Source organism: Nipponia nippon, unplaced genomic scaffold, assembly GCF_047370975.1.
Source record: "Nipponia nippon isolate SJK-2023a ecotype South Korea unplaced genomic scaffold, ASM4737097v1 scaffold_1, whole genome shotgun sequence".
NCBI classification, from domain to species: domain Eukaryota; kingdom Metazoa; phylum Chordata; class Aves; order Pelecaniformes; family Threskiornithidae; genus Nipponia; species Nipponia nippon.
In genome coordinates, this window is record NW_028262290.1 from 48,017,096 (window position 1) to 48,134,807 (window position 117,712).

General features: G+C 38.6%; 4 protein-coding genes across 17 annotated transcripts; 1 reads left to right on the plus strand and 3 right to left on the minus strand.

Moving 5' to 3' along the window:
- Positions 1-7,817: 7,817 nt before the first annotated feature.
- On the minus strand, positions 7,818-50,727 carry LOC148057367 (uncharacterized). Of its 11 annotated transcripts, none has more exons than XM_087754473.1 (6): positions 49,697-50,727; positions 49,473-49,578; positions 40,630-40,758; positions 36,125-38,601; positions 14,092-14,311; positions 7,818-11,732 (listed from the first exon to the last, which is right to left on the minus strand). In XM_087754473.1, the coding sequence occupies exon 1, from the start codon at positions 50,725-50,727 to the stop codon at positions 49,783-49,785; it is 945 nt and encodes a 314-aa protein (XP_087610599.1). In that variant the 3' UTR covers positions 7,818-11,732; positions 14,092-14,311; positions 36,125-38,601; positions 40,630-40,758; positions 49,473-49,578; positions 49,697-49,782. The 11 variants fall into 11 exon arrangements, with proteins under 11 accessions (XP_087610599.1, XP_087610616.1, XP_087610606.1 ...); XM_087754490.1 differs by having other exon boundaries at positions 49,672-50,727; XM_087754480.1 differs by lacking the exons at positions 7,818-11,732; positions 14,092-14,311; positions 36,125-38,601; positions 40,630-40,758 and adding an exon at positions 38,608-38,899.
- B4GALT6 (beta-1,4-galactosyltransferase 6) lies at positions 50,465-88,526 on the plus strand. 4 transcript variants are annotated; one of them, XM_087754384.1, is made up of 10 exons: positions 50,475-51,227; positions 63,264-63,342; positions 68,064-68,180; positions 68,542-68,655; positions 74,769-74,893; positions 75,478-75,594; positions 76,892-77,079; positions 79,448-79,570; positions 80,453-80,554; positions 81,806-85,388. In XM_087754384.1, exons 1-10 carry the CDS (start codon positions 51,210-51,212, stop codon positions 81,951-81,953), a joined length of 1,131 nt encoding a protein of 376 aa, XP_087610510.1. In that variant the 5' UTR covers positions 50,475-51,209; the 3' UTR covers positions 81,954-85,388. The 4 variants fall into 4 exon arrangements, with proteins under 4 accessions (XP_087610531.1, XP_087610510.1, XP_087610501.1 ...); XM_087754405.1 differs by lacking the exons at positions 63,264-63,342; positions 81,806-85,388 and adding an exon at positions 87,708-88,526 and having other exon boundaries at positions 50,465-51,227; XM_087754375.1 differs by lacking the exon at positions 63,264-63,342 and having other exon boundaries at positions 50,478-51,227.
- Positions 85,526-93,484, minus strand: LOC104019779 (transthyretin). Its single transcript, XM_009473100.2, has 4 exons — positions 93,246-93,484; positions 91,346-91,476; positions 88,576-88,711; positions 85,526-86,779 (listed from the first exon to the last, which is right to left on the minus strand). The coding sequence occupies exons 1-4, from the start codon at positions 93,312-93,314 to the stop codon at positions 86,672-86,674; spliced, it is 444 nt and encodes a 147-aa protein (XP_009471375.1). The 5' UTR covers positions 93,315-93,484; the 3' UTR covers positions 85,526-86,671.
- A 1,859-nt stretch (positions 93,485-95,343) lies between these two features.
- LOC104019780 (transthyretin) lies at positions 95,344-103,530 on the minus strand. Its single transcript, XM_009473101.2, has 4 exons — positions 103,413-103,530; positions 102,478-102,617; positions 97,569-97,704; positions 95,344-95,614 (listed from the first exon to the last, which is right to left on the minus strand). Exons 1-4 carry the CDS (start codon positions 103,479-103,481, stop codon positions 95,507-95,509), a joined length of 453 nt encoding a protein of 150 aa, XP_009471376.2. The 5' UTR covers positions 103,482-103,530; the 3' UTR covers positions 95,344-95,506.
- Positions 103,531-117,712: the final 14,182 nt, after the last annotated feature.

Consider the following 117,712-nt stretch of genomic DNA (forward strand, 5'->3'; position numbering starts at 1 on the left):
GTGTTGATGTTAATAATCATGCCTGCCAGAACCAACATACTGTGACTAAGCCTCCAACTAAACTCCTAGAGCAAGCACCCAAGCATGTAATGACTTCCTACAATGTCAGCCATCCTGAAACAAAGGGTCTATCCAACAATCATTCAAGTGGAAGCTGGCAGAGATGATAGGCTGAGATACACTCTTCAAACTTGCAGAGACACAACTGCAGTCTTAGTTTCAGTTAAAGCTGACAGAATGATCCATAATGCTTTGCTGCTAACCAAAAGTATTATTCTGTGCAAAAGCACACTTCAAGCAAGTCAAGTTAGTCCAGCCAGAATGTCCCAATGTTGCTACTGTACAGTGTCTGTAATTACACAGAGCTCCTAGTCACCTGTGCTTGATCCACAGAAAATCTTGGGAGACATTGTGCTACCTTAAGCAGCAAACCTACCTGGCACATTCATCAAATGCTATGGTGATTGATTCAGAAAGGGGGGCAGATGTAGAAACGATGCTGCCTTATTTCATTTTACTACATAAAATTCAGGTCAGAAAAAATAGTGGGTTTTTTCCACACCAGTGCGTGCTCACTTCCACAGCTTCATGGAAAATGGCAGCTACAAAAGCCAACAGTCTGGTACTTCTTCCTTTCTCCATTCCTCAGAGTTTGATTCCACCTTGAATACTACAAAAGTTTTAGGAAACTAGCAAGTCTTGATATACAAAATCTTGCAGTTCCAGAAACTCTATCAAGAATACCAGAGCACAGTAGGGAAGTATTTCCACTGAATTAAATTAATTGGAAATAAAATGTGTAATTAGAATCATACCTAACAGCCTCTGATAACCTCAAGAAAAGCCTACAGTAGTGATATGATTAAAGAGGTGATGGGAAAATCAAGTGACACAATTTGGTGCTACTGAAGTTTTAAAATTAGATGGAATCTAATTAGACCTTCACTGAATGAAAGGTGATGAATTACATATTCTGCTTAATTGTTTGTATTAGAAACAATTACAAGTCAGGAGGAATGTTACCTGCTTTGTCCCACAGCAATGAGAACCTTTTTCTTAAGCAATAACAAAAACTAACTATTCTCTTTGGTAATCAGTAACTTGTTTTGTAATGTTGTCAAGGTATTCTTGGCACATTAGTTTCAGTATTTTATAATGTGTTGACCTTTCTCTTCAAGGAAGATGAACTCATATTTTTTCTTCTCATTTATAACATGTTTTAGAACATACAGTACTTGCAAGGTGTTTGACAGGGGACCAACTTTTTCTTCTGTGCTCATTTGGTCTTTATGTAAAATGGGGGGGATCCAGCTACTACAGAAATACAGATCCGTAATAATAATGGATGTTTTATTTTCTTCAGTGTTATAAAGATTCATGGTAGATCCTTTTAAACTGAAGCAGTGTTACAGGAGGCGAGTGTCTGGGCTCAGTTCCAGCAGCTTAGACTCTAACTCCCTGCTAATGCTGCTCAGCTGGTAAAACTAGTTATTACTGTGCTCTGTTCTAGTGAGTGCCACCAGATTAAAAATTTGTTAGAAACTCAGTAGTATCCTTACAGCTTTGCCAACCTGAGAGACTGCAGACTGGTATGAGCCTGCTCTGCCTGCAAACTGCACCACAAGGATGCAAGTCAGCTCTAATCTATAATGCAAGTGGCTGTGATATCTTGGTATTGAGTCTGAGCTGCTAACTCCATGCAAGGCTTCTAATGTCAAGCTGGGTGCTGTACTACCACCATGTGTCTGTTCATCCTAGAGAACATAAGACTTAGGAGAGGTGGTTTTAAGTGCAGTCTTCAGTGACCTAAGGAGGGCTTATAGTGAAGACAGACTCTTCTTGGAAATATAAAATGGAAGGACAAGGGGCAATGAGCACACATTGCAGCAAGGTGCAAGGGAAATTCCAGTTGGACATAAGGAAAAAAATTCTTCATCATTAAAGGGGTTCAGCAGTACAAGAGGTTGACCAGAAGGTCCTTGGAATCTCCACGCTGGGAGACTTTCAAAGCTAGACTGGACAAGGTGTGAGCAAGCTGCTCTAACTTTGAAGTTGGCCCTGTTCAAAACAGGAGGTTGGACTAGAGGATCTCAGAGGTCTCTTCCAATCTCAACAGTTCAGTGGGGAGGGGGCACATCCTACAGATCCTGATGTTACACATATTCCGTCTGTCGCCTTCTGATGCACTGATTTTTATGTAAAAATACATTTTTCAGCATTGCAGGATTTAATTTAGAAATTATTTTGTAATGGTAACTTACTTCTTAAGGGTTGTAACAGTATGAGTGCAAAATGCCCTAATCCTAGGGTCCCTGTTCCTCACAAAAATGAATTTGGGAGGAAAAAAATGTCCTTGACCCTCCCATTGTGCCACAGAATTTTGAACTGGACAGCAAAATAATAAATGGGGTTGCTCTGCTGCATATAGAGCATAGAAGAAGGATGGCTGAAGCTGTTACAAGAATAATTCTCTTTCAGCTCATCCAAGGAGAGGAGCTGTTTCATAGCAGATCTTCCTCTTCTCACAATGCTAATTATTGCTCAGGCATTAAGCTCCCTTTGCAAAAATATAACTGGTTTTCCTGGGTACAATCTAGATGAGCAGTTCAGCCTCACAGCTGTGAGGTTTTTCTCTTTCCCTGGCAAGACTCGATGTTTTGCTTCCCTTATTCTGTGTGTTACATAGCACCAGTCTGCAGAGCATCCTATCTTGCTCTGGTATTTAATCTGCCTTAAGATCACAAAAGCAGGAGGGAAATGACTGGTAATATGAACTGGAAGACTGTCATTGTCTTTGTAGACCTGAAAGACAATAGTTATGAAAGGGTGAGGACTCTCAGAGATGTTGCTTTACTTTATCCAGAGTGTTCAGAGAATGGTGTTCATCTTAAAAGATGTTTTCACTGGATATTCTGTTTTTAAACAAAAAGCATCCACAACTTAACTTTTAAAATAACTCTGGATTGCATGTCATGTAACCACAGAACTAGTGACAAATCATCTTGTAAATGCAGAGCAAACAAGCTGCACAAAGGGGGCAAATAAAGTAATGTTTTTGAGAAGTATTATATTAGCACTAAGAAGAGTCCTAGGGTGTTTTTTTGGTTTATAGTTTTGCTAGTTTTTTTTTTTCTTGATGGCTTCAACATTGGAAAAGAAAACATTATGGACTGTTTCTATTCTCCTGTGAGCCTTTATGTGCACTTTCTATATGTACAACAGCAGTTGACTGCAATGAAGACAGGGGCCCATTCCCTATCCTGTGAAAGAGGCGCAGAAACCTATTGATGTGGTGTTGATATGGAAACCCCCTCGCCTTTCCCAACACAGGTCAGAAAATGAAGGACTTCAGGGGGGAAAAACAAGTCTGTTCATTTTTTTTTTTTAAGTTGATCAAGGTCAGGGAGGGCTATGTGGTTAAAAATCTCTGACAGTCTGGGACTTTGTATTGAAACAACTGTCTTTAAGTAAAATGGGGACAATAATTTTCTGACTTACAGAAATACAACAAAATTGAATACATTTATAATCATGTTCTTTCATGATTTTGGGATGAGGGACAGAAATCTATCAATCAAAAATAACGCAGTCCTAATTTACATTGGCTAATGCATGCTGATATACATGGAGCAAAATTATGCATGTATAGGCATGTTCCCAAGGGAAGAGATGTAAACAGGGACAGCCAAGTATAATGGGGGCTGCTTTTTTACTTGCCAAATGAATATTTAGCTATTAGAAGACATTGGTCTTATCTAGAGCCGGTGAAATTAATGGCAAGACTTCAGTTGACTTCAGACAGTTTTGGATGCAGACCCATGTGTTCTGTGATTCATATATCATATTAAAGAATCATGTCAGTTTTTGGCATTTTTACCTCCACACACCTAAGACATTAAAACTGTACTTGGATTTCCAGTCTTTTTTGATTTATACTACACATCTGTATCCTATTAGTAGACTGAACTAGCATAGCACTTGCATTCCTCAAAGTCTCTGCAACCCAAAAGTGGTGAAGAGTATGCTTTTTATGTGATGCTTGATCCTAGCGAGCTTTCAGAATGACAGCAAAATTACTGATAAAATTAATGTTGATCTTGAAATCTTAAACACAGTATGTATGAACCATCCACCTTTTCATCTTTCAGAAGATGTGCCTATCTGTATTTCTGTAGTGCAAGAGTACTTGGTTTTCAACTCCTTCACTGACATCTTTGGGTACTGCCTCTAGCATTAGAGCACCGGTTGACAATGAAGACAAATCCTTGAAGACAGGTGGTGCCTTTTTCAGTGCACGGATCCACATTTTCCTATAAATACAGGGAGCGTTTTTTAAAACTCCCATTTAGGCTTGACTTTTCTTGCTCTGCCTTCATTGATCTACTGCGAAAATACTTCCTTTCTTTCTCCTTTCATTGGATTTTTTTTCTCCATATTTTACTTCCCTCCCCCTTCAGTTGGTTAATTTACTACTATGACAATTATTTCACTGCAGTAGGACTCAGATGAGCTTCGTCCAACAAGCTGGTTGATGATACCATAGAAAATGGTGCCTACATGTGTACTGAAAAGTTGCACCTGCCCCAGAGAATTTTTAAACCTTGCATTAAATGGTAGGAGAGAAGGAAGATGAATTGGTTTTATATTAAGCCCGTATCTTTGGAAAGTTCTTATCCCATACAGAGAACACTATGCCTGAATTGGTTTTGGCTGTGACAAACCCTCTTGCTAGGTGTGTGACTCCACTACCTGAAGGATGGATTTCATACATGTGTGCAGAAAATCCTTATGGTCGAAAGCCCTTGCTAAGAAGTTTTGCTATAAAGCCCGTGTACCCCCACGTGTGACTGGACTGGTACTTTCCTTGTATCTGACCTGAATGGTCAAAACTTAAACCAAAATTACCTTTCTCTGGCAATCTAATCTTGACTGAAATGACTTGGAACACTTTCTTATCCTAGGTTTACATCAGTAAATATTTCAGATTATAATCCAGTGTTATATATTCTTCTTCTAAATATATCACTGTCTATAATTACATCTCAATCAGAATGAAACATCTCACTCCTTAATACTGTGCTCATTATTTACACACATGTTGACTCTTAATGAGGTTATTGGCAATTAATTATCTAACAGATTCAAGATTATTTGTTTATTTAAAGTTTTACATTTTTTCCTATATGTAATAACCTGTTCCTTTCAAGAAAAAGCACCAAAATTTGTTTCATTCTAAGCTATATAGGCAGCTGATAACCAAAGATAAGTACTGCTAACATGAGTGCCAAATTACAAGAAATTTTGTTTTGATTGCTACAACATAGACATTTACAGTCAATTTTTTGCGTTATATATAGTAATTTATGTGACTGGAGTTACTGTATAAATAAACTTTCTCTGTTTGAGGATCAAAACATAGCTTCTTCACCTGATCAAACTTATGAGAACTCTGAGGTATTTCTGTGGCTTTTCTCCATATTTTTGCTAGTATTTTCATATGGCTGGATAAATATATATATATACATATGTGCGTGTTTGTGTGTGTACATATATGCACAAATATATATACAAAATTACACACACACATATATTTGGATAGTGGCTATCTAATCAGATCAAATTTTCTTTCAGAAATATCCCCTTTATGACCTTTTTGGTCTGCATCTTCTGATAACTGCCATCAGCAGAAGTTTTCATATCTAGGATGCTAATTGGTGTATCATATTGTGCCAGGCCAAAATGCCAGCCTGGGGGCCCTTCTGCTTACAAACATATTCTGTGACTGTTGACAAGGTCTGGCTTCCTGGAAACCCCATTGACTAGCAGCCATGATATTTTTAGCCTTAAATTATTTTTGATAGAGTCTTAAATTACTGTTATACTACCCAACTTAAGGCCCAGATAGACTCACAGGTTTGCAGTTCCTGTTTTCTTCATTTTAGGCTCTTTCCCTTCAGCGTTGTTTAGAAATTTTATCCATGGTCATTAAAGTTCCTGAGATCCAATGTCTCAGTAGAAGAGAATGGTATTTTTAGCTTTAAAGCTTTTTTTTCTGCTCCATATATACATATGGACACTAAAACAGATGTAGGTATATACACATGCTCTGTCCCGCTCTTCTGTTCTATTGGAACAAGTTTTAACCACCAGTTGTAATGAGCTTCAGGCAACTTCTTTTCTTTTCAGATCTGTCTCCACTGTCTCACTTGTTTTCTCAAAACATTAATTACAAAGACTAATAAATATTCTTTCTGTGCACCTTTGTATTTGCCTTTGTTACGTGCAAATGTGTTGGTATTTTAGTGCAGAAATTGTGGCCTACATCAACACACCTATGGAAAAGAACTGGAGACCCTGGTGGAAGTTGATTGTAAGGCAAAGAGATAGAGATGCAAAATTCTTCCAGTAAATCTTTTAATCTTAATTCAATTTAATGAATAAAGTTTTTGGTTTTGTTTAGAGGCAATACTGATGTGCTTTGTGCAATGCAAATTTGTGCAGCTAGCTCCAAGAGCCTGAATCTGCTGGAATGACCACACTGTGCAATGCTATATGGAGATAACATCACAGGTCCTAAGAGAGGTATATTTAGGCTAATTGGCTCATGATCGTACCACTTGAGCTGCAGAACGTGCTTCCAGCTTCAGCCATAGCTTTGCTGGTGATCTTTGCCTTGTGCTACATTATACACATTTTCTGCACACGTGCTCAGATGGAAAGCAAACTCCATCAAGAAGTTGCATCTTGTCCAAAGGATCACCAATGAAAATTGTTTAACTGTATTTGTCTTTAGTCAAAGCAAAATATATAATGACAACAGGGCTCAAACCACAAATCAGTATGTATTTCAGTTTCATCCAAAGCCAAGAATTAGTTTGACTCTGCTGTTTAGTTATCAGCAAGATATAGAGGCGTTTTATCCAGAACTCTGTTACATTAAAATGAACTAACTCATTAAGATCTCAAATGGACCTTATTCAAAGGTCAGTATGAATATTTACATTGATTTCAGTGGACTATACACAAAGTCAGTCAAGAAACATTTATCTAATAGTCTTATGAGTCTTCCTCATCTGAAATAGCCTTCTTTTTCCTGCCAGCTTAACTGATCGTTATCCGTAAAATGTCAGACATTGGCCACAACAAAGCCAACTGGAGCACAGCTACATTAATTTCTAGCTAAGTAATCTTTTTCCTATATCTTTTCATGCAAATTATTTTCATTTTAAGATGGTTACAATTTAAAATGTATATTTTATAAATTGCATTAAATGCTGTTGGCTTGTCTGGCAAGAAATCTTGTTCATTTACATAAGGAGAGGTGGAGGGAAGTAGTTACGAAAGGGAAATGAAGAGAGGTAGCAGCAGACCCCACTGATAATAAAATTTGGATATGTGAGTGTATAAGTTCCTGTTCCTCCATAAACCATGAATCATAATCTGTAGTGGTAAACTGAAATTCCCAGAGAAGTACCAAAGACCCATACTCAATTTATTACAGTTCTGGTGAAAGACTTCATTGTTTTCCCAGGCTGGGTTCTTGGAGTTGGCTTGGATTTGTTCCAAGTGAGTGTCTTGCCTCTTGTTTCTGAGTGGCTTATGTCTCTACCCAGTAGTTGTGCTATGCTGCTGCACGACATATTACATTAAGTAAGAGATGAATTTTAAAATCTGCATCTTTCAGTGGGCTTTTATGACTTTTACATGTACTTTTCAATATGACACGCTTATAACTAAACACCCTAGGCCTGTGAGGATGTAAAATTACTCCAAAGTAATCTCATAAGAATATTTTTAAAGGACTTTGAGACCTTGCATTTTACAGACATTATGTTGTATTGAATTGTAATTTAGTGTGGAAGGTGAAGAAAAAACCACCAACTTTCTGCCTTCTCATATCCACAGTGAGATGCAAGGTACAAGCTGTAGTAAATAGATTTTCCCAGAATGCTTTAAGAGAACTGAAGAAGTCACTGTTCCCCACTCTCAGCTCTTTCTTCAGTTACCACTTGTAGCCTGAGCTGACAGAAGGCAGCATGTCCAGTGCTCTGGTTCCTCAATCTCAACCTGGTGTTGAAGCACAGACCATTTGTTGCAGAGCTCAGCCCCCACTTCCAGCACGTTAGTGTACACATCCTTCCCTGCTGCTCTGGTGTGGAAGCAGAAGGAGTAACTCCACACAAAGGAAGGAGGCTGCAATTCCTCCATTTGTATTAAGGAAAGCTTGTGGAGATCTTAAATGCCCTCTTCACACTCAAAGTGCACATTGACATCAAGTTAGACCAGGAGAATAGCAGCGCTTCTCACTTCACTTTAGCCATCACCCCAATTCTTGCCTGCTGGAATCTTTCAATCAGAAATGTGAGTGACCAGTAGGGCTTTCTTCCTTGCATTGCACTCTGTGGAACCAAAATGATATTGACGTGTGTTGTAGCCAAGACTGTTGCACCACCATAGCTGTCAAGTCTGAATTCAGTGCACATCCCTTTTCTCAGGAGCTCTTCTCAATAAACAAGAGAAAAGTGGAGCACAACTGTACCCCAGAAAGCACTGACTAGATGGTTTGCAGTTCATCTTGTCAATTCTACACATCAAAAAATAAACTTAACTTCTCAGTGTAATGTTGGCTATTGGTGCTTTCATTGATCAAGCTTATTGTGGAAAGCCAGCTTCTGAGTCCTGAGCAATTAGCTAACTGAAAAGACCAGCTTGCAGCTTGAAAACAAACAAAAAAACAAACAAAAAAACAACCCCAGGATAATGTTTTATTTCTTCTTACATTGGTATAATTTTTCAGTAACTTGAATAGCATTGTATCTTGACTGGAGATGCAACCAAAGTAGAGATACTGCCCCATTTTACATGTGTTTCTTGTAAAGTTAGGCTGGACACACAGGTGGGTGCAGAGAGGGAAGATGGGCAGGATGCTTTCTAAATTGAATGTGACAGATACCTGCTCGGAATGGAAACCAGTTTAATTAACTAGAGAAAAAGAAAAACTAGAGAAATTATTGAGGCAAACACTATGCTCCTTTGCCAAAGGGTAAGTTCTTGAATGCAGCTCAGGTGAATGGTCTGCTTACCTAAGTACCATGTTTTTGAGAGTCATCAGGAGCAGATACTTTGAGAAAAATATAGCAGGGCAAGTATATACTTCTGCTTTTCCACATCTACTTCCAGTGATCTGTCTCTAAGGCACTTCCTAAGCCAGAGTTTGGATTTATATCATAGAGTTTCATAGTTCTTGATGGACTCATCCATGAATTTGTTCAGTCCCTCTGTGAACCTGTTCACACTGGGTCAGCAGAAGCAACATCCTGTAGTAGGGAATCCTACAGGTAAAAATAATTTCTTTTGGTTTGTTTTAAATCCATTACCCAATAAAATGAGCTTCTGTGGCAAACTCATGTTTCAAAAAATTAATTTGGTTGCAAAAAGAGGTTCTGTGTAGAGAGTATTTCATAACCGTCTCCTATGCAGGGAAGGTTTTGGTTTTCCTAAATTAGTCACTGGACTTATCTGGGAAGGCAAACCTTAAGTTTCTTATTAAAATGACAAAACCAGATATTTCCAGTGCTCTGTTCTATCAGCAGTACCATGGCAGAGTTTTATGTAACTTAGTGCATTCTCCTAACACATGCTGAGATTTTCACTCTCTTGTTAGTCCACAGTGGTTTCTGGGATGAGTAGAACAATTACGCCAGTCCCAGATCACTTATACACATGAGAAATCCTTTAATTCAGCAGTATTTGGCTGAATAGCTGTTAGTCTTAATTGACTTTCTGTTAACAGAAGGTGTATCAATTCTTTACACTTTCTATTCTTTCATCAAAATAGGCACCAAACTGGAAACTCTTTCTGTTCTTCTCAAGCATGATCATCCTCCAGGGTAAATGCCAGAGAAATAATTTCAGATTTTTTTTCAAATTTTATGTCACAGTAGAAAAAAATTGCATGGGGAAAAGATCCTTGCATGTGCTAAGAAGAGAGAGATTCTTGTGAAGAGTCAGGAGGGTAATAAAATCCTAGTGACACATAAGGCTAACTTCTGATAGAATAAACTTGGGTTTTTTTTTGTAGATTCATGTCTTTTTCTTTTTCTCCCCTTCCTTCCTCTAGTTCACCCATTTTTCTTCTTTTTTATATATTCTCCTCAGTCTTGCAATTTTCACCAGTTTCATTTCCCATGTTTTCTTTTTTTTCCTGCCTTTTTCCTAACTGTTTTTTTAACTGGAAGCAGAGCTGTTGATGACTAGATACCTTCTTACCCAAGAAATGCACTTATTGGTTGCCCTAAGCAGTTGAATGCCTGCTCTAACAGACTGAAATGGTGACCATGACTCTTTAAAAATTCCAGCACGTCTCTGAGTACTTGAGATCATCTTTCTACACATACTTTTAAACTAATATTTGTTTACTTGGGTCTGTCTCCTTGTATGGCTGCAACACATTCACGGTGCAAGAATCAATGTGGTGACATCTTATGGCTCGCTAATACCAGGCCAATGCTTGTACGTACTGTTTTCCTTCTGACTTTCAAGCTTAATAAAAGCGCTTGCATTATAACTCACCTCAGTGAAGTAATTATGTGTAATTGCATAATTACCCGTTACAGCTGTTTGACTTACTGGCTCTTATACTAATTAAACTAATGGGATGCACATCCACAAGTTAATTTAAAACAAGGAAACCATAGAACGATCCCTCTTGAGGGTGTCTACACAGGCAGTGGTACTGCAGTTGAACAGCAAGTGAAATGTTAATCCTACATCTTTTCTTGAACCTATTACACAGTTTACTTTTAACAGGTGACAAGATACAGAATTAAATAATAAAACATGTAATAATCCTAATCAAAACAAAATACAAGGTTCTGGAATGAAAATAAACTCTCTTGCTCAAGAACACTTGCCACACTGACTAGTAGGAAGTAAAATTTCTTGCAGGCAAATAATCATACATTTGTTTATTATCAACATCTCCCAGTGGTGGCCAAAGCTAAACTTGGATTTAGCTCAGTACCTGCTGGTATGTTTTATGTTCCTCTAAATTAAAATTCAGTATTTGAGTCTTGTGCTCAGTCAACTATTCTGACATGCAAATAACTTTAATTGACTGAATTTTTGCTTATACAGTGAACACCCAAATCATAGGGACAGGAATAAGATGAACTTAAATAAAGAAAACTGAAGGATTAACATAATGAATGGCAAACAAAATGCTGTCTTTAAATCTGTGGTTTTGGAGACATTCATAATCCTACAATTACTTTCCTGAAAAGAATGTGAGAATGTGTTACTTAGTTTTGACTTAGAAAAGCACAATTTATGTGCTTACCTTCTTCATTTGAAAATTGGTCTATGCATTTCTTCAAAGAAAAACATCAAAAGCCACTCTTGCTGCAACAGATGAGCAAAACCTTCATTCTGTTTTCCCCCTCAGTCATTACGTACAATTGTATTTTATGACTATAAATAGAAGCTCTGGTTGCTGTGATGCATTTTATGTGTAAAAGGGATAAGCAGGCAAACACGTCTGCCGTGTGCTCTGAAAATCTGAAAAACTTTCCTGTAGTGAACTATTTTGGAAACCTAAATCTTTCTCTAAGGAGGAGAAAGTTTTTCTGAGTTCCTACAGACTTTTGCCCTCTGGAGTTGAGTCTGGTGTACGTTACCACTTCATACATCTAAGAAGCAGGTTGCTGGGGTAGAAGACACCTCTTTTGAGAAACCTGTGCAAGAGAAACAGAAGCACTTGACTTCCTCAGGGGAGAAACTCTAGGACCCGTAGCAATATTGTCTGCACTTTACAAGCAGCAGTTCAAAGAGTTCACTTAAAAAGTAAAAAAATATATGGATGTCCTTGAGACTGAAGCTGCTTTTGCAAACTGGCAGTTGCTTGGAGAAGACACCAGCCACAAGAAAGAGAAGGCACCTTCTGTTTTATAATTCTTACACCTTATTTTATCTTTATTTATACTTTTTTTATATCTTACAGCTTATTTGCATGGAATTAACTGATAACCACCAGAAGGTCTAGTAATCTAATAAGGTACTACAAATATGCAGTACTTTTCTCCCAAGGTTTTACCCATTCTCCAAATTTTCTTTCACAGCCACTCTTTCTGAGGCCTTCTGCTACACTTGTGTGCCTTGGATGACCAGAAGGTTTTAATGCTTCTTTTGGTGACAGAAAGCAACTATTTTTATAGAGTGCTTCAATCTGCTGTTTAAAGCTGAGAAATTGTAAGAAAGATGCATACCAATGTCTTTTGACAGTTAACTGGCTAATGAGCCATCAACAAGAATTTTTATTAGCTAGGTACTGATGGGGAAGGTATTGGGTTTTTTTTTTTAGTTTTTTTGAAAAATTAATGGAAATAGTCCTGATAGCATCACATTTTAAGGCTGCTCAGATAGCAATAAGAGGCAGCACTCCAGACCTCTGAAAAAAAAAGATCATCAGCAAATGAGAATAGCAAAATTGTTCTATCTTACACAACAAAAGAAACCAGAGGAGCAAGAATCAAAGTCTTTCAATGAATTTGGATGAGTCAATTTTTTTTTTAATTTCCACGATGAGGCACTTGAATATTACATGTGCTCCATAAGAGTTGTTCTTTATAGATGATGAACAGAGAGATGATTATTAATATATATATAAATTTGTTACTCTACATTTCCACTAAAGAGACTTTTCAACAAGTTAACAAGAAGCTTGAGTTTTATTTATAAGGAAGGTAAGGGTTCATCTTGCAGTGACCAAGTGCATGAGAATGCCTAAAAATCATTTAGAGATCAATATTTTTTTCTCCTCAGATCCAGGTTTTCCACTGCCTAAATAATTAACTTGACTAGATTTATCTATAAAATTCTAGAATTTGTAAAATGCTATTTCACAAACTATTATACAAGCCTGGATTTCAAATATCTTGAACCGAATTTCAAACAACAACATCATAGAGTGTTTTTTTTTAAAAAAATTGTACTATGGCTGGGAATCAATGAGACGTTCATCACTGGCACCTTCTCCTTGCAAAGCAATATTTCTGCAGAAATGAAAAAAAATCTCAAACCAAAGTACTGGTATGATGCATCAAATAATGCAATTTATCTTTTTTCTTTTTTTTTTTTTAACAGCATTGAGTTTTTCAACTTAGGAAAGCCAGGTGTGAGGTCTTTCAATAGAAGGCTAGTAAAAGTGATACACTAAGGAGAAAACACCTGATTGTAAACTTAAAAAAAAATTGACACAATTCTGACTATGTTGCAACTTTTTGGTTTTTGATTTGGCTTTTAGAAATCAGCCAGCTTTTGCTAGAGGCCTTCAGATTCAACAAATAGCTGGGATGTTCTTAATATGCTTTTTAAATTAAATGTGGGAGTCTACAGATACCAATCCTAAATTGTTCTCCAGCTTCTTTGCACTGAATTGTCACTGCCACAACAGACTGAGTTCACCCCAGTCTATGGTACACATGGAATATTATAAATATTTGAACCTATTATCCTGGCTTTTAAAATGGAGAATCCATATTAATCCTTGCTGGCATTGTGGTCTGCTGGGGCATATTAAAAGAGGTTCAGGGACTAATCATGGGATTGCTGGGATGTCTACCCACAACAGAAGTACCTTACAGTTACTGACTGTACAGATTCACTCTGGACTGCACTGCACTGTGTTTTCTCATAGCTAATGTCTGGATCTGTGAATCAGCTTACAAAGACTATCTTAAAAAGCTCCCCAAGAACATGATTTTGGCTGGTTCGATGCTGGGAAGTCCTCTGTAACTAGAGGTTGAAAGGCATGCTTGTATTGTGCAGATGACCTCTTCATCTTGATGTTGAGGAGACAGCTCAGAGAGTTCACAAAGGGAATCATCATCTTATTCTTCCCATCCATGAGAGAACAGAGGAGAAAACCACTTTAAACCTAGAAGCTGCTTGAAGATGAAAAGAAGAGCTGCATACAAAGGATAAGAGGGTTTCTCTGGTCAAAGGGTTTCTTTTGCTGCAATGCTTCTCTTACTTTGGGATTTAAACACCATGTGGGGCTCTAACCAGCTTCTGTATTGATGTACCTTCACTCACATTTTTGTTTGAATACGTGACCATGATGAGCATGGAAGAAAAGTTTCCATCAGCTTTGAGAAATTAACTCTCCTGAAACAGCCCAGTGCTTGCTTCACACCACATTATCAGCATGGATCCACCTCAGCTTGGCCACACTGAATGCAATTGCTGCTTCCTAGGCAACCACCAACTTCCAGTCCCACCACTAATTCAGGTTATTTTATGCTGTATGCAATTCCTGTGTTAGGAAAAGATAAGCAAATCTCAGAAGATTAAAGATATCAAAGAGCTGTCCCAATGGCATATATTTGTCCCAAATCATCGCCCTCTTGCTGTATTGTTATTGCAAAAAAGTTAGTGCGGCCCAGAGAAAAATTAGTGTTCTCCTGAGAAAATAGACACCCAAACGCACTACATCCCATGCAAACCTGAAGCAAGAACAACAAAATATGTGAGTTTTTTTGCAAAGCTCTCACAGCAGGATTTGCATAAGGAAGTTCCAGAGCTGGCACAGCTGTTTTTTATAACTCCTCTTTTCACATGTCCTTGATGAATAAACTCTTTTCTGGGAGAAGTCAGGGATTTGACTGGCTGTTACATTACTCCACTGCTGCTCCAGAAGGTAAAACAGAGGTTGGATCACCTCTATCGCAAACCCATAAAGGCAACAAGCAGTCAAATATGTTGAAATTGAACTTGCCAATGTCTTAAGCCAAGATCAAATGTTTTAGCATCATTAAAAATATTCTATTACATAAATGCTATTGGCAGAGCTGCTGCAAATCTAACGCAAACTTCTCCATAAGTAGAAATGACAGTATTCAGGACTGTATTTTTAAAATTTGAGCTTCCTAGAAATTTTGTGTGTTGTAGGGATAGCATTGTCAAAGCAATGCAGAAATGATACTGAGCCCTGCCATCTACATGGGTTTTAGTAGCAATCATACAGTTCATCCCAGTATCAAAATGTTTTACACAGTTGGCTTACAATTTCGACTCTGCAGTGCATTTTCCAGACCACTGGGCAAAGACCAGTACATGTCAAGTTATAGTTGCTCCCTTACATGCAGTTGAGTTTAACAGTACACACTGGAATTAAATAATTAGCATTAAAGCAACAATTTATTCACATTAAAGCCCTTATTAGCAATTCATTCCCGTATAAACTAGGAATTTCCTTCTTGTCCTTAAATTTCACGTTACTGGTATCCTTTTATATTTTTCCTTAAATGATGTGGAACACACAGTTTTAATGGGACTATAATTAGCCATTCTCACATGACTTGAATTTAGTCATACATACTGAGAATGACTCTTTTCTACTGATGTGTAACTCTCTATAGTTTGACCAACACAGAAATCTTTTTTGCTTGAGAAACTACTAACCATTGGCTTTTTAAAATCACCTCATACTTCTTTCTTTGAGTGACAGATTTACTTCTCAAAGCACTTCATTATGCATATAATGTTTAAGCATGAGAATCATTCTGTTAAAGTCATTACCCAAATTAGCACATGCTCAAGTGTTTGTCCAAATGTCATTTTAATTAGGAGAGCAGTACATACAGGAGCTAGGTGACAGATGTAGTTTTCCTTGGTGGTAGCATCTCATTTCTTCCTCGTCTCCGCACTAAGGACAGGGCTTTGAATTGGCCTACAGATGTTTAAAAAAATCTGACACTGCCTGGGTGTAATAAGTGCCAACACTCACGCAGTGACCTTACTCCCCTGGTTGGCATTGTATCTATCAGACAGGAAGAGGATGTGAATGAACCTACTTTTCCTTTTTCAGAAGTGAAACTCCTGAAATTTCCAAATCTCTTGGAAATTAAATACCTTTAAGTGTTCTAGAATGAATTCTTCTTACACCTTTAGGTTTTACATAGACCTGAGTATGCAGAATAACATTCTGGTCTCCTTACAAATAGTAGGAGATAGGTCAATGACTTCAAAAGGGCCAGGATCTCACCTGGACTACACACAACCCTGTTCAAACTGAAAGACTTCTGTGCTTGAATATTTAATCTATTGAAAATAGTAGTAGTACATTAAAATTAAAATTAGTCTATAATTTTAGTTCTCTCTGCAGAAGAAATTCACTTAAAGAATAAGAAAAGCATGAGTTTTTACTTTTATTATCACAATGTTTAGTGGGAATCGTAAAAATAGCTTTTCTCATATTTGGAGTTGCGCTGTGAGCATGTGTTTTTCATGAAGGTCTGTAGTAGGTATGGATTTTTTGTGGATAAATTTTTCTGTGGGGACCTGCTCCTGAAGTTTTACTATATTACCAAACATACTCTTCCTCCAGATGTCATGTGTGCCTATTGGCAAGCACTTCTTTTGTTATGCCCACCAACTGTAACAGGCTTATTTGTGGATTAGCTGTGTCTCAGCTGTAAAATTAATTCAGGAGCACAGCCTGCTGTTCCAAACAAAATTGCAACAGAAGGAAATGTTGTTTCCATGAGTTTGTCTTGTAAAGATTTGTCTAATTGGTTAATGTTGTTTTATCTTTTTGTTTTTTGGAGACAATTAATCAATACTTTTTCATGTGTAACTTTTATTTTCTATTTTCAGTACATTGCAGTATACAAACAGCAAAGTCAGATGATCGTGTCCTCTAGTGCTCAAGGAACCAGAGAGCCCTAATTAACTGATCTTATTGTGGTAGCAGTTTTAGCAATTAATTTTGAGCTACAGACCCATGAGCCAAAGCCTTCAGTTTTCAGCTTTCTGGATTTTTAAAAATTTAAATCAGTTTTTGCAGAATAAATGTATATTTTCACTCTTTTCCCACTCTCAGTTAAATAGAAGACAAATGGCTCAATGCGTAAAGCACGGCATTTGCACTCAGGTGCTCCAGACTTGGTTCTTTGGTCCACCTTTCCTCCTGACTGTAAGGAGACCCCACAAGATGTGGGGAGACAGTTGACACTTCTTTTATGGATGGCTTCTTAAGGCACCAGAGATGACTTTTTGGACCTATTGAGCCTGCCCCCAGGTTGTAAAGTATTGCTCTTAGCTGGAAGACACTAGTTCTCTGCCAAAGGCAGTGAGGGGCCTTTCAGTTGTAACTGATTGTGTGTCGTGGTTTAACGCCAGCTGGCAACTAAGCCCCACACAACCACTTGCTCACTGCTCCCTGGTGGGATGGGGGAGAGAATTGGAGGGTAAAAGTGAGAAAACTTGTGGGTTGAGATAAAGACAGTTTAATAGGTAAAGCAAAAGCTGTGCAGGCAAGCAAAGCAAAACAAGGAATTCATTCACTACTTCCCATCAGCAGGCAGGCGTCCAGCCATCTCCAGGAATCCATCTCACATGTAACGGTTACTTGGGAAGACAAAACGCCATCACTCCAAACGTCCCCCCTTCCTTCTTCTTCCCCCAGCTTTATATGCTGAGCATGACGTCATATGGTGTGGAATATCCCTTTGGTCAGTTGGGGTCAGCTGTCCCGGCTGTGTCCCCTCCCAGCTTCTTGTGCACCCCCAGCCAGCTCGCTGGTGGGGTGCTGTGAGAAGCAGAAAAGGCCTTGACTCTGTGTAAGCACTGCTCAGCAATAACTAAAACATCCCTGTATTATCAACACTGTTTCCACCACAAATCCAAAACATAGCCCCATACTAGCTACTATGAAGAAAATTAACTCTATCCCAGGCAAAACCAGCACAACACAGCAACTTTGATGATTTCACAGGGCATGAAAGATTCCTGAAATAAGGAGCGCATAGAGGCCTTTACCAATAAACATGGAAACTTTCTCTTTTTCTGCCATGGCCATGCATGTGAAGACTCTGGAAGTCATGCTACTAACTGCCGTAAAAATGTATTAGACCACAATCACTCATTCACTTGTATGAATAAACTTTTCTGTATACAGTTTTCTACTCTCTCATTTTGTTCACTCCCATTGCCATTTCAGCATGCAATCATGAAGTGAACTGGCTATGCATGCATGCATATGAAGAAAATTAACTCTACCCGAGCCGAAGCCAGCACACTGTGTAAGTACTCAGAGCAAATTTCAGTGCAAAATCCAAGAGATGAGATTAAAGGACTTCCAGCTTATATAGTTGAACAATTTGGTGCTCTGTGGACACCACCAGGCTGAAGCAACATGTTGTAGCTGCAGCGTTGATGGCCTGTTCTGTCTGGAAGGAGATGCTGTGAGTGAGCCTGTGTGCATGCAAGGGTTTGCATTCAGTGGGTGAGATCAGGCTGCTCAGCTGCACAACACCATGTGGTGACACACAGTAAATGCTTTCCTCCGGCTGAAGCAGCAGAAAGCTACGCTTTTAAAATAAACAGGACTGATTTTTGTCTCTGTTGTCGGAGCCAATTTAGTGCCAAGTAATAGCAGCTGAAGTCTTTAGATGGCTAAAGATTACCACTGGGTAAACTGCTTCCTTTCTTTCCCTTCTGCCAGTGGTCAAATGAGTTTCTCATTCAAGTTTCTAGGAAAATAGAAGGTGAGTGCTTTGCAAAGGAAAGTAGGTGCACTATGAAGGCTTTTCCTTTCTCTTTGTTATGATAGGGATCATTTTTACATACATAGAATCCAAATGCATGATATTTGGTTTTAGAGGTACTTCCCCAGCTATCAAGTAAGTTTTCCTTTGCCCAGTTAACAAGTGTTATATTTTTTTCCCTACAATTCTTCCTCTGTTTGTCATATAGCCTGTACTAGGACAGAGGCCCTGTACCAGCACACTCCTGGAGTGAACTTCACCATCTAACTACTGCCCTGTTGTGATGTGGCAAGGTCCTTCCTAGCACATTGGGTCTTTGGCTTAAGCCAAAAAGTTACCATTTTTGGAAAAGCCACTCACACTTTTAACCAATCCAGCCTGACAACTTTTATGGCTGAATAACCTTGAACAGTAATCTTAGCTCCATTAGGAACAATCTACATTGCTTTTTCATGCTGTTCTATGAAAAGGAAAAGCCACTGCATAGCTATTTTATGCCTTCTTTCACCAAGTTGCTACAAATAATTACTTGAAAGTGAGCATGTGAACTTCTAGATTGCCTTCCAGAACCAGCTCACATAAAGTATGGAATTGTAGAAGGGGGCATACCCATCTGGTGGAGTTGAGGAGGTGGAGGATACAAGAGAGACAGAGGACACTCAAAGCTTCTTGCATGAGGAATAAGTTGAGGGAGGACACAGGGGAGTGGAGGAAGGGGGAGATAAGGGATTTCCAGTAGGATGCAAAGGGGTGGAATGAGCTGCAGTGTTTAGTTTCTTATAAAGCAACAAAAAGTGCACAGCTGTTCAGGTGATAATTTAATGGAAGCTAGCCACTTAATGAAAAAAATCTTAATGGCAAAGCCAAAGTATGAGCTAAACTTCCTCCCTGTCCTTGGCATTTTCCTCTTAGATGGAATTTTTTTCAGTCTCCTCATGTTCAGCAAAGGTACATTTACAACTGTGAATCAACAAACTGAAGACATAATCTGACACTCAAGTGAGCCCCAATCCCTTGAGCTGCAGCAATTATATAATGATCATTGGCAGCAGGGCTCAAGGTAATTTAACAACAGCACAGGGTACTCTGAGGTGAGTTATTAGAAGCAGCCATCTTTTCATGTGCTCATTAATTACAAGTAACAATAATTTTGGCAATTATACATGTAGCCCAAGAGACTGACTGGGTCTCAGATGCACAGGAGGAAGATCAAAAGTCCTAAAGCTTTCACACACAGGCACTCACATACACTTCAAGTAAAATAGACCAGTGAAAACTGATTTATACTCTAAAGTCTCCCTCAGGCCCTGGGCCAATTCTTTAAACCACCTTGCACACATAAACTTCACTTTATCTGACTAGCATTGACAACATGGGAAATGCTTGCCTATGATAAAAGCCTGAATTTCAGTTCTCAGTATGAGGATTCTGGTGACATGGCTACATCCGCCAGGAGTGGGGACAAATATCACTTCTTTCTACAGCACTCAAACTGGGTAATGTTGGCCTAAACCTAAACTTATATCAGCTAGGCAGCAAAATAATGCCATTGCCCGCTGTGCTTATAGCAAAGCGTAGCTGCTTGTAGACCTTGGGAGTGGTAGAAGAGCTAAAGGGGTGAAAAAGTCTTTTTTTCTGCAAATATTGTGTCTCCCCAACACCATTATGTTGGTACAGCTACACCAGAAGCATCTCTGTAAGAGGGATGTAAAAATGGCTCAAAGCTGAGAAATCTGACCATGTTGAAGAATCCCATGTGTATGTCAGAATTTACTTTAAGCCCTTAGTCAGCTTTAACTATGTGTAGGTGGAAAGAAAAAAAGTATTTTGCAGGCTTCTACAATTGCTAGATAAAGCCCTGACTTACACTAACAGAGAGTTTCTCTTCCACAAAAGAATAAGGCTTTTGTCTGCCAATCGGTCATGATTATTGCTTGAAATGATGATTGTCTTTTTAAATAGCTCCACACCGATGGATTTTGTAAATTCAACATGGAATATTTCTGAGATACTTTCTATAAATTGCTGAGATTGAAGTGTCTGGGGTATAATAATTTTGCTGCCAACATTAAATTGACAAAGGGTGACAAAAATGTAAAACAATGCAACAACTCTACTATCTTTCATTGGAAAATTATGTAATTCATCTTTTTGATTCTTGTTTAGCTTCTGCTAACTGCTGTTGGGAGGATAATTTAATCCCAAGAATTTTTCAATAAGATTATGAATGTTGTATCAAAGAGAAACTGTGACTTAAGAAAGAATAATTTAAGACAGTTAACTTTGCTGGTTTCAAACTGCATTAGTGTGAGTCATTCAGGTTAGGACAATGACTCTGTATTGTCTCATTGAAAGGTTGGGAGACAAAAACATTTCACTGTATTTGAAGGACTTATTTTTCTTCTTTGTAGTTCTTGCATTCAGACTTGCTGTTCCTTTGTCCCCTTTGCAAACAGCATGAGAAACATTTTTCTGTAATGGAATCTAATTTCTGTAACTCTTCCAGTTACAACCCTGAAATATTTCAGCGGTTCAGCTAAGACAATTTCATGCAGAACTGGGCATGGGCTATTCCTGGCCAGTCTGTTTTCTGGTATACACAACAAAAATCCTAATGAGAGTTTTAAGATCAACCCCTGCTCCCCCTCTGACCCATACAAAGGACTGTTCCAGTTGGTATGGAGTTGCCTCCTTCCAGAAAGGCTGGGTCTCACGTCAAGAAGGCAAAATTCAGAATACACCTTGCAGATGTGCAGCAGGATCAAACATTACTGTCATGCTGTTTTAGGAAATGCAGCACCTACCACACATCCACCAGAGGAAACCCATGGAAGCGAAGATGAGAGGAAACCTTGTACTCCATTTTCAATAACTAAAAGCAACCTCTGACACTGTGCAGGTAGTCTAGGAGAACTCTGTGTCTGACAATAACTGGAAACAGAAATTCTTGAAATGAAGAATTAGCTGCATGCATGAATAAGGTCTTTGCACCTCTCTGGTTTGAAACCAATCTACCAGTGAGCTACTGTCAGCAGTAAATTTGTGCTCATTTCTATTGTAAAAATAACTGTTAAAATACAAGTTTTGAGTTTCTACATAAAATATGAATAGGCTAGAAGTTCACCTTCCCTTACTGCAACAGTATTTGTCCCTTACCCTCCTTTATCATGTGTCAACAATATCCTGTCAACAATATAATTCTCATGGGAAAGGAGTGACTGCACAAATTAAGGACTTGATAGAAATGCAAAGCTTTTAGGTTGCTGCTTACAAAAAATTGTAAGTAACTTTCAGTGTAGAAATTGTTCTGCAGCAAACTAACTTCATGGACCTTTTAGGTAGCTGTAAATCATCAGGTGTCACACTGTAGGTTTGCAATGTTTTATAAAATTGTCTTTGCATGTATATATATATATAGATCTACGTAAATTATCAGTTTAAAAATTGCACTGATTCAGAGATTCCATGTAAACTAGTATAAGCTTCATTACCTTTATTAGGCATTCTTTTTAATTACTTCAGTCACCAGTTGGTACAAATTGTGTTCACTTGTAGAACAATATGCAATACAATATCTTAGAAATTAATTGCATGGGCACAATTGTTTATGAGACTCTACCCGTAGTTTAACATTTCTGCCACTCTTTCCTGCTACAGTAGTCCGTGGATTACCAGGAGGAAGATTTAATCTGTCAGAAGATTGGCCAGGAACAAAATATGAACCGAGAAGCAAGCTCTCAATGTGTGAATTTCTCACTGTGCCTAGTTCAGTTGACTTTTGGTGCATGTAACAAGCTGGGTTTTCTCTAGAGGAAATTGAATTCTACAAACAATTTTTACATTAAAGTTTTCTCTAAAAGCCTTTTTTTCTGCACATTTTTTGTAGGCAGTTGTTCCCTTCTTGATCCGTGTCAGATAGAGCCTTGACTGCCCTCAGCTGTTCTTCACTTTTCCATGCTACTTCTCACTTCTTGACTGAAGAGCTTCTAGGAGCCCTACCTAGGTTACCTCAATCAAAACCAGCTGGGTTTATTGAGACTTCTTTCATTGATCAGTTAATTTAAAGGAACTGATTTTGATCATCATGGATTAGGGATTCACACATTTTCTTCTACTGAATGGGGCGTAGGGGATAATTTCCAGTAAAGAGCCCTGAAAAAACAAGGGTGGGAATTTCTTCAGCAAATATATCAGCTACTGATCTGGAAAGAGAGTATCCAGTCACATGCAGGAGCTTAAGGTAATATTTCAACAGGAGGAAAGCTTGAGGAATTTAATGACTGTAATATTGAATAGATCTAGCTGGAAAATTGCCATCTTATACCATGGGGACTTCAAAGGGAAATGAATGAGGATTGAAAATAAGAGGAAGAAGAAACAGAAAAAAATAAAGGGAAAACATTATAACAATGGCTGACCTTGTCCCTGTCTTCATCCTCTTCAATCTTGAACCTGGGTACATGCTGACCTGCTAATGTTGGCTGCATGTTTTAGGCCATCACGCTCCCAGCAAAATACCAACAAGCAGAGGAAGAACCCTAGGGATCAAAGAGCAAAAGGAGGAGGCAAGAAGACAACCCTTCTCCAGTGAGTTAAAACTCCAGCATTCCCTGCTATTATGCCCCTGGCAGTGCCCAGTCTTCCTCCACTGCAGAATCATGGCACCACGTAATGATGTTTAATTCCTCTGACATGCATAACTTGAAAAGAGATTGAATTATTATTTCTAAAAAAAAAAATAAATCTGTAACAGGGTTGTTTCCTGTGACTACTCACTAAAGGACCACAATGGTCACCAAAGTTGCATAATATTGCTCTTGTGCTTTCCTGGGATGGCTGATACCATAAAATAATAATGAATAATACATCTTCAGTATGAATTTTCAGACAATGTTCAAACATGCTAGAACTTATAAAATCTTTGAAATTTTGAGAACTCACAGTGGCTGATTATTCAATAAGACTCAGCAAACAATTCAATGTAATGTATGAATTGCTTTTGCTATTAATTATTCAGCTCCAACAATTTTATAGAATTTTTTTTTTGTCAGAACATTGGAACACTGAATTAGCTGCAGCTGCAATGAATAGAGATTGCACTAGAGTAAGCATTTAGCTTTAAATGGAAATTGAAAAGACAGGTAGGAAGCATTTGTGGCAGAAAAATGAATAATTCCAAATAAATTATTTGGTGTGTTAGAATGACATCTAGTGACTAGTTCAGGTTCTAATGCTGAGTTATAAAAATAGAAACAAAAAACCTACTTTAATCTTCTGTTTCTTTCTTTGCTGCCCCCTAATGAAAGACATTAATATAAAGAACTGCAAACCATATCCAGAGACAATAGAACTTAAAACAAAATTTAGTTAAATTAGGATTAAAGGCAAACAGTGCATTAGTGTAAGGAGAAAAAGCAATAAAATACTTTATGTTTCTGAGACTCTAGAAATTCAAAATTAGGATTGCATCCAACTCTTCAATATGAATTTATTGTTTAGGAAATAATCTATCATTTCTCTTTTATATGGAATATACTCAGGGAAAAATTTGTTGAAAGTCCCTTAAAATAGGTTCCTGATCAGGAATGGAAATTCACCTGCGTTGTGAAAACACAGTTTGACAGAGGCCCAAAGCCTCCCTTCTGAATGATAATCAGCAGTTCTCTTCCAGTCAATGTAATCGTTCTACTGACTCACAGAGCAGGGTGCAAGAGCACAAGAGTTCATAAGGTATTATTTCATGCGTGTTTAACATTAACAGGAGAAAGTCTGTATTGGGTCAATCCTAACAAGATGCAAACATTTTTTTTTCCATGTCTAATACTGGAGACAGCTACAAGCTCTTGAGAATGGAAATTTGAGAGAGAAATGGGATGGGAGAGAGATAAAAAGTCATTTCTATCTCTAAAAGTAGAGACAAAAAGTAATTTTTAATCCTATTGAAGATTCAAATTATTTTCATTAAGTATATAATTTCATATATGGCTGAAAAAGATCGAACTGTGCTTTTCTCACTGAAAACTGCAAGTACATTCATTACATCAAAGATTTTTTCCAATCACATTTCTTCCTCTGAACACACACCAGACTAGTGGTCCTAAATAAGCAGAATGCTTCCTTTATAGGACAGGACACCTGCACAGAGCCAAAGATTATTCTTCTGACATTCAGCTTCATTTCAAAAGAAAAGCTGACTCTCTAACTGCAGTGTTTAAAAGCAAACAGTGAGAATACAACGAACATGTAATCATTCCATGTACATCTTCCTGAATCTGTAGAGAACTGAAACAATAGTGGTGAGGTACAAATGTCAGTTATGATACTCTAAAGATCACTGTTAAGTATTTTAGTGCTTATTAAAGTATAGGGAAAAGAATATGTGAGGGAGGCAGCATTTTCTGATACCTATGCATGCAGTACTTGTGCCATAGTGAAAGCGTCTTAGGCATAAATTTGTAAGGAATAGGAAAATATGCTGAAGTTACAAGACTGTGAGGATTGGTTTTGTATTCCCCAGACAGTTTCTCATAATTTCAGGCAATGTTATACTATCCCTCAAACTTTGAAACACTCGAGTATACAGCTACACCAGATTATTTCACAGGTGCCAAGACTGAAACTTAAGTGATCTGCTGGCGTATAAAAGTTTTAGATTTAGTACTTTGCCCTGAAATTGGTAATCTCTGTGGCATCTAGATTTTGATAAGCCTTTTGATAATGCATCATTACTCTTGTCCTATGACAAATCTCACCTAATCTCCTGTTATTCATTTAACATGTGGAGATATTACCAATCATTACAGTGGCACTTTTATCTGCACTCCTGAGGTTTGGGGTGGCTCAGTGATCAAGACTACCATCACTGTCTTGTCTGCTCAGCACTTTCTGGTTAGATCTATCTAGGAACACTTTGTGAAACCCAGCTGTATAAAATCCTTGGAGAAGCATTCAGTTTCTGAATCCCATTTTGTTTCAAGATCTTAGCTACTTGGCACTGGAACAGCTTGGATGATTTGGGGCATCCTCAGGAAAATTCAGTTAAGTATCTAGTGACCTTCATGGTGCAAACTTAGTTATCTAGGGACTTTATGTGCTTCTAGGGTTAGCCAACATGTGAGTGGAGGCTCTAAATGAAGGTTTACACCCTGATATGGCTGCTAGAACAATTTGATATTTGGCGGATCTAACCCTTACTTGTTCTGTACCTCAGATCCCCATCCGCAGGGCAGGAGTTATAAAATGCAGGGATATTGAGGATAAATATATTCAATATCATGATACACTTGCATACAGCAAGGTCGGAGAGCCAATATGGGCTTCAGATAGAAGGCATTCTGCACAGTCAGTGCACACAAAACTTTTTTTCACCCTTATTAATTTCCTAAATGACAGCAATGAACACTGCAATGTAAGGGAGACAAAGAATTTACAAATGAATAGGCAGGAACAGAGAAAATGAGATACGAACTGGAAGCCTGGAAGGAATATATTGGGATTGTCTGTATTTTAATGTTTGGTTTGATTCACTCTGTGTGGGTATTGCTTACAAGAGAACCAGTCACAGAAAAGGTCAGAAAATGTCAGTGTCAGATAGTATGGGTCTGATCTGACAGGCTTTCAGGGGAAAAATAGTGTTCTGTGTTACAGATGAGGACAGAAAAACCCTTACATTTTCGTAAAAACATCCTGGGATGTTTCTGTTCTGCAGACCGATAGCTGAACTTCATTGAAGCAGATGTGGAAACTCTTTCCCACAGCATATTAAAACCTCATGATACAGATACTGACAGCGAATTAAGAGTTTTCTTAAAGCTCTTTTTAATGCTTACTACACATTGATTACCAAACGTTTTTTTCTACAAAAGCCCAATTTGTCTACACAAATTCTAAAACGTGTTCAGCTGGGTAGTTACATACACTGTCCGGCTTCTGTAGGGGTTTCATTTGGAGAGTAAAACACAAAGAAATGATGTAGAGTAAAACTATGAAAGCACAGAGGCAAAATGACACCAAGTTGAAACTGAGGATGCCATTTTGCTCATTTACCGACCTAACTGCTGGATAGGCTGGCCCTTCAGCTCACCGCAGTGCTCAGCATTGCACTGATAACCAACCCGACATTGTATCACACTCCATTTTGCAGCATGAAATGTTTTAAATAAAAGTTGAATTTGGAAATATGTATATATAATCATGTATATATATATATATATATACACACACAATCAGTATAATGTCTTTTGAGGAATTATTCTCTGGCCAATCACCATATATGGTAACTGCAGTGACAAAAAATGTCCTATGTTGTTACTGTTTCTGGAAAAATTCCATGAGGTTTTCTGGTTCCTTATCTAACCCTTTTCTGACAAAAGCATATGAAGAAGCTCTCATAAACATGCAAACCTTACTTCCAAGCCACTTGATACTTCCAGATTTCTTGACATATTTGTCTCCCAAGATGTAAGCCTCATCATACTGGCTCATGTTGGTAAACCATGTTTTTTTACCCAATCTGATTCATGTGATGAGGTCATCAAAATGAGATGAGGGAACACCTGTGACGTAGCTTACACTAGGGAGTGTGCCAAGGCCCCCTTGAGTGCAAAGCTTTCCTACAATACATTGGCTGCATATATCCCCCACTTACTACAGAGCAATGACCTCTCTCCTCTAAAAGGCACGATTGCTCAGGGAGATCACCAGTCTGCTGCATCTTGCTACATGAAAGCAGCAGACAGGCTGCAACCCTGCACCGTCCTGCAGTGCAAAGCAGTAAGGTGCAGACTTGGGGGTGGAAAAACGTAAGAATATAGACAGACCAGTGAATCTCTCTTTAAGTTTGCGAAGCCTGACAAGTCTTCGGCAGCCAGAGAGAACTGACTCTATTAAAGTCATGATACTTCCTTTAGGAAAGAATGATGTAATTAATACATGTTTAAAAAAAACATTCTGATACTAGTTACTAGCACATGCGGAAATGTAACTCATATTAGAGGAGAGAGTCTCGCAGACTATTTTCCTTAATTATTCTAAATTTACCAGTCTTGTTTTTATGTTCATTTGTTTGTTTGCTTTCCTGAGACAGACACAAATCACTGAGTTACTGAGATATGCAGAGAACAGAATATATCCAGAAGGTTCGTTCATGTTGATAAATACTAAGTTGACAGTCTAGTGCTGGCATAACGGGGGGGGGTTCCGCTCTCTGCAGTGCCCCGTTGAAATCAGATAGACTCTGTGTGGGTGTATAAAGCTAAAATTAGGGGTTCTGACTGCCACAAAGAGCAAATGAGTGAGCAGGTTTGTCTGAGTTACCTCCAGATAGTTCATAGTGAGTATTTATTTCTTTTATCCAGAATGTGGAGTAAATCTAATATCTTATCCGAAAACTTTCTGGCAGTTCAGTTCAAGCATTGTTTTATCGTGTATTTTGATCTTCTTGCATTGCTAGATTTTTTTTTTTTAAAAGCTGAAAAGAAATTAATTGCCTGAACAATTTTTATTCACTGACCATGGAAAATGCTTATTGCAAGAACATTACACTAAAGTAAAAGATTGCTAATATCCTGGGCTTATCATATATATTAAAGAAATTTACATATTTTTCACCTTTTTAAAAGGAGAACAAGATCAGTTCTATGCTACCGCAGTACTGCAAAGCTATTCTGCTTGACAGGCAGGCAAGCTGCCTAGCTGCAGCTGTCTTAAATCATGACTTCCCATTTTCTTAACTCAGGTGGGAGCCATTTAAAAACTTTCACAGAAGTTAGCAATAGCAAATCCTGTCGTAAGCATCACATGCTAAGCTGTACAGGATGTTCAGCATCTCAAACAGTTTGAAGCAATTAATATGTGACTTTCTAGTTCCCATGTCAAGTAAAAACACCATAATTGAATCTTCTTAGAAAACATCTGTCTTTATTAAGTTCAGCCAGCATATGCAGATTTGTCAATTAACTATAGGTATACTCTAATTGGACCCTACATTGAGTTGTTTCCCTAGCTTCCTCTTGTTTTCAGCTCTTGAGCCATGCCCAAGTGCAGTTTTGGACAGGTTTTTCTGTGACTGTAATTCAGGGTTTCTCAGTGTATTTATACCTGGGTGCACAACAAATGTGTAAGAGGAAGTTTAACTTCTGTCCTCTTTTTTCTCCTTCAGTCGGCCCAGGTATAATGCTGTGGCATTTCTTAACTGAAATACAGATGGAGAACACGTCACTCTCCATGAATACTGTTCTTCATGAATACTGATTTTTAAGTCAGATATTGGTTTTATTGAAAAATAGTGGGGTCCAAAGTGACTGGGAAGTGAACGTGTTTTATTCCAATATAATGACAAAGAGCAATCCTTGTGTAAGATTGCAGCATTTAGATGTAATCAAGATCAGTGAGCCAACCACTTGAAGACAATCATGGGAGCTGGTGAGCTTCGCTTAAATCTGATAATGGAATTAGCTCTTGTACTGCCTTTGACTGGTGACAGGGACTGAATGAGAAAACTTCAGCTGAGAAGTATTGATTCATCTGTGTACTATGGATGTAACAGAGATAAAGCTAGATCCCTCTGCTGAGATGGGATGAACTGTTCTGAATGTGATGTTTCTGCTTTCTCTGGCAAAGAGGAATGTACAATTACTAAAACAAGCAACGCCTTGCACAGCTGTCTGTTTTTAATAGTTCTGCAATTCCTATTTAAACTGAGTAACACTATTACTGGTATCTCATATCTACCTCACTACATTACACAGAATTAGAAGATGTTTCCCTGCAGAGCATAAGCAGGAGCATAGCTGCCGCTCACTCTCTGCTCTAATGGAGAGGGAATGAAGGGAAGATGCATTCTTCTTTCATTTGAAATTGGGAGTAATTCCACAGAAACTAATGGAGCTTCCCAGCACAAGATGGATGTGAAAGAAGAGCCTGGCCCAAAGGTTATAAATTAGGTGTAAGTGAAATTCAGAGAGAGAGATTTGTGCAGTAAGGAGCTATATAAAAATAAAATGTATTCTACTTGACTGGCTGAGAACAAAAATGAATCAAAATATTAATGAATACTGCAGACTAAGAAATAACTTCTGCTTCAGTGCCTCTTTCTGTCTCTCCTTCTGCTAGTTTCACACTGGTTGAGGTTATTGACAAAGCTAACTGATATGATCTCCTTCTTCATGCAAGTGATTAAGGGAGCCCCTTCAGACATAAATTATAATATCCCTGAACCTGGAAGGAAAGAACATACTAAATAGTTATTTAAAATAAACTCTGAATTATAAATCTAACTCATTAAAAAGAAACCACAGCATTCTAATTAAATGTGTGGGTCTTTTTGTATTGGCAAATTCCTAAGGTAATTTCAGGTGATGCTGTAATTGTATTGTTGTGGTGTATGCCAGATATTGCACTCCACTAATAACCAGCAGTCACCTCAGCCTGATGGGAATAGGGAAGCATAAAAGACCGTGAATCAGTGCTTCTAAAAATAGACCCAGCCACCCTCTTCCTCCTCAACAAAAAATATAAGAAGTTGAAAAGGACGAGGCTGATGAGAACAAAAAAGTAGCTGAATGGAGAAAAGGGGCATTTGCAAAGAAAACACCTTTTCTAGAAAGTGGTTCTTTCTTGCTTGTCTCTCTTGCCTGCACTAAAAGAAGTGCCCTGTGCTGATTTAATTGCTGGAGCGGTGTTGAGATGCTAAGAGAAGTCGTATAAACCTAGAAAGATGCAGAGAAATACAGAAAATCAGAAAGCTTCTTTAGCTGGAATTGATTTTTATAAAAAATTTTCTCCGCAGTGAACCACTGCTATCCTCTAAAAGAAAAGAAATGAGGAATGGCTCATGTTCCAGTCGGATATTTGTAGCTGAATTTCATCTTTTGTCCTGTGCACTACTACTGTGTGTTGATTCCTATAGGATATATGTTCCTCTGGAATGAGCTGACTGACTGTTCATAGGAATCGTATGCTCAGGAGACACTGAAGTTTTAAGTTCCCTATAAACAGATGTGCATATATAATTAAGAGCTTACACTGTGTGACTGTCTTAAAATATGTGATATACCCTTGGTGAGACAAAAAATTTTAATTATTTCCTGTTTTATTTCAAGGCTACAGTTGATTAGTCTTTCACATGAATTGATTTTCTTCTTCATAATACATGAGCATATGCTGCTTCATATAGCAATACTTCCACTTCGTTGGCTCTGTGGCCTGATTGCTCACTGGCTACAAACGGAAGCGAGGCGCAGTGTTGCACAAGCAGGGTAACGGAACCTGGTTCCCTTTCCAAAGTCAGCTGAAAGGGACTTTGCTGCAGAGGTTAAATATATCCACTTCACCTGGGGGGAGTTTTTATTACTTCTCTGTAGTTTCTCTTGCTGATTTACACTTGGAAATGAGAAAAGAGTAGGAATATACCTTTTTACAGTAACTAATTTTATGCCTATTTCAGCAGTTTTGAAAATATGCCTAAGCAAGCTTATTAAACAGAACCTAATTTTCCTAATATCCCAATTGTGTAACCAATGCGGCATCTTTTATTATGTGCAATAACTTTGTAAAAATGTTTTGAAGTCCTAGCTGACAAGGTCCTTTATAAGTAATGTTTAATCTTCTTAGCAGGCAGAATGATTTTTTGTTCTGCCTGGATTTACAGAAAGGGTAACCAAATTAAACACACATGATTGAGGGATGGTATTGCTGGTCTTCTCAGAATTCTCACGGTTCGTTAGAGAAAAGTTATCTGACCCCTTTCATATTTGGGAAATGCTAGGAATGCTAGTGTTATAATTTCACTACAGAGTTAATCTGGATAATTGGTTTAACTGAGTGAGAAACAGGTTTACGACCTCTGTGATCTTCTGAACTATTCAGAAATTTACCCACCCTCTTGTTTGGGGCAATATTGAGGTGCCTGAACCTGAAGGAGTGTACCGGATTGTTTTGGAGGACAGTTGGCTCCGCACAAACTCTCCACTTTCAGAACAAGCAACACTCAAAACTGTAAAACTGGGGAACCCAGGTAGCCTAAATTAGAAGCTTTTCAGTGCCAGTAGCCAAGTTACGGACAACGCACAAGCAACACCCCAAATTAACATTCTAGACAAGAAAGATATTAGTACATTTGGCACTACGTCTTCAAATCACAGAAGGATTTTCTTAATTACTAGAATTGTTCTGTGCCACTGGAACATTAATTGCATCTTCCACTTTCATATAATAACCAGTGTTTGTGCTGTTCATTAACTTGGCCATCAAAGTTTATGTGCCAATTTGCAGTCTTCTCTATTATACCTATTTGGTTATACTTTCCAGAAGTGCTGGGGCTTAGGTTAAGCATTGCGCCCTAACTACCTTTCATGAACTTCATTTAACAGCAAAAGTCCACAAAAAATGCTGCAGCTGCTTGAACCAGTGCTTTGCTCCATCTCTAGTCCCAATGCCACACTTTAAATATTTTCCTGGAATTCACCTGCCAATGAACGTGTCCAGAGCTTTTCACCATGCTTTTCACATTTGGCCATGGTTTTCACAGTTTATCCACTCCTAAATTAACAGATTACCTGTGTCCTCTTTGCAGCTGAAATAAACTCATCCTTGTCAAACCCAAGCACACAGCAACTTTTCCGGATAAAATGGTCTCATCTTTCAGAGAAATATAACAAATATGTGAAAAGTAGGGGATTCATTTGTAATGCTACTGATTTTACATTTAAATAACTCAGACACAACATGAATAATCAAATCCAGAAATAAATTAACAGATAACAAAATTATCTGTATTTTGGGAATTTCCTCCAATTTATTTGGGGAGGAAAAAAAAAGCACAAACCATTTATTTGAAAAAAGGGGTTGTACGTGAGCATTGAGAACAATTGACTTTGTCGGTAGATAGCACTTTTTTAAAACTTAAAAAAAGAAGAATGAACTTATGGTTGGTCTGTTTTTGGAATATTTGCATGTACTTTGTAGTTCTGCTCTGATTTTTCTACCTATAAAGTAGGAATAATATTCCTTTGTCTGGTTTTCAGCTGTTGACAATTGTGTTTTCTTCAAGACATGACTGCTGAAAAAAAATCTGGGAGATTTTCCTCCCTCTGAATGGTGCAGAAAGAAGTTTTTAAAAATCAAAAGACAGACATGGGAAAACACAGTACAGTATTTTATATTTTTTAAGGGAAAAGGGAAGTCTAGAATATTTGAAATTTAATTAACTTTCTTTTTACATTTGAAGGCAGCAATAAGGTCCTTTCCATTAAACAAAAAATTCTTCAATGCAAATTCTATTTACTGCCTTGCTTATGAAAATGACTACTGCAATGAAATTTCAATTTCTGTTTGATAATAATGTGATAAATATGATAAGCCTGAGAAATCTGTCTTTTACCTCCTTAACACTATGAAGTAGAAAAAAACAGACTTGTAGATTTGGAGCTAACCTAGTGAATTTAACCACTTGCTTACTTCTCAGAGTACACAGTATCTCCAGCTACTTAATCTTTACTAAAAACAAATATACATGTGGGCGGATGTATAAGCATATTTTAATGCAATGATATCTAAATGACAAATAAACTAAGTGTTCCAAAACTCTCATAAAGATCATAAAGATAAAGAGTTAGGATTAGCGACATGATTCTAATAAATGTGGATTAGAGATAATTTTTTGGTCAGTTTACAAGGCAACCTACATCATTCCTTTGTAATTCAATTCAAATGGCCTTCTCTCCTACTGTCTTAATATATTAGAATATTTCAAAGGACTCTAATCTTCCAAACCATATATCTCAAGATTTTTAAAGAAAAAATCAGGCAGAGGTCTTAATTTTTTTTTTTAATCCTGCAATTTTTCATGATGATGTATCCATTATCTGTTAATAATGTTCATTCAGGGAATTTTGTTTTCATGGAAAAAATGAGTATAATAAGAACAGACAATAGAAGGATATTTGACGTACAACTAAAGTAGATGCCCCAAATTTTCAGGTCAGTTGTCTGTTATTGGAGTTTATAGTTAATTTTCAGGCTGGCTTATTACTAAGAACACACCTTTCTGGTTCATTTTAAAGAGCTGGCATTTCTGTTCTTGCAAATGTAATGAAAATGAGTTACCTAGGTTACAAGAGATCATTAGTATGTGAAATCTAGATGGCATTTTGTGTTGGGTCATTAACAACGGGTTCTTGCTGCAAGTAACTCCCATAAAGTGCTTTTAGAGTGTCTTTTGCTTTAGTCACCATGTAGTCTATTAAAAAGTGTCTTGAGGTTATGAAGTGTGACCTGTGACTGTGAATTCAATGTTCTTTCACAGGATCTCTCTAACATGAAATTGAAATGCAACAAAATATACGTGGCAAATAAAACACACTTTTAGAAATGGTACTGCGGTACGCAGTAGGCAGGTGAGAAAGGCCAGCTGAAAGCAATCGATGGAGATGATGGGATCAGAAGAAGATGCTGTCAAAGACAGTCCTCATTCTGTTGATAGGACTGTCCCTAAAATGAACTTCAGTCAGCATACAGCCATTCTCATCTATTACACATACAATTCATTTTGGCCGATTTTATTTTTCTTTAATCCTTGCCTCAGTCTTTCCGAAGACTCTGATGTTCCCTGGCCATCTATTAGAAAAGTCTGAAAATGACAGATGTAAAAATCCTAAACTCTGAAGATGGGATTAAATTGCTAATGTTTAAACAAGTTGTGCAGGCTTTACAGTAAGTAGAAAGACAGAGAGAGAAAAAAAACCTGAACATTTCCTGAAGGCTATTTATCTCATTCTAAGTTAGATATTTAAAGTATTTCAGAATTCCAAAGCCAGAAATGTGAAACTTCATTGCCGTGTTCATGGAAGACGCAAATAACATAGGCATGATTTGCATTTATGCAAGCGGACTGTAAATAATCTTTAATTTAAATACTTGTTTCTGTCTCTCTGTCTTTCCTGTTGACCTACATGGCGTAAGGTAATGGAGTCAGGCTGCTGGTTTCACATTGATTATTCACCACTAAATAGTATCTAGCTTTTGGCATCCTGGAGAAATGGGGTGCTTTTCTCTCCTTCAGCTCTCTTTTCAGCTCTCCAGTAACCAAGGGCTTTTCTTCTACATTTTTGCTGATTATGTACTATTCAGGTAATATTTTAATATAAGAACCCAGTCTATTCTCATAGATTGAAAGATGGATATCATATTTATCCTGATGCTTTGCAGAAAAATGCTCTATTTATCTCTGCTGGAAACTACAGCAGTATATGCACAATGATTCTATTTAAGAATCCACCCTCCTTTTGCCATACAGTACCTTTTTTTTCCTTTTTTCTTTCTAATATGTGTACTGTGTCTATCACAGGTCTTTTTCTTTCTCATTGGGAAGCATTCTGTAATAAAGATGCTCAATTTTGCTCCTTCACCCTTCTTATTTTTAAAGGCTATTCCCTTCTATTCAGACACTATGACATTTTATTGTTTTATAAACTGTAGCAACAGCAAATATTGACCCTTGCTAAAGAGTGGATTTCTGTTTGTCTTCCATAATCTGCTGAATAGGCTGATTGATTTTTGGCTTTCTGGAACTGTGACACTTCACAGCAGCTGAGAGAGTCTTGAGTCTGATTTCTGGTTTCCTATCAGAAAAGCTAATGCCATATGTCTAGGAAATGACCCAAAATGCAATGTTTGCAGAAAATAATTCAACACTTACTATATAATTTAGGAAATGACAGCAAAACATCATCCAATAAAACATTTAGAAATATAAGTTAATACCATGCCTTTCCATCTGAAGATCTCCATATACATTACAGCAATGCCATGATGTCCATTTTGCAGGTCAGAAGCTAGTGGCCTGCAAAAGGAGCCAATGAAGGCTTAACTAATTAACTAATTACCCTACAATTAGCACCTGAAGAATAGATTTAAAGCTTTGTTGGGTTATGAAGATGTGACAGTTGTAACTCAGAGTTTGATGTGCACTTTCACAGCACTTCACGCTTGCTTATGATGAACACAAGTCCAGATTTCATTTTCTTCCAGGAAAAAAAAGCACTGTTGAGTTATGGTTGGAATTTATTGTAATAAAATAACATAATTGTAATAAAATAAAAGGGGATGGTAGTGAAATCATTAAAGGGAAATCCTTAAGCTCTTATTAGTTCTGCATTTTTTTATGGATAAGAATTCTGGAACAGCTCTTTAGAAGTGCAAACCTCGCTGAGTTCACTGCCACAGGTAAGACTGCATTCCTGGCAGGAACAAGTTGATTGGGTAGTAGGATTTAAAAAGAAAAAAAAAAAAAATTGGACATCAATGTTTTTGTTTCTTCCTCCCTCACATGTGCCTTTTTAATGACTGGGACATAATTTTATCAGAGAACAAAAAAAACTAATCTGAGAGAATGCAATTGTTACAGACATTTCAACCATTATCTGAGACCTAAAGTCTGTCCATTATAAGGGCAATGGACTAAATGAACACTCACTGTCACCTAACTGGTGTTGCAGCAACAGAGATTGTTTCCAGGAAAAAAACAAATTAGAAAAGCAAAGCACATGCAAGAGAAAATCTGCTCCCTTGCTAGTTCTTACCATCGAAATGTCTGAAGCTACCTGTCCTTCTCGTGCCTGGACAGGCCAGCTGGAACAGAATAAGTGAGACTTGAATTTCCAGCAAGGCTGACATGCTCAGTTTGTACCCTGATAAGAAAATCTGAATGTATTACAAGTGAAACTCGAGAGCTGACAGTTCCAAAAGTGACAAAACAGCCTTTATTGTCGCTTTATTTCAGTGACAAACATCTCCACTTTTCATTTGCCCATTAGTGTAGTGTAGGGCTGTTTTTATAGATATATATAGCAGCACATAGCAGTTTTTATAGCAATAGATACCTGAATAAAGGTTTGGAAGCATGGTCATGACTAATGAACAAGCAGGAAGGGGAAAGAAGGGGTAAAGGGGAGGAAGGTGCTAATATGCCAGTGTCTCGCTCTTGTCTGTGGTGAGAGATGATCAGTTTTTTTGTGATGCTGGTATGGCATACCACCTTACAGTACACTATTCTGACCATAGATCCTAAGCACAAACAAAAACATCCTATCAAGCAAGTCAGTAGATCCTCCTGAAATACAGAGTAGGCATTTAAAAGCTGTTAATCTATATTGTGTAGCTAGCATTTCTGTATTCAGGTACGGGAAGTTCCTATGTTATTTTACGAAAGTAAAAACCAACCATGATTATGTGTGAAAAGTTATTGTACTTCCTCAGCTGAAGCCAAAGGATGATATTAACCTCAGCAGCTTAGCTAAGTAAGGGTGGAACAGAATGGATGCCTAGATGCTATGGAGACTTGCATCCTATTTCTGTGTGTGGCCTTCAGCAAGGTGATGGGGCAGACCTCCAAGCCTAGAGGAAAGAAGAGCCAGAGGATGGTCAAACTGCCATAAGTGAAAGGATGAGGCAGGCTTAAACATCCTTTTTTCACAGGAGACAAAAGGAGAGAATTGGAAGTGGATAGGGACAAACTCTTCTGTGACAGGAACTCGGACAAAAAGCTGGATATGAGCCAGCAATGTGCACTAGCAGCCCAGAAAGCCAACCATATCCTGGGCTGCATCAGAAGAGGCGTGGCCAGCAGGTCGAGGGAGGTGATTCTGCCCCTCTACTCTGCCCTTGTGAGATCCCGCCTGGAGTACTGCATCTGGCTCTGGGGTCCTCAACTTAAGAAAGATGTGGACCTTTTAGAAGGGATCCAGAGGAGGGCCACTAAGATGATCAGAGGGCTGGAGCACCTCTGCTATGAAGACAGGCTGAGGGAATTGGGGTTGTTCAGCCTGGAGAAGAGAAGGCTCTGGGGAGACCTTATTGCAGCCTTTCAATACTTAAAGGGGGCTTATATAAAAGAGGGGGAGAGATACTTTATAAGGGCAGACAGCGATAGGACAAGGCGGAACGGTTTGAAACTGAAAGAGGGGAAATTTAGATTAGATGTTAGGAAAAAATTCTTTACTCAGAGGGTGGTGAGGCACTGGAACAGGTTGCCCAGAGAGGTTGCGGACGCCCCATCCCTGGCAGTGTTCAAGGCCAGGTTGGATGGGTCTCTGAGCAACCTGGTCTAGTGGGTGGTGTCCCTGCCCATGGTAGGGGGGCTGGAGTTAGATGATCTTTAAGGTCCCTTCCAGCCCAAGCCATTCTATGATTCTATGATTCTATGATTCTTCTGATCGCCATTCTTTAGGAAAAGGAGATGCCACCTTCTTTTCTCCTCTGCATCATCCTGACTTCAACATGCATACTCACGTATACCAATAGACTTGGAAGAAGGAGCAGTCTCTAGACACAAAGGTGACCCAAGAGTAAGGGGGAGATCATGAATTTGAGGTTTGGCACCCAAAATGATTTCTGAACAATAAAATGCTCTGACCTTCCTGTTTTTTCTCAGCTGCACAGAACACAGAGCAGGACCAGGCAAAAGCAATCATATGCCTTGGCTTAGACTTCCTATGCAATCCTACTTAGTGTTTTGCATTTGCTGGGGCTAAGAGTGCATATATATTCAGTTACTGTAAGCCCTCCTAATGTCCAGCCAGTTACAAAATCAGCCGTGTGGCTTTTAAGTCTGAGCCTTAGACATAGCTCCTCTTTTTAAGCTGTTCTTTTACAAGCAACCTCATTGTTTGAAGTTATTACCTTTTGTATTGTTTCGTGTGTGTGCTGAACACAGTGGTTCGACCTGAACTGTAATCTTTAATGTCCAATTTATTTGGTAAAGCTACAATAATTATAGCTTTGGGTAATACAGATTCTTAGTTGCTGATCCTTTCAAATACAAGTATTTAAAAATGAACATGGAACTGATCTAATCATAGAAGTCACAGCATGGCTCATGGATTCCAACTTCATAAATAATGCTGGGTAATAAATTTGCAAGTTATTTAGCCCTGCTTCAAAATGTAAGACTTCATCCTTACTGTTCTGCTGTGGAGGCAGATTGTCTGATAACGTCCACTGAAACTTTGGCTTTCCATATTCCAGATCTGTGTGGTCCAACAGCTTCATAATGTGGCTCCTGTATGTGTGAAAGAACCTCTCTATTATGCCAAAAGCAGTAAGTAATTCACAAATTTCAGTTCAGAGCTAGAATGTTATTTTACTGTGTTCCATTAACAGAGTTTTTATTTGCTTGTTTAACCTGCTGTGATTGTTTATACTGCAAAAAAATGTTTAAATGTCCATAATGGTTGGGATTCATCTAACTGACTGTGCTGTCCCAGACAGAAGGACTGTGTCAAGCAAGAGGCTGGATACATTTGCTTCTCCATGACACAGAAACTCCTCAGCTTCTGTGGTCAGCAGGTTGGGGGTTACTGAAACAGAAATTCAGACAGAACCATTGAGTCCATCAGTAATTATTCAATATATCTCCCTTGAGTTTGACTAATTTTTCTCAAACCGCATTAATATTTGTCCCCTATAAGTCCCTGTGGCAGAGAGCTCTAAAATTTAATTTTGCATTGAATGAAAATATACTTCTTTTTGTACGCTTTAAACTTGCAGCCTGATCATTTAGTTGGAGGATTCCCGGTTTCTGTGTTTGGAGGAAAAAAAAAAAAAAGAATAATCATTCACTGATTACTTTGTTCTAGCTGTCTGATTCAAAACTGAAATGTCCTGACCCATTTAGTTTCCCTTTTACGAAAGCCACCCACAGCTCTGCCTGTCGTTTTTCACTTTTCCTTGTACCCTTTTAAATTATACTTTTTGGAGGTGCAATGATCAGAACTGCAACCATAATTCATCCTTGAAAAAGAGAAGTGTTTTATACAACACTTAAAAATTTAATACATTTCCTACGTAATTCCTGATCTGTCAATAAAACCGGTGAGGACACAAACATCAGAAAGTTCCTTGCAGGACTGCAATAGCATATTTTCTGGATATTTTCATCTCCACCTTTCTGCAAATCCCCTATGCATCTAGGATAATGAGAACAGCCCTGGAAATTTGATAGTTTAGTGTCGCCTCTTAAAGCATTTGGGTCATTTAAATTCTTTCTAGACTTAGCTGAACATAAGGAGCTCTAAAATCATCAGCTAAGGATTTTGAACTAAGCCACACCGAATACAGGAATAACTAAAATGAACATATGATTTTCAGGAAATTAAAGCTAGAAAGTATTTTCCGTTGAACCACAAATATTATAAATTACTAATTTTATTTTGTGTTACAGGACTACTTATTTTCAAATGCTTCTTCTGTTCACATATTCATTTGTGAACTTCTGTATTTACTGAAACAACAATACAGGAAAAAGAAACAGGAAATGAAGAAAACAAACAGAGATTATGGAAGAAAGTAAGACAATTAAAAAACAATCAGTGAAAGCACAAATATCACAGCAAGTGCACTGAAAAGTACCTAAGTAACAAAACTAGGACCAAAAAAAAAAGGAAAAGAAATAACTAGAAACTTGAACTAACAGACCACACAGATGTTGGGTAACTGTGTCAGTACTGGTTGTTTGCTCTGGGCATAGTTTCTGCAATATATAGTCTTTCCTGTGACCTTTTGTTTGCTTTCCACAGAAATTAAGTTGCATTTTTTTTCCCTTGGGAGAATTGAATTGGAACCTTTTATTTAGGCAATCAGCCAGAAACTATGGGGAGGGCACACAGTGATATGAAAACGGTAGCTGCAGAAAACCCCATGACGAACAGTGAAAGAAAGTGCTAACTCCAAAGTAAATCAAATGCCCATGTTATCCTAAGTATAATAGGAAAAAATGCAGAACAGAAGGATGTTAATCTTGCAAAATAGTACACGGTAACTTAATTAGGTAATCTCTGCCTTCCTATGCTGTCAAGTCCTATTCTCTATCATCACTAAAACTCAGAATTCTCTACAAAGAGGTGTGTTAGCCATGGAAACTAGATGATAAGTAAGCCAGAGAAAATGTTTACCTTCCTATGTGGAAGGTATTACGAATGAAAAGACCTTCTGTCCCTATCACAAAACATATTTTCCAGATTGCCTGTATCTGATTGCATTTGCATTTGGTACCATGTCACTAATCCTCAATTTAAATATAATTTCTTACCCATTCTTTGGTCTGTTTGATTCTCTCCAAAGATGTTGTGAAATGCAGAACCTCTTTCCCTTGTATCCTTTCATTTTCTCTTCTTCCCAGTTTGTATTTAATGCTTGCAATGTCATTCTACCAAAAGATCTTGGGGAATAAAGTAGACACTTGCTCAGAAAATGTTCAGATTCAAGAATTTCTCTAAGATGCTGTTCTTGCTTTAGGTTTTTTTAAATCTTTGTTCCTAAATAAATTTACATGTATTTAAGACCTGACTGTTGTTGGTTATATTTGAGAACACAAAAAAAATAATTTCATAACCACGGCTCATAAGAATTTAATATTTCTTACTGCTTTTACCATGGGAAGTTAGAAAAATTCATCTTACCAAGTTTTCCCTTGTGAAAAACTCTCTGAGCAACAGTACACAATTAGAGCATCTAATCAGTTTTTGGTAGACGATTTCCACAGCAGCTTTTGGTTGTTCTTATTACGCATATGGAGCTCCATGAACTTCATTTTTGTCATTGTGTTTCAGATCAAGGTAAATTACCAGCTTTGAGAAGCAGATGAAAAGACTTATATCTTTGCGAGCTGTAGACATGTGTTTATGTATAAATACCTATCATGGAAGCACCAGATGCTGAAGGTAGGACAGACATAAATTCCTGATGTAGGGTTTATTTTCATTTTTCATTTATACAGACTGCAGGGCAATCCTAGGGTTCTCTTCTGTGACTGGGACTTTTAGGCACCATTGCAATACCAATAATAAATGATGGGAGCAGATGGCTATCCTAAGACTGCCTCAGAGTTGTATACGATACTTGTTATTTGGTTTTTTTTGGGATAGGAAGCATACCACTAGCAGAAAAGAATCTGTAGTGAGCCTTGGAGACCCTCAGATAGTAGTACAGACCTAGATCAAGTCTCAGGTTGCTGTAGGTTATGCCAAAGGCTATTTTAACCTTTTTTAGCCTTATTTCTTGGGACTGATGGCCTGGACACTGGAAAGGAGGTCTTGTGGCATGACGCAGCGGATCACCACTAATCTATAAGCAGTCAGACATACTTAGAAATGTACTGCAAGGAAAGGTACCCACAGAAGTAAGGAGTTTTAGCTACCTCTAGCAAAGGTAAGCTAGAATTGTGATTCAAAATCTATTTTAAATCTAGAGCTAAATATGATTTAAAAAAAAAAAAAAAACAAAACCTTCCAGTTTCATATTCTTCTTATGGTGTCTGGAACATTTATTGGAATTTGTAACTATTTCTAGAATTTCAAAGACTGGGTGTTTGTTGTATCGGGTATAATATATATAGTATCCTTTCCTCCCTGAATGTCTCGCTTCCCCAAGGAGTAACTGCAATACTGTTATAATCTTTAATCTTTTTGCCAAACATACTTTTATTGTCAGTTCTTGAAACTCTGAGAGGTTGGCACATGCTCGGTGGGGCAGAATCTTTAGAATTTCACTTGTTCTAAGAAATCAGCTGCATTTTTTCAAATGCTTACTATTTGGCAACATTTGAGAAGATGTTCATGCCCATGGCTGAGCAAACAGATGGTGTAAAAGGCCACTATTTCTCTTTCAAAATATAGATCATTTAAATTATAACCAAATGGTCTTGCTGTTTTTCTCCTGGAGAGCAAGAGAGCTGAAGAGTTTGGTGGATTTTTGCTTTCTGTTTTTTCTACCTAGAGAATTTTTTCCTAGGTTTTGGAAAAGTTCAACCTAGGGAAGACACTTTACATACAATTTTTTTACCTTAATAAATTAACGGTTACTTAACTTATAAGCAACTAAACAGACATTTTGTAGTGGGAAGTATAACCAACAACAATGACGGTCAGTATCACTGTCTCTACACAACTGTCAATACATCACCCTCTGCGTAAATGAGATTGTATTCATGAAAATACATTTATTAATTTTAGCACTCCCTTTTTGCATACCATAATCAGAACAGTGGCAAGGTGACACTTTAGGAAAACTGTAGACTATTATTTAGGTTTGCAGTACACCAAAAAGTTTTTCTGAGGACAGTAGCATTGTTTCAGCTCTTAAGAAGGTTCAGACTATTTAAACACTATCTAACAAACTAAATAAAGCTGGTATTGAGAACTGAACAAAGCAGTGGAATTACACCAACTGTAACCTTTGCTAAAGTTATCTGTGACTTGTGCGATTTCTAAATGAGACCGCAACAGAAAGCTTAATCAGAAAACATCTGTCTTCTAAGATGTAAGACTCTACTGTCTCTTAAGTCTGTTTAACAAATTCTGATTGCTTTTTTCCTAATTGCAGTAGAAAGAGTAGGACCAGATTGTTTCTTTTTATATATGCAAAGGAATTGCATCTCTGAGGATAAGATTTTAGCCATGAAAAACAAAGCAAAGCAAAAGTCCTCAAGCCTTCCACAAAATCTTCTATTAATTTATTTCACCACTGAAGCGATTAACAGCTGAACTGCATGATTTAGTTTTGTACTCTGATTTTTAAGACTTGAATGACATCTTTAAAAGTGAGGTTAGGGAAGCAGTCCAAGAGTGTAAGCTTAGCCTGCAGTCTGCTCTTAGGATTTCTTAGTCACACTCCTTGTTCAGAAATGTTTTAAGGAACAGCTATGACTCCAAATGCAGCAAATAGAGGTTTCAGACTAATTCTGATGTCAGTAGTTCAGGCCATTTACATTCTGATTTCTGTAAAAATAGTATTTGATGTTAGTTAGTAGTTATTATGTCTCCTTTTGCATTTATTTTTCACCTGTACAAATCACAGTGAAATAACTCCCGTGATACCCAAATAGTAAACCTACTCTTTTATCAGTCTCTCTTCATACTGCACTTTTACAGCAATACAAATATCTTTTATTGGCACATTATCCTTGCTATGTAGATTTCAAGCAACTATGCACACACCATTTTAAAGGAATCTGTATATGATCTAATGCAAGATACTGTCTTTTCCACGTAAGATGCTTACAACGTTATGGCATAGCAAATAGTTGCATCCATGACACAGAAAAATTTATAAATTGTCTACTCTTAAAACGATAATCCTTATTAAATTCACTTTTTTTAAGATACATGACAGCACTGGTTAAGACAATGAGTGTTTTCCCACAGTAATGATTGATTATTTGTGATTCTGGATATCTCATGTACCTCTGATAACATGGAGAATAATCACAGAGCCGAGTTAACTAAGGTTCCTTATGCCAACAGTAGAGTCTGTAAAATGTAGATGAGGTGCTTCTTTCTCTCGGTTGATTAAGTGAGAGAGCCTAAAGTTATGTGTAAGGATTATCCCCTCTAATTGCACAGGTCTCTTTAACTAATATCAATACAGGACTGCACAAGAACATGTGTTCTGTGGCTCTGATCTGTGCTATGGGGGAAAAGGCAAGACGCATACTCAGCCACAGTTTGCTGTGTAATAACATGTGTAATGTTATGATAATGGTGTATTTGATCATACGATACTCTGAAACGTCAATCCCCTGCTCCTACTGATTTTGGTAAAGACTCATCTGTAAATCCAAAGGTGACAATTAATTCTTTTATTTACTCTGTCTCCCTTTATTTGTCCCTTTCAGTACTACAGAAGTTTGTTAGTGATAAAAACTACTAACTGCTCTGAACTGACTCTGAGAAACTGATTGAACACAAGTGCTCTGTCAGTGGAAAGATGACAGTTAAGACTTCCTTATCATGATAGATTTCATCAAAGTATAAAAATTACAACAGTTACAGGGCACCAAATTCCAACCCTGCAGAAGGCAAGGGTCTGCAAAAGTTATTGTTCTGTAGTAGAATGGATGCACGCACATGAAGACAGACAGACGCCTGCTCCTGAAATTCTGCAATTGCCAAATTGTTGCCTAGTGTCTGTTTGATACTCACCTGAAATTAGGGCTATAAGGATTGAAATCCTCTGAAATGGCATTCTGAACTTCAGATGCATTTTCCAAGAAAAGTTTCACCTAAGCTGGTATGTTCCAATATTTTGGCTTCAATGAACTGGCCTTCTGCTGGCAGAAAATTCTTGACAAATTCTTAAATAGGAATATTTTAACGTCATTTGTTGAGTTTAAAACTTAACCCCCCCTAACTACATGCTCTATTTTCTTTCATAAAATATTAATATGGCATGTAGTAGTTTATTATATATTCCTGTCTCTTGACTTTATAAAACTGGGTGTTACAACTTGGCTGAGGAGTTTTGCATCTTTTATAGTTATTGGTAGATGGATATATAATGGCTACTAAATTATTTTAATGGAAGTAGCTTTCTAACGTTTAACATTAGAATTTCAAAAGCAACCCCCCCCCCCAACATTTTTTTCTGATTTTTGTTTTAACTGTTGCTGAGAGAAATGACTTTACTTTGGGTTACCTGCAGTGTTAAAACAACATGAGATCCTAGGGTGAGCCTCTTCATGAAAACTAACAGCTTTCCTCCCTCTTCTGTATGTTGCATGGGCTAGCTTCAGAACGGACACTGCTTGTGATTCAAGATTACCGTTAGAAAAAGTTGTCTTTCTTTCCATGGAGGTAATCTTTCCTAAAGCAGTAATTGAGGCTTTTTATAAGAAATGGCAACTGGATCTACTTCAAACCAAAAAAAGCAGTAACAGCCAGAAAAGTTAAATATGAGTGAAATATGAACCTAGTTGTTACCTATTAACCGAATTGAAGATAAGAGAGTACGATTTTGCAAAATATCACAGCCTGGGAAACATATGGGAGGAATGCTGGAAGCAAAGAATACAAAGCCTTGCCTAATGTTTCATTGTTTTCACTCCACCTGTGAAAGAAAATAGATTCAAAACCCTTCTTGTTGGATAACACTCTTCTATGGTAGCAACTACAACACACTTACAAACTTATTTTTGAATGTAGAACTCGGAAACTGCAGTTATTAAAAATAAGTTTCAGGTCCAAAGTTGTAATGCCAGAAGAATCCAAAACATTCTCCAAATACTTCCAATTTGACATTTGATTTAATAATGGGATTAGAACTGATGTAATGAGGTTAGGTCACATCACCCAAAACTGAAGTACATTAGTCTAGTTCTCAGTATTTATTAGTGTGAGTTTTATGTGTTTGTGTGCCACATCGAAGGACACTAACTTTCCTTGCTAAATTACAGTCTAGATCACCCTGACACAACTTGATTTAATCTTTAATCATAATTAATCTTTATCTTAATCTTTAAAAATCTTAATCTTTAAAAATCGTACACAGACTGTGCATTTTCTTGGAATTGTCAGGCCTGTTCTCGTGCTTCTTAGCCTGAGCTTTTTAACTCAAGGCATTTTAACTCCTTGTTGACCTTACACGAAGGATTACATATCAATTATAGTACAGGATCCCAAAATGCTGCTGCCCTATATAACAAAGTGTTATTAATAAAAATCAAGCTGCTAAACCCAAGTAAATGAAAAACCAAAAGTACTCATGAACAATATCAACAAAGTCACTGCTACATGTAGGATTAATAATGAAACCATGTTACACTTACTTATTGATTTTTATTACTACCAATTAGGAAAACAGAAAAGGCAAGGAAGAAAACTAAAGCAGCGATGGCAAAAGATTTAAGAAGCCAAGCCATGGGGAAGATTTCACGGAATCCCCTGTGGTGAGGAGAAAGCTGATCATGTACTTTTGCCTGTGGCTCAGGGGGTTGCTTGGAACCAAGGGAGGTTTGTGGCTTGGCTGCAGTTCACCAGGCTTGTTTGGGAAACAGGTGTTGTGAGTGGGAGAGAGTTCTTGCAAAAAGAATGTGCAAGAATTGTTCTGCTTGATGGGTTATTAACTACAGCCTAAATAAGGCAGCTGGGCTGGCTTAGCTGAAAGTGAAGACAAAGTGACAGTCAGCAACCAGAGAGCAAATAAACACGACTGTATTGGAATTTAAAGGTAGGGTGTAAGGCAGACACAATGATGTTGCTGTTAATAATTAAACTTGCAGAAACAAAGACGACAATGCAAAAGTTGCGAGATTTATGCAGTACTTCAGTACTTCATTGTTGATAAAAAACTGATTTAAACAGATAAATGACAAGAAAAGTTGCGACAGAATCACGCAATCTTTCTGCCTGAACAATACAGAATATGGAGGCAGCCAGGTAAACCTTGGCAATGTGTACAGGAGTATTAATTGGAGGAAAGACAGACTCAAGATAGATCATTACACAGAAGAGAAAAAGCAGCTAGTTAAACAATAGTTTACTACACCTGATTCAAAGACTGGGTATGAGCAATAAGAAATAACATAAACATGCAGCAGTAAATGACCTGGAGAACAAAAAGTGAGATTTCAAATTAGTACTGCAGACTGTAAAACTGGATGTTATATGGACAGCATATTCATACGTGTATTGTTTTAACCCCCAACTCCAACAACTAATTTATGCAGAATACCACCTTCTGCCTCCTTGGATAGTGGAACCTCTTGACACAGCTTCAGTGATGCTTGCGTCAGGCTCAGGTTCCACACTGGGTGAGTACAGTAGTTTAAGATACTTTTGCTTCCCTCAAGGTCTTCTGGCATTCCTTCCTGCCGTTGTTTCACAGCACCCTATGTCCACAATTATAAAGCCACAATGGTTTGGGGTGTCACTCTTTCAAATGGATGCCAGAAGTGACCCAGATGAAAAATCATCAAACCTCTCCCTCTTCCCCTATCCAAAAAAGTACTGTTACTTTTCTCCAACAGATCAGTTGCCTGATTTTATTAACAGAACATCGTCATGCGCAACTGTGCCAATGCAACATGGCAAGCATGTTCGTTTAGTTTCATGCACGTACTTCATATGGCAGCACTTGTTGGACTTCATGAAATATATGACCTTTTGGAACTATTGACAGATGTGTTGATTATTGTAGCTTTGGAGATGGTGATGGTTTTGCAGTTGTTGCTCTGGTGAGATCTTGTTTAATTTCATGTTTGCTGATCCATAGAAAATCCAATTTTGGATGGTTAGATTGAAAATAGGAACGAGAAGGGAGTTTTTCTGAACTATCATCTTCTTTCAGAGTAAGTTACAATTGTTTAAAAACTTTTCTGCATAAATTCCATGGCAGGATGAAATACAGCAGAGAGCAATGTATACTCAGTGGAATTTCCTTTTCTTACAATAATAAATAAATTGCAATATTGTGACTTATTCACAGAAGTGATCTACTTATTATGCAGTAATCTTTTTACTGAAGAAAGTAATATTCGAAGAAGATGCAAGATGTTTCAAGTATTCTTTTCAGAGCAGATACCCGGGCCTAGTCATCTCCCACAACTGTGTGTGAGTCATGCTGCTGCTCCTGCTGCATCCTGCTGGTGGAGATTCAATTAAACATGACACATCTATCTTCTGAAATTCCATTTTGATGTTCTTCCACAAATGTCTCTATATATTTAAGTTAAGACATTATTCCGCAGGTTTTCTCATGCTCATCACAGTAGCATTTAAAGTCTTACAAAAGTGCACCTAACAGTCTAAGCAATTAAAACAAAATTAGTACTGTAGAGCTGAAGACATGGCACTTGCTTTTAGTTACACAAAGAAAGTGATGTGTACGGCACCACTTAATGTTCCTCCACACAAAAGTTAGGGCTGGTCTTAAGATTTCATGATCTCACCCTTGTCTCCGACAAGATTCTGCAGGTTGTCATTGTATTGATCTTCTCTATGTTTACAGCACAGAAAAAGATCTTCTAAAACAATATCAAAAACACTAATGAAAGTGGAATACCGGAGAAGTATGTGTCAATTAATACTCAGTTACTACAGTTAATACAGTAAATCAATAGCTTTAATACATAAAAATAAAGCAGTAATAACACTGCATCACATATAAAATAAATTTTACTTTAATGTGAGACAGTAACAAGACATAAAGATACAGAACATTTTTGCTTCATAAACCCAAGTTCACGTCCATAGGGACCCTTTGTATTACAGTCAGCTGAAGCTTCAAATTTAAGCCATATATGTATATAGTAGTTCAATGTTGTATTTTTATAGCTAGTTTTACACTCTGCTCAATAAAATAAATGACATACATCAAGTTAACATAGCCGCTCCTGGCAATTCAGAAACAATTTTGTGACAAAATGCATCACTCAAGTCTATCCATCTATCTGATACCCATTGCAATAACATCCATCAAAATATTACTGACAAATCTCTGTTTTAGAGCGGAAGCAGCAGAATGTCTCTCTCTCCTAGGGAAACCCTCACTGGGAAATTCTTATGTCTACGCTCTGCATCAAAGTGACAATCAGGAAATTCCATGATGTGGCTATAGATTGTTCCTGTCTTTACCATATTCTATGAAATGTACACAGAAATGTTCCTGTTCAACATCTAGCAAGACTGGAAGATAGAGGAACCTCTTTTTGATTGTTTAAGTAAAAGGTCTTTTAAGAAAAAATGGGGTTTTGTTATTACTATCACTTATTTGCATCACTACTTCACTGATTAACCAATAATTGTGTATTTCTAGCTCAGACTTTTACATGTCAAGTGACTTCAGCTTTTTACATTTATGATACAAAAATACCGATATGGAAGCCTGCAGAGTGTTTGGAAGCTGTTTGCCTGTGACTGATGTGAAGAAAGTGATAAGGTTATCCCCTCAGCTTAAACAACTCTACTTGACCATGAGCTGTCAGCTCATGTGGTCAGCTTTTGTAAAACAAAATGAAGCTATCAATAACGCCTATTGCATAAAAACCATAGTGCAAGTGTAGTGACTGAGACAAAATTTGGGGAAGCAGGGGGGGGCAATTCTGTATCTCCATTGTTTTTACCCTATGTCTAAATAAACTCAACACACGTTAATACAGACCTGGACTCTTACACAACCGGATCCTGCTGCCATCTCAGGTGCACTCAGGCACGTCCTGGCCAGCCGCCAACCCCTTGGCACACATCTTCCCATCGGTGACAGCATTCTGCAGAGGAATGGAGAGATCACTGACTAGACCGTATCACCTAGCAACTTGTGGTAGCCAAAGTTAGTTGCTAAAGCGGGAAAGAACAGCTACCTGACGTGAAGCTTGTATTACTGACCTTTAAAATACCTTCTTCGTGCAATGGGCTTGAGAGCAAAACTGCTAATGGAGTGTGTAGATTATCACATATGAACTCAGCAAATTTTAAAGTGCAAGTGTAGCCACACCTTCAGGAAATTTTTCTAATCTGCCCTGTGCAGAGCTGTTGGGTCTGCTAGCCCCGACTCCCATTGCCAACTGCTCTGCACTAAAGCAGCTGAAGTGAGAGATAACGCCTGTGGCTGGACTTGGCAGCGCGGCGGGACCGACTGCGAAGGGGAAGAGAAGGGATGGACAGCACCACCGCTGAAGAGCGGGCACGGGCGCGGCAGGCCGAGTACCGAGAGGCCCGGGTATCCCGCCGTATCCCGCAAAAGGCCGAGGTGGCGTGGCGCGGAAAAGGCATCCCCCGCCTGACGGCCGGGCACAAGCGGAGCGCCTGGAGAGAGGAGCCCCCTCTCCCCTCACCGCCCGCTGCTCCCCAACGGCTCCTCCCGCCCCGCCCTCACGTGACGGCGGCGGGGACCCTGGCGGACCCCGGTCCCGCCGGCCCAGGCCGCCCGCCCCCCGCCCCAGTGATGCAAACGCTCCTCCACGCACCAGCCAATCGGAGGAGCGAGCTCGCTTCTCCCTGCCCTCCCATTGGCCCGCAGCGCAGGGTGGGCCGCCGCCGCAGTGTAGCGGCAGCACCGCCGGCAATCCCCCTCCTCCCTCCCCCTTCGCCCCCGGCCCCTTCCGCCGGAGCGCGGGGCGGCGCGCGCCCGCCCGCCGCAGTTCTGCAGTCCGCTGCTGCCGCGGCAGGGCTCGCGCACGCAGCAACCGCCGCAGTAGCCGGGGCTCGGCGGGGCGGGGCCGGGCCGCGCCGCGCGCCTGCCTGCCTGCCTGCCTGCAGCGCGCTCCCCGCGGTGAGCGGCGGGGCCGGGCCGGGCCGGGCTGGGCTGGGCGCGGAGGTGACTGCCCGCCGGCAGCGGGGATGCTGCTGCCGCCGCCGCCACCGCTTGTGAGGGGGCAGCAGGCGGGAGAGCGGGCGGCCGCGGCGCCCGGCGGCATGACCAGCAGCGGCGGGAACGTTCCCCGAGCCCCGCGGCAGCGCTAGGGGCCCCTCCCCGCTCCGGCCGCCACCTGCCAGCCGCGGCGGCGGGCTCAGCGCGAAGAAAGGCAGGCTCCCTCCGCCCGCCCGCGAAGGGGGCAGCCGGGCCGGCTACAAAGCGCCGCCGCCCGCCCTCCTCGAGCCGCGGCGCTGCCCCTGCCGGCCCCCGCCGGCCCGCCCGCTCCCGGGGAGGCGGCGGGAGGGAGTGGGGGGCGGCGAGCGGAGCCCCCTCGTCACCTTCTCCCTGCCCGATCCATGGGAGGAGCGGGCCGCCTCCCTCTGGGAAGCGCCGCCGCGGCTCGCCGGGATTGAGCGGAGCGGCCGGCCGCCGGCGCGGAGGGAAGGATGCCACTGCTCCGGAAGGTGCTGCGGGTCTCCAATCGCTCCATGCTCGCCTTCATCTTCTTTTTCTCCTTGTCCTCCTCCTGCCTCTACTTCATCTATGTGGCCCCCGGGATCGGTGAGTCGGGAGCCGCCCCCTCGGGGCGGGGTGGGTGGGCGTCGGGGGGCGGCCTCGGCGGTGCGGACCCGACGCCCCCGGCCTGTCAGGCCGGGCCCCGGGGAGGGCAGGGGCGGCGGCGGGCGAGGGGTGTCGCAAGGCGAGCCCCCCTGCCGAGGGAGGGTCGGGGCGGCTGACGGGGGCCGTCGCGGCGGCGGTAACGCGTGTTAATCACGCATCTTTGTTCTGTTGATTTCAAACACTCTAGAAGATTCATCTGCCATGGCGGGGTAGGTGAACGCTGTTCTTGCTTCCCAGGCGGAAAAGTGAGGCAAAAAAGCAGCTCGCCGTTTTATCACGTTATAAACTAATAGCAGAAACCAGCAAAGAACTGCAGAACTGCCCGCTAGAGTCACTTGAATGCATTCCTCTTTTAAATCGTTAGTAACTACATTAATAATAAAGCACGTGTGAACAGAAATGAAGAACCAGTTTGAATATTTGTCATTTACTTCTGTCAGGGGGCTCTCTCTTCACAGGTTTTACAGTTTGTTAACTTCCACTTCTGAAAGAACCACTTCAGAGAGGAGACAAACAGTTTCTTTAGGAAAAGCTACATAAATTAACTGTCTGGGTCAGACAAAAAAAATGTGCTGATTTCCTTACTTCTCTCTTCTGCTGTTTCTGGGAGACCATCACGCTTTTTCTCACTGGATGATCCTTTCAGAATTGGTTAGCCTTACCCCTGAGCTAAGGCAAGCGGTATCCTGTATGGTGCTATGCGATGTTTCACTGTATTGGGTGTCTACTGGCTAGGGAGTGTTGCCCTTTTTTTCCAGGGAATGTTGACACTTTCTCATGCACTTCTCCTTGCTTATCAGGTGCTACTTAAATACCTGTAAAATCTTGCTCTCGGTGCTTAAAACTGCTCGCTACAGTCATTACTACAAAATGTCCACGTCGATTTGGCCGCTGAATCTGCAGGAATTGTTTCCCATTGACTGTTGTCTTTATGCTGTTCGGCTTTCTCTTGTTCACAATCTTCTGTTTAGCTTGTAAACCCTTTCAAGGTGCAATTACCTCTCCTATACTTACAGCACCTCATACAATATTGACATGCCTGTCAATTATTATTACAGTTCAAATAAATATAAAAAAAAAATTAGAGGCTATATCATGTGTTGGAGTTCCTGAGTTTCTTGTCTGTGTTTCCTCACTGAAAGGGATGTAATTTAGTCTTGTAAGTGAGAGAATGATGCTGCTAGGGTCCATTTAGACATCTTAGTTCTGTGAGACACTAGTGTGATACCAGAGTAGGCTTTTAAGCACAGGCAGTTGGTGTATGATTTAGAAAGCCAAGTGCAGTTTCCACATCTTTATAAGTAAGTGAAACTATTAACATCTTGCGTAATGTATGCAGCTGGAGTTTTACTTCATTATTTAAATGTTTCTTCTTCAACGGGTGTCTTCTAAGAAGTACATTCTCTTCTTACTAAACAAGGCTTATGCAGTACCTTGTTCAGAATCAGAGCTTCTAGTGATGATGCTTTCGTTCCTGACTTCATCTTGCTGCTCAGCTAACTGGGGTTTAGATGTCTGTTAGGTTTCCTTTGTACCAGGAGTGAAATGAAATCAACAGTATGCACCAAAAGGATTCTTGGGGCAGGTTATTTATGTCTGATCAACCGTAAGGAAAAAAAATAATACCCACTTAAACTGGTCTCTCTTGCTGTCTCAGACATACTGCATTTAGCCCTCTCAAGCTGTGGTTTAACGATACAGAAATCTTCAGTAGTTACACGAGTTTGTGAGATTACAGCTCTTCCCAGCTGCTGTTCAGTGGTGTGCTGCCCTAACTGTATGCAGTTGTGTTGTGAACTTATGAAGCTTAAACAAATCAAAACCCTACAATATTGGGCTTATTCTTTGTCTATGGCACTTCTTGGATCCAGTTCAAAATGCTACCATGCTGTGCTGGTCTTACTGGGAGAGAGAATGTAGAAAATGGTAAAGAACAGGGCAATAGGAAAATTTTACACTGGTAATCTAAGCCTGTCAGCTTGAAGATGTGATGGTGATTTCCCAGGAATTTGCTCCTGGAAATGTTACTGTGTAGAATGGAGAGAAAGAAGGTCAGATATTATCTTAAAACCAATGGGCATCCTGGCAATATTCTTGGGGAAAATGTAACTTGTAAAAGTGGAAGATTTGCAAAAAAACCCAGTAAAACCTCACCCCCCAAGTTTATAAGCAGATGATTCATCTAACAATCCTTTGCTGTATGCTCCTGCCATTTGCCTATCGCAATATGTGCTTGCTCCTTTCTGTTGTGTGTGGTGGAATAGGTGTATCTAAATCAAAGCTGATTGTGTGTGGAGAGGAGGAGGGCTTAAGATTATTTATGGAAGTTCAGCCACCTTATCTGTTAGCAGCTTTTCATGAAATATATTCTGCAGCTAAGTCATAAATGATTGGTATCTGTCATAATTTATGTGTACAGACATGTTTTAGTGAAGATATTTGGTTCATCAGAACACTTTCTTCCTCAAGAAGCTACAAGGCATAGTGGCAGATAGGAGGGAAGTTGTAATTGTGTTGTATGAAACTGGAGCTGCTCCCTGGCTGTTTCTTCTTCCTGATGGTCAGAGGAACTGAAAAGGGAGGGAGAAGTTGGACTCCCAAATGTTTTATGGATCAGCAGTGTACTGGAAGGTGGGAGGGAGAAGATGTAGCAGAATGACTTCCTGAGGTGTCAGAGCTGAGTGAAAATTTGAATTCTCATGGGCTAATAGAGTGGAATTCCCTCCTAGCAAGCAGTTCACAGCTCATCAAAGGGAGGGAGATGTCTGCACAAGTAAGCCCTTAGCACTGGGAAAATTCTCAATGAGGTCATTATCACATTCCCTCTGTTCTTCCTGCTAATTAGAGAATAGAGTTACTGCATTTTTTTAGCGAAATTCCAGATTTTTTTTACAAATGCAGTTTGGGTAAATTTGGCATACTGACAATTTGTTTAGAGGGAAAAATCTTAATTACTTATTTTAAGGTCTTTATTTCTGTATAATATGTAAATGTTTTTATTAGCACAATAATTACCTGTATCTCACTTTTTTTTTTGTAGCGGCCTTGCGGAATATTAGTTCATTGGGAAATAAAACTTTTGTTATCCCATGTATTTTGGAATATGAGGAGAAGAAAAACATTTAAATTTCAGGTTTTCAGACACTGTTCTGTGTTTTGAGACTAAGACATAGTATTCCGCATAATATAAAAATACAAGGTTTGTAGGGTTGAGAAGAATTCATACACAATGTTGGGGTTGTTCATGTGCCTCCTTCCCCCTCTTCTGTAAGACCAGAAGATGGGGTGGGATAGAGATGGCTGCAACCCTACCTCAGCAGCCCAGTGGTCTTTTGATAGTCAGAGGAGCTCAAATACAGAAGCAGATTGATTTCTAGCTGCTGATTAGAGAAGACAACTATTTTTCCGTTCTTCTTTTTCCCTGTTTAATTGAGTGTCTGTTTTGAAGGAAAACCTAGAGGGATAGGATGGCAAGGTAAAATGGTAGAAAACATTTTAAATGTTTAAAATTTTAAAATCTCATTTAAATGTTTAAATAATAGTTCTATGTGATAGTCTCAAGTATTTGATGGAAGCAGATAGCAGGTGCTACTGCTCCAGAAAGACCACTTCTCTGACATACTTCATCTGGTGTTCCTTCTCTGGTATGTGAAATGAAAAGATAAAAACTGAAGTTGCTGCTTTTTAATTAGTCAATGAAGATGGCCTGTGATTCTGAAACTTCACTGGAAGTTACAAATATCCATGTATACTGCAGTTAGGTACTGAAGAAGCTAGCTGAGAGCAGGAATCTTTGGCACCAATGTGTTCTTTTTCAGTGTTACAGAGAACAGTACTGATAAAAGGGACTTGAATAGTCAATGTCTGGTGCTGACAGCTATTCAAAATACATATTTAGGTTCAAGTTAACATCATGGAAAGGATCCAAAGATGAGAATAAGACAAAGTAGCAAGGCAGTGGTGACCAAGAGAGAGCATTTGTTAATCTTATTTCATTGCCAAACCAATCTGAGTATTGCCAGAGGATTTTTTTCTTTGCTTTTCCCATTTTCTATCAGCATCATAACTCAGATCACATTGGACAACATAACTCGTCTCAGAAAATGATCTCTTACTCATTTCTGGGTTCGGGTGAAGATCGGGTGGAAGAGTACCTTAGACCTCTCAATATTGTAGTCAGTTGCAGTCTAACTTGACCAGCTTGGACATGATGACCTTTGTAGTGCTCATAAGAACTGGTTATGGAACAGTGCAGCGATCAGGGAAGATGCAGTCTGTCCTTGACATCAGTAACTAGAGATCCTGAATGGTGGAATGAGATTGAGGAGGAAAAAACAGCTACTGTTTTCTCTCTTCTAATCTTCTGTTTCATTTATTAAAACTTTACTACTTCTCTGGTAATATTAACCAAAGGGCAGCTGTGCAGGCTAGGTGAACTTGGAAACATCTCCATTGGTTTCAGCTCACAATTTGATATCAATCTATTTCCTATTCTGTTATTAGGAAATAATTTTCTTAATAGGAAAGGGTGATATCACTCCTTTTTGAACCTGTGCAGAAATGGAGGAAAGAGCTGAAACTGCTATCAGCAAAATAAATGGGTGTCAGCCCATAGATACGGGCACAGCCTTCGTGCTAATATTCTTTGTTCCTGCCATCTGTGGCAGTTGTGGTATTTCTAAAGACTTGCTGTTTGATCATAGAATAGTTTAGATTGGCAGGGACCTCTGGAGGTCATCTGATCCAACTTCCTGCTGAAAGCAGATCCTACTAGATCGGATTGCTCAGGGCCATGTCCAGTTGAGTTTTGAATAACTCCAGGGATGGAGATTCTGCAGTCTGTCTGGGAAACCTGTTCCAGTGTTTGACAACTGTGAGAAAATTGTAATACATCATCATAATTTCCCATCTTGCGCCTTGTGTTCATTGCCTTGTGTCTTTTCTCTGCGTACCTCCAAGTGTTCAATTTCATCCTCTCTATACACTTCTACTATGTAGTTGAAGACGGCAAAAAAAATGCATCCTCCTCTTAGCCATTTCTACTTAAGACTGAACAAACCCACTTCTTTCCGTTTCTACTCATATATCGTATGCTTCATTTTGGAAGCTTTTCTCTGGGCTTGCTCTGGTATGTTACTGTCTGTCTCTTACTGGGATCCCCAAACTGGACATAGGACCCCAAATATGATTTCACACGTTGCTGAATAGAGAAGAATAGTTGTTCCTATCGATCTGCTGGTTATGCTGTTGCTAATGCAGGACAGCATGCTGTTGACTGTTTGCCACAGTGATACACGGGTGGTAATACCTTGTCTGAGGGTTTTGTAATAGAGCCTTTGTCTTCAAGGCAATAGGTTAAATACAGCTCAAAGGCTGCACTGAAATAAGAATAATACAGCTAGCCTGTTTGAAACAAAACAAATCCTTTTCTACTCTCCTCCTTTGATGCTGTGTGGAAATATCATCTGATAAAAGATTGATAGGTTTTGCGGGATGCGGTAGATGGTCATGTTTTTTTTGCTGCTATCATCTTCTTTTACTCCTTTCTAGGGAATTGTTCTCATGGGTATCTTTCAAGTTTCTTCAGTGAATGAAACTTGTCTGTCCCTTTGTTTCATAATTTCTGCAGGGTAATATCTGTACTACAGACCTGGTTGTTGTTTGGGAGCTATTTTCAGCTATATTCCTTTTTTAAGGTTCACATGTTACTAAAGGCTTCATTTGGAGGCAGGAAGAATTTCATTCGCTGCAGTGGTCTTTTCTTGCTTGCAGTGCAGCTTTTCACTTCAGTTCCACAAATTACAACCAAACCCTTTAACAGAAACATTTTAAAACTTTCTGATGAATAGCATCTTCCCTTTTTTTTTCTTGTGCAAAGACCAATATGAGGCTTACACATTCTTCTGCTTGATCACTATTTTCCAGTGATCAAAAGTTCCTTGGCATTCTAACTAATGGCTTGAGCTCGTTATGAGTTCAGGCAGTTTCATGGGTAAGTTTTCTGCCTTATTCTGGGAGGTGCAAAGATTTTTCCATGATGTTGGCCCAGCACAGTCATTCCTAGCACCTGATGCTGAATAAATTATTGCCGTTCAGCCATTCATGACTGTCTTTCACTTTTACCAACAGATAAGCTTTGACTAAACATGCATATTTCTTTGTGAATCACTTGTTTTGGATCTTTATCTGATAGTTTTCCTAAAGCCCTTAGGTATACTTAGTTATTAGTCAGGGAACTTACCTGCATAAGATTTCATGGAGTACTCATTTTGTGCTCTTGCTCTTAGTCAGAAAAGGGAAAAAAATACAGGCACTTATGGTGTGCAGCTAAGTTCACAAGGACAGAGTAATTATGAGACCTCATGTGAAATGAGTTTTCACTTAAGCCAGCCAGTTATTTGAATGTGTTGTTCACATCCACTGAGGAGGAGAAACCATATGCCTTGGAAACATTTATTTGAATTATGGTGCTTTGCTGACATGGCCCAATCTTTAACCATTTCCACATCTGTGTGTGGTGAAAGATAGCTTATCTACTGGCTTTTCATTACTGTTTCTACAAGTGACTATCTCTGCTTGTTTTTCTACAGCTCTTAGTCTGTTTTGGGTCATCTTTTGTATTCAAATAATGCAATGATGTTATGGGGAGCAGCATGCAATGGTTGTGCATCGTGTGGGATCTAGTGCTAGATTTGTGTGAATACAGTGCGGAGATTGGTTTCGGGGCTTTCAGATACAAAAGATGCCTTTTTGCAAGGTATCCCCAATGGTCAGTTCACTTTCTTAAATTTGCAGTTGTCCTTCGTTACCATCATGTTATTGTGCGTGTATTCTTTTTTTATTTAGTTAGTTTATGATCATACTTGGAATATTTGATTTACAGATACTACAGTTTTCTATTTTTCTCAATAACTGAACTCATTAAAACAAAATTCTGGAAGAACTGGCAAGGCTTAGGCTTAAAATGTCACTATAAAACCATTGAATTGTTGGTGTCCAAAGTCATCCTGTCTAGAGCAGTTTTTATTGAACAAATGTCTTAATGAAATTTAATTATATATTTTAAAGTTGGAGTTGAAATTTTGCTAAAATAGTAGAAATTCAAAGAAAACTATTTAAGTAAAAATATTTACTTTCCTGATTGAATCTGCCTTGAGTAGAGGGGGAAAAAAACCCAAACCAAATAAATACATAAGCTGCATTTTTAGTGGTTACAGCAATGCTGATTTTTAAATTTCTGTAGGATACTGTTTCAGAATTAACTATTGAATTATTTCTAACTTGCTAATTAATCAACCAATAGCCCGAGATTGGAGGATAGAATAGTATCAAATGTGTTAGAAGTTGTATTGAATGTTGTGTCGTGTCTCATGCTTAAAAATACTGCTAGAGAAAGAAATTTTGATTATTTTTTTTTTCTTCACCAATGAATGGAGACTTGACCAATGAGATTTCCTCTTTACTGGCTCCAATAAACAGCGAACTGACGTTTATCAAAACTCTCTGACCTGCAGTCAGAGAACTCATTCATTTGGCATGTCCTTTGTGGCAGTGAGTATACATTGTCTGGAGTATTGAAAAACATCACCACTAAAAACAATTTTGAAGACATTCTGTTGTAGCTGATACAGATTCATCCATCTGTACCATATGAATGATCCCTGTTAACCTCAGAAATATCTGTAGTTGTTGGTATTTTCAGTAGATTGAGGTGATTATCTTTCTGATATGTTTTCCATACAAGGAGGTATACGTATGCAGTCTCAAATGCAGTCTCATGATACCCATGAAATAAGTGTGGATTTATTGTTAAATTACAAATAGTGCAAAACTGGTATTAAATATTCAACAACAAATCAAGTAAAAAAATATGTTTCAAGGCATACATTTTTTTAGTTTTTTTCCAATTGTTGCGTATGTTTTAGAAACAACTTCTGATTACCAACAAATGTGTAACAATAAAATCCTGTGGAAGTTGAACACTTACTATAGGATTTATCTGTATTCTCTGTAGATTTAAATTTGTGACTAGGAACCAGTTTAGAGTAGTCCATTACTTTGGGTATCGTCATTCACTGCAAAATTGTTCAATAAATCTGTTTTACAGACTGAAGTCCCTATCCTGTATTTTCCTGTGGAAAATATTCCTAGCTACTAAAATTGTGACTGATGTTTTAGAAGCAATCTTCAGCTGAGCTCTACTTACTGTATATTTAGATTAGTTTGTAGAATTTAATCTTTAACACTTTTGTGTTAATTTGCCATGCAATGAACTCTGCCAGTAGTATATTTATAACTCTCATATTGCTGAGAATAATATCATACAACCTTGAGATGAGAAGAGGTCCATGTGGGACTTGTTCTAGAAATGTCCCCATGAGATGATTCCCCATTTACAATTACTAGTGGAGAAGTTTCTGTTAACCCATTCAAATCCATGCCAATTTTTATGCAGTATGTTGAATGTGCTTTTCGGAAGTCCTGTGAAAACAGGTGTTGACTAGCAGGTGAGTAACTCTAGGGGCAATGGTCATTTGGCAAGACCTATTTTCTGTAAGGCTGTGTTTATTGCATTTGAGTTTTGCAGTGTCCCTGGATTCTCTATGAAGTATCTCTTATCTGAGCTTTTCAGTTTTTTGGTGTTTTTTTCTTTTCTTTTTTTTTTTTTTTTTTTGAAGATCAGTGTATAATGTTGCTAGAGCTGCTCTGATGATAATCTCACTTTTTAAGTATGGGGGTGTTAACTTTTTGCTAATTGCTTTGGAAGTGTTCTTGATGTAAGGCTTTTTTTCTTGTGTGTTTTTTGGCGTTTTTCTTTTTTTTTTGTACGATAAAAGCTGCGTTTTTAAATGAAATTTGTGATCTCCAAGTCTGTTCATCTTTTCTTCTTTGGCATTTAAGAAATCATAGTTTGTAATCTCATAAATGCTTTTCTGACTATCTTGTTAAAATAACCACAGTTCTAACTTCCTGCTGTCCTTCAGAATGTTAGTCATTGATCCAGTTTTAAATTCAGTTTTTCTGTTGTATACTTTACTATGTTGATTGCTTCTAAGTGTACGGCATATTGTTTTGGCTTTGTTTTGGTGTATGTGTACAGCATGATAAATTACGAAGTTTCTATATAAGACTGAGTTTTGTGCTTTTTCTGTGAAGCTAGAAGATGATAACCTAATGCACTGTTGTGAGAAATGCTTTAATTTTTGGTGTACTGCTTGGAAGGAGCTTGATTCCCTAATGGAGAGTGATCTGTGAATGGGACTTCTTTCTTTGAAAAAAGGTGTAAATAGTCCTCGGGTGAATATTGGAATAAGAGGAAGCTACCTGAGGTAAAACATTGAGCCATTTTTAGATATTTTTGTATTTTAAGAATTAATGCATCCCTTCCCCCAGTGGTTTTGTTTTCAGTCTCACAGATAAAACTATTAATAAACTAGTGAGCTGTAAAAACTGGAGACAAAAAATGATCCGTCTGATATTTTTAACATCTCCTCTGAAATACAGGATGATCCCCTTAATGCCCTAATGTGCTTTATCAGAATGAGTTTTAAATAATGCTCTGAAACTAGGACTTTTGATGACTGACTTGGAGCTGTGTGTCCATGATTGCTGATATAGATCTGGATCAATTGCTAGTGAAGAATTCATCCGAATTACGTATGAGCTCATGCTCACACTGCAGTTGCTTTAGGTGGAACATTTAGCGTGGTGTTTATTCCAGGGTGTCCTGTATGGGTGTGTTGTTTTATACCTTGCACTGCACTTCCCATTTGCTTACCTTGTAAGCCTGTAGTCCTTCTTGCAGCTCTTTGTTAGAGGAGAAGCTGCTGCTGAAGCACTCACACACCGTTCAGGGGGTCGCACAGGCACCACCTGAGACTTTAACTGCTAGGACTGGGGTCCCTTTGTAGCAGGCAGCTCCACTGAGCTGACCGGTGCCCCTTTTCGACTCCTTGCTCACACACACAGTCACTGTTGGGTGCTTTCTCTCCCCTCAGACTCAACCCTAGGTTTCCCCAAAGCAGAGTCTCCAATACAACGTACGCCAGAGAAATTTATTGTGTGGTTCAATGGTAAAAAAAAAAACAAAACAAACCAAAACAAACCAACAAAAAAACCAAAACAAAAAACCCCAGAAAACAAAAAACAAAAACAAAACAGCTTGAGCTGGGTGCCTTCAGAGAGGGACCCCAAACAAAGAAATCCCTGGGCAATTACACCCTTCCAATTTAATATTCCCCTCTCCACATGTGACGGTTCAGTCCAATAGCAATATTTGGATCTGGGGTCTCCTTGTTCCTTATTGAGTCCTTTCTCTGTCTCCAGTGGGGCCATTGCTTTTCTTACCTCAATGGATGCAGCTTCTGCTGATGGTTGTGGCTACCTTATCTTTCTGGTCTTCACCGGTTCCAGGGCCTTCCTTCATGTAGCTCAGTAGAAGTTCAGTATACCTTCAGCGTATCTAGGTGAAAGTTCACAGCTTGCGGCCTAAGACTTTAGCAAACCTTGCTACTAATGCTATGTATTGGATGCCATTTGAGCTAGAAAGTGACTCCTACAACATCTTGAAGGTAGGAGTGACATTTGCTTTCCTCCAGTCCTCGGGCATTTCTCCCAGTCACGATGATTGATCAAAGATTATCAAGAGTGCCCTGGCAATGACATCTGCCAGCTCCCTCAGCACTCGTGGGTACATCCCATCAGGGCTATTGTGGTTAACCCCAGCTGATAACTAAGAGCCACACAGCTGCTTGCTCACCTCCCTCCCCACCCCCTCCCCAGTAAAGAGTAAAAGTGAGAACACATGGGTTGAGACAAGAACAGTTTAAGAATTGAAATAAAATAATATAGTAATAATAAATTATAATGAAAAAGAAAATAACAAAAAGAGAGAGAAATAAAACCCAAGAAAGACAAGTGATGCAAATGAAAAACAATTGCTTGCCACCAACCAAACGATGCCCAGCCTGTCGCCGAGCAGTGGCCCTCCCTGGCCAGCTTTTTCCTAGTTTATATATATATGACATGATGTCATATGGTATGGAATACCCCTTTGGCCAGTTTGGGTCAGCTGTCCTGGCCGTGCCTCCTCCCAGCTTCTTGCATATCTCCAGCCCTCTCAGTCGGTAGAACATGAGAAGCTGAAAAGTCCTTGACTTAGTGTAAGCACTACTTAGCAACAACTAAAACATCAGCATGTTATCGACATTATTCTCATACTAAATCCAAAACACAGCACTATACCAGCTACTAGGAAGAAAATTGACTCTTATCTGAGCCGAAACCAGGACAAGGGCCCATGGACTTATGTATGCCCAGTTTGCTTAAGTATTCCCAGACCTGATCCTTTTCCACCAAGGGTACATCTTCCTTGCTCCAGCCTTTCCCCCTGGTCTCTGGGACCTGGGATTCCTGAAGGCCGGTTTTGCTAGTAAAGACTGAGGCAAAGGTGGCATCAGTACTGCAGCCTTTTCCATGTCCTGTGTAACCAGGTCCCCATCTCATTGAGCAATGGGCCCACATTTTCATTAGTCTTTCTTTTGTCATCTATGTACTTACAGAAACCCTTCTTGTTGTCTTTGACATCCCTGGCCAGATTAATTTCCATTTGGGCTTTAGCTTTCCTAACTGCATCCCTGGATGCTCGGACATTGTTTCTGTATTCCTCCTACATTACCTGTCCTTGCCTCCACCTTCTGTATGTTTCCTTTTTGTGTTTGATTTTTTTTTCCAGGAGCTACTTGTTCATCCATGCAGGCTTCCTGGCATTTTTACCTGACTTCATATTCATTGGGACAGAGCTCTCTTGAGCTTGGAGGAGGTGATCCTTGGGTATCATCCAGCTTTCTTGCCCCCTCTTCCCTTGAGGGCCTTATCCCATGGGACTCCACCAAGCAGATCTTGGAAGAGGCCAGAGTCTGCTCTCTTGAAGTACAGGGTAGTGAGCTTGCTTTTCTTTCTCCTTCCTGCCCCCAGGATCCTGAACTTCACCATCTCATGGTCACTGCAGCCAAGGCTGTCTTTGATCTTCACATCTCCCATGAGCCTCTCCTTGGTGAGTATGAGGTCCAGCAGAGCACTTCCCCTCATTGGTTCCTCTGTCACTTGTGTCAGGAAGTTATCATCAATGCGCTTCAGGAACCTCCTCGACTGCTTTTATCTGGCTGTGTTGTCCCTCCAGCAGATACGGGTGTGGTTGAAGTCCCCCATGAGGACCAGGGCCTGAGAATGTGAGGCTGTTTTCGTATCTGTCTGTAGAGGGCATGGCGCACTTCTTCCTGATCAGGTGGCCTATAGCAGACACCCACGGTAATGTCACCTTTAATCTGAACCCATAAGGTCCCAGTTGGCTCCTTTTTGATTCCCAGGCAGAGCTCCATGCGCTCCAGCTGCTCTCTCACATAAAGGGCGACTCTCCTTCCTCTTCTTCCCTTCCCATCCTCCGTAAACAGCCTGTATCCCTCCATTGCAACATTCCAGTCATGGGAGCTATCCTGCCACGTCTTTGTGATCCCAATGAGATTGTATCCCTGGAACTGCACCCAGATCTCTTAAGTCATCATGTTTATTCCCCATACTGCGTGCATTAGTATACAGGCACTTGAGGGGCACCCAAGTATGTTAAGGGTCATATTCATGACAGCATAGGTAAGGTTTGTGGAAACCCATGCCAAGCTCAGGAAGATGACCAGTATTAAAGTACCAATGACAGCTGAAAAGAGGATTGCCATGGAAGTCATCAAACTCCAGCCCTCAGTATTCTGCTGTCAGTCTTGTTCCCTCACCACACTAGCAGAAAAGATGTATTTTTCTGTTACACTTCTGGCCATTGTGGATTATCTTGAATGCTTTGTTGCTGTCACTGCTCGTTGATGTGACATGTGAATTGTGCTCTTTTTCACAGGTCTTTGCTGACAAACCTGTGCCAGTAGATGAGATTTATTTTTAGGACTAAATTAATATCTTTGATTTTGGCCTGATGCTTTTAGCTTCTGAAGTAATTAATTGACTACTCAAGCATCTGCTACTACCTAAGCAGCTGTTGAATGACAGTGAAATAAACTGGTCAGGTCTGTACTCCTTGTAACTATGATTGTGTTGGAGACCCAGGTAGCTGGGACAAAGAGTGCGCAGTAAGGAAGATGTTTCATTGTGTTTATGTATTTGGGTAGAGCTGGATGGTGAGTTGACAAGCAGATCAGCCAGGAAGAGGACATGTTGGATTGGGGTAGACTACAAGAATAGCTTGATGAAAACATGGCAAGGTTTCTTCCTGTTAGCAAGAACAGCTCTTGAATACTTAGGCCAAGATGGCAGCAGACTTTGCCATGTTGGTTTTTTTTAATTTTATCTTTTCATGATGCCTGCTTTTGAGAGAAGTGTCTTTTCTAGCTTTGTCTCTCACAAAGGTCTAGTGCATTTGTTCTAGTTTTTCTCCTCTTTGTCAGAAGAAGGAAGTCGTCCTTCAACAAAGGGGAGACGCGAATGCTTTTGCAGAAAATCTGTTTTACCAAGATTTATATCTGCATTATCTGGGCTACAGTAAAGTTTGCTATAAGAATTGAGAATAGTTATATGGCCATTTTGACATTCTTGTGGACTTGTTTGAAGGTCTTAGTCTCAGTTCTGTACTGTATCAGGTTCCTAAGACTGCAACAGTAACATGTTTGAGTAGATTTTTCTAATATTCCTTGCAGTGACTTCGGGGGCAAGTCTTCCATCTCAACCATATTAGGAACAATGCTGGAGAATATGCTCGCTGGCTGCACAGCGTCCATAATTTCTGTCACTGTGTGTGTAGTAAGTGACATCTGTCTGTCTAACAGCTGAAGTGTTTGCAGTCAATGTGATTTGGTAGCAGCCAGAAAGAAATTCCTAAGGCTGGTGAACATGTAAGTAGAAGAAAAAGCACTGATCTTTCTCATTAAGAAAGGTGGTGTCATTCTTAGGAAGTTTGAAGATAGGGCCTTGTAGTGTTGATGATTAAAAGGGAACAAGAAGTAGCTAATGAAATGATTTATGGACTGTCAGAAAGAGGTCTAAGCAACGGTCTCTGAAGACACATGCTTTGGATTTGTGACCAAACCAGCATTGATAAATGCAGTGTTTTAGCTATTGCTGAACAGTTCTTGCACAGTGTCAAGGGTTTTCTGTTTTCCACTCTGTCCCCCACTGGGGGTGGGCAAGAGGTTGGGAGGGGACACAGCTGACCTGTAGTGACCAAAGAGATATTCCGTACCAAGTAACGTCATGCTCAGCGATAAAACTTGTGGGATTTTTTTTCTTCCCGAAGTAGCTGTTGCCTGGGGACTGGCAGGGCATCTGTCTCCTGGTAGTGAGTTTGGTTGGAGGTTTTTTTTGGTTTTCATCACTTTTACCCTTCTGATTCTTTCCTCCATCCCACTACAGGGGAGTGAGCAAGCAACTGGGTGGGGGCTTACCTGCCAGCTGGGTCAACCCACCATGCCTGATATATGTGAATTAAGGTTATGTTTCTATAAAACTGCTGTTCTGCAGTGTTAAAAACTCAAGTGACTTTGGGTTTTGGTGTCACGTTAAAAAGGAGAATATAGCACACAGTCTTCCAGAGGTTATCTCTGAAATCAGTATTTATTAATTGATATATATTAAAAAAGAACTTTATTTTGGTGTGCGAATAGGTAGATATTGAAGAGAAGAGCTGTACAGTAATATGTGGGGAAAGGAGAAGGGAGGATACCAAGTTGAAATATGTTAAAGTTTGAAGAAAGTCACTCTTTGTTAATGAGGAAAATTTTGTCCTATTTGAAAGGCAAAAAAATCCACTTCAGTTTTACTTTCAGGGAAGCCTTGAATTTTGAAATTGTTTGTTCGAAGGTAAATAATTATTCTTAGAGGAACAGATCAAACTGCTTTTATGTTGATTCCTAAAGAAGAAGGTTTCTTGAGTAGGTAACTTCATATATGAACTCAAGAATTGTACAGATTCCCTGAAACGTTTAATACAAACAACCTGAAAAACAGGATTTGAATGGAAAACTATGAATGTAAGAAAATAATTGGAACCCCAAAGTGCTAGTTTACAGTGAATTGGGTTAAAATTTTGAGAAGTTTTTGTACAAGTTTTCTATAAGGAAATCTGAATGTTATCTGTTGTCTTGGATCCAGTTGTTTTGGATCCCAGTAAGAATCATTCTTGTTGGGTTTCCTACCTCTGTCATCAAGCCAAGGTTGTAGGTTTTTTTGTTTTGTTTTGTTTCTGTTTTAGTGACCAGGGGGTGTTGAGACAACTTCAGGATCCTAGTTTTTGTTAACCAAAACAGCTAGTCATGCTGGCCAAGAGTTTGAGAACTATGTACCGTGCATAGCATCTGACATGTTCAGAGCCTGTCTTTTAAGTGATAATATTTCTTGTTTTAATAAGTTCTTTGAAAGCCAGGAGGCCGCCCTTCCCCCCCTGCCCCCCCCCCCCCCCCCCCATTTATTCTTTTAAAAACAAAACCATTATTGTAGGGTTTGCAAATAATGTTCCTTAAAAGATTATTTTGGTACTTGTATCTCTGGGGGTGTTGGTAATATTGTTTGCAAATGTGGTGCAGTTAGTCACTGTGTTTTCCTCTGGAAATGCTCCAGTCCTTTATAAACAGTTCTCCGGGGCTCTAGTCTCGTTGTGTTCGGCTGTAAGATATCAACTGATCTGGAGTTACTTGTGTCATGCCACTGGTGCTTGGTCATTGGATGAAGCAGAGCTCCTAATTTTCTAATTTTCTTTAATCTCTTTAGGCCAGATAAAGATTAATCTGATGTTTTTCTGGTATGTTTAGTTCTTTCCTCCAAAGTCTCAGAGCATTTTTTGGTTAGGGTAACCACTAGTTACAGCGAGCCAAGTATCTGCCAGACAAATGGGTGCTTAACATAGGTGAAATGACAGATGATCCTTTTGATCCTCTTTGCTACCCAGAGTGAAAGCAGTTCTGCAAAGAGAATTTGTCCTTCCTTTTACATTGTTTTTTGAGCTCTGTGAGTCCTGGATAGACATTTGCTTACTCAGACATAAATGCAGCTTCTTTTCCAACTTACTCTTCTATTTAGGACAAAGAATTGTCTTGAGATCAGATTTGGGGCTTTGAGTGCAAGGCTGAGACAGAGGAATATTTCATGCTGTTGTTATTAGTGAGTAGCTTAATTACTCAAAATGTTGATTTACTCACCGTTGATGCCTATAATATTTCACATATAATTATCAAACATTAATTCTTTGAGATTGGCAGTGATTTGTAGCAGTTGTATAACAAAACATCTGTTGGGGGCGAATGAATAGCAGTACATTTTGACTGAAAGTTGTGTTAACTAATGAGTAAAAAGGGGGACTATTCTATGGGACTAAAAGGTTTTCTAGACATTTTTTGTTCTATATTTCTATGATGTATATGTAAATGCATATATGAGAAATGTATCTACATATGAAAACCTTTTTATCGGTAAATTCAATTGGGTTTTGGCACTGTCAGTTGCTTTTTGTAAGTTAAAGAGAAATGAAAGTGTCATATAAAGTGTGTATTGACATTTTATGATTTTGGGGTTTTACATAGACCTGTGGTTATGAATCCATTTTATTCTTTTGTTTTGTTGCTGTTAGGTTTCACGCTTTGTGGATCTTCATCTCGAAGGATTAATGTTCACTAGCCATGGATTCAGACATAGTAACAAATATTGAACACATTATAAATGGATGTTAGAGTAATTTGGAAATACCTTATTTTAATTCAAATTCAAAATTACTTTTTGTTTTATCAGCAAACACGTATCTCTTCATGGTGCAAGCTCGTGGTATAATGTTGAGAGAAAATGTGAAAACAATAGGACACATGATCAGATTGTACACTAACAAAAATACTACACTGAATGGCACAGGTAAGAATATTTCTTATTTAATTTCATTTTTAAAAGAGCTTTATGGAAAAAAAAAAAAACAAACATGCCAAACCTTAATGACACAGCTTGATTATGACAAGCTAAGCCTAAGTCCTACTTCTCTGTAATTGAAGGCTGAATAGTTACTGTTTATCAGTTTACTTTGGTAGGAAATATTTGTCTTAGCTGTAACAAAGATATCTTAATTTAATCGTTGTTCCTTTAGTGCAATAAAATGTTTTTTTAATCATGCTACTAGGAATTTGTTACTTAAAAAGTTAATGCTCTCACCTGCATGATGATATGTTACAAGTTCAGTGGATAACATAGGTTTTTACAATAATCAATTCCTCTTTTTAAGATTATCCTGAAGGAAACAATTCTAGTGACTGTGTTGCTCAAACAACAATGTATCTTCCAGAAAACTTCACTTACTCTCCTTACCAGGCTTGTCCAGAGAAGCTGCCTTACATGAGTAAGTTTTAAACTGACCTTAATGTTTATCTAGTAAATTGGATTGTACTTAAACCAAAATACAGTTATTTTAATATAAAATATAATTGTAAGGAGTCCAAATATATAGCAGAAAATAATGAATAAAATACATCTGAGAATGTACAATAATGCTTAGCAGAATTTTGCCTGTAACTATTGTGTTGCTAAAACTTTTGTCCTCTTTACTAATCACCTAATGTGTTTTGAATTTTATTTACAAATAATTTTACTTTGTGCAAATTAAATAAGAAATGTTTTTATTAATGTGTAGGAATACTCTAACTTTATAAAAAAAGTACCGATTCAGAGTTGCGTACAAAGATTCATGAGTCAGAAACTAGTTCTCAAATCTTCATCAGCTAATCATAGTTACCTCAATATATAGGAAACTGAACAAGATGGTGTAGTGAAGTGAGAACTGATGGAGGTAAAGTGCTACAGCCCTGTCATAATGAGGAAGTAGTACTTATATAACAAGTGAAAAGTTATGATTGTTGGGAAATTTTAAAATTAAGCTTTCAAATCCAGATGTTTAAGATCCCAAGCTATTAAATAGAAATTGATTAGGTAACCCTAACTTTATTTGTATTTAACCCTAGAATTTAAACTTCTAATTATTTTGTTTGAAAGTGTTTAGTTGCAGAGGAGTCATGCAGAAATAAGAAACTGAGTACTTTGGCACCATTGCTGTGTTGGTTTGCTGGGTTTTTATAAAACCTGTAATATCACAGCTGTCCTAAGTAGCAGTATCCCAGTGTATGTAGAAGGTCTTACAAGCAGGTATTGCACAGTTAAAGCAGTTACACAAACTGAGATTGGAAGAGTTCCTTGATGTAATTCAGTGTCCTTAACCTGATTTAATAATGTGGCTGAAAGGCTGTTGGTATGACATTTTTATCTTCTTTCTGTAGACAAAGTATAGCTTTGTTTGGGAATATTCTTAAAAATTCTTGTTAAGAACTGTAAATGTTCATGTGAATTCCCCTTTCCTGCAAACTTGCCGTTTTTCAGATTCAGACAAAATTCTGGGCATTATTTCCTCTCCTCCAGCTTGTAGAGAAAACAACCCTTAAAGACCAAGAAGTGTTAGGTAGGAGACCAGATTTGAACATAAAAAGAAAGAAGCAATCACTCCTGGTGGTGACTGCTTTATCTTGACCTTCACCACTGATTGTTTGCTATTAGAGATAGTTCTTATATTGAACCTTTATAAAATTGCAGTCCCTTGGCTAAAACAGAGTTCCTTCTTAGAATCCACTATTGAGTTTTCAGCTTTTTTCTCTATGTTAGAAATTGTTGTTACATTATCAGAGTTGCTGTAGGAAGCAAGGGATAATTAAGTATAAATGGTTTTTTGTGCTTTGTATTTGGAAGAAATCATAACTTGTCAGTAATCCATGGAATTACTTCTGTTCTAGTAAATGTTTTGTAGACAGACTTAATATTTTTGAGTGAAGAACTAATAGTAGCATTAGTATAGATCTCAAAACTAAGTAGTTAAATTGAAATGTCTCATTTGCTGTCAGAATGTACCAACTAGAGAAGAAGCAGCTACAACTCCCTATAAATAAGTGTAAATATGTTACTAGAAGTGACTGTTCATTAGTCTCTGGCAGTATCTGTTATGCTAACATGTTTATTTTGCTTGCTTTGCTTTTGATATTTCAAATCAAACAAGTAAACTACTGATTCGTAAGAGAGAAAATTTGAAATAGTTTCTGAAGATATTTGTGACAGCTTCCAGGATTCTAACCTCTTATCTTTTAGGCTAACACCTGACTTAAGCTGTGGTCTGTCATTCAGCATGAGCAAGTAATTAATAGCAGTTCAGATCCATATCATACCAAACAATGTTGCTGACAGCCAAAACAAATTGCTGATCAATTTTTCTTCAAAGAAAAATAGTGGATTTTATTAGGCTAATCTAGATTCCATTAGAACTTTTTTTAATCTCAACAGAGAAGTTTATCCAGTGAAGAGTACAGTAACAGTGCTTGTTATCTGTGTTTCTTTTCAATGCCTCCAAATTCTAAACTTTGTCTCTTACATTGTAAAGATACAGACATATAGCCAAAAGCATCAGTTGCTGTTGCTTATGAACTTAAATCATGTAGAAAGCTGTTTTAAGCCAAGTAGCAATTAGGCACGGTGTGATTATATCCTTATTTCAATCTCTTTCCTTTCAGAAATAGGGTTTGACTTTCAAAATCATGTGGATGTTCTTTTCTGGAATACTGCACATGTAAACAAATAAAACTAAATAATTAGTTGAATTCTGCCAGATTAGTTAGTTCAAAACTGTGTTGGCTTCTGCTACCTGTTCTACTTGTGTATTAGTCTGCTGTCCAGGAGTGGAGGGATGAGGCAAGTTAGAAGGTGCTAAGATACATTAGTAGGTCAGCCCACTTATAGCATGTTACCTTAAAGCATTGGTGCAGATTTGTTTGCACTGACAGGTATTTAGAATTGCCAGAGTAGGGATGCATTCTCCTCTGCCATCCTTGCTATCAACCGCATTGGCTATAAGTAATTCTTCTATAGGTCTCCTTATTGCTGCTCTCATTTCCATCTTTTTTGTTAGTAATATCTTTGTACATATACTGTCCTGCTGAATTTAATAGAGAAATCATAATTTTTAATAGAAAATAGTTCACTGGATAAGTTACTGTTCAGCAAAGAGATTTATGTCTCACCCTTCGGTTTTCATGTACACCTTTTTAATAACCATGTGTGTATTTAATTGTAATCTAAATAAAACTTCTCTGAAGATTATTTAATGCAATGAAATGTTGTAGGTGGTCCTGAGATAGCCAGGGAAGACAGCTTCTTGAATCACATATATTTTGATGCTTAATAGTCTGAGGTTTTTATAGAAGTCAACTATTCTTTACATCAGCTTGCCAAATTTGTATCATGGAAGGAGTATGGTAAAATTATGTTTTGTCCCAAGTACATATGCTCTTAAAATAGGACCAGTGTGTGACTCAGTCTTTCAGGTTATAATCCACTGGTTGAGCACTGCTGTGCTAATTGATAAGCAAGACACCTATATTTCAAGATAGAAGCAGTACAAAAGAGTATTTAATCAGCATAATTTTAATACTGACTTGAGAGGTAAATGGAAAGCAGATCAGTTTTTTTTCAGTTATATCAAATAAAACTCTCATGTTAACAATTTTTAAGCAGTCTACCTAAGTCACTTCATCGTTTGTCTAAGAACTGGTACTTAATGAGCTATGAGAAATATCCAGATCTTCTAGTTTGATCACCACAGTACACTGGGGTTGAATATACCAAAACCATTTCAAATACATATTAGAAAAATATATTTTGTATTTTAAAAAAGTAAGTCATCAGTGGAGGAAATTATACTGTCTCCAGAAATAGTATATTCTAGTATTCCGTCAACTGAATAGTTAAGCTTTTCCTAATAAACAACCTGCATTTACTCTCCCCCCCACCCCCCGGCCTCATGCAATTTAGTTGGATTTCTCCTTGCCCTTCTTGATGCTTGAAAAGAGGTTGGTTATCATCTGTCTAACAAACTATTCTGTCTTGGAAAGACTTATGCTTTTGTCAGTCTCTTCCTTTGTAGATAAACAAGTACTTTCAGCCTTTCTAGACTACATAGTTTCTAAAGCTCTTTTCATTCTTGATTTTTGTACTGTAGACTTTCTCTAATTTCATTTCCTTTTGAAGCATTGTAACAGGCTAAAGCCCTGGTTATAAAACAAACTAGTAATTACCTTCTATGTCTTTCATATACCAGCGGTTAATGTATTCCAGAATGAGATTTGCCATTTTTGTGCAATTGCGTTACAGTTTATTGTCTCATATTAATAGGCAGTCCATTATAAACCATCAAAATATCTTTCTGCATACTGCAGCATAGCCAGGTATTTCCTGTTCTGTGTGTGCATGCTTCATTTCTCCTTCAGTATCAATCCATACCTCTTTTTATTAATTCCACTCTGTTGATCTCAGTATGTATTCGACTTGCTGAAATTTACTTTGTTTTCTGATTCTGTTCTTCAAAATGCTTTCTGCTTCCTCAGCTTTCTTTTTTTGTGGGTTGTATACATGTGTTTTATTGCAGCATGCTACACAGTAATAGAAGTAGTGAATACTAGGCCCAGATATTTACTGAGATGCCTTCTCCTTCCCCCCCCCCCCCCGGACAGAGAAATGCTGCTGATTTCTATTCACCCATCTCCTGCGTACTTTTAATAGTACCAAAATTTCAGGGTTTACTATAGCTACTTTTTAAACAGTCTGGAGAGAAGTTCATCATGTCTCATCAAGTTAGAAGCACCTACCTTGTATAAATACTGTTTTACCATTCCTCTTTTTTTAAATTTTCTTTTTATTTAAACTCTATAAGCATCTGATCACATCTAAACCTTTCTCAGAAGACTAAGGCATCTGATTTCTTTGTGTCATGTGTTGTTTTCTTCCTTTTCTGGTGTAGTAATTGACCTTTATTTATCTTTGTTTTCCTATTAGATTCTGTAAATAAACTGAAGGGTTCTTGTTGCTTGTCTGTCTCTTCGTAGTTGAAATTGATTTAGTAATTATTTATTTTTTTAAATTTAATGTATACATGTTTATATACTGGTCCTTTGTTGATTGCCCTTGTTTCATCTAAGTGTCTTTCTCTTTTTTTAAAGTTCTGTAGAGTTAGCTTTTTCTGGTGTATATTTATACAGTCTTTTTTCACCAATGGTCAGGTTTCCTTTTTCTTCTTCTAAAATAAATAAATAAACAAATGTGAGTTTGTTTAAATCTGCTTTTAAAAGATGTTCTCCTTATTGTGCTGTTCCTGATCCTTTTTTTCCTGTCATTTGCCTTCTTTTGAAAATTACCTTCTACATTTACAAGTATTTCTGTGTGTAGTCATACCAAAACTAAAATAGCTCTTGCAGTACCTTCTGCTTTCTTCTGAAAACAATAGTTATTCCTAGTATGCTCCAAAAATTTCAGTCTTTCCAAAAGATTTAGATAGCTAGTCAATTCAGTTGAGCTAGTTACAGCATGAAGCAACCTTTTGGACACAAATAGGATCTTTTGGGTATGAGCACCGGGGAGAAAATAGGAGTTATTTCTTTCATTAACTTTAAAATTCCAACCCTCACCAAAAGACTTAAAATTTTTAGAAAAAAAAAAAAAGTAGAATATTTTATGGTGTCTGTCAAGATAGTTACTGCAAGATTTTTATTGGATGATCTAGTATAGTAGTTGCTGAAGAACAACTTGAGCTTCTGGTTTGTGAGTGTTACGCTATTCTTCTCCCCAAATTTTCTTGATTCCTTCTAATTCTGCTTTTGAGGACAGAGTATTTACTATGAATCACTATTTCCAGTTTTGAAATGTATACACATGCATAAGCTAATGACAGACAACTTATAGCTATCAACTAAGTGTAAATATCATCTCATAATAAGTACTAACCTCATTTTTTTGCTACCATATTGTAGTCTTCATTCAATATGTTACTGAATTCCACTCTAATAGCCCTTTGTGAATGCTTTTCCTGTTTGGCTAATTAGTTCTATCAGCGGTAATTCTCAAATCCAGCTGCTTGCTGTAGATTAGTTCGATGCAGACGGTGGTGAATTAATGGATGAAAGCTGTACATGAAATGTGTGTAATTATCTAGAATTTAAATTGAGGAATTTTGTTGAGTGTAGTGATGATGCATCTTCTGGTTTTGTGGAAGTGCAGGTAGGAAGACACACAGAATTTGAGTATCAGTTCAGTAGTGCAGATGATGTGGAGTTGTTAACAGCGGTACTCGAAATGAAAGGTGACTGATTTTCTGGAATAGATACAAAATTCAAATTACTTTGCTTGTTCTGTGTCCTCTGAAATGAGTATTTTGCTTAGAGGACTTACTGAAGGAGTGTTTATATTGGGAAATACTGAAATTCATTCTGTAAAAACTGAATATTAAGAGGATAGTATAAATTATTTCTTTTTTATCTGTAGATAGTGTAAATACAAATTTCTGATGCTATTTGTCTATGATATACCTTGTAGTGTTAGATCTGTTGTCTTAACTGAAATTAATAAATAAATTTTTTTTCCTCTATTTAGGAGGCCTTATCGATGTCAATATGAGTGAAATTAGTTTTGATGAAATTCAGCAACTGTTTTCAAAAGATTTAGACATTAAACCAGGAGGACACTGGAAACCAAAAGATTGTAAGCCCCGATGGAAGGTGCGATGCTGCTTTTTCTGGTTTTTGTTTGGTTGTTTTTTTTTTTTTTCCCCTGTTGGTGTATAAGAATGGTCTACCATTGCAAGCACTCAGTCTTTTACTGCTATGTATTTTATATAATATGTAGTATGTTATAGTATATGTATTATGCTATCTGTGCTCAAGAAGAGACTAAAGCTTGAAGAAAAACTTGGGTCGACAAGAACTTCTAAAGGTTCATTAACTGTTGTTACTGAACATTTTATCATATGTCTGCAAACTTGTCCTATGTGTTTGTTGCTTAAAGTATAATGAGAAGCAAGTGAACACAAAAGGAAAATCTTATTTATATTTTACTCAGAATTTTTTTTTTAAATTTTTTGTGCAAAATTGCAATGTTTTAATTTTAATGTTTTAATTTTTTGAGCAAAATTGCAGTTCTAGCGGGAACGAGAGAGTAAAACACCAAGCCAATTTAAATGTAAAAGTTGAAAAGCTGCCCTGTGTAAGCCATGGGAGACTTGATCTGTATTGAAACATTAAAATTTAAAAATGCTAATGCAATAGCTTAATATATATATATATATATATATAATTTTTTGAAGGTGGCAATCCTTATTCCTTTTCGGAATCGCCATGAGCATCTTCCAATTTTTTTCCGTCATCTGATACCTATGTTGCAGAAGCAGCGGCTGGAATTTGCCTTCTATGTTGTTGAACAGGTAACAGCATTTACTTGAAGAGTGACTTTTCAAGATTCCTTACTAAAGGGGATTTGATATTCTTGTCAAGATTTGGATGAATCCAGAATCTAAAAATTGTTACTCTGCTGTTTGATGAAGAAGTTCAGCTCCATTCCCCAGTTTAAGCAGTGGCCAGATACATGCTGCTTTTCTTCAAGTATGGGCTGATATTTTATAACATGGCCTCTTTGAACCTATTGTCTTTCAGTTTTCAAGGGGAAAAAAAAAAAAGGTATTATGTGTAAGAATTGGAAATGGTAATTTACAGAAGGCCATTTTACAGCACATGCTCACTGAAATCCAGTTGAAGACAATAGTATTAAAGTGTATACTGTCCAGTTAATATATGTGAAATATTATGGGGTCATTAATGATATAAAATTACCAATGAGTACCTTAGCTAGGGGTCTCTTTGGAAACGGAGAGGAATGGATATGGAGGGAAAAAAAACCCTTTAAAAAAAAAAAAGTTTCTACAAGCCACAATCAAGGAATAAAGTAGTTCAGATGGGTAGCTTAAGGAATTTGTACCATTGATGGCTGTAGTAGATAGCTACATCCCTAAAGAAATTACAGGACTTCTTTTTCATGGTTTATGGAATGCAACATTTTCAGGTGACAAAGTGAAAAATTAGCAGAAAACAAAAAGATCCTCTAAATTGTCATTTAAAAAACAGCATGTAGGATTAATTTGCTGTATCAAAAGGTCTTATGTTGTCTTGTTTGCTCAAAATGGACATGAGGAGGTTTAAATTGTACTGGAAATAAAAATTATTTGAATCTGACTTTGTTAAAGTTTCTAAGAAACTGGAAGTAAGTTCTAATATAAGGTTAATTATAAATACGTAACCAAGTTGTAGGCATTTTCACAGCATTGGAAGTTTTTCTGTAGATGACTGTTTTAACAAGAAGCAAAACTTAATGTTTGTTTCTTAGTTTGTATCGGTAGTTTTTTAACTCGTAATGTCATGCTGAATTAATCCAAACCACCCATATTTTGATACTTCAGTTACTAGTGCTGTACGTTGCTAGTGCTGTTAAGTTTTGTGTGAAAGGGGAGAACATCTAGACTTTTTAAATCACAAGTTACAGTTGAGGTAGTTGGTGCTAACCAGAGCTATTGCTCTGCTTACCGAGAGGAATAACAGGCATCTTTGTCAATGCTCTTTTTTTTTTTTTTTTTTTTTAATGTGGTAGAGGATGTGTTTCTCATAGTATTGATATTTTGTCTCTTTCTTCTTGATTCTTACAATGTATCCTTTATTTTCTGTTTGAAGACAGGTACACAACCTTTTAATCGTGCGATGCTCTTTAATGTTGGGTTCAAAGAGGCTATGAAGGATGCTGTCTGGGACTGCATAATATTTCATGATGTTGATCACTTACCTGAAAATGACCGAAATTATTATGGATGTGGAGAAATGCCACGCCATTTTGCAGCAAAGCTCGACAAATACATGTACATGTAAGTAATTAGCTTTATTCATGTTGTTTCTTAAAGACCCAGAGACATTCTTAAAGTGTGAATGAATTTTGTGGCAGTATATACAGTAGGTGGAACCAATAAAACAGCCTCCTACCATGCTATCTACATAAACGAATATCTAGTTATTAAGAGGAAGGTTTAAGTTTAGTGTCTACATTTGATATGTTGGTAATTTGAAGACGATATTTATAATCTCCAATGTTGAACTTGTTGCAGTGAGGTTGATCTTTAAAAAAAAAAAAAAAAAACCAACAAAAAAAAAAACCAAAAAAACCAAAACCAACCAACTAAACAAAAAAAGGATGGCTATATGTGTCAAGGGGGAAAAACTTACCTTGCTTATTAGAAATCTTTTCTGGCTATGTAAGCCTTTGCGGTGGCTGTTAACAAAGATAAGCAGATAATCTGCAGCAAAATACTACAGGAAAAATGTCTTACTTAATTTTCTCATAAATGTACAATTTATTTCTGCTTTGTACTGCTTTTTAAACAGAAGATTTTCTTATTGCTAGACCATTTAATATCTTGTATTCAGTCTCTGTTGAAATTTGATGAATGTAGTTGGTCCTGCAGTTTTGTTAGCTCTTTTCCTTCTGCCATTTTACATTAATGATGTTTCACTTGCTCTTTAACACTCTGCTATTGCATGATGCTCTTCTAATCACTTCACAGAAAGCTGTAGCTTATTGCTTGCTGTATCCTGAAATTGTATTTGTGAAGTTGATCAACCTGAGAACCTGGTCAGCCTGACAGATCAAAAGCAATGCATTGAAAACATGTCTGTGTGTTTGGACTTCAGGTTTTCAGCCAATTAGCAGTCAAACCTTTAAAGATTTTATATGTATTTATAAATATATAAATAAACACATATAAATATATAACAGATTTCATCTGTCATTTTATAAAATACTCTATGTATTTATGTATACATGTGTAAAATTTATAGACTAAATACAGATAAATATTTACAAAACATGTTTACGAAATAGATAAATCTATACATAAATACACATGTATAAAATACGAAAATAGATACATGTTTCTGTATATATACAAAAAAGTGCATGTGCACCACACACACATAACCTACATATGAATAAAAACCTCAAACAGTTCCATAAACTGTCATGCCCCCAATTGTTTTTATTTCTGGTTGGTGGGTTGCTTTTGGGATGTTGATGGTTTTTTGTTGCTTGTTTTCTTTTGGGGGGGGAGGTTTGAAGGGTTTTTAGAGCACCTGTTATTTTAGTTAGATGTTGAAACGGATATATAGTAACAACCTTCCCCAAAAGCTATTAAGATTTGTTTGGATCCTGTGTTTCCACAGAGATCAGAAATTACATGACTGTATTTCTTTTTCTTTCCTCTTGCATTCTGGAGTTATTTGTCCTTCAGTGTGGCAATTGTGTCCTAAGCAATGGTAAATCTTTTTGTAGATAGTCCTAACTCCTTGAAGGTTCCACATTTCGAAGCGTCACCTGAGAAATATGTTTGATTCCTTTTGTTTGATGAAATTGTGTGCTGTTTTTGAAAGAGGAGCACCCTTTGCTGTGGCAGGTTCTGGGTTAAGGATGCAAGTTAACATTGATGGAAGTAAATATAGATACTTAAATATATGGGGTTTTTTTTAGATTGACAAAGTGTTTTGGGAACTGGAAGTCACATTGCGTGGGCTTTAGTGTATGTTATGTTATATAGCTATAGTGACTGTTCATGTTGACCAACTGCTTAATAATATGTGTTAGTAATTACTGTATGCTTACTGACAAAAAAGCCTATAGGTCCTTTTGGTTCAAAAGTTTAGCTTCTAAAACTGGAAAATTGTTCTTTAAATAAGTATGTGTTTCACTGTGGTTGAATATGTACTGTTAAACTGTTCCTCTCAAGTTTTAACAGTTCTGTAGAGTATAGTCATGAATTAAAATTACTGAATTGATGCATTACTGATTTGTAATTTTTTCAGTTGATTAAAGAGAGGGGTTTTTTTCAGTTGAATAGTGTCAAAATACAATAGTTTGAGGGCTTCACTTTACAATTCAGCTTTGGGTCTAAATCAGCCATCTGAAATATGTGATAGACTTTTGTTTCATGTACTGGCACTAATTTGAGCTACAGTCTAAGAGTACCTTTTATGCATATCAGACACTACTGCAAACATTGTATTCAACTTCCGTATATGTTACTAATGCCAGAGATCTGTGAACCAGTTTCCCTTAGTGAATACATTCAGCATCTATTCATGTCCTTAGTTTGGGGAGGTTCTTGTTTTTTTGAAAGGTACTGTTCAAAGAGAGGGCTACCTATCTAAGTTCAGCTAATAATACAGAATTTTTCTTTTTGTTTTCAGTCTTCCATACAATGAGTTCTTCGGTGGTGTAAGTGGCCTGACAGTGGAACAATTCAAGAAGATCAATGGGTTTCCAAATGCCTTTTGGGGATGGGGTGGAGAAGATGATGATCTTTGGAACAGGTGAGTGTTCAGTGCTTATGTCTTTCTCATTGTTCTGTGGTATCCACCCCTTGAGAGTAATTAGGTGTTTTTTCTTTCAGTTGTTACTTTTTTTTTAAATTTGTTTTAAATGAACAAATTCTAACATTTCTAAAGAGTTCACTTCAGAAATATCAGAACATACCATTTGAAGGGATAAGTATGATGTTCTTTCTTCTTGGCCTGGGGACAGTTAACAGGCTTTTAAGAGGTAGGTCTTGTAACAAATAACGGATATAACAACAGATAACAGTATTAAGCATATTTAGTCTCATTCCTGCTAGTCTTCTGTGCGTTACTTTTTTATTTTAATTTGCATCTCTTGCATTATGGAATACCATCCCACAGACATGTAGAGTAAGCATGAGTTTAAGTGTCTTTCATGTCTTAGGAGCAGTGTTTGAGAGAGAGCTTAATTTGTGGCTATATTGATAGTCACAAATTGGACAATGTACAACAATGCTCACTGTATTACTAACTACTCACAGTAAACAACTGTAAAATGTTTCAGTTGAGCTGTTCAAACTGTCTGCATGAGTTTATATATAAAGATATGTATTTTAAAGGAAGAGTTTGTATGTTTTTATTCTTTTTCCTTACTATTTTCATATTTTTATGCTGTTGTGCTTTAAGAATGAAGCAGGAAATACTGAATATGAAATTATTATTATTTCACACTTTATTGGTTCTGCCAGCTTTTTTAGTTCTTTGGTTAGGGATGTTTGGTGTTTTTTAAGGAGAGAATGTCAGTGAATGCAAAGACTTAGCTTTAAAAGATTTGATGCATATTTTTCACTTTTGCTGTAACTTGTAAAAACATCTTTTTAATACTCTTCATACAAATGTTTCTGTTTTATACTGTAGGGTTCACTATGCTGGATACAACGTAACAAGACCAGAGGGAGATTTAGGGAAGTACAAATCCATTCCTCATCATCACAGAGGTGAAGTCCAGTTTTTAGGACGGTAAGAAAAAAAGAGAACTGTTCAAATACTAGAACTAAAGATGTACAATTTTTTCCTACACACATGCAAATCTTTCACGCATACAAATAAGCGGTCAGTGCTTATCAGTGTTATTCCCTCTTTAGTGCTAAACTTAGTATTTTCTTAAATACATTATGTTTGGTGTTCAGATATTTCTTATTTAACCATGAGAGAGACTGAGTTTGTGTGTCAGAAGATATTATTGTCATAATCTTTGTTGCAGAATGTTATTGTTCCTTAATAGTTTAGGCATTAGTACTGGCAGGGCTCCATTAGTTGGTTAATTTGGATATTCTGCAAAAGGAAGCAGTACAGCTAGGGGAAATGACTCCTGCATGAAAACAGACTTTAAAACTCCTCAAGGATTGGTTTCTTCCATCATATTTCATTATTTTCTGAGATACAGGTATTCTCGTTTGCTGCTTACGTTGACATGAATTTTTTCTTTTGGGATTACTTTCTTTTGTTACAAAGATGCAAAACACTTTAACTGACCAGTAGGTTCTGGCTGCCCTGGATTGGAATAGCAACCAGAGTGCAGCAGATGAGCTACACCTAAAAATTAGAATGTGAAATGCAAAATAAAGGGTTTATGGTATGTGTTTTCAGATACTTAGAAACACTGCTTAATTCTGTTTTCAATGGGGATGTCTTTTTCTGGGAACATCTTTATTTTCTACTTTATTAATATTTTTTAAATAGACACATACAGTAGACATAAGTAAATACATGATATGAAACTAAAAAGTATATATCTGTAATCTGGGGGAGGGGAACTGTTTTTTTAATCACCTCAAATTTAGGTGTTTGCAAATGCAGGAGTCTCAAGAATGAAATGAAAAACAATTCAGACCTTTAAATGTATAATGATGAACAGTTAAGGTTCCTAAATCTTCTCTGAGCTCTGTAGTTGAGTTTTATAGCAAAAGAACGAAGAAATTGAATGTTCTTTAAAAATCAGTTTAGTTTGGGACCATAAAAAGTATATATATTAAATGCCTTCTTTGTTATTTAGTCTTAATGTTAACTTGTATATGTGACCATAAAATCTAAGTGGCTTGTTTCTAAAGCTTAAGTAGGTAATTTGATAATTTGAAAGGGCTGAGAGGTAGTTTCAGAATTTAAAGTGTATTTCAAAATGAAATGACTGTTACAGTATCATATCTAACATCAATTGAATTGTTTCTTGCAAATCTTTCTCATGCTTTCTTCTTCCAACTCCCTCTGCAGATATAAACTTCTGAGGTATTCCAGAGAACGTCAGTATATTGATGGGTTGAACAATTTAATATATACTCCTAAAATACTTGTCAGTAGATTGTATAAAAATATAACTGTCAATCTCATACCAGAACTTGCTCCTGTTAGAGACTATTGATGGAAGTGGAATGACAAGCTACCCTACCAGAATAAACTTTTAACACTGGAAGCTACTGATAGACACTGTAAAACAAAACAAAACCAACAAACAGCAGCTTAGAATTAGAGATTTTTGACCATTTGATGATGCATATTTGGGATGAGAAGTAAAGTGATCGTATGTACCATGCATTTTGTTCTGAAAGAAAAGCCAGCAGCTACCACTCAGATGTTTACAGCATGAGACTACTGTTCAAGCCTTCATTCTTCATATTCTCTATCTTAGCCCCTCAACTAAATAAACTGTAGAAAACAGACTTGTAGCTTCTGTGGAAGTAGGGCCAGAGGCCTCTTCTTCCAGGAATTTTTTATACTAAACTGCCCCCCCCCCAATTTAAATGAATGCTTTTGTTTCTTTTTAAAATGTGTTTTGTAAATATGTGATGTAAATTAATGTGTGTACATTGCTTTTAAATTGCTCAATATTTTATGCTTCAGTGTGTATTTGAGTGTGTTCTCGTTTGAATTCTATAGGAATGTTTTATTAGCATGAAAGAACAAGTGTGAAATGTAAGTATGCTTAAAAAAAGGTTATACCTTATGTGAAATGAAGGAAATATTAATTGTTGGCCAGCTATGACTGTAAACTGTTATACTAGTTTTGAGCTCTAGGCCTCCTGCATATCTATATAGAAAAATCAATTTCGTATATGAAGTTGCTAGAAAGAAAGCTTTTAATTTTATTTATTGCCAGCAAAATTGTATGATACCCTGCCTGCCATCTAAATCCTATTTATATGCATATTGCATGTGTATTATGGAAAATCTTGCAGTTGTTGCGTATTATGATCTACAGGAACTCTAACTGTTTCCAAGTGTGCCACTAGTGTTAATGTCAGGGATTTTAATGCCCAAAACAATGTGTCTGGGTGCGTACAGTATTTTGGTATTGTTCCTTTTTTTTTTTTTAAATCCTAGTAAACAGCACTTTTTTTCCTCCAAAATCAGAAGAGCCAAAAATGTGTCTTCATTAGAAGAATATTGAAGTTAGATTTTTAAGAAAATAATAAAACATAGTTCTAATAGTTCTAATGCTTGCAGCGTGGGATTTTCAGAACCACGGCGTTGGTCACACTGTTCCGATGACAACGATGGCATAAGCGGAACTGAAAGCAGGCCTATCCCGAGTGGTTTTTAAAATTCCACCCATAATATATTAATCAATATAGCTATTTAAGGGCCTATTCTGGTAGAGTGCTGAGTGCTTCTATGATGCATTAAGTATCCTCAAGTCGATGACTTTCGATGAGATTGAGGTTGTGCAGTCCCACTAAAGACTGGTCCTGTCTGTTTCTCTATTTTTGTGGTGTTATATGTATGAGTAACTAGCCTCTTTCCTTGGCTTATAATGAAGAACATAGCTTCTTATTTTCTGTTTGCTTGTAATGTTATGCTACCTAAAAGTATCCCACTGCTAAGCATTATTATCTTTTCCTAATATTTTTTTACATCCCTTGTTAATACTAAGGAAAAGGACTGGATCATTTATTTTCTATGTTAATGCAAAGATATTGACCAAGATCTACTAAACTGTTTTGTTTGTCACAGTTACTCAACTCTTTAGGAACCAAAGACTGACTTCTGCTCCCATGAAGAATGGAAAGCAGTATATAATAAGGATTGTTTATCCATAGAGTGTTCTGTAAGACTGTTGACAAAGAATACTAACTTTAACTCATGACTATGTGTTGGTTTCCTGAATCGCTGCCACTGATGGTGTGGTGCTTTGTATATTTGAGTTTGTTTGCCATAAACACCTTTTATTTCTTTGACATCCCAGCAGCAAATTTTGCCCTTGGCCAGTAAAGTTATGAGCTTAGTTGTAGGCATCCCAAATATTTAGTAGAAATGTAATGATTTATTTTAAGTAGTTGAGAACAATTGTAAGGGATATTTTAAACCATATTGGAATTACCTTGAAATCTTCCATTTAATCTAATATGCTTTAGGAATGATGTAATGCAATGAAAATAACAAAAAGTGAGCATAAAGTGAACAAAAACATCCTTCAAAAGCATGCTTAATCACCTCCTGATATATTTTTCTATAACTGAGTGTATAGAATATTCTGAAGCATATGGCTGAAGGGCAGATAATTAATACACTGTATGAACAATTATATCTTCAAAATAAAATTAGTCTTATTTCATAACAGACTAATACAATTCTTGAACTGTTGAATAAATTTTTAAATCCCTGATGTAATTTTGAAGTGATCTGGTTTTCAGTACAAGTTCATCTACAATTTAACACCTATGATTATGAAACATCCTTTGGTACTGTAGGTGTTTACTGTTTTCTGAAGCATGCTTTTGTGCCCATTTGTTAGGCATTCTGTGAAATTAATGTGCAATTTTTAAACATTCTAATGCATATATATGTATATATACATACATATATACATACTCTATTACACATATGCTGTGGCTGAACTAATATAACTTTACAGCTCTAAGTGATTAATCATGTATGGTCTTAGAAAAATATCATTTAAACCAGTATGTGAATGGATTATGACATATAGCTGAGATCCTAAAAAGTTTACATTTTGATGCCCCAAAGTGATGGATGATAAATTATGAATTGTTAACCAACACTCTTCTCTAAGTTATCACTTTGTTGGGAAGTTTTAAAAGTTACCATCCTAAATTACATCAAAAATAGTGTTTGTATACTACCTGCTTGAACTCAGTACTATTCTGTAGTGAATTTTAACATAGACAGTGCCTTCAAACAAAATAAATGCGATGCAGAACTAAGAGTTGTGCACATTCCTTTTGATATTTTCATGATTCTTGTAAAACGTAGAGAGAAGCCAATCACATTGGCTTTTGCATTGCTGACAAGGCAAATTAAGGATGTCTTCTCTTCAAGGAGTGAACATGGAGGGTGAAGAAAGAGGGTTACAAGATTCTGAAGGTCTTGCAAATTAACAAGTAAAAACATTACAGAAATGTTAACAGTGGAATCTGGTTGATATGCTAAGATACTCTTAAGCCAATTTGCTGTTTTTCAAATTTAAGTAGGAGAATATAAAATATAAAATCCATTTTGAAATAGACAGTATATTGAAAAGCAAGTGCAAAATGTCCGTTTTCTTGGATCTTGCCAGTCTATTTTTCTATCATTATGTTTACTAATGACTATGTTGTAGTGGGTTACTAATAAGCCAGTTATTTAAAAATATTAAAAAGATCCATTGTGTATCAGCAAGAAGAAGTGTACTTAAGATTATTTTATTTGTAGAGTTATGTAAGATAGGCTTAATGAAAAATGCACTGAAACAAATGCTGGGAATTTCCTGTGTACTATCATAGTTTTGGTTTTTTGTTGTTCATGAAAATGTTTGTACTTTTTTATCATTGTCTTTTATGAAATATAATGTTCTAAAGATTGTGTTGGTTTGTTTATTCTGAGGTTCTGTGGAGAACATATCATCTTTGTGTTTTGTTTATAGACGAAGTGCTCATTTTTTGTAGTGCTTGGCACCTCGAAGTAACAACAAAAGGAAGGGAAATCTGGCCAGCAAATACATCAGGTTAGGCTGTGATGGGATCAAGCCTTAGGCTAACAAATCGTTTTCCCTTTATTGGTATTTGTATCCTTTCAGCTTTTGGTTTTATTAGGCTAAATGACTAAGCGTTTTTGTGTACTTTTTCAAGATAGGGTTGCTATTCTGTTGAATCTCCTAATGGCTCTTTTCTATGCTTATTTCTCTTCAGGAGTAATCTTCCTTATATATGGGTTACAAGAATGGGAAATAGAAGGATTCATCTGTACTTCTCCTGGCATTAAATAGGGAGCTGGTTTTCTCAGGAATCATCAGTTATCCTTCTTATTTTTCTTTGTATCTTACAGCTGTTACAAAAGTGTCTGATGGTTAGGGGTATGCAAGTAATTTTTGGGAGTAGTTCAGCTGGGGACAAAGGTATTTGCAGAATTTTACAAAAATTTGTGAATAAACTTCAAGTATGTTTGATGGATATACTTTTCTGCAACACTGGATATGGACTCTCCTTGAAAATGTTATGGGTTATAATACATTGGAAAGCAAGAAAGAAAGCATTTTAAGTATGTGTAGCATCCTTAAATGCTATTGTACCTTGCTGTCACTTTTAAGCTGCTTTTGCTTCTATATCTTAAAAATCAGAACTGGGAATTGAGTTTATCTGATGATTGTGGGGCCCTGGGTAGTAGTCCCATGTGACTTCGTCTGTTGTGGGCTTCAGTAATAAAGTATAGGTGACGGCAGGTGGTGGATTGCATTTCCTGTGTGCTTGCTTTTCATGAGGCACCTTTCAGATGTGTTTGGTTCATTTCCTTTGCAAGAAGGAATGTAGTTTATTAACTTCGTGGAAGACTCTGGTTTATTCTCAGGATCCCAGTAATGGAGTTTCAATGCATTTTTTCTAAGCTTAATGCGTTTTTGCAAACCCTAAACTTTTATTCAGAAGAGCAATACTTAGAGAATACAGAATACTTTTATTCAGAAGAGTATTTGAAAACAAAGCCGGTACCCATTCTTCCTAAAGTTAACAAAGTGAATAAACAACTTGACTGTTACTGTTAGTTATTTACCATGAAATCTAGAGCTGTTGATACAGTCAGAAACTAAGTTCTTATGATTTGTGGAAATCTTAATTTACACATCTAAATTTCCATTCTTAATGTCAGCTTCTATTCCACTGGCTCACTAACTACTGCTGTAGTTGAGTAAGAAAAGGGACTGAGGAGAACAGCAATGGAGTAATGTCGATAACCAGCATCATTAGCTGTGAACACCACCTGGAAAAAGAAAGAACAAATACAAGACAAATGAGAAGTGATCTCTAGTAGGAGCCTAGGTGGAACCATTGTAATCACTTTACCTAACCTCCCACAAAACTTTGGAAATATCTTCTCTTGTGGTGATTTGATCAGTGTGATATATGACTGCCTGTCACACACAGTTTTTCTACTGGGTAAATATCCTTTGTTAAAAGCATACATGTCACTTACATTATTTAAAATTTTATCAAATAGTTTTATTATCCAAATTGGGGTTTCCTTGTTGGTACTCGTAAAGGGCAACAAGATTTTTTTTCCTTGTTGAAGATCTACATTGAACCCCATTGATTGTCTTTATTAAAAAAAAAAAAAGGCATTCTTTCAAGTATTTGAATATTTTTGTTGTTCTTATGAAGTCCTGAACTTTGAGGAACAGAATTAAACACAATGCTACAGTAATTATCATCAGGCCAAAATACAAAGGAATGAGTTTCTTTAATCCTACTAGCATAGCTAGTAGGTAGAGAAGGACTGCACTAGTCATTTGGCCATAACATGATAATGACCTTATGTATGAATCATTTACATCTCCCTTTTAACATCTCCCTCATCAGCTCATGTCCTGTCATTTGATTTCTCCATCTACACAGTGGATTATTTTGTGTTGTGAGACGATGGGTGTCAGCTTTTAAAATAGACACAGTTTAATAACATTCTGTGATGCATAGGTTGTACTCCTTTCAGTGTTAATAAAATAGATGCATATGGAGCAACCAGTGAACTGAGCAAAACATGATCCCTACTGAGGCTTATTTTTAAGAAAGGAGGCTCTTGCACTCTGAATTAAATTCATTTCTAGTCTGAAATATACACTTAAACATTATCTTGATATATTATCAATTTACTTGCACGCTGTAAATCTTTCATCTTGCCTCTTTTATTTCAGTTACCACAGAAGGCAGGACTATCCAGCATTAACCTTCATTACTGTCTAGAATAAGAATGTCATCTCTCATCCATTTCTGGGAGGCAGAAACAAAATTTAACCGAGGTGTTTGCCACCTTTTTTCCAAGGAGATGAGGAATGGCTGTTTGAGAAGCAGTTGCAAACTGTACAGCTGGTGGTGCTCACTGATCTGTCACAGTCCAGCAAACAACTAATACAGGACTGCTGCTGCTGCTACTGAAAGGTCGTGTGAAAGGGCTGATGATGTGGAGGTGAGGGGGACAGCCCCCAAGGAGTCCCAGACCCTGGAGCTGGCCTCAGTTGGTCCTGGGTTTGGACCACCTTCCTCTAACCAGTTTATCTGTCCCATGCAAGCTAAAAAGGCCTGTTAGACTTTTTTTTTTTTTTTCCTATTGTAAACTGAGGATCCAGGCATCCAGAACACAGTTCATACTTCCGTTATCTTTAAAAATCCAAGTTACAAACTTTGTCTGCAGCCATACAGGCACTGAATCCAAAAGGCAGAAGAATCCTTTTCTTAAGAGTACTCCACCTGTTCTCCCTCAGGTGTCTAGAAATAGTCACAGAAAGAATCACAGGCTTAAGTAGAGGTAGAAGGATGGAAAACCTCTTTGTAAGTAATGCATCTAAGAGCTTATTGAGAATTACAGGGAAGCTACTAACTAGACTCTCTCATGAGTATGTTGTTACAAAGCTTTGAGACTCTGGATTTAAAGTGTTAATGCAAAAATATGAAAAAAAAAAAAGTGAAAAGAAAGTTCAACACATGCAATTAGTAATTGAAGCCTAGACATATAAAATATCTTTATTCTTTGCAACTAAAGTACAGGAGAAAATGAATACTCACATCAGCATGGTGATGAAAGGGATTCAAGCCCAGTCTCTTCCAATAAGAGGCTGTGTCAAGCTCAATCTTGTATATCCCTGTTACAAATTGTTCTTTAGTTGTGAGCTCATGGAGCTCTCCATTATCATTGGTTTGTCTGTGTGATGGCAGAAGAATGCACTTTTATATTTTGGTTAAAAGCCCGAGAAAAATGCAGTTCTTAGCAATTGAACTTGAGTGATGTTGTGTAGCTTAAGTTATATGATGAATACTCCTATTGATCTGGAATAGCTTACATCCATCTGTATTATGGATGCTCTAGAGCATATCTTGGCATTTGCTACTTCCATGATCGCCACAGCAGATGGTTGCCTGCCATGTCACTACTCTGCATGGTTTGGGGGTGAGCCAAAAGCTGGCATTAGTGTTCATAGACTCTTGGCAGAGTCTTGGAGTTAATTAAATGAACCCACTCGGAGGGAAAACTTCACCACTGCTGTAAGCAATGTGGAAGCGCTATGATGCACTTACTGTGCAAGTAAGTAGGGTCAACTCTCTTGATTTTTTTCCATAGTTCTCTTACTTATTTAAATACATTGAGTTGTTTTATCAGTATGAATATTTTTGAGTTGGCTATCTGAAATTTGAGATCTGCTATTTGAAATGACTGTAGGTCAGCCAACAGTGTAGCCTTATGGAATTCCCTGTTGTCTGTATTGATCAGTTGGTTTTCCATCCTCAACAAACAGATGGTTTTATTTGATTTGAAGATGCTATCAGTGCTATCCAAGGCCATAGTACTGGCTTGAAACTATAGACCTTTGAACACCAACCAGTTTGGGGCTCCAGAACCAATACTGACTGCTGTCTCTCAAATATGTCTCTTGGTTGAAACCTGTTCCTGTGCAATATGTTATATAATACTAGTTTGTTTGTTTGTTTGTTTTTTTTATCGGGTAGGTTATCAGCAAATAACAATGCTGCTAGTGCCTGATTCTAGTAGTCACAAACCACTGTTTTGTGTTCTAGCTGCCAAATCTTTTTCTGAACATTTTATTTAAATTACATACAGAGAAAAATAAAGAATTGGATATTTTTTGTTATTGTCCAGTGTGTTTCTTAGGATTTGTGCTTTAATATAGCTTATAACTAAGAAGTCATAGAACACCATTTGTATCTTACAAGATGCTCTGTAGCCATCAGATTTTTTTTTTACCCGTTCAAATGTCTCTGTTTTTTCTTTGTCATAGATTCATCATTGTTAGATGATAATAAGCTTTCTGTGCTAAAACCAACAGTTATTTCAGAATCTCCTGCTAACATTCATTTATTTACAAATTAACAAGGCCGGAGAGGTTGATTTAGTATTATCATGACTTTTGCACTTATGACTTTTACCTTATGTTAAGGTTACTTTATTCTTTGTTTCAGATGTTAAGTATGTTTTTAAGGCTTCAGTCAACATCCAGCTGCTCAGCCGAGTATCTTTATATAAAGCCTCTAAGCTCAGATTTGAAGACAAGTAAACTGAACACCCTCTTAATGGAAAATCACACGCATTTCCAGTGTGTTCCAATGTGTGAAGCTATCTTCTCACTTGAGGGGTGGGAGGCAATTTAAGTAGGACAACATGAATAGATTGTTCTTCTCCCGCCCCCCCATGTACAAATACGTGTAACCTTCACTGTAGCTATATTTTTTCAAGGACACATGTGAGAGCACTGTTGCTTCTGCCAGGCCACTGCTCTATGACACCAAAGAGCCACTTATGTACAGTTTCTCATGGACTTTCCACAAATGCATCTGAGTCTGGGATCCCACTACTGAAATTCCTGTACTATGCCAGCTATAGCCCTTAGAAGCCCTATCTCACTTTTTTAGGTAGAATAGACCGTTAACAGACCTGGAAAGAGGGTGAGACTTTGCAAATATCTTGGGGAGAAAAGTGTGGAAGTGGGATGTTGCTTGTTGAACAGAGAAAGTGTTCATTCTGTGTACCCCCTCAGAAATTTTTCAATTTCATTTCAGATTATACTTTAAGTAAAAATTGCATTTGAGTTTGTAAAGTGTTAATATATACTAAAATTAAGGGCAATTTCAAAAAAGTCATCTACGTTTGAAGTGCTACAATTATATTTTTTTAAAAGACATGGCAGCATTTAAATATCTGGGAGATTCTGTTTCTTATTTTAGATGTAATTGCTTCTCTGGGGGGGGAGGAGGTGAGAAAGCTTTATCCCCAAATTTTCTCCTTTTGGCTGATTTCTTTGTCTTGAAGCAAAGGCGGCTATCAGCTATGATGTGGTATATATTCAGAACAGTTCCTTGTTTTCTTTTTAAAGCTGTGGTGTTGTATGAAATGAAAATCCATTTAGAAAGAAGGAAAATAGCCAATAAAGGCAGGATTCTCAACCAGAGTCTTGGTTTCAAACAAACTAAAAGAGCCTGCCTGATTCTTCTGCTAACAATGCAGCAGTTCATTGATGGGTACTAAAAAGTAATGCAATCGTTTGTAATGAAATTGAAGAGAAGCGATGATTGAATTAAAGGATAGTTTAAAATACTTTCTTGTGCTCACAGTAATTATAAAGCATTATAAAACCATTTTGGTAGTTGAAACTGTAGTACAGTTAAAAGACTCTCTGCAGCAAATTCATTTAATAGTATGTTATCTTTCCTCTGAGTTGAAAAAAGACGTCTTATGTTAGAGAATTTGAAACTGGTTTTTCAACTATTTGGCCTCTGCCCATTGCCTCTCCCTTCTTTCACTCATTATTTTGGTATGACTTACTTTGAATTTAACAGTTCCCAAGATCCATCTGCAGCTTCTTTATATAACTTAACTGGAACATTTGGAGCTGGACTTCCTCGAACTGAATCCAGAATTTTTATAAAAAGAGGATGCTTGGAGTCAGCAGAGTCCTTCAGGTAGGAAGAGAGAATTTTTACATTGTAAGAAAGATAAGTGATGGTGCATGATAAAGCAGGAAGAGATCTTATTCTTTAGATCTACAGTATATACCATATTTTCCTCAGCAAGATCACTGTGTACTGCAGAAAGGTAGCCTGAAGTTTTCTGGGGGCTGGATATGGTGGAACCGGGGAGGAAGATGTCAGGAGCTGTCGGGGGAAGTGTAGCCGTGCGTGCTGAGGAGGCACCGTGGCTGTGTGTGAGAACACGTTTCTGTTTTCTCTTTGTCATGGCTTAGCTACACATCGTGTCCAGCATGAAGTTTTAACTAAATTGTGACTTCAACAGGAAATAATTAAATCATTAAAGGTAGTAGGAATGTTTAAAAATCTGGCAACTCTTCCCCTGTATTTTGGAGTGGTGATTTGAGCACAGCTTTCTGGATTTGAGAGCCTCTGATGTCCTGTTACCATAGAGTTATCTTAATTCTGCTGTAAACTTGGTAGGCACCACGTACAGACTCTCTTCTAACACCATGTTGGATCAGATTTGTCTGCCCCTGGCCGCTATGCAGGGATAGGAGAGGAAAACCTTCCTTCAAAGATGGGATGGCTGTAGTTTCACTCCCAACGTGTTTGTCACAAGCAGTGGTTATGCCCTGATATTTCACCTGTTCAAAGGCAGAGTTGAATCAGGGCTTTGACCTTCCATTACTTAATTCTGTATACGAAAAGTGGGAAAATAGAGCTTTGTGGAAGGTGCTAATCAGGGATGATCTCAAAATAGCTATCACTGATCTTCATTTAATCATTGCAAAATCAATCATGATGTAGTTGTTAAAAACTAAGAACCCTCTCTTACATCCCCTCTTAGTCTGTGATGAACGGAATATCGGCTGGGAACCCTGCCCTGTGTTGGACCAGTGTATCAGCATGTATCTATACCACCTGTATGCCCTGACTCCTCAGGCTCACTTTCTGGAATGCACAGGCTCCTCGCTAGTGTTTCTTTTGAGGCATTGGCAATGGGGGCTCTAGTGCCATCACTTATTTTCCTGGCTTTTACACACTGGGAGCTCAATGAAAGTCTGCTTCCTCACAAGGTTGATCAGATACTCATTTTCCCAAAGATGAGAGCTTGAGAGGAAGAAGGGGGGGGGGGGGGGGGAGAGAGACAAGTCTGTTCTAGGAGAATTTCAGGCTGAAGCGTTTGTGTCTGTAGCTTGCTTTGCTGGAATAAATGAGCCCTCTGGAAGTGGGATCCTGGCTTTGGTTCTGTTCTTTTCTTGCATCCATGAGTGCTGAGATCCCTTGTTGCTTGCATGGGATAGAGCTGCAGTGGGTAGAGCAGTAAGGGAGAGGACTACAGAAGGCATTTCTCCAGCATGGATCTCACAACAGGAAATGAAATCCCTCACGACAGGAGCTTGTTCATTGTGTTATAAGGGCTATTAGTTACTTTTCAAGAGGCCCAAGGCTTTTGTGTAGTGATACTTTTTTTTTTCTTCTCTTACATTGATTTTCACATAGTCGCTGAGTCTAATGACAAGTGCTGCTTCTCTACCCATAAAGCCCTCTCACTAATCACTAGAAAAGGAGAAAGAAGGACCAGAAAAAGAGCAGGAGGAGAGAACTACAGTCAATACATACCATAAAATCAAAATAATTGCAATAAAATGGAATATTCTATTTTTCACTTACACTAATTAAAGTATTAAAAAAGAAAAAAAAAAAAGCTGGGACTACATCAGTATGAACGACCTCAACCCTGAGACACTTACCGGTGGTGCAGCTTCAGAGAAAAATGCCAGGCCAGCTAAGAAAACAAGAAATACAGAATGAAAAGCCATTTTGCCTACCACTAAGAAGTCTCAGTGTCAGCAAGTAGAAACTGGTGGGAATCGGTGATTTTTATATCAAGGCCTCTAAACTGAGGCTACTTATCAGAAAACCCATATGACTTTCAACATGCCAATTCATACTATTTACTTAGTAAACAATGAGAAAATAAGTAACCCATACAAACATGAACCTTGTCTGCAAAAATAAGTCTCTTCTGTCATTGCCTGTGGAAATATTGCGAATATTGCCTACCTCAACTGCAGTGATCTATTTTCTTGGAAAAAATGTCTATTCTATTTTTCTCTTTTTGTTGAGGAATAGTGCTGTATGCGTCTCATATAGTTGAGAGACATACAAATATCTTGTCCACTCAGCAATTTCAGTTTCAGTGATAATTTATCTGTGGTTATAGTTTGGCTTAATTGACTCACCTGTGTTTGTCTATTAGAGATTTCTCTCTGTGGTGGCCTCGCCCCCACCTCTGACAAAAGGTAAGTGGATAATGTGTGGGCTACCTGGTTATCTTATGCATTCCCCTGGAGGAAAAATGTTACTTTTGGTTTCCAGCCTGATAACTAGATACTTACGTACCCATTTCTGGAGCACAGTTAAAAAGTATTTTAAGTCCTGTCACTTTACTTGTGCTTTAGATTCAATACAATTTCAAGACTTCCCCTGTACAACTGCAAGTTAGCGCCCACCAGAAGTCTGTGCTACATTTTGGGGAACTGTTACTTCTTGAAATTAAACTTTGTCTTTCTGATCTTTGCTTAGACACATGCACATGCGCTCTCCTACTCAGTTTATCCTGTTCTCAGGTGGATGACTACATGCAGAGCAGGCTTTTTGTTTGTTTGTTTGGGTTTTTTTATGACTACACCACAACTGTATGAACATGTTTATGTCCTATTTTGAGGGCTGGGTATAGCCCAGTGCAAACCAAACGTACTGGTTTTCAAGCTCTAGGAATAGTAAGATCCCGTGAAATCCACATGCTTTAAGATGGATGCTGTTTTGGAACTATTTGCACTGCTTACAAGAGTTAGGTAACCGTGGTAGTGTCCACAAATCAGGGATAAAAGTAACCAAATAGTGAAACGTTAAAGGCAAGCTTTTGTAACTTGTGAATTCACTTGGTATGCAGTCATCCCAGCAGGCTCTGGGTGTAGAGATAAACTCCAAGGTCAGTGGCAGAGGAGTGCTGATGGTTTCTGAATGGCATCATTTCAGCAACAGTTTCTGTAGTTTCTGTAATCCTGTTAAACAATTCCTCTGCTTCAGGATATTTTGAATACAATAGGCCATCAGTCTACAGAAATCACTGCTAAAGCCCTCAAACTCTTTGGTCAGTTTATCAACAACATTATTTGAATCACAGTCACTCTACAGCTTACCTTTTACTGTTTCTAAAAATATGAAGAGACTATTAAGATGATGCTTCTGTTTTAGGACTTTTTTTAATAATGGCTAGAGATTTGACTTATTAAATGAGATTTAATTGGAATGCACCTGAATACAGTAGTCAACTGGGTTAAAGATCAAGGTTGTCAAAAAGGGTGCTAATTGAATTTGCTTCAGAACTTCCTAGATTGATTGAGCAGCAAACTTTCCTCTTGAAATGACAAAAAGTGTTGAGGTTTGCATGAAGTTTTAAATAAAGGTACACAGATTTTAACTTTAGCTCTCTGGATATACACATTTCAACAGTCTTTCTGCATTGTTTGCTCTGCTGCTAGGCATTCAGAATTTCTTCTATTTAGCCTGTGACCTAGTTGATAGTGGGACAGTCTCTTCTGTATGTGAACTATGAGTAGCAGGGATGACTTTTTTAAGGTAGCACAACTCTAACTTTCTTATTTTGAGCCAATGCACTTGATGAGAATTTTGTAAGGTAGTGGAGGAAGATAACAGACCCAAATCAAGTGCTAATTTCCTTCCATATTCCATGCATGGCTTCCAGATATCCTTTGCACTTGGACATAAATCATGACACCTTAGAACACAATAAAACTTCACCAATAGAATCAAACCGTTTTAAAGAAGTAACATTTTATTGACTTGTCTGAAGTTTGCCAGGTTATAAAATGGAAAAAAAACTAATGTAGCAAAAAGTTACGCATTAGCAGTAGGAAAAACCTTCCTCCTAAAAGCCTACAAGAGTTCTAGTGGAGGCGGGTATTTGTATAATGACAGTACATGTTTATTCCTGGGGATCACTGACAACAGCAGTGGTCGAATAAGAGAAAGGACTGAGGAGAGCAGCAATGGTATAGTGGCGGTGACCAGAATCATTAGCAGTGAACACCACCTGGAAAAGAGAAAACTTGTGACCATGATGAACAACAGACACTCAAAACTACCTTGTTAAGAATTAGGAAGCACACTCAATTTCCTCTGCAGACTACTTTGCCAGTTCTGTTCAATCAATGATTTTACCCTTCTGAAGGGTAATGCTTCCCATTACTTTGTGATGCTCACTGAAGACTGAGAAATTTGTGAGACTTGGACACAGGTCCACAAAGAATCGTAGAATAGTTTGGGTTGGAAGGGACCTTTAAAGGTCATCTGGCCCAACCCCCCTTGCAATGAGCAGGGACATCTTCAACTAGATGAGGTTGCTCAGAGCCCCATCCAGCCTGTCCTTGAATGTTTCCAAGGATGGGGCATCTACCACCTCTCTGGGCAACCTGTTCCAATGTTTCACCACCCTCATTGTCCTCAGAGCTGGATGCAGTACTCCAGGTGGGGTCTCACCAGAGCAGAGTAGAGGGGCAGAATCACCTCCCTCGACCTGCTGGCCACGCTGCTTTTGATGCAGCCGAGGATACAGTTGGCTTTCTGGGCTGCGAGAGCACATTGCTGGCTCATGTCCAGCTTTTCATCTATCAGTACCCCCAAGTCCTTCTCCACAGGGCTGCTCTTAATCCCTTCATCCCCCAGCCTGTATTGATACTGGGGCTTGCCCTGACCCAGGTGCAGGACCTTGCATTTGGCCTTGTTGAACCTCATGAGGTTCACACAGGCCCACTTCTCAAGCTTCTCCCTCTGGATGGCATCCCGTCCCTCAGGCATGTCAACTGCACCACTCAGCTTGGTGTCGTCCTGATCCTGCCAAAGTCTAAGCTGCTGGGATGTGAGGACTGTAGGCTTCAGTTTATCTTGTACAGAGACAGTCATTGAACTCTGCCCACTTCCCAGGCTAATTTGTTGACCTGTACACTATTACATCAAAGGAAAGCTTCTTCAACAGCCTAGCTAGAGCAGTCTCAACTAGGTGCTTTTAAGCACCTTTTCAGGTGAAGTCCTTCCATAGGCCCCAGCAACTTTCAGACATCCCAATTGTTAGGGAATATTTTTGAGGATTGTTTCTGTGACCTAAATGACCCAAGCCACACCTTAGACTTTTATGGACCTGGGCCTCAGTCATTTGTTTTAGTCTTCCACAGAGCTTCATAAACTTGTGGTTTAAAATGTTCTGTAATGCAACCTGTAACCATTCCAGACTTCTTCATTTGGGGAAACTTAAATTTAATGGCAGATTAAGCCTGAAGAATTTAAACAAAATTTCTGGAAGTGCTGAGTAAATGTGATAGAATAGAGCACACAATAAATCAGTGTAGGGCTGAGAGCAAAGGGAGGCACAAGACATGATTATATTGCTGGCCTGCTTATGAAATTTTGGTATTCACAAAACGGCCTACTTTTCCTTTCCCAGTATGGTTATTTCATTATATTTTTATGCCTTTTTTTTCTGTTGCATATTTCAGTACTGAACAACGTTCAAAAAAAGGGCACATCAAAAGGAATCGTTTTATCCTGTAATTACAGGTCATAGTAGAATTCATGGATTTTCAGGTGACTGATATATGGGAAATCCCCCTGATTAAAGAAGAGGTCATTTCCTATAAAATGAGGGTTTTCAAATCCCCATATTCCTTCAGCAATGATAAAAGTCTTTTTTTTGTTTATTTGTTTTTTAAAGGCTGTGTGCTTTTGAATAATGTAGCTCTTTTTGAACAAAGGTCCCTACTGGTCTGAATGAGTGAATGGGCACAGCTCCACTTTGGAAGAGCTATGTCAGTATTTGCAGGGAAGGTGGCTACTTCATATGGCCTAGCCAACTATATACTGCCTTTATTTACACAATCTTATGTGGCAGTGAACTGTTTCACCGCATTCAGTATTTAAGGACTGTATTTGCTCTTTCCAGCTGCTGCCACTGCACAGTATATAGGTTATTAGGTACATTTGCAAATACTTACATCAGCATATTCATGGAACGGGGAAAGGCCAAGTCCCTTCCAGTAAGAGCTGGTGTCAAACTCAACCCTGTATGTTCCTTCTACAAACTGTTCATCTGTTGTGAGCTCATGGATCTCCCCATACTCTGTCGTTTTCCTGTAATGGTAAAATATCTACGTAAATATTTTATACTGTCATTTAGATGCTAGAACAAGGAAGTGGTTGAGTCGCCATCCCTGGAGATATTTGAAAGACGTGTAGACATGGCACTTGAGGACATGGTTTAGTGGTGGACTTGGCAGTATTAGGTCAACAGTTGGACTTGATCTTAAGGGTCTTTTCCAAACTAAATGATTCTATGGTTCTATGAAAGTGGAATATTAAATAGCAGAGGTGCTGCACAGCCAAATTCTACATTGAATGGTTTCTAATAATCTGAATTAATTTCGTCCTAGGTAGTGTATATTTCCATATTGCAGAGCCTGTTCTTGCTACCAACTCATCCATATACATCACAAATCAAAGCTGGCTGTCTTTTTTTGTCATTTCTGTTGCTACAGCAGGGATTATAGTTAAGGTCCCTCTTTTAATATCATGTTTAACTTGTACCAAGTGCCCTCTGGAACCAGATATTAGTGGCTTAGGAAAGCGATCATCATGATGAAAGGCAAGATGCCAAATCTCAAATTATAATTAAAGAGAGAAGAGAGATTTTAGTAGAAAATTATTCTATTCTATAGTTATTAGCACTGAGGCTATAGGTTTTACCCTTATACACTGATGCATTTTTATGTGACCCTGAGTGGTAGTGTCTTGGAACAGCAATTTAGCATCACAAGATTTTAGTAATTTGAATTACAATGCCTTGGTCAAAGAGCAGGGGCCTCTTCAGAGTGCCATATAAATGAGCAATAGGAATTCCTAGCTCAGAGAGATTATGTACTCAGCTCTCAACAAAAAACTGTGGGTGAATGAAGTCCAGAAGCAAGAAGGAAATATAGCTAGCATTGCACCCTATTTGTTTGAAAAGGAGCAAGCTTTGTATGACAGCTGTTTAAATATTTACGTACTTAGCTCCTAAACGCTATTTCTCTTTTCCCTTCTTTTACTTTATTCCTGATTTTTTTTACCAGGTCTTTTTTTCTGCTGAAAATATTTATTTGGTACTTGTAGCACTTCATAACCATATGATGTAGTTGAAGGAAAAATGAAGAAAGCCTTGACTTGAAGAACTAGTGGAACTTGCCCATCTTATGGCAAAGAGTAGTTGTCTAGGCAGAAAACAGAAAAGCTTGAGGAGGAAGAGAGGGAGGGGCGAAAGCAGTGACATGCTGCTTATCAGGGACAGAATCCGCTGTGCTGTCGCAGCTTTTCTTTCCCAGCCACTGCCTCCTCCTTCATCTTATTTGTCATCTTTGGTTAATGGCGGTGAAGGAAAAAAGTCTGAATGACCGAGTTTTTGCTTAGATTAAGAAGTAATGGGATTGAAACCCCCATGCTAATTTTCAGGTTTTCTTATATTTCAACTTTAGCACTTTGAAGACTGACAAAAGTCTCACTGGTCCAGCACAAGTGAAATCAACTGTATTCAGGGTAGACCAAACCTTCAGAGAATCCAAGCCCTGTTTGAAACATGGCTAACAGGCAATTTGTGAAGTGTGCACATCTGTTTTCTTTTGGTTTAATTAGTACTTCCTGGCTTAACCTATATTGCCTTAATAAAAGGCAATAGGTAAAAGAATGAAGAATTCATTGGCAAGTGTCCTTGAAACTGTGAAACAGGATTGCTGAGATCCTGCAGAAGTGTTCAGAATGCAAGTTAGCAATTCACATCCATCTGCTTGTAAGTTGGATAGTCTAGACACAAACCAATTAAAAGGAAAAATGGTATCTGCCTCAAAATCTTTGTTCAGGTAAACAAATAAGTTTTAGTTTGAGAAAAGTGTGGATGTAGCTTGAATGGTGCTTTCCCTAATGGGTGCTGACCCAGGGTTGCAGATGTTAACCATCCAGAACAGTTGGGAAACTGGAAACAAGAGTTCACTTGAAAACTCTCACCCACTACCAGGAGTTAATGGCACTTCCTTAATTTTAGTTATTAAGTGGTAGCCATTCAACGCAAGTGGTCTCACAAGCAAACCCTTCAGCATTACTGCTGCATTGACAGCCAACAGGACAGTGTGAGATTCAGAGCCTGGATGGGATTAGCACAAGGCAGAGGATGCCCTGCATTTGGCCCGGGTAGCAAAATGCTACAAGTGATTCCTTCTGAACAGCACTTGTATTTCTGTCTGAGTGGGGGAATAAATGTAGTATGGTTGCTTCTTCTTAGTAGGACGTGGACTGCCAGCATCTGCTGTAAGATGGACAGTTAAGTTAAAGGAGCTGTCCTTTTCCAGCAAAAAAAAATAGCAAACCACTGGTTAAGTTACTATGGCTCCAGCCTAGATGGCAGTCCTGATCCTCTTTTTCACTGTCTGGACCTTAGTTGTATATTGTGACCAGGTTAAATCTACACTGTCTGTGCAATGATGTTTATGAACTCTTCGGACACATGCTGCACTGAGATAAACTCTGCCGTCAGATGCAGCCTGCTGAGGAAATGTCTCAGGAACATGAATAATTATCTTCAAGCTTAAAAAAAAAAAAAAAGGAGGGTGGGGAAGCGCTTCAAATATATATATATATATATATTTATTTTTTTTTTATGATTTACAACCTAAGTCACATAAGAACTATGGTGAATGCAACTCTTGAACTAAGTAATAAGACTTAGATTTCCAAAAACAGGTGAGGAGTGAGAAGATCAAAGCTAGTCATGGGAGAAGCTCATGTAGAACCCAAATCACATGCTTGCCAGGTCTCTGTGCCCTACAGCCTTCCTCAGAGGGGTCTCAGTTCGAGTTATCTCTTCTTGCATACTTTTGGCTAGACTAATTTTGAAATAAGCCTCTTAATATGTTGTTATGCTAACTTCCTCCCTGCCTTTTAAATACTACTACTCCAAATTCACCAGTTGCTAGGTGCGTTTGCGTAATTCCCTAAAATGTGTTAGCAAAGTAAAACCAAACAAATAAAAAGGTAAAAAAATAACTTTTATAGACATCTGTACAAAATGTAACTTTTCCATACGCATCTGCTAGGTACTGTAACTTCAAAGTATTATTAACCTGACAGGAGTAGTTACAGATTTTGTTCCTTGATTGCATTCAGGTTTTCATTTGGTTTAACACAGAGAAACTCTGGTTTTCCCAAATGAAAAAAAATTGCAATCACGTGTGAAAGCCCAGTTCAGACAAATGTCATCAGCTAAAGTCAATGGTATTGCTGAAAGCAGCCTTGGTTAAGATGCAAGTCAAGGGAAAGGTTAAAATCTTTACCTGCAGTAAAAATTGTGGTTTAATGTTCCTCCACTGCCTTCGCCCAGCAAAATGTTTCTCACTTGCCTAGGGTTAATCTTCTCAATTTATATTTAAGAATTGATTTGATTTTCTCAGGGGTGTACTGACCTAAAGTGTCAACAGAGGCTGGCTAAGAAGAACTGCGGCACTTGTCTCCTTGGGCTTGTTGAGAGCAGCATTGCAAACTGAACAAGAAAATACTGTTATGCCCCAAAAGTAAGGGCATTTAACACTGATGTTGCATTTATCTTATTCCTCTGTAAGTTGTATTTTGTATTACATGTTCAAGAGCACTTGATGAAACATTTGAAATAATCTGGGTTTCCTAATAATGGCAGAAATACTCACTAAGGACAAGACATTATCCTTGTCTCTGCTTTCCTTGAAAACAACGTGTCGTTTTTTCATGGGGTTTCTCTGTTCGTTAAAGTACATAAGTCCATTCTGAGAGTCGTTTGTTCCTACATCAACACTTAGCATTTGGGAGTGGAGGTGTTTGTTTCTCCTTCAATCTCCTAAGCTTTCTTGTTCCTTTTCAATGGGGAAAATTATTTTTTGTTTTGAGTTTTATAAAAAGAAACCCTTCAGATGGAGAGAAAGGTATCTGTCTCCTGTAGTCTTCTCCTCTGTTTTTTTTTTCTGCAGCTTTTGTGTAAATCATGCTATAAAAATCCTAGTAAAAGACAGTTGGATGCTCTGGTGGCTCCTGTCCATGCTTGTGCTTGTCATTCTGTGCTTGAATATCCTGCTATTACTAGAGATTTCTCTTGACTTATTTAAAAATCTGATTCAATAAGTTGTTACAATGAAACTTAAATGCTTGAATACCTCAACAATTTGAATGTTAGTAAACTGTATTCCTCTGTTACCAATACTTTTCCCACAGATTGAAGATAATAGTATTATTGCCTGCCCTCAGTGGTGTTCTGAGGATACTTTGTAAATATTAAGCTGTCATTCTAGCAAAAGCCATGCAGATCTATAGGAATCACCACAAACAAATGCTGAGATTGTACTTCAGTGCTGTGTTACAATGGGACTCTTTAAAACTTTCTGGTGAAGGATTTTCTTCCAACCAGCATGTTTGTTACACAGGAGAAGACGACTAATGCGCTTATTATTTGCAAGTGTACAGACAAAGCCTACAGAGAGGATTTTGTATGTGCAAATAAAGCTCTACATCCATTGCATATGAAGATAGTAGGTTAGATGATTACCTACAAAATTTGGGTAAATAGGCTTTTTTTTTTTTATAGAAAGGAAAAAAAATTAATTATTAAACCTATTCCCTCACAAAGAGAAGACGAGCATCTCAACATATTTTTGCAATTAGCTTGTATTTTAGTCATGCATAAGTTCCACTTGAATCTGATGGATTTTTAGACCAGAATTCAGATGCCATTAACAGTGATAGTGTGACATGTGCTATAAACCATCCTGCTTTTTTGATCAGAGCTCCATTCCCTTTATTTCTCAACTGTTTGCCTGAGGCACCTTGAAAATGGCTCCATAAGACCACATAACTTACCCAGTAGCAAAGTCCTGCCAGCTTCCATCTGCAGCCTTTTTAAAGACTTTAACAGCTACGTTAGCTGCAGGACTTCCTCTGACTGCATCCAGCACTTTCACCATGAGAGGGCATTTGGAATCAACAGAGCCATGGGAGACCTTGGGGAAAGCAGGAGAGGTTGTATGGGAGCTGTTCACCAGCCCTGCAAAAACCTTCTTTCAAAGAAAAGATGGATTCTTATTGCAGAATTAATGCTGACTTAAAAGCAAGTTCTTTGCCAAATGGTATCCAAAGCTAGTTTGCAAACATCTATTTCTTAAAGCAGAGTATCTTAGAGCTTTATACTGATAACTTTATTACACACATGCACACGCACAAACAAATAGATTGCTTGATAAATATTTAGAGTTGCATATGGCCCTGGGAAAATGTTATAAAGTATACCTTTCTAATGAGGTCACATATAAGAAAATAGTAAATTATTGCAAGTGCAGACAGAGTATGTTAGCCTAGGAAACCAACAAAGAAATACCTATGACATCCCTAGGGCTGAAAAAATATTTGTTTCTTAAGCTTCATTATACTATAAGGAATCCTTAGTCATACTTAAAAAATTTTTTTTAGTGCTTTAGAGAAGCACTTTGGTGAAGAACGTAAAGCTACCTCTATATTGAAGATATGGGATGTGAGTCACGAACTGACAGAAACAGACAGAAATAAAAGGTCACACCTCCTAGATCCCTGACCCTTTCATAATATCCTAAAATAAATGGGTAAATGGCAAAAGAGAAGTTTTAAGAATTCTGAAGAAGCTACTTAAAAAATGGTAGTAAAATAACACTCCAGCAAAGCCTAATGGTTACAGAATTTCATGGATGAGGAGGATGCTAGTCATCTAGAAAATCTAGATTATCATTCTTGTAATGATTGAGTTTGAATAAAAAGAGACTCACCAGTGGCGCAGCTTCAGAGAAAAATACCAGTCCAGCTAAGAAAACAAAGAGAACAGAATGAAAGGCCATTCTCTTTGCTGTTAGTGAGCCTTGGTGCCAGCAGCTAGGAGCTGAGGGGATTTGGGATTTTATAGTCAATCCGACAAAAAAACAGGCTGCTTATTGGGTGCCCATATGACTCCAAATCTGCTGATTCTGATTATTTGCTTAGTAAACAGTCCAATCCTAGAGTCAGTCCATGAATAGCACTGCCATTGAAGTCAATGGAAGGACTGCAGGATCACTAGAGCAAAGAGAATAAGTAACGGACACAAACATGACCCTTGCCTGGGGAGATTAGACTCGTAGAAAGCCTTCCACAAAATAATGCAAATGACCTTTGTTTGCCCAGAAATCCAACCAGTTCTAGGCGAGCTTCTTTACCTTGCCCTTAGGTTGTGCATGATAATGTCCCAATGCTTTCTCTGTGCCTGCTCCATGTTTCTTCTCGATGTATTCAGTGCTTTCTGAAGACCAGTTCCCACAACAGATGCAGGCTCAGTATATGGGTGATGGAGTTTGTTCATTGTCTGGCTCAAGCAGTGCTAATGGTCCATGCTGGGCAACAGATTCCCAAGCAGTTCCCCTGCTTGTTGAAAAGGAGCAATGTTGCTTTCTGAAACCCAATTTAGATAGGATCTGACAACATCTGCCTCTCACCAGAAGGTCCTAAGGATTCATCTTGCCTAATCTTCAGGTAGACATTGAGGTTTCCTCTCAGTCACTTGGAGGAGACCTGGAGAGATCTGTCCCCTTGGGAAGATAAAGGTCTCAGAAAAGTGAAATGAGTCCTCTCTTGCTCCACGTACCCCAGAAGGAGCCAAGGCAAATAGCATAGACTGGTAGCTTATGTTAACGTCTGGCTAATGCTCTAGTTGCCAAACTCTTATTATGCTGGAAATGTTATTGTTATGCTCTGAAATGTACATTTAGGTAAGAGGTTTTTCAGAGGTGAACTCAGCCCCAACCTAAGTAGGGAGAAGTTGTCAGCTGGGGGAGTAGGCATGGTGTAGCTGGGTTTCTCCAGCTGCATCACACAAAAATTGTCCATGCTGTACCCTGTGCTAGTTGAGAGACAAAGAAACAGCCCTGTTTGGCATTTCCTTCTCCCCATGTCCTAAACAACCGAGTCTACACTTCTGTTCTCAGGAGCTGGCACACTTAGTTTTTACTGATTTCACAGTATTCTAACAAAAAGCAATTTTGCCTCTTAATTTGAATAGGATTATGATGAAGGTCTTAGAGAGAAGTCGTGGACGGTATTCTCCTGTGGTTTTCATGCCTTCAGGCTGCTTTATGCAGTTGTTCTCTTCAGGCAAAGTTGTTTTTTGAGAAAATCTATATTACAGTAATCTCCTGAACTGGAATCAAAGTGCCCTTTGTACTTACAGCAAAGCAGGCTGATACGTAGGTAGCATTCTACACTCGCTTTGTATGCAAGTAAAAGCCAATGCAAGGTGCCCAGCAGTAAAAAATCATGCTGCAATCTGGTGCTTGTGAGTTGTATTCAGATCTTGGAAAGGTAAATACTGCTCTTAGATCTGTACATCGACAGTTTACTTCATTATTTTGCTCTCATTGTAAGTATTTCTCTGAAGCAGTAAAGATTTGTATGTCAGGAAGAGAAATTATCTGTATTCTAGTGCAAGTAGACTGTCTTGTCATTTGCTGCCAGTTGTTCTGCAAGGAAATAATGCCAAGGAGCTAATGATATTGGACCTGCCTACATGTGAAATTGCTCATCTATGGGAGAATGACTTCAAAAAATAATTATTTTTCCTAGGTTTTCATGCAAGGTAGCAGTTTCTGAAAAATCAGGTCTACAGGGATAGTACATTTCAGCTGTCCATTTTATCTATTTTACTTCCCTCTTTTATAATATTGACTTTTTGGCAGCTGTTTTTTAAAGTGAATAAGGAGCATGGAAAATTCTAACCCCAAATGATTTTATTTTTTTCTTGTCCTTCATTTGCTGTTTTTTTCAGCTCTCTCCATCCCATACATAGCCTAGATAGGGATCCTTTGACTATTAGTAGGGGCACCATTCTGAAGGGAAATCAGACTTTGTGTGTTTATGAATCTCCATTAATACATTTTGCAGATAACTAGATTATTTCTGTAAGTTCTAAGATACAAGTGGACTCAGTGAGAAGGTAAAAAAAAAGTCTTTATAAATTCTGTGATCTGGAAGGCCACGGAGCGTCTAGAATTTATACAGAATTCTATTAAAATCCTATGTGAACCTAATTTAAAATTACTGTAGCCTGGTGAAACCAATGTCAGGTAGATCTTCCTCCTTCCATTGTCAGCCTCAACCTATTAGCACAATATGCTAAGGCTTTCCATAAAATGTATGGGAGGGCTCAGGAGTTTGGAATAGCTGGGTGAGAAAAATGGTTCTCCTTTGGTGGAGAATCAGAATGTGATTGTGGGAGGGAGAAAGAGAAAGGGGATGGGTAACTGCTGAGCATCCAACAAGGGCTGATTGACTGTTGTCTGTTTATTGTTGTTAAACCTTTCCTGTGCAATGGGAGTCTGAAGCTTATAAACTGAGTAACTTATCCCAGATAAAAAAATATGGGAATGTGAAATGATAATGGGCTGAGCATTGAGGAGTAAGTGGGGCTGGGAAACTCTAGGCCTTCTGAAGGAGCAGGAAAGCTGCCGTGAAGAGCAGGAAACAAGGCAGGTCCCAGAGACTGTCAGCAGGGTGCATGCCACAAGGAAAGCGGTGCAACACAGAGCCTTAGCACAGAGCAATAGCATAAAAGCCCCACTGTAAGAAAAGAGTAAACAGAGTCACTGAAAACTCCTCAGAAAGAGATATTTAGGAGTGCTGGTGTGGAAGAAACACTAGGGTTACATAGCTAATACAGAGATAGCATAAGGCTTTTGGGGGGCTAGGGGACACACAAAACCCAGAAGAAGGGGTGATCACCCAGCATACAGGGTGATTAGGGGGCCGGAGAAGAGAATGGCAAAGGGTCCCTGGTGTGCACAGTAACCTCAGCCTTATGGAAGCCAAGAAGCATGAGACCCCCAGTTATGGAAAAATTTAGATAATCCTCAAATATGTAAATGCTTTAAGGCTTATCTGAATTCCAAATCAGTTGAAGTTCATCTCTGAAGAATTAGAATTAATGCCTATTTTTAATGAAAGCATGTTCCCTGCTTGGAAGCATTACAGTGTTCAGGTCAAGAACAAACATGCCCCGCTAATACTCTTGTTTATGTCAAGGATTTTTCCAACTGCGCTATGGTATTTTTCTCTCTCTTCCATGTAGTCTCACACACTTATGCTTGTTTTACATAGATAAGCTCCTTATTCTCTGCTCCATTCCCTTCTATTTGATTTTATTTAGAAAGGCAACAGCTTCTACATGCCAAAATGCTCAGACAGGCTGGAATATTTGACTTTGACCATAAAAACCTGTAAGCTTCTCCTGTGGCATTGGAGTGAAAGGGGTGGATAGATGATAAGCCATTCAGTAATCTGGATAGATTTCCCTAGCACTTTCCAAAGAATTAATGAATTCCTGAGCTCTGAAAAAACCCCTTCTATAGTGTAGAGACCTGAATGTGACACCTTTCAATTTTCTAGAATAAGATTCCATAGGGACTTATAGGAAAAGACCTGAGATTTACCTCTCAAAGAAGTTTGCCTGAATTTGCTGAACTAGAGTCAAGAACTCTCTGAGTTTTACTCCAGGTATCTGCCACTGAGTTGCTGTGGCAGAGCTCAATGCAGTAACTGCTGAAGCCAGTAAGAGATTTTGTGTTGATTTCACTGTTTGCTAATGATGTTACATTTTCCCTCTCTGCAAAGCCAGGGATAATACTTTTCTAATTAAAAAATGTGCTCAGGGAGGTTCATATTTGAGCTTGAATTTCAATTTGTAAAGAATTGCATTAAAAAATAGTGGCATTTCAGGTGTGTGTGGTGTGTGCATGTTTGTCAACCTGCTGCTCATTTTGATTTTCTATGAGGAGTATGTCTGTATTTAGAGTTTTAATTCGCAGATTTCTTTGTTCATAGGATTAACACTGGTTATTTTAATGGGAAGTAAGGAAATACTACTGATCTTAAACAGAAAAATAAGAAAATCATCCTTATCTTGTATCCTACATCAAATCCAGTTAATTTGAAAACGCGAAAGTATAAACTGTTAACAAACAATTTAGAAGACAGATGGGTTGGGTTGGGCTTCAGGTATAAAATCACAGTTTTTTGATCATTTCAAGGTTATGTCCAAGGAGCATCCTGGGACATAGCAAAAAGTCCAAAAAAAGAAACATCTAAATAGATGATTGTTGCTTTGGGGCTTTTGTAATGGATGAATTCACCTGGCACCTGCTCATCTCAGCAGGTTTTTGCTCTGAAGTGTTTAAACTCCAAGGTCACTGGGCACTGATCGCTATAGAAGGTACTACTTCATTAGCTACCCCTATAGTCCCTGCGATCCCTCTAAAACAAACTTCTGTTCTTCAACTTTAATATGTATTCATGTCTACATACTAATCCATCAGTCTAGACAAGTGATTGCAAAAAAAAAAAAAAAGCCAAATCAATTTATACACAAAGCTAACTGAATAGTCTTGTGCCAGCCCTGATGCCTTAACCTTTTCTATTGCTGAAAGATGCTTGGAACTTGCCACAAGATCAATGTTTTTAAAGGTCAATTTCTTTGTTAGCAAAATGATTAGATGGTTTAGGTTATAAATTTATTTTTTGTCCCCCTCTTACAGTAAGAGGTACACAGTAAATCTACAACATGATGCAAATGTTTCTGATAGCAAAAAAACATTAACAGAGGCCACTATTTTCATAGGGTCTTGGCTAGGCTCTTTTGGGAGCGTATGACATTTTTTAAGGGAATCTCCATAAATTCTCAATTTATTCTCAGTGGACTGCAGATGTCAAATGAATAATTAGATCAGACATGTCAATAAAAATCTTCTCCTAGCTGTTATGACCATTAAAGAGATTCTGTAGTGTTAAATTATAATCTTTTCTTAGGTTATATATATATTTGCTAAAGCTATTGCAGCTATGTACTTTGCTCAGCATCTTGCTCTTCAAGATTGTAAAATGCTGAGTCTAAGGCACTTCATTCTGGTACTTGAATACAAATAGGTGTGTGGAAATGCCTGTTTTTCCAGCGTGCAGGGCCACCTGGGTAGTCTCTTCAAAAGCTTCTTCAAATTTGCACAGGGCCAAATTAGTCTTTGGTTAATAGCTAATCATCCTATAATGTCATTTAAATTTCTCAATTCTTTCTTTAGTGGAGATCAATATACGCATATCACCGCATGGACTCATCAGGGTGCAGCTCGGATGTGAACTGTCACTGGAGTGCCCACGAGTGGCTTTACGCTCTGTCGTGTGTCCTGGGCTGCCCAGCCCCTACATCCGCCTGCCAATCTGCCCCACCTTGGAATAAGATCCCCATCTGCCCTGGAATGAAATCCACTGGGCATGCTGTTGAGTGGGAAGCTACCAAGTTACAGTGACGGTCACACATCTATGCCTTTCTTTTTATTAATTGAACCGGTGCCTGCTTCCTGCCAAAAGCTCTGAGGAAATGCTGTACGAATCATTTTATCTCATAAACAGCGTTCCTGTATCTACCGTGGCCTTCACTGAACTTTTGCATCAGCTTCCAAGTACATTTACCAGTGTCACTGGTCTGGCAAAAACAAATGTGTACCTCATGAAAATGGATCTGAGAGGAAACAACCTTGTATCTTTTGAGGGACAGAAAGAAAAAGGTAGCTCAAAAGGGGAGGAAGAGGGCAGATTATGACCCTTATGTACAATACAGTAATAACATCTGGATTTCATTTTTTTGTCTTTTTGCTCTTCCTCAACTTTGAAGAACAAGAATAAAGTATACTACAACATTTCAAGGAGAAAAACTGTTGAAGAAGGGCTAGACACTTCTATCTGCAGAACCAGCAAACAGTGTGATGCATAAGCAGAAGAAAAGAGTTAATAGCTATTGTAGACCAGCCACTGCTCTCGGACTAGCTTACCTGAGCCAAAAGCTATTGCTGGTTATACCCGTAGTAGATGTGAAAGCTAACTCTGTGAGCAAGGTAGGCAATATGTGGTGAAGGCATACTATTAAAAAATATTAGTAGCTCTGAGATTCCTAGTGCTTCTCACCACTTTGCCAGTAAATTGAGCTGGTTTTGTACCACATGGCACAAAAATCATGTGTACCCTTTGAAATGCTGTGGGCTACATGAGTCAACAGGAGATTAACTGGCAGTCATGACTTGGTAGATTGTAAGTGAAAATCTAGCTTGTGTATGTTTTCATATATGTAAATGCACAAACTCTCCAGTATGCATTCTGTATGAAGTGCTGTCTGCCTTACATAATTGCAAACACAGATTGCTGCTTTAAATGGATGAACAAAGGCAACATGTATACTTTTCCCTGATTAAGCATCTGTGGTTATAACCCCCTTCACCTACTGCCAGCCAAGCTGGGAGACTAAATTCTAATCACATAACAGGTACATGCTCAGGTTTATAGAGTGCAAGCTTGTGAATAGTTCAGTGCAACACTTGCTGAGGATAAAAATAGCAGTGTCTTTGCTCACTACCTCTGAACTAGGTTCAGACCACCTCTTGTAGCACAAAACCAAAATATGTATCAGCTGATGCTACAACTTAGCTGTATGTGTGGCCATTGTGCCGCTGTTCCAGATCTACAATCACAGCTATTATAAAATCTGCTTTTTGCAGTTGGGGAATGCATTTCATCCCTGCCCTGTGTCTGTGTATGTTCTTCCTGGGGAAAATATAGCTTCTCTTTCTTGGTCGGCATAGTATATGGGCCTACCACATACCATTGCTGAGAAACTGTTTGGTCACAGGACTGTTGAGGACTTGTTCTGCATCCAGGGATGCTTTACCAATAACAATAATGAAGCAGAAGCCTGCTGTGTGTTTAGGACAAACTCAAGCAGAACAACAACCACCTTATCCAGCAGACCCTCTATGTGTCATGCAGTATGTAGTGTCCAGCGGGTGAAACAGTAGCTGGCTTACAGCAGCCAGTCAGATCTCTGCTGTAGTTAGGAAAAAATGATGTATACCTGTACTCAAGTTAGAGAGACAGGAAGTTCGTGTTCCTGACTCCAACAGCTTGTTTCACAAACCTGGAGTCCACATAGTGATTTTAAATATTGTGTAAGAAACACCATGCAAGTGAAGTGATCCACAGCGCTGAATGAGCATTGAGCTATTGGGGAATTATTCCCACTGCTCACTGTCATGGGATGTGGAGGTCTCAAGCAACTTTCTTTGAAGGCTCATTTTCCTTGCTCGCAGCAATTCAAGCTAGTAGCAGAGCTGTCCAAAGGATCCCTTGATGCTGGATATTTGTCCACTGAATGCTATATACCAATGACTTAACTTCAAAATAAGCCCACAGGTCTTTCATATTCAGGTGATTGGTCTGAACCCTTCTCCTTGCTTGGCTCTAAATTCTATAAATCCTATAATGCATACTATGCTGTGGAATGTACCAGTAAAACATGCTTAGGTTGTGCTTTACCTTTTGGGACATGTTTTTCCTCCAGAGGTTGAGTTTGGGTTTTTCAAATTTCTGAGGAATTCAGTGTTGCTTGACTAAAGTAGTGCAAGAAAATCTGGGGTCCTTATAGTATGAACCATGATTGTTGTACTGGCCCTTCTAGCAGCAGTTCCCAGACCAGAGCTCATGGACCACTCCTGCTTCTCATCACCCCAGCATTCATGCAGAGCTGATCTGGGGGCCACATGAGGCTGCCTGCCCAAAGGCATCTGCCAGGTAGTGCCCTCCCTGTTTGTAGGGCAGCACTACAGTCCCTTCACTACCACATGATGCAGTGCACAGCATCCCATGTCTTCTTGAAACTGCATCACAGCCCATAATATTGGAGCCACTGGAAACCAGCTTAGGGAAATATGTACTGGTAAACTAAATTAATTTAATCCCCTTCATCTCTGTGATTTTCCCCTCTAAGCATGTTTCAAAGGAATTTTAATCCCCTTGCATGTAGGCCAGAGAAGGCACCAAGGCTAGCAGCTTGTCCACACCTAGCAGAATAGTTACCATGCTTTATGTTCCCATACTGCCTTAACTAACTCTCAAGTGTGGTCAAATAGACAAGTCTTTAGATTTGCTTGGATCCCTCAAAATGTTTTGAAATGTCAGATCGAAATCCTTATCCACCCTTGCTAATTAGCATTCTCCCCCAACAGAGGACAAAAGACTTACGTACTCTGTATGATTTTCATTATTCTGCCTTCCTTCATGCAAGTTAAAAGATTCCCTCTGTCCTCAGTATTAGACTTCTCTACACTATTGACTACTACTTTGTACTGATGATTTCCCATGAGCTTGACATCATTACTGTTGGGCTGCTGGTGACAGGGAAAAAGTAAATTTTAGCTTTTTCTTTACAAATGATACTTGGCAAGTAGGTGCTTTAGTCTTTGAAAAATGATGAAAGGAACATAGCCTAAGATGGGCAAAACCAGCAAATAACTCCAGCCCACGACTATTTTCTGGGGAATATTTGACTATAGACAGAATTGTAGATCTTTTATTAGTATCAGCTTGATGAGTCTATTGAAGTTCCTCTGCAAAGTACGAAAAGTCAGATAAAAAGAGGAACACATACTAATTTTGCTCCTTCTTTGTACCATTATGTGAGGAAGGCTGAAAATAGCAGGAAAAGTGTGTAATTGCTAGTCACACTCCTTTCCGTTGAGCAATTTGTCTTTTTTTTTTTTAAACCAGGGTTGGCATGCAGAAGTTGGGAAAAACTCACTGCATGAAGGCACTGAGCTATACATGGCTTATGAGACCTCTCCCCCTGTCCCTCCGCCTGAAGTGGCATGCACAACTGCATGCTGTACGCAGGCAGCTGGCTTGGGGATGGTGGGTTTATTTCCTGCAGAGGTCCATAAGTACTCCAGTAACATCTACCAACACAAGTGTAATTGCTTTGAGAAACCACCCCCAGGCTCTTTTGAAAGCCAGAAATCCTCCGGCTCTTCCTTTCACCCAACCACCCAAAAAAGTAGAGAAGAGGTAGCAAAGTGCCCTGTTCTGCCCTTCCCGTTTGCCTGCCTGTCAGCTCCTTCCCAAGGGGACCCTGCGCCGTGGCCTGTGGCAGGGCACCCAGCGGTGGTGAAGCTCTGCAGCCCCCGTGGCCAGACCCATGGCACCATGGTTGGTTTGGCCTGGGAATAAATGGCTCCAGCAACCTGGAGCAGGGTCATGTCGTGGTACAAAGTGACTCTGTTAAACAAAATTCATGGGTCTGGCATAGGCAAGTCTTGGATGCTCAGTTTCAGAGCCAAACAGCACTGTAAAAATCAAAAAAAGTCATGTCCTTGGCTGAAGATAAACAAACCCAGCAAAGCAAAGTTAATCCTTAATGTAAATATTAAATTAAACTTTCATTTTAACAGCACCCTTGGGTCTGTTGCCCTTTTGCTGGAATACCTCCCCTCTCTCCTCTGCTGCTGGGCAGCGCTGCTGGGATGGGAACCCATCCCTTCCGCAGTACGGGGAACAAATTGCTCAAGGTGGGAGGAAGATGTCATTGCTGGAGTCTTGTCTCTGAGGATCATGACACATGCAAAGAAAAAGGCATCCGAGCTGGACTATGGGGGGAAATCTGCTGAATGGCAAGCAGGACATGCAGTCTTACCAGCTGCTCAGCTGGCTGAGCCTGGCTGTCAAGCAGCTTATAGCATGTCTTTTAACTGCCTCTCTGCCCCCAGATTCATAGCAACATTGCAAAAGATGGCAGCTTGTCTGGCTGCTCCAGACTCTTTAGTTAAAAAGCACAGGAGAGGAAAAAAAGGTAAGAAGAAGGAAAAAAAGGTAAGAAGAAGAAGAAGGAAAAAAAGGTAAGAATGAGATGGGAAAAAGACTGAGATGTAAAGAGCATGGTGGTAGGCACCTAAATCTAACACTTTTTGAGACGTTCATGAAAATAGCTGAACCTAGGAGCGGGCTGAGGTAGGTTGGCACTCTGTTGGGTGCAGAGTGTCTCTCCAAGATAGGGCGATGAAGGCCAGTGGCTCTGGGTAGGGATCGTTGCAGTAGGATAACACCTTCCTGCACCACTCTCTGAGCATCTCTCTGATGTTATGGATCCCCAAAAAGGTGTGATGACTCTTGTTTTTATCCACCAGTTAAGAGTAATTTCCAGTGCAGCAGTTTTGGGCCACCGGTCCCTTCTTTCACATTCCTGCTGCTTACGACGTATGATCTTAATGCAGTCCATGGATGTATTTGTTCGGATTAATCCTGTGTTTCTGTGAGTAAAGTTTGCTAATTCTTATAAACAATTTTATTTGCCCAGCTGAGCTGGACTTTGGGCAACCTGAAATTCAGGTGTCTGCATAGTAGTGCTGAAAGGCACAATATAGCCAGTACCTGGAAAACCTGTTGCGCCGGCCCAGAGAGGGACCTTTTCTCCTCTCTGCTCGGCAAGGAGAGGAATTTTAAGTCACCCTGGCTTTCCGTCCTCAGTTTGTAATTCTGTTGCTAAGTGGCAATGAAAGAAGATTATCAGATCATAGATCAACAGAAACCTCTCTTCAGTGCTCTTGTGTAATTATCCATTTCAGTTACTCATTTCAGAATTGATTTTTAGCTGCTGTGCTCCTACCCCACCCTTACCCCTCCATAGATCTGTTATCCACAGGGGCTGGTCAGGATCCTGAACAACTGGCCCTTCCTTTCCACACTCAGCCTCAGTGCCCCAGGGTGGCTCTCCCTACTAGGGTACCCCCAGGGCCTCTGCTCTTAGGGGGGGCTCAGAAAGTAAAGTCCTACCTCAGTCCTTCTGAATGGTTTATTTTGGGAGAAAGCAGGAAAGAGTGTATAAAATGGTTTAGTGTTCAGATCTTTCAGAAGTCACCCATTTGCTTCCTTCATCGAGAAATTCCCCGTTTCTTTTCCTCTTTTCCCAGCCAACACAGTTCCACTCTTTCAAGCAAAAGTGGCCAAGCAGCAGAAAGTGGAGGAAGAAACAAACCTGAGTGGCCAAGGTAATTATTAAATGTTAAGGGAGAACCTCTGGCAGAAATTGCTCAGACTGGGGTTTGAGAGGGAACCAGTGAAAAGGGCACGGAAAAATCAGGCAATAGCACGGCTGGCCGGCGTCGGGGATGCAGACAGAAAGGGAGCCTGGGAAGGAGATGTAACTTGTCAGCTGGGAGGAGGGGGTGGCTGTGCACAGCACAAAGCATGAGGAGCAAAGGCATCCTCATGTAGGAAAGCAGTTTAGATTATTTTAAGTAGAAAAGCTGCACCAAGGAGAACCATGCGAGGAAGAGGAGACAGAAAGAAGGGCAGAGCTGCGTGGGGACCCGTCCCTGGGACTGAGGGGGAGGAAAGAAGGCGAGCTGAGCATTTAATAAGAGCAGAGAAGGGGAGGAGAAGAATTGCCTGGCTAAAATGGAAGTAAAAGGTAGGATTGGCACAGAGGGATAGTAAGAAAAAAGAGCTGCAAAAACAGAAGGGAAGGATGTGTGAAAGGAGAGAGGTAAACAAAAGGATACACTTTCAGGATGTGATCGACACAGACTGTCACACAAATAAAACACAGAAACAGAAAGTAGCAATGTATAGAAAAGCAATTCTGTGGGCAGTTCAATATACCTGCTTTCCAGGGGACTGGTATTTTCGATGTTTTTTTATGCTTGAGTCTCCCAGGGAAGCAGTAACTCAAGAAAAAACAAGGCTGAAATAATATTTTCTGGGGCAGTCTCTGTGTTTTAAACTTAGTTGACATTAAACATGTGCTGCCCATGTGCCTACTCAAGGCCTTGTATTTGATGGACATCCTCCTTTATAGAGCCCCTTGCAAAGAAGGCATTGGGTTTTTTTGTTGTTTTTTTATTCAAATTTTAGAAGGAATGAATACTTACTGTCCTTTTTTCTGAAGAGCTTGTGTAATTCTTCTGTCACACTGCTCTGCCTTAGCTTTGCATGTAATTTCTCTTTGGAGGTAACTGTGCTATTTTCAAACAGGACACCATGTTTGCTAAGATCGGGTTTAGCTCAGCGGCCACACCAGGGTAGCTAGTGACTAGAGCAGTAGGTCCAAAAATAGAACTCCTCTTGCTGGGATGTGCTAATTCAGCTGGTCAAACACAAGGCAAATATTCACTTTGCAGTTCCTACCCCAGAACAGATTTTTCCCATGTATGTTATGGGTCTCCTTCAGACTCGAAGAAGAGAATCAGTTTTGATTTCTCTGTATCCTTAGCAGCAAGCTGCAGGAGGTGTTTGCTGCCCTTGCAGCTCTATTGTTTTGGCACAGCACCCTGGATGAGGACAGGAGGTCGCTCCCTTTCTTTCCTTCCCATATGAGTCCATTCAGATCTTCGGCTCTGAGATGCAGTTTTTTGGGATTTCAGCCTGAACAGGTATCATTGCCCTCATCACGGCAGTGCCCAGGGACCACTCCAGAAGTAGGCCTGGGAGAACTTGCCATGTGGAGACAGTGGAAAGCAGAGAAGTGAGCAGGCAGAGGGACCAGCGTGTGCTTCTGAGCAGTGACACGCACAGCCTCCGCTTTTGATTGCTGCCCCCATGAGCAGTCTGCTTTTGGAAAAAGAAAGGTTTTGCCTAAGACGAGGTAGGACCCTTCCTCTGAAGTTATTCTGGAAGGAAGAAAAATACCCTTCAAAAACAGAGAGCATTATCTTTTCACTCCTACAGACATCCTACTGTTTTCATGATTAGTCATCTGTGGTCTAAACTCCATCTTTGACCAGAGTTATCAAAAACTAAATTCCTTGCACCTGTGAAAACGAAATTACTAGGACTATGGCAGCCTTGTTATTTGTCAGACTATCCAGTTATGACAGGGTGACTAATTTAGAATCATAGAATCGTAGAATTGTTAAGGTTGGAAAAGACCCTTAAGATCATCAAGTCCAACTGTTAACCTAGCACTGCCAAGTCCACCACTAAACCATGTCCTCAAGCACCACGTCTACCCATCTTTTAAATACCTGCAGGGGTGGAGACTCAGCCACTTCCCTGGGCAGCCTGGTCCAATGCCTGACTACCCTTTCGGTGAAGAAGTTTTTTCTAGTATCCAACCTAAACTTCCCCTGGCGCAGCTTGAGGCGGTGACCTTTGTCCCTGACCTTGTAATTACATACATTTCGCTATATGACTGCTGTGATTAACATAGCAGCTCCCGTTGGAATTACACTTGCCTCTCATCCCAGGCTGAACTCTGCTCAGAAGGAAAAGGAACTGCTGGACCCCCTCGTGGTGCCCTTGCCTAGATGCTGAGGAAACTACCATGCGAACCCTGATAAAGCAAGCATAATAGTGCTTACGTGGCAAATAGGGTCTAGTCTGGACCCTAGGTCAAGTCTAGTCTCCTCTTATGATTCTTCCAGCATAGTGGGATGGAAAGGATGGACCACGAAAGAAAGAAGCACCGAGAGAAGAAAAACAACTTTTTGTGGAAAACCTACGAAGCAAGGAGAGAGAAAAGGGGTGAAAAACTTACTGTGTTGCATAAGCACATAACAAGACTGTTAGCTTTCTGAGGGAGGGAACAACCCGTGCTGCTTTGTGTAATATTTTTTCTCAATCCCTTCTTAATTTTTGCTGTTAAAAAGAAATACATCCGTAATAGGTCTCTCTTCTAAAGGTGTCATCGATCGGTTGATCCCTTTGACTTAGGGTGACAGTCATACAGAAACCACACAGTGAACTGGGATGCTGGGATGTCTTTTTTCCCCCCGTCCTGTAGTTTGACTCATCGCCTGTATAAGCCCAGCACACTGGTAGAGCTGCCTCGGGTTAAAACCATGCAAAGCTGAGAGGGAGAAGAGTGAAGGAAAGGGGGATGGAGAGGTGCTGCTAGAGACTTTGTTCCGGCATTACTTGATGATAAGGCCAATAAAGGAACTTACTGCTCCCCCAGGGCTCCTTTTGTTAGCTGCAGTTCTATTAATCAGGCTGAGTATTGTTTTTTGTTTCATTACAAAATGTGTCAAAACTTCTGAAAGAAAAATGTCATAAGCGCTTCCTAAGGGATTCGTCCTTTGAGAACAGGGAAGTCTTGTTCGTATGTTGCCAGAGAACATTTTATTTAAGAGATCAGTGACAAAGCTGGAAAAAATCATTATTCTTTGGAAAGGGTTTGTTACCTACACGAAAGGAAACACCAGAAAAGAAAGGCTGTGTTGCAGTCCAGGACCTTGTTCTTTAT

What these genes read in the sequence shown, in the direction of transcription:
- LOC148057367 (XM_087754473.1), bottom strand. Translation starts at nt 50,727, where the DNA reads ATGCCGCCGGGCGCCGCGGCCGCCCGCTCTCCCGCCTGCTGCCCCCTC.
- B4GALT6 (XM_087754375.1), top strand. Translation starts at nt 51,113, where the DNA reads ATGCCACTGCTCCGGAAGGTGCTGCGGGTCTCCAATCGCTCCATGCTC. An exon ending in ATTGTAAGCCCCGATGGAAG is followed by an intron (nt 74,894 to 75,477) that starts GTGCGATGCTGC and finishes AATTTTTTGAAG; the next exon opens with GTGGCAATCCTTATTCCTTT. An exon ending in CCTTCTATGTTGTTGAACAG is followed by an intron (nt 75,595 to 76,891) that starts GTAACAGCATTT and finishes TTCTGTTTGAAG; the next exon opens with ACAGGTACACAACCTTTTAA.
- LOC104019779 (XM_009473100.2), bottom strand. Translation starts at nt 93,314, where the DNA reads ATGGCTTTTCATTCTGTATTTCTTGTTTTCTTAGCTGGCCTGGCATTT. An exon ending in TCTCTGAAGCTGCACCACCG is followed by an intron (nt 91,477 to 93,245) that starts GTAAGTGTCTCA and finishes TCCTACCTGAAG; the next exon opens with GACTCTGCTGACTCCAAGCA. An exon ending in TGGGAACTGTTAAATTCAAA is followed by an intron (nt 88,712 to 91,345) that starts GTAAGTCATACC and finishes GCCATCACACAG; the next exon opens with ACAAACCAATGATAATGGAG.
- LOC104019780 (XM_009473101.2), bottom strand. Translation starts at nt 103,481, where the DNA reads ATGGCCTTTCATTCTGTTCTCTTTGTTTTCTTAGCTGGACTGGTATTT. An exon ending in TGGCAGGACTTTGCTACTGG is followed by an intron (nt 97,705 to 102,477) that starts GTAAGTTATGTG and finishes TTACCATTACAG; the next exon opens with GAAAACGACAGAGTATGGGG. An exon ending in CGTTCCATGAATATGCTGAT is followed by an intron (nt 95,615 to 97,568) that starts GTAAGTATTTGC and finishes TCTCTTTTCCAG; the next exon opens with GTGGTGTTCACTGCTAATGA.